This window comes from Chaetodon auriga, chromosome 13 (assembly GCF_051107435.1).
Source record: "Chaetodon auriga isolate fChaAug3 chromosome 13, fChaAug3.hap1, whole genome shotgun sequence".
Taxonomy (NCBI): Eukaryota; Metazoa; Chordata; class Actinopteri; order Chaetodontiformes; family Chaetodontidae; genus Chaetodon; species Chaetodon auriga.
Window position 1 is genome coordinate 22,275,878 of NC_135086.1, and position 144,179 is coordinate 22,420,056.

Consider the following 144,179-nt stretch of genomic DNA (forward strand, 5'->3'; position numbering starts at 1 on the left):
TATGTACATGTATGTCATATAGTTAGCAGTATAATGCACTTATTATTTTCCTCACTCTCCAAAATCACAATCCAACCGTCATCCCTGCTTCCTGCAGCAAGAGGCCAGATGCACAGAGGTTTGAAAACAGGCGAATCTCCAAGCGCTCTGCAAAACATCCATCCTCGACTGTTTATGCCATGCAGGATTGCAGGAGGCTTGAGCTTATCCCAGCTGACGCCCGTCTTGGGCGAGAGGCTGGGTACACCCTGGACAAATCACAGGGCTGAAACATATACGTATTTGACCTTTTCCACTACAGGAACCCAACAACCTTTAGCTTGAGGAGGTGGTAAATCCAAATGTATCCAGGTTCTGTCAGGGGCAACACCTAGATTGAAACACTGCAGAGACCAAAGTTAATAATGTTTGCTTTGATAGGCACTGCAAGGAAGTGTGTTTCACTATAATAGTCGCTACACATGCACTTCAGAACACCTGACATGAGTTTTACTGCAATGCTGGATGGATTTGTTCATGTAAGTTGGAAATTGTTTGCACAATTTGTGGAGTGTGGAGGAATGTGTTAAAAAAAAGAAACCAAACCCCCCCCCAAAAAAACCTTTCATGTGGCCTTGGTGTTTTAAAAATCATTTTTAAATCTGGTAATGAGCTATTTCTTCCACTTAGCAGCAGGGCAGCACATTGCTACATTTTCACTTGATTTTCTTGCCTTTGTGCCACTGTGACGTGCACATTAGCATATTATGTGAATTATTAAATAGGTCTGTAAAGTTCCTTGTAAAGGAAAATGAAGTGGATCAAGAAATTGAGACAGCTTATGTCTCAATATACTGTAACCTTGTTCATCAGCATAGAAGAACCTCTGCATGCTCCATTCTAAGCATGCGTTGCAGGATTTGTTTCAAAGAAGAGAGTATCCTGCGGCTAATATAACAGTGAATGGTTTAACAATTGTACAGTTAGATGAATCCCTCATGGTTAAACACTGTTTTACTGTAATGTCTCTGTTCGCGTAATGAGCAAACAAAGTGAGTCATATTGAGCCACCTTACTTTGACAAAAGAGCACTGAAAAGAGGAACAGGAGTGCAGAGCAGGCAGTCAGGCTATGAGCAGCTGTCTGTTGTCTATACACTGGTTTCCTACTGCACGGATGCACAAGTGATGTAGGTGTTGCCATGATGTACAGTTTCCTTCTTAGGAGCTAATTCAGGCTATTATTGAATCTCTCCATTCCTGTGTGCGCGTGTGTGTGTGCGTGTGTGTGTTTGCATGTCCTTTTGTTTCACTTGTTCTTCATATTCTGAGTTATCCTCACAATACCTTGCAGGCATTTGGCAGTAATGCAGACAGCCAATGTAAAGCAAGGTGCTCCTTAGAGGAGTGAAAACTATGAATTTGAAAATTTGTGTCTTTATCTTGGGAGACCAGACAAACAATATTTCACAGTGGTCCTACCCAGCACACTCAGCTCTGTTCATATCGAGACTCTCTCCCTGTAAACAGAGCTAGTTCACAGTAATGGCGTCCTGAGGGACGGATAGGAAACAGACCCTACAGAGGTAGATAGTCCTCCTCTCACAAGTCCCATCTTCTTGTAAATTTGCAGCAATCTCAGTGGGGTGATAAAATAGATGCACAATTTATAAGCTGTGAGATAGGAACAACACACATTTGATTTATTACCAAGAGCACAAAATTGAAGCAGGAGTCATGTTTTATGCAAACAACTAAAATATCCCTGTCTACCTCCAGTATCATTAATGTTTCCCAATTCAAAGATCCTTTGTTTGTGAACAACACAGAACATTACCATCTAAAGAACAAAATAATATTGATTTCAGAGCTTTACTGGTTGTAAACAGGGTTGAAAATGTAAACTGTGTCCTAAGGGTGGCACTAGAGGAAAGGCAATGGGGTCATTAAGATGACAAAAAAGGTTTGACCCCCTCAGAGCAAAGTTCACGAGGATACCACTGTCGCTACCATATTTCATCCAACAAGTTGCAGTGAGAGATAACAGCCGAAAGACAAGATTTCAAATCTTCCTTCATTCAATCTCTCCTTTTTTAATGAAAGAAAGGTCTTACTGCAGATCATCAATAGAGAAACACCATTAGAAAACAATGTTTACTCTCTGACTTTCATTGAAGTTTTCAATAAAACATATTTTTATAATTTATAACTCAACAAATAAAAAAAAATACATTTATATGACATACATCAAGGGACTTCACCGTGTACATTATCTGGTTCAATCTGTGTGAAGTGCTTGTTTTCTCTAACTCAGTCGCTGCTGAACGTGCATGGCGGCCAGCAACACACTCAGCTCAGTTTGTCAGCGAGCTTGCCCCCAAAGTTCAAGTCACCTACGCTGGATTCTGGCCACAACTTCGCAGAGCGGTGCACTGAGCTGTGTGAGCCACTTTGCTTACTGCAGCGAAAAGCCTCCGTGGAGCAGCACAATTGTACTGTATGCCCAGGCTCTGTTCTCCCAACTTAAGTTCACTGTGGATGAGTGTATGTGTACATGCAGTTGCTGTGTGCATCCACATACCATGTGACATCTTCCTGTTAGACAGCTGAATTGGTTTTACCTTTCTTGTTGACCACAGACTCTCTGTCTGTAGCTTGAGTTGATAACATGCCACAACCTGACAGAGTGAGTTTGGGCTTTTAGGGAGGGCGAAAGCACACGACTGCAAGGAAAAGAGTTGTGATGGATCCATAATATAAGACAAGATGAGAGCATCACTGCAAAACAGAAAGCGACACAATAGTCATTTTACCTCAATTATCCTGTTTAACCAAACTGAATAATCAAATAAAATTCGATTCACTTCCCAGCCCTACCCACTACAAGTGCATATTGTATTGCAAGATTGGACATTTTGGTGGAAAACAAATAAAATGTTTTCAGTGTTTTCAACTTTTTGGACCTTGACAGATTCGTTAACTAACAATATTTGCTCATTACGTTAATGTAATCTGGTTGGGATTCCATTTCCTTTAGAACATTGTTGTTTTTAAACATAATTTCTACGTGACACAGTTGTTCAGTGTGTTTATAAATGTGGGATTTATATATAGATGACTTTCTCCACATACACAGATTTTAAAGTATCCTGAATTTTCATCAAAAATATATTTGCATGTTGTTGCATTTCTGTGCAAACTGTTGAACCTGCATTTACAATCTGCTTGTTATTTGTGAACTTCACTGCACCTTTGTGGGTTTTTTGAGACTCCCCTGATGTGGCCATCAGCACAAGTGTATTTTTTTCAACAGGGAATTACCTGTAAACAATTAGACAGCTCCTTCTGTTTCAGCCAATCACGTAGGCATAGATTTCAGGCTGTCACTAAATGTGATCATCACTTAGCTGTGGTTAGTTATTTTTTGCCACAGCTGAACAGCCCTAATAGGCACAAACACAGCAGAGCTGAGGCAGATGGCAGCGTTTGGCAGGTGTTTGCTCATATAGACAAACTGAAATATTGACCTACATCATATGGCAATCATGAATCTGTACCACACTTCATGGCAATCTATCCAACAACTGCCGTTATTCAGTTTGGACCAAAGTGGTGGACCGACCACCCAACATTGCCATCCCTGTAGATACACCGCGAATGTGTCTAAATCTGTATGCTGTTTTAAGTGCTTAGTGACAAATGTGTGACTTGACGCCCGTAAGTTGCTGTCTCTGTTATGAACATATGTTGTACTGTCTTGTATCATACCAAGTGTTAATATTCTGAACATGGAATTCCATCAGCTCTTCTCATTAGAGACTCTTTTGTTGAGTCAGGAGGAATTGATTATCATTAACTCAATGGAGAAAACCAGACTGGCATCACCACTTGCATGCACTTACTGACTGATTGCATTGACACTGTGATGCTGAGATGAGGTGACTGATTTAAAGTCAGAGTTGCTCTGTCAATTGTCAGTGTTGCTACGTGATTGAGAGTGTTTGAGATTAAATGCTCCACAGGCATTATCCTAGTGCTGATGTTTGGTGGCTTTTAAGCCTATACTGCTGGGGCTCTACGTGGTGAAGGAACACTTAAATAAATCAGTCAATCAGTCAAAAAATCTTGTTCTTTGCAAGGAGCTGATAGGAAGGACAGAAAACTGGGCATGTAAAGGTAGGAAAGATGGAAAGAAACAGGCTCTCTTTACCAGTGCTGCACAGCATTTACACATTGCCTCCAGTATATCTTCAATATAACTTAACAAAACTTCATCAGTGTCACATATGATTAATGCAAACCTAGGGGCACAGATACACTGCTGTAGACTGACCGTACTACTTCTAAATAGGGCCTTCGAAGTCCATCAAATCCTCTATCGTTTAGGCTTTTATACTGATTATAGATGTGACGTTATTTAAAGTCTGTGATGGTTCAGTGCTTAGGGCTTAAAGCAGACACTGGAATTTAGCTGTAGACTTGTGAGAGCAGCAGCTCTCTTCAATCAGAAACCTACTTTTGAACCCATGTGAATTTTGTTCATAAGCTCTGGCTCTGACTTATAAATCCACAGTAAATAAACTATTAAAAAGAAAAAGTCATGTTTAACCCTTTGGTTTGATCACTGGAAAATCAAAATGAAAAATCCAAAGTGAGTCTGAGGCTCTCCAATTATTTCTGTATCCATCACTACTCAGGTGTTTTCACATCTGGAATGCCCCTCTGCCCCTAAAGGCACGATGTGTTCCACATGGACAAGTCTTAAATAACAACTGGCTTGTGTTTTGACAGTTTTGAGAATGTATATTACTGTACCTGTTTCTCATGTAATTATGGCTGGGTCTTTTTGGTCTGCCTCTGCAAAGCTGCTTGAAATGAGGTACTGTTCTGCATGGTAAAGGGGGATTTGCTGTAATTGGCTCCCTGAGAGTTTTGTAAAGATGGCAGCTGAACATGTGCTTTGTCCTCTTGGCTCCATTAGCGTAATGGTCCATTTGTACCTGTGATGTGCTGAGGTGAGCACAAGCAAGGTTTATGGAACATAACTTTTTTTGTCTTGTAGGCAACAACCCTCCATCCCACTGCTGTCATCAAGGGCTCATATTATATTTGTTTTGCAAATAGTGAAAGGAAGGGAGGAGAGGCAGAGTGATGATAAGGACATTGTGCCAGTAGAAAGGCGAGTGGAGCTTCAACAGTCTAGTGCACTAGGATAACAACAAAATGAAAGTCCCAGATATGAGTCAGCAGTCATGTTTTCTCCAAGAGGCCAAAGAAGCCAAATCTCTCCTGTTATTCAGGCTGCTTTTCTCTGTCCCATTCTATTTACTGCATCTGTATCACATTGCCTTGGCCATCTCTTCCACAGAGATGGCTGCTGTAGAGGGCGTAATGTTGAGTCTACTGAAGAGAAGTAAGGCGGTTTTTAAATGTATTGATAAGTAACTCCCAACTTTGAAGGGAATCCAAAGCACATGTTCAGCTGCCATCTTGACAGGCACGATATATATAGGAGGATATCAGGTGATGTTATGAGAGAGCAACTTGATCGCTTTAGGAGGTTGGGATGGATGGACGGGTCAACACAATGTTGGACTACAACAATGTGAGACCACTGTCCGCTGCGTTGTTTTTTAAACCATGACCATGATGGTGCTCTAACCTTAACCACATGGTGGTTATTATGGTTATTATGACGTTAAAGGTCCCCTACCCTGAACAAAGTAGGGTTGAAACTCAAGCAATAATCTTTCTATAGACTTAACCAAGTGCTGGTGTGCCGTACCTAAACAAACCGAACCAAACAGTGATTTGTAACAGTTTTGGGAGGTGTACACAAATTATGTCACGCATCAGATCAGAAAACACGTCCATGTGTTGTTCTAGAGGGCATGGACAAAATGTGGTTTGTTCTTTAATTTGAAGGACTTGTGGAAAGTTGACAATGCAAATCAAATTAAAAGGCCAGGAGAGTTTGCACATTTTCCATTTTTGCTAATGTTATCAGAAACAGTGTTGGAAGCTGGAAAATTACTTTGGTATACCTGCCCCTTGGGTAGAAAAAGAGGGCATGTTTGCATACATGCACAGCAGAGAGTTGGACACTGTGGTGGAAGAACTCAAGTCCATTTGGAAATTTTATGATGGGGTTGTTGAACACTACAAATACCAGTTGGAGAGGTAAACAATCTAATCCTCTCTGCTTGCTCTGTGGCTGATGGCAAATTGGACATTGTGGCTGTCTGTATAAATATAGTATGAACATAACATTAATGTGCAATGCTTGACGAGACTGTGCTTGTAATGGGGGGGAAATGTAATACCTTGTTTGCCTGAATGTAGCTGTTTGTGCTGTGTTATAGTCAGGGGCTACTGGAGTATGTCATTTTATGGTCTCCACATACAGACGTTCCAGCCAGCTGGCGCTTGGGAAAAATTTCACATTCATTTGTTTTCAAGTCACCAATTTTGTGGAGTGTGATTTGTGGTTGTTTGCAGATGTACAGAAGTCTGTATTTTTGTCATCTTTGCCTTGCTGTGCCACTCCTGATTAGTGGTCTGAATAACAAAAAGCATCCACTGACAGTCCGTTCATGAGTTTCATGTTGCAGTTTCCATGTATGCCTAAACCTTATACTGCATGTGTCTTGTGTTTGGAGTTACTGCACATTCTTCATCTTCGTGATTCAATTTTCCTAAACCTGTGTGGCTTAAGAGCTCGTATTGAACTTGTGTTTTTGAGGTAACTGTTATGTATCATTGCAGCCCTGCCATGCCTGTCATGTTGGGCTAAACTCCAGGGCCGCTCTTACAGTATGTTCCAGTCTGTTCCTGGCAGGGAGTGGAAAACTAGGTCTGAATCTAGAACATTGGTGCACCGAGGCACTGTTGAAAAACATGTTGACGCAATAATTGTGATGCTACAGTCAGCTTTGGCTGTGGGTGGTAAATTGGTCCACTGTTCCAGCCACTTGGGTGAAACATCTTTCATTTAGGAGACACATGCCTTGTAGAACTCTATTTTGCTGGTGAAGTATAGTTCAACGGAAAAGTGCTGAATTACGGCATTTAGGAGCCTCTGTGACTTACACTGTACATTGTGATCTAGTTCTGACTGTGTGAAGGTGTGAATAACCAGAGGGAGTATATGCCTCACCTGTCAAGAGTGATTGTCATCAACGTCTGATAATGCAGTGGATAATGTATGGATAATGTGATGAATTTTATTATCACTCTCTTTTTCACTGAGAGCACACTTGCCCTGGATGAGATACAGTAGGCTGTCTTAAGCCCCGTTCGGACAGGATTAACATTACCAGGGTAAGTGGGGAGTGAACTTTTCAGTGTGCTCCTCTGTAATTCAAGTCACTGTTTCAGACAGCACACGAAACTACAGGATATGGTTTGTAATAGTCATCCGAGAGTGAAAGGGGAGGTGCTGAGGGAGACACATGAGGCAAAGATACTGTGTGAGGTGAATCTGAGTATAAACCTTCTTCTCTGAATTATAACTCAGTCAATTCTGAACACACAGACCTGACGCACATATTGATATGAGATTCACGCATCGCATTGCAAATAAACTTCAACAGTTCCGCATAGGAATTCTATGACAAAGACTTGAGAATCACCTCATTTTCCTGTTCTTCAGTATCAAAGTAATCCAGTCACTGTTGTCATCCATCCATGGGTACACTGCCAAGAGGAACTGCTAATAGCTAATTCAGAATACTTTTAATGGTGCCAAAGTGTAAAGAGAGTAAAAACAGGGCTCAAAAGAGAACACCAGCAAGTACCTGTAGCTGACTTCAGAGCACCCCATCTGATAAGCTTTTATGGGATCTTGCTCTCCTGATGGCTTTAAATATTATTTTTTTTTGTACTGGTTCCCAAATAAATCTCTATTCTTCATTATTAAATGCGTAAAACCCCATTTTCACACAAAAGCCAGATTTCACACCGAGCTGACTAAAAAGTAGAAGGACAAACAGCTCATCCTGCCCAAAAACCTCAGAGGGCTACTTTAAAATATTAGGACGTTGCTCTGGATAGGATTTAAATTACAGGAGGACCAGGCAGTTCAGGTAGGTAATTGCGGCTGTAATTATTCCTGTGGTGGAGGTTAAAAATAACCCACATATAAACTCTGGATAAGATTAAAATCACTGACTGAGTGATTTGTTCTCCAATTTATTCAAAGATAAACATGTTAAATAGCTCATTGTTATGTCTAGTAATCTAGATAATTTTGTAGGACCCAAAAATGGCAGAACAAAGCACTTGAACAAAGGGAGCTGTGAACAACGAACGGTTTATTATAATAACAAATAAAGGTAACAAACACAACCAAACAATCCCGAAACGAACACAAAATCAGCCCTAAACTAAACTATCAACTACTCCGTGGCGAGCGGGTAGGAAAACCGATAACACTAGGATAAACTAACTAAGGTAGGAACCGCAAAGGGAACAATACACTAACAAACCAAATCTATAAACACAGAGAAAACCACCAACAAAGGAAACCTGCACAAGGCGACTAGAGCACGAACAAGAGATCAAAGACTGGAGAAATGGCTGGAAAGTCAGGCAAGGACCATTGACAGTCTGGCAGCGAGGCGAAGCTGCCACCCTGCTTAAGAGCATGTGAAATTAAGGAGACGGGCCTCAGGTGCGCTGTCTGCCTGCAGCACCGCCAGGCCACACCTCCACTGCCGACACAGGAGGAGAAAAACAAGGAAAAGTGAGCACAAGCATAAAAAATAAAACACATAGAAAACCAAATCATAACACTTATGACTTCAGAGGTGTTAGTTAACTAAATGCTCATTGTACTGGATTATATTAATGTCTTTCAATATCCTTATTTCTAGTTGCACTTGAATAACATGTCATTCTGATTGATGAAACACCATATGTCGAATACACTTGTGTGCCTTCGTAACCGGGTTATCACGCATGCTGCAACCTGACCTTTGCAACATCGCTGACAGTAAGTAAATCCCTCATCTTAACAACTTTTACTGTAGCTCTGTCTCTTGAACTCAACATTTCTACTGAGACAACAACCCCTTTAGCTCGTCTTATTAGCATCACAGTACTGTGAACTCTGTAGGTAACCATACTCACTGACAACAGGTCCGCTAACCTAGCATACTAGTGTGTGGCTAAACATCTCTTTTTCACAACATTACTGCAAAATTAGCTGACTACTTTACACATTATTACTAGGGTTTCACATCATGCTTGATTCTTACACACTGAAGTACACTTATGAATTTATTCTGCAGTACTTGCCTCTGGGGGGTTTTAGGTTCCTCCCAAAAACAATACACGCCATGATCTGTTTGAGTATTGCTCTGCTCCAGTAACAACAAATAGAGGACAAGCACAATAAAACAAGCATTAATAAATATGTATTTATTTAGCCAATGAACTATATCATTTTGACATAATGAAAATTGCTCAAAGCTGTAATTTAAAAACCCTGTGATTTCCACTCAGTCTTTTGGCCTTCAATTACACCCTTCTTCACCTTGTGAGGTTTCATTCAGTTTAACTTATTATATTCTGTGAGTTCAGATCATTGAAATGGTGTCAGATCCTGCTGTTTCCCCTTGAGGTTTCAGGGGTCAGAGAGGCAGTGGAGCGTCCCCTCTGATCCAGGAAGGCGGCTCACCGTGGGGATCTGACAGACTGACCTGCCTGGCAGCTATGATAGATACACTGGGACTGGTCTGACCTCTCTGGCTGACATCCACAAGCTCACTGTTGGCCCCAGTCATCTCTGGGTTGAAGTGCAGGTTTGGGAATGGTGGTGCTGCTGCGGTATATTCTGTCCCGTTTCTGCTGGACTCCTGAATCACCTCTTTGTGTGCCAGAAAATGATATTTGCTATGAGTATTTCAACGTGACGGAGTATCCATGTGCTCAAAGGCCATGGAGAAGCAATATGTCCTTTCCAATTCTGAGTGTCCCAGGGTAAAATGACCAATAACCAAGAAAAAATATACTATGGTGAGACTAGGCCAGACCTCAAGCCCGCGAGGAACATGCCCATAAATGTCTTTACTTATGTAGTTTAAGAGTCTTCTTTCTTGTTTAAAGTCAGCCATGTAGCTGGAATTATTTAACAAAAGAATACTGTATAATGTATTTCTCATTTATCTTGTTGCATTTCTAATTTATAGCCAGGCTAGCGGCATGGTTCTAGGGATGGCAAAGTCAGTATGTTGGTTGGTCAGTCCTCCAGACTGAAGTATCTCAACAACTCAATGGATTGAAATGAAATTTTAAACAGACATGATTCCTAGACAATGAATCCTACCTACTTTGGTGAGTTTTCTCTCTTTTCTCTCTCTTGCACCACAATGAAGTTGAAGTCTTTGATGCTTATAGATATATCTACTGGATAGATTGCCAATAAGTTTGGTACAGATATTCATGTTTGTCTCAGGGTTCATTTTAATCTCTTTGGTGATCACCTGACTTTTTCATCAGGTCAAATATTAATTTGACCAGTGGTTTGGTTTATGACCAAATACCTAAAAAAAACCTGAGATTTCCATCATCCTAAGCTACTTTATGTTTATTTAGTGTTGTCAGAAACTGGCTAAATGCATGTGACAAGGAGTGGAGACAATTCAGGTCAAAGGGCTGCTTTATTAGAAATAAACATACCTAAAGCCACGAGGCGTGGAGGTGAATTGCATCAGCAGTGAGTGGAATGCATGGATGACAGAGGGATGTGTATTAGCGTTGAAGGGAACAAAAATGTCCAACCATACTAAAAACCTTAACAACCCCCCTGACTGCAAGCTCCTGCATGAAGAGGCCAGTTGAACCACTGCAGGCAGAAAGGGAGAAATCATAACAAGTGCTAATTAGCAAAGGTTAGCATGGTAACGTGGAAAACTACGAAGGCAAACACATCATCATATTAGCATTGCAACACAGTACTGTGAGCGTGTTGACAAACTGATACTAGCATTCAGCACTAATGTGCCTATACTGCCTCAGCATGGCTGGAGACTCTGTCTTGTCAACCTCAAGTCAACAATGGGCAGTTCCAACATCTAAAAGAGTTTAGGGCTCATTAGATTCTGACCCACATCAGCTGTATTACAAAAACAGTGCATTTGCATTAAAGTAACACTGTCAAAAGCTGACCCTTCCTGACCTATAATGATACAAGAAAAAAATAAAATAATAATAACTCATGCCTTCATTTCAAGCAGACTGGACTATTATAATGCATAATTCATTCACAAGACTGATGAAAAAATCTTGACAGACTTCAGTTGGATTAAAACTCTGACTAGATTGCTTACTACAACAAAAAACAGTAATATTTCAAGGCTCCGCAAGCTTACAGTAGATTTAAGAACTTATACAGTATATGTCCCTATTCTTATTCTTAAAAAAAAAAAAAAATCCTACTTAAAGACTGCACTCTTAATGTTATGGTCTATGTGTTGTAGTCATGTATTTATTATTCATTATTTGTATGTGTGTGCATAGAACACTTACAGCTGAATTTGTTACACAAATTATGCTCCATAAAAAAATGTATTATTACTGTAATTATTATGATTAAGTTATAGCTCAGCTTTCATCTTTGCAGATACAGTTTGTTCCTGCCTCTTCTGTCTCTTTCCTCCCTCCTCTTTGTCTTCATCCCCTTGGCAACCACTTTATCATCTGTAGGACAAAGTGAAAATGACTGAAAAGTCAACAGTGGCATTCTCCAGTGTGTATTCAGGCATGCTGAACACCCACTAGCCAGTCAAAAGATTTGTTCCACATTAGACTCCCACCTGCTGTCAGTGCAAGGAACACTTGAAAAATATTAGAGGAAATGATACCAATACATACATGTAGGTACTGGGGAACAAGAAGTGAAGTTATGGTACAAGGGGATAACAATTCTGGATCAAAAAAAAAAAACAAACTACACTATACTATAATTATTTAACATTCCTTTCATGTGTTCACCTGCTCAGTCAGTACTTTTCCACTCACACTCTCCTACCACGATTGGACTGACCTCTCGTTACTGAACCTGCCCGTCTTTGACTACATCTGTTCTCCTGTTCCTCAGCCTTTTGTCTCTGGCTAAGAGTTTTGGTCTGCACTTCCTGGACCTTTCCCTGCTTGTGATTGTTTGGTGTTTGGTTCACCAAACCATTCAAGAGACTCTGAATTCCACTGAAGAGACTGAACTGAGTGAGTTACCTCTGCTCATTTGGTGTTTTGTAGTTTCAAATACATTGAGAGACTTTATTTCCAAACTGAACTTTGAACTGTGTTGGTGTTTACCTGTCTCTGCTGAGTCTGAGATTAAGATCAGTAAAAGCAATCTCTGTGTACTGGCGGTACTGCATTTGGGTCCTCAACACACCCATTAGATGCAGCTATTCCCGACAATGCTTGTGATTCCACCAGAAGTGCAGCAGTGTGTTTCAGAAGCCCACAAACAGCTCTTTGTTCTGCTCTATGGAGAATATGTCTTGCCTATGGATGGAAGCCGCATGAAGCTGCACAGATGGAGCCAGGAAGCTGGAAAAAGGGATGGCACAGAGAATTTGGTCAATTGTCAAAGTAAAACATTCTGTGCAGCTATGTTAAAAATAATCATAATAGAAACCATTTAAGTACATAGCCTGCTTACCCATGGTAGAATCACAGCCATCAGGGAAAAATGACCAAATCAGCAAGATCTACGCAAGTCAACAAAATCAGGCAGGCAAAATCCTCAGCTTCTGAAACACTCTCTGAGGGGTATAAAGCTATGCAGAGGATTGAACAAAACCGTGCTGCAAAAGGAACGTGGCTTAGCCATGTCCCCTTGAAATGTCTCATGTTTTAATTCATTCAAGCACTGGAAAAGATCATTAATTTTACCTCCTAAGTAAATTATTACTCATCCGTTACCATAATTTATATAATGAAGAGAACAGGGAAATATAAGACCATGAGAGGCTAATGATAATGTATTTGTATTTTCCTACAAGTTAAAGTCAGCAATTATTGTTAATCTGTGTACAGCAAGCAAGTAATGTTGAGCAGATTGGGTGCAAAGAAGGTTAGGACATCCTCATTGGGAAGATAAACAATCTGATGTTTACTTGTGCGCTCCTGGGTCAAATTTGACTGAACACAGTTCGAGAGTTAAAATAACTACGGGGTACCTCTGTGCATTTGCTTCGGAACAAATGTCTAGGGGAGAGTGTATTATGGATACAGCCAGCCTCTGAAGACTGCCTCGGCTGTCGTTCACTTCACCAGCAAACTTCATTACTTGATGCTTGTTTATGGCCTTGTGGCTCTGCCTGCCATCATGGGACAGAATTTACCCCCCCTAGATGTCACTCACTTGTGTTTCAGTGTAACCACATGCTGACAATTTTGAAGTCATTAAATACTGCAAGTCTTCTCTCTGGAAGTTGTGTTCGTTTGTTACAGCTCCTCAAAGTGCAAGCTTCCCTTTCTTTTTTTTTCTTTTTTTTTTTAGCTCTGTGCACAGCCTCAAATCCTAAGAAATAAATACAAATATCATTAGGTAAAACACAGGGAATTAATCACAATACATAGGCAAAATACACAATTAATTTAGTTTGTTCTTCCATGCTCTCTCTCTCTTCCATGTGCTTCCATCCTCCAAAATCCTCAAGAAATTCCTCAGAATATATCTCAAAGCATTGGCCAAACAACACAAACCCTTTATAGGCTACTTTATGGGAACATGTAGTGACCTAACAGTTGCAGCTGAGCAAACATATGGCTTTGCCATGTAAAAACTGAAGGGTGAAATTTCCCTACACATAACGCCAGTGTTACCTTTCCTTTGCCCTCATCAGCTCTAGCATCATCATCCACCGTCACGGACTTTAACGTGTTTTGGGCCTGCTCATTATTTGGCCAGCCTGTCTGGAACCAACAACCATGTCATGTTCAAAGTCACTTAAGTCCCCTTTCCTCTACACTCTGATACTTTGTGTGAACTTCAACAGATCATCTTGACCATGTTTACAATAAATACAATGAGTTGATGCCATGTGATTGGCTTATTGGGTATTTCTGTTAATAAGCAGTTGAACAAGTGTGCTTTTTAAAGTGGCATGTACATTAAGACTGTAACTTAGTGTCTGCTGTCCCCCAGCAAAGAATGCCATGCTATCAACTAGCATGACATACATAGATCATGTATGTTTGCCTGGTGAAGTGGGTCACATGTGAACAAGTCCTGTCTTTGGTTCATTACTTTCTAAAAGTGGTTCCAGGACTAGATCAACAGCTCATCCAGTTTTTCATTTAGTACTCAAACAAATTTGATTCAAACATCACCCACAAGCTCAGATTTGTGAGTTTGAAAAGTCAGAACTCATGTTAAATGTTTGAGAGTCAGACAGACAAATTTCTACATGTCAATTCTGCTTTTTTTAAAATCTAAAAATGGATGGTCAAATGGGTAGGAAGTCAATTCCTTACCTTCTTTTATGGCCAGGAAATGAGATACTGTAAGACACGAGTTAAGGTTGTAAAAGTTGACAGCCTCTTTTTTTCAAATGGTAAAATGAGTGATAATGCAAGATGTACGGAGAGACATGAGTCACTTTAAATCCTTTCAATCCTGTGAAATTATAGAATGGTCAAACATAGTCACGTATAGACGTAAAATTGTTTGTACCAAAATAAATGGGTGGTAACAGCACAGCATACTCTAGGTATGCCCACTGGGCATTTGGAGGAAAGCAGCTAATATATAATGTTCAGTGGGAGACAAAATATGAATGGCTTCTCTGCTCTGCAGCCTCTTGTGCCTATTGCCTCACCAAGTTTTAACTCTAGCTTCATTATAAAGGGCTTCAGTGTCTGGAAGAATGCTGTTGGTGAAAAGAGAAGTATTATCCTAAGGCATAGTTTAACAGTGGGGCATCAAATACCTCATTTACACCTGGCATTAAAACAGTATCTGTATCCAGATATGTTATCTGGATAATAAACAATCCAATCTTGCCTTTGTGTTTACACCTGGTGTTTTTAATGCGCTCTCGTTTTCCTCATTGAGATAGGATCTTTGTTCTCCAGACCAAAACCTGCATGTGAGTAATTTGAGGTGGCGGCAAATCATCCCCAGACTCAGACTCATTGAGGTTTGTGAGTTTATAAAGTGTAAAGTTTAAAACTTTATAAACCTTGTGGCGGCTATCTACGAAAACAATCTGAATCATCTGTCTCGTCTTATAAATTAGGCAAATTTAATGGATTAATTTATTCCTTCTTTTGTATAAAAAATATTGTGTCAGCTTGTCCTGGTGTGTTGCAGTGCCGGCATGTAGGCTGCTCTGTGACTAGATAAATGTGCAACAGCAGATCAGTTGCACAGATGAGTGCAACGTGTCGCACACAGAGCTATTTCTTATTGTCTATCATTCATTTACCACCTGTATCGTGCATGCAACTTATGGTGCTTTCATGGCACAGAATAGCTCTATAATCACGAATAAGAGGTGTACCTATTTCAGCCCTGTCACTTGCTCAGTCTCTAAATTTGAACAGCAACTTACATGTTGTGTCACCTACAGATGCCAGCATGTTGTGTGTGAGCCAACCTACCTCCAGATGCAGTCAGCCAGATCCAATCACATTCTCATCATGATACACCTTGCATTAACATGGTGTAAATGTGGTCAAAGAGCCACTGAACTACATGTCTGTAGTCCAAGGAAATGTGAAAAACATTGTCTCAGTTATTATCCAAAAAATGAGGGAAAGGTTATGGCTAGTCATCAGAGTGTCGTGTCCATCACTCGCATACTTGTTTGTCTTGCCCAAATGCTGCATTCTGACTGAGCTGGGTGGGGGGAAGTGAGAATGGGAACTTTAGGCACATTGCTAATTGGAAAGCAGAATCTGTTTCCACCCTAAAGCAACATCTGCAGACAGCACACCGAAATGGAAAGCAACGCAGAGAATATAATGCTGTGCAGAGGAAGTCAGAGCCCATATGTGTCTCTATGTGTCGACTATGTCAGTGAGGAGGAAGAAAAAACTGACGTAAGAGAGGATTTTCTTGGTTTGTGTTCCTTACTAAAGTACAATGTAGCACTAGGAACTGAAGCCATTTTCAGACAGCTCACAAAGCAGGGACAAAGCGACCTTCTGAAGGGATCAGGGCTATCATCAGCAAAGAGTGGAAAAGTGTGTGGGGTGCAAAAGGAACTGTACCCCAGGACAGTACACACCTACTGTTGGGATCAGCAGTTTCCTCCCATTTCTGGAAAGATCATTCAACTTCTAAACGTTTCCTCCACTCCTGCCTGTGTGTCTGAATTTGAGTCCATATTCTTTTCAAAATTTAACAACTGTAGAGCCATGCTCTCAATTTAGTAGTGGTGCATGGCTGTTCTGATATTCCTTGGGTGAAGAATACCATGTCCTTCACTGAAAGAATTACTGTGTTCTTCTCAGCCACAAGTGCCAAGAAAAATGCATTGCAGGAAGAGTGCAGAAGAGAAGATGCCCAATCAAGGACAGCAGGGATCACACTGATGTCGTTCACCAGATGGGACTCCACAGCAACCATATTATGCGCTTTTGTGGATATATTTCACTGTTGCACATTCTGCTTTGGAGACAGAACCAATGTCCATCTCAGGAAAAGGTAGTGATCTCTGGCATAGTATGGAATCATTCGAGAGTCATTACTGCTGTGATGACCAACCATGTCCGCGGTTACATGTATCCCCTCACCAAACAATTGCAGGCTATTAATTTGGACATCATCACGGCATATGAGGAGACAAGAAATGTACATGAAGTCATAGCCAAACAGAGATGTGAGTAGGGACTCAGAACATGTTTTCGAAAAGCCACAGCCCTAGCCAACTGTGTCGATGTGGTCCCAGCCAAGCGGAGAATATCTGTGCAACAGAACTACATGCCTAACATACCCACAGAGTCAGTGAAGACCACTAAAGGGTAAATTTCTTCTACCCTTTTACAGACCACATAACTAGTGAGCTGGATGACAGGTTCTCTCAAAGGAATAAGCCTGCGATGCTAGCAGCTTACCTGGTAGCAAAAGCTCAAAAAAAGCTGATGGATGACAGGAAGGAGAAACTGGTAGACTGGTATCGGGAAGACTTACCTGACCCAGACACAATGGAGCAGGAAATAGAATGTTGGAGGCACAAGGCAAGGCACTGGGAAGATGAGTTCCTGCCTACGTAAGCTTTGGAAACTCTGCAAGCAACACAAATGACCTTCTTTCCCAACATAAAATGTATGTTGAAAATGTTTCTAACACTTCCACTGACAACATGCGCCTGCGAAAGGTCATTCTCTGCCATGCAAAGGCTCAAAACATGGATCAAAGAGAGCGTGTCCAATGAACTGGCACTTATGCATGTTCACTGGAGAGTGAAAATTGACAAGCAGAGAGTTCTCAGGCAGTGGGATGCCTCTGGCCACAGGAGGATCCATCTAGTCTTCAAAAGGTAAAGTAAGGTAACGTGTCTGTATCTGTCTGATGTGTGTCTGTATCTGTCCGTCTTATTTCATGTTATTTCAGTGAGCCAAGAAGTGGAGGGAGGGAAAGACTGTGATGTATGCAGAAAAGTTGAGTTGTGACAAATTGTGCAGCTTTAATAAAAGATTTTTTGACAACAAGTCTCTCTGTATGTGTTTAATTACAGATAATGAATTTGTGTGTAGTGTAAAGCTTTGGGTGTGTTTGTTGGTGTAATTGTTTTTTGTTTCTTTTTTTGTATGCATTTCACACATGCAGAAAGGAAGTAAATAAGGTCCAGTCAAAGAAAAAATTTGGATCTCACTCATTTTTAAACCCTGGCAAAGACCCTATTGTGTTGGTATTGCTATTTTGCTTAGCTATCATTTGATCACAAGTTTTTTCTTCTGTTAGCAGCTGCTTCTTAATGTTATCATTTAGTATGACAATTAATTACCAGTTTTATGAGGTGCTACTCAATTTGAAGTGCCTCTCTACTGTATTCAAACAGTGTACAGGCCACTGCCTTTTTACTGGCATATGGCACATTGAACAATATGTCCCTGGAGTTCAACTGGTGCATAACACTTCCCACCTGCATACCAAATGTCACTGCCATGACAGTCATGTACCACTGACATGTACCACTTTTCAATTGAAGTTGCCATGTAAAACTTGCAGCTTGTGCCACAGCTTTACACTGGAAAATAACTACACCTAGTTGACACCATCAGTGATGGGAGCCCAACATCTAGTGGGCGGCCGTCCTTACATGGCAATATACCAGACAGGAGAAGTGGTACATCTCACTCTCCAAAGAGAAAGCATAATTGAACCTTCTAATGAGATGTAAAAACTTTGATTCTGAAATCCAATTAATGGTGTGAAAAAAACGAAAAATGTTGACTGGGTTAACTATGTGAGGATGTGTGTTGCTTCCCCCTCCCTCAACTTCCATCAAATACCAGTGAGCAATAGGTAGTAACATTGGTAATGCACCCTTTGGCTCTGTCTTCTGTAGAGAACAGTGTCATCTGCTTCCAGATACTGCCACTAAACACAATATGGTCATGTGACTATAGCATCATGTAGCTTCTTTAATTAAGGCTGACTTTTGTATCTGAGGGCATATGCTACAAGATCATCAAACTTGATGATATGCCCAAGTTTTTCAGTGAGAGCTGCATAAACTGTTTATTTGGTAGCTGTTGGTTCAAAAACCGAAGATCTAGAGTGGATGGAACATCGAATCATTGTGAGGACCCAAGCCCATTATCTCAGTTGTAAATGAGGGATTTGGCAGTTTGATGTCTGTTGCGTTGGTAATGTATGTGTGTGTGTGTGTGTGTGTGTGTGTGTGTGTGTGTGTGTGTGTGTGTGTGTGTGTGTGCGCGCATAACTGTATGTTTATATTTGTATCTAGGATAACCCTGTAATACAAAAATACATAGTATATTTTGATTATGAATTAATTAATTGCTGAAAATGAAAGAACCCTATCTTGGTGCACTGCAAGCAATCATTTAATGTGCTCTATAGGTACTTGATGGTATTAGGTTGTGAGTATCTGGCATATTTTTTAAACAGCATTTTGTCCTTTCAGTTTAGCTCAAGGTCTCACACGAAGGCATGATTGAGAATAATGTCTGTGGAAGTTGTGCATCCATTACAAAAGTGTATTTTGCCACTCCTGCATCAGTGCCATCACATATCTATAGAGAAGAAGATGAAAATAAGCTGTGGACGTACGAAAGCAAATTCTGTCACAAAATAAAGGGTACAGCAGTATGAATGAGAGCGTGGGCATTAACACTCCTTGCAAGACAAGAATATCTTTTATAGCCTTTTTCAGTCATGTTCTTCAGTTTCATGAATAATAACATAACTGTGTTATTGAAGTTTTAGCCTACTTGTGGGAATACGGCCATGGACGATTTGGGAGTACGCAGAGAAGAACTCATTCAGGGTCTTCTCCATGAATCACATGAAAGTATGCTGTACATGGTAGTCAAATTCTTAGTAATTGCTGGATGGAATACAACACCCTGCAGCAGCAGGGTTACATTCATTTTCAGGTGAACTACAGGCAATTTTTTGGCCACCGTCTCTGTGATGGTAGGAATTCACAAGTGCTTCAAAAAAGAAAACATAAACGCAGCCCTGATTTGAGATTCCAAAATAGTTTGGAGGTTTACATAGACATACTATAATAGTCACTATATTTACTATATTGGCTCAATCCTAGAACTGGAATTATTTAAATTGAACTGCAATTTTCAGTGTTTTTGTGTCTTGTCTGAAATGATGTCACACCAGTCAGCCCTGGTAGCCTATTGGTTGACATACATCTGCAGCAGCTGGGGTTTGATTCTAGCACTGGACTTCATATTGTGTAGTCAACATTATGCATGCAAATAATGAATGATGATAAATATCTTACATTTTTTCACAGCTGGTCCATTGTCAACAACTGCAGCATTAGGCCTTGCTCCAACAGCCTCCACAAGCCTTGAAATATGAAAGGACGACTGAAAGGCTTTGCTGGTGCAGAGGGATGCGCTAAGAATACAGCTGGATTATCTGTTGGACTCAGCTACTGTATCTATCCCTGCTCCATCAGCAATAAGTGCTGCTCCTCCTCATTGATGCAGCAAGTATGCCATCATCCTCATCTTCCTCATCATCATTTTTGAGAAAAAAGAGGAAGTATTTGAGAGAAAATCTAAGATACGGTGGCTCAGCCTCAGAGAGTACAAGTGAATCACTGACTCATAGACATTACTGGCTGCTCTTTTTTAACAGGAAGTTCTGTTGAGCCAGCTGCACGTACAGTTCCTACCAAACACGAAAGGCCAGGCAGAAAAAAGCAAGTCACTAGCCGGTTGTATCATTTAAGTAGTGTAGCATTTAGCAGCTTATTTTTCTCAGTAGTTGGCAGAGACCATTACAGAGCTAGCAGGAGATATGATACATGGTTTTCATTTATGAGGTGTCAAAAAACATGACTCATGAATAAATTAACCAGAACAAGAAAGAAAGACAAGGACTACGGACAAAATAATTATCAGGAAAAAGCTTTTGATTGGCAGAATGGTTCCGTTTTGGTATGTTAGCGTTTGAATAGTTATCTTGCAAATGTGCCCTCGAATGAAGAACACAAAAGCTGCAGGTTTAAAACTTGAAATCGAGTCATTAAAAGAAATCATTAACAGCAGTTTATACTAAAAAGAGATTCTCCACAATGATAATTTGTCTGTTCTGTCATAGAGTTTGATAATGCTTTTAATGTACATTCTCAGAAGCTTTTGAAATCTGAAAAAGCTAAATGTTTTACAATTGACCAGACCTGAAGATCATATTAAGTGTTTTTGTCTTGCCTGCCTTTTGCACTCCTAACTGTTTCCCCGCTGCGCTCAGGTGCTTAGCCCACACCTGTTCTGTACATGCCCTGTTGGTCTGCTCTCATGGAACTTCTCGGATCAGTCTGTCTACTCTCATGAGGAAATTGGATCTGCCAACACTCCAGCTCAGTACAATAGACTCTACCTCCCCTGAACTCATTCATTGTTCATTGTTCATTAAAACTGTTTTAACTGCTTTCCGCCTACTGCCTCATCTGTCTGAGTCTGGCACTTTGGGTCCTGTAAACTCTGCTAAAACCTAACAAATATAGGACTTTCCTGTAGGAAGTTCCTGTTTTGTCCATAGTGGATTGTGCTTTCCAGTTTCAATAGTTACATTATGCTGCTTCTACGTTGTTACAGACTGGGCTAGCACTCCCAGGAAACTTACTCAACAACCTCCCACAATCTCAGTTTTATTCAGGTAATTTATTCTGAAAAACTGCGAGACAATAATTACTTCTAAGTGTAAAAGATTTTACACCTTTGTCCTGTGCTCTACGTACAATAAAGACTTAAAACCTTAAAGTAAAAAAATGTCTCATATTCTAAAATGTTCCAGACAAAGCTCCACACATTAATCACAGTATGGGGCTACAATGTGCTGACATTCTGAACTGTGTGGACTCAAAAACAGGTGGCCCTGGTAATCAATGTCATTTTTGTTAGATTTTTTAATGCAACAATGGATTCATACTTAATAGTTCAATATTATGCAGGTTTGGGACCCTAAAGTGCAGCCCATTGTGCTGAAGTCACACAGTCTCACCCCACTATTAAATCTTACAATTCATACACAGTTTTCAGTGCAAAGCAAAGTCACTGAAATACCAACATTGTGACAGTTGCATCCATACAACAGACAGGACTACACATCAAACAGTGAGAGACTACACGCATACAGATCAGGGGACATTTTAATCTACTCTCACATATCTATTACTTGAGTAATTGGCAAACATACAGTGAAAAGTACCCAATATTTGTTACCACCTAAAAGCTCAAAGACAATTCAAGAAAGCAACTTACACAAAAATGATATGACTAATGTAATTGTAACATACTCAGGCTGGGTCCACTGAAGCTGCAGCCAGTGTTTCCCAGCTGTACGATATGCTGTATATATGATAATATCAATAATAATGCTAATTTCTGGTGGGCAGGCCAAATTCCTGGATGGGAGGGCCTTGCGCCCTCTGGATCTGAATGACCAAGCAGGTCATCTATCAATACACATGGATTATGGAGTGTCGTGGAATCCCTCGTAAGACTGGCTGACAAACAACCTTTTTCCTTTCAAACATAATTGTAGAATTATGTAAAAGTTATTGGAGGTAAGTTGTAATAATTGTACAGTTTCTATCACACAGCTTGATGACATGTATAATTGAGTGCACAATCCCCATTTGCAACAATCAGACAAACTTCTAAATGTATTCTGCAGTCTTCTACCCCTAATAAGTAACAATGAAGGAGCTCTTGTATCACAATACAACATAATCATTTTGACATTGGGTACACCAGGTATCTCTTAAAACTTGAAATCACAGATGACAACATGCAGGGATCTCCTTCTTTATAGAAGGCAGAGGAAATGAAGGGGGCGATCAGGCTGTTGCCTGTCAAAAATATGTTCAGATGTTAATTTATTGTGAAATACTTTTATGTAGTTGAATGTAACATTTTGTTGTTAACATTGAAAGGTTTTTACTATTTCATTGAACCAATTTATGTAATATTTAAGTTAACTTTTGATTTTTTTTTTTTAATTATCATTATTTGTAGCTCATACTCTTTATTAATAATAACTTGAAGAGGGCCAAGGCTTTTGTGTTCCAACCTATGGAAGCTGGTAAGACAGACATACCTTATCCAAAGTTACCTTACTGTAACTTTAGTGTGGTGCAAATTTCTACGTATTTTTTGTCAAGAACTGGGAATGAAATTAACCATTTATATTAGCAGATATTGTAATAATGCAGGACTTAAAGGGAAAAAGAGAGCAGTAACAGTGGTCTAGATTACTGTTCGAATATCCTGCAGTTAATCTGTAACCAAATGTAACGAGGGGAGAAGTGACAGTACATCGTACATTGTAAGTTAGATGTTGTCTAAGTATAAATACATATTATGGTTATGGATGAATAATAAGTCCTAAAAATTACAAAAATAAAACAAAATGTGGCACCCCAATACCTCACCTTATAGAGCCCCATATACCAAGGCTGTGTCCTTACCTCTGGTTTCATTTCTTTGTTGTGTCAACCCTGCTGCGAAAAATCAAACCAAAAAACAAACAAACAAAAAATAAATGTTAAAAATCAATGAATACAAATCATTAGAAATATAATACCTCATCCCACATGTGCACAATCCAAGAGTTTAGTCAGTCAAAAAACATTCAGTTCTCATGCTTTTATTCTCTTACGCCTTGTTCAGACTGCCAGCCCAAAAACAGTTCTTGGCATGTTCAGATTGTAGATTGATTTTAAAAATCTGGACAAAAAACACATGAAATGTGATTTTTGCTAATCGAATCCAAACCACAGTTGGAGGTAGTTTGACATGCGATTCCAATCAGATTTCTACAGTTGCTTCTCAAATCAGAAAAGTGTCTTTTGCATCACTTGCAGAGTGAAACTGCAACAAATGGTACATTCATATCCACTAAGTTAAAGTTAACAATTTGTAGTGAATGACATGAATAATTGTCTATTTTGAGAAAGTGATTAAGCAGCTTCTAGCTCCTAGATGAGCCCACAGATTCTGAGACAGACACAGTTCAGCTGACAGGTGTGTCTGTCAGCAGTTGTGACGAGTGCTCAACCAAGCAGGACATCAGAGAGAAATGATATATTTTTACTTTGACATTCACTACATTTATCTGACAGCTTAAACTACTAGCTACTTCACAAATTATTTTTTTTTTACACAAAACATATGAAGAGTTTATAAAATATGTTTTGCTATTAATTAAACAACCCAGCAGTTTATACAAGTACAGCTGAATCAATGAATCTATTGGTCGACTGACCTCAAAATAATTGGCAGCTAATTTGATAATAGTTTAAGTAATTTTTCATGTCGAAAAATTTCATGGCTCCAGCTTCTCAAATGTGAAGATTTTGCTAATTTTCTTTTTAATTATTTAATGTCACTTCGGGCTCTGGATAATTGTGATGGCATGTCTAATTATTTTCCGAATTTTAACAAACCGAACAATTGATTAATGGAAAAAATAACCATCAGATTAATCCATTATGAAAATAATCATTAGTTGCAGTACTATGTGCAAAACATTTCAAAATGAATTCAACCAGCTACAACAGCAAGATCCTGCTTTTGCATTAGTACATGAGTAATAATAATCTAATGATGTCTGTTAGAGTCACAGGGGACATTTTAATACTTCAAGCATATTTTCCTGATCATACTTACATACTTCACTGAAGTAACGTTTTCAGTGCAGGACTTTCACTTGTAACAGAGTATTTTTACAATGTGGTATTAGTACTTTATACTTAAATCTGAATACCGCTATTTTGCAACAAGTAGTTTCAGCTACTGCTTAACTATCAAGTGCTTATAACAAGCCCGATGCAGTGTTTTGATAAAAAGTGTGGGTGTAGTCCTGTAGTTTTACAAACTAAGTGTTGTAAAACAAATGTGTGCTTTGAGGTCGACCAAGTCTTTGTTTTTTAAGAAATGAATATTATTGATTGTCATGTCACAGGGACCACAAATAACAGATAAGGGAAGAACAAGATGGAAACCACGTTCGATATTTTTACCATTACGATTGTTGATGCACTAGAAAAGGATAATGAAGTCCTACTGCAGATCCTACTGCCCAGCTTATCGAGGATGGACAGTCTCAGGCCCTGGCAACAACCGCTCTTTCGGCCCATGGGTCCCTCAGTTTACCAACTGTGTTCACAGCTACAGCACACACAGCCAACCTCCTGATCGTCCTATGTCCCTCCACATGGAGCAAGGCTAAAAAAAAAAAAAAAAAAAGCATAGCTTTGATAGCAGCAGTTGAGAGTCCGCTATTGAGTCATATAAATGAAGATCCAAACGTCCAATGAGTAAAACTTGTTACCAGGTTAAAACAGATGGGTAAAACGCAAAGGTTCTAACAAGTGCAGAAAAAGGTTATGGTTTAAAAACTGGATAAATTGTCAATTTAGCTTCTGTTGGACGAAGACCACCAGTAAGTGACTTGAGAAGATAGTCTTTAATCAAATGCTAAATTATTTAAGTAAAAATGGACTACTTACATTAAAACAGCATGCTTAAAAACCAGGGCACTCCATTAGTACTGCATGAGTACACATGACTAATCAATGTTTAACACATATGGATTGCAGAAAATTAGTTGAGGCTGTGCCGTTGGGTTTCACTGCAGCTTATGATGTCTATAATTACAATTGCCAAGCTCAAATGCTATGGTTTTTTTATCTTTAGCTCTTGCTTGGAAGAAGAGTTGCCTGTCTGGCAGAGCACAGTGAATGTTTTTCATTGCCAGCGTCTCTGACAATAAAAAATGTCTTGGTGTTCCACAGGGGTGTTGCTTAGGTCCTTTTTTATTTTGATTTCTTCTTAAATGATTTACCATATCTTGTTCCAAAAGTCAATGTAGCTGTGCATGTTGATGACTCAAGTTAATCCTGAGCAAACTTGCGCTGAACATTACCAAAATTAAATGCGTAGTATTTGGAAGTAGCAATGTTCAGTAAGTAACACCAATGCCCTCAACTTGTCTTTAGATGTGTGGGGGTCCGCAGCTTCCACTCCTTTTTCCCATGTGTTTTTGTGTTTCCCTCTCTCTCTATCTCCTGTCCCCCCTCCTCTCCCCTGTCTGTCATGTTTGAGTTTGTTTCACTGACATACGTGTTGCCACAGTATGTAAGCACTGGTGTTCCACCCAGTATGCATTGAATCAGTCAGATCATCTGTGTGGTAACATCTGAGACCTGAAGATATCTTTAGGAATTTTTGATCTTTGTTTTTCTTGTCTGCTTCCTGCTTCCGTGACTCTTGTTTTTTTTTGTGCTCAGGTGCCCTACCCTCACCTGTCTCCGTCCATGCTCTGTCTGTCTGCATCTACTGAAAGGATTGGATTCTATACTCATCTGGCTTGTTTTTCCTCAGTCATCTCCGAGCTCTGTGATTCTTCTGGATTTGTCTGTTTGCACATTCTCCAAATATTCATTAGGACTACTGACTTTCACTGGTCTCCTGTCTTCTCTGTCAGAGTGTGCCAATGTGGGTCCTTTAAATACCAAAACATAGCAAGAGGGATATTTTTTTCCACCTGTAATTTTTTTTGATCTCTTGGTAAGTAGTCATTCATCCTCTAGAGCTGCACTGAAATGCAAGACGTCTCAGAATTCAGTGACAATCAGCCTACTCCACATTACTGCAACAGAGCATTTGTTCCACATATCTGTCCAATTTATTTTAGATTGAAGAGAAAAACCTCTCCACATACCCAGTCGAAGATGGGGTGCTGAGGACAAAGGACACCACAGCGAGGATGTTTTGAAAATCATCTGCTCAGAGAATTGCCATCCAGCTCTCAGCTGTTCCCTTAGATACCCTCTCTAGTGCTCAAGAATCTCTTGGCAGTAACACTCATCATAGAGTAGACAACCAGATGAAGCTGCTCAGTTATCTTCTCCATGCCATCATACGAGACCCTCCCAGAATTCAGAGAGAGGGGCTGCAGGTAAAGAGCCAGCTGTTGTCTGAAGCTGAACCACTTCTGGACATAAGTGATTATAGTGTTTAAGAAGGCTGTAAACTCTTGTCTGGCAGCATCAGCATCAGATGGAGAGACAAGCTGAAGCTTTTGTTTTGTCAGGAAGCCATCAAACCCATCATCTCCTCTTTTGTAGAGAGAACAACAGGGTTTGCTGATATTTTGATATCTTTTATTGTTAAAACAATCAGCTCCCTCTGAAGTTGTTGTCCACATGGCCTCTGAGTCAGAGAACAAGCCTTCAAGATTCATAGAGGATGAACACAGGAATGCTGAGCACCAGTGGTGGGAGAACCTAAGCCAGTTTATTAATTCATGGCCTGCTTTCACAGATCGGTCCTGGCACTGACCTGCAGCTGACCTTTTTAAGAGCCAATATTCCACGATCTGGATTTCATCAGTGACTCACACTGAAAAGAAGGGACAAAGAAACTGACTTGCAGAGATAAATGTGCATCATTGATGTAAGTTAACTATTAACTATATATAAAAGGAAAGTATAAAGTTTTGTTTCAACATGTCAACTTTGGACGCAGGGACAGCAAACTCCCAATCCAACAGGTACTGTTTCCTTATGTGAAGAAATTACATGCATGATATTTATATAACACATGGATCACCATTTTGTTGTAGCTGACACAAACCTGTTTTTCAGTGACATTACTGATAAGTGAACTATTAAGTATTTAAGAATACTGAAGTCGATTAAATTGATGTCTATTTTTTTCTTAACCTCAAACTTATGTCTGAAGGTTACTTGATATTATTATGATGTGTATAATGGAGTCATTATGTCCTCACTCCAAATATCGCAGCTTAGATGATGTGTCTAGACTCTTTGAGTAGATATTGAAATTGTTAACATGTTCATGTTTAACCTGAAAATTGATCCCGGCTTGTAATCAATGAAAGGTAAGCTCGAGATGCCAAAGCACACAGTACTGTCATTAAGTACTCCATATGTTTCAGTGCTCATCAGGATGAATGTACATTGACATGTATTGACGTTATTTTACTCGTTTAATTTGGTATGCATATACTGTGTTCCTATACACAATGTACTCTGTCTGTATATGTAACAGAGGTTGTAACATGACTGCCACTATAACAGGCAAAACTTGGTTAATACTGTGTATTACTCATTTATTATTAAGGATGATCTTTTGTTATTCATAAAGGTGTTTAAGTATCCTTCAGCAACTGAAAAGGCTAATCTTTGAAACGTGGAAGCATTACACTTGTAATCATCTGTATACATTTGTTTTGGAAGAGAAGAGTGTTTCCACTAATTGATGTATCTGATTAAAATATCATGCTTGATCTGGTCTAATGGTCCTCATTCACAAATGTCGCGTGTTTCTTCATTTGTGAATTGTCATGTGAGTTTGTGTGTATGAAGCATTACAGTCATTGTACACGGATCAAGAGCTCCGTAGCACCTTCAGATTGAGTAACTAAATTAATTGGCTTTTAATTTTTCCACTTTTGAACAGTGGTGCCTCGATGTGAATTTAATTCAAATTAAATTCCTGTTAATCTAAATACTAACTCTTTCTGATAGCTGGAAGTGAAAGTGTAAATCCACTTATTCCTCTTAACAAGAAGTTAATTGCTGTAATAATCTGATATCTTTCAGTCTATATATATATGGTACAGAATTTGTCTTCTCAGAAAAGAAATGCATTATGGCATAGAGGTCAGCCCTCTTCAATTTGTTGACCACCATTTCAAAGAGGGACAGAACATAGCTACAGAAGAGGAGGTACATCTCCACAAGGTCAGCCTCCCCCTCAAGTCCAGCAGGATCCCCTTTCAACCTCAGTAATGCCTGTAGGTGCCGTGGACAGTCATCAGCAATGCTAATAAAATACAACTTCAGAGGAGCCCAGTTCTGCAGCAGGCGGGTGATTGCGGGGTTGAGTGACAGCCATCTGGTCACCATGTGGTGCAGGATTTCATGGAACTCAACATCACAAAAGGCGCAAAGCTCCTTCAGGGACTCTCTCCTTTTGGCAGAGATGGAAAAGAAACTGTACACCTTAATGACAATATTTTCCACATCAACTGAGAGCTGAGATCACCGATGGAGATCGGAAACTGCTTGGAACATGCTGCCTTTTAAGAGGTATTAAAATACAGTTTTCTGGTTATTTGTTTAAAAGCCTGTGTACGAGTGGGTAAAATAGGCAGCTATGATCTGACTTGACTTTTCATTCACTTTTAAAAACAACTGTATGTAGTATTGTACATGATGTAAAAGCTGGTAAGATCTAAGACTCCACTGAGGTTCCTCACTGAATTTAATTCTAGTGAGGAAAGTTGTTGAATGGTTGTATGTAATGAATGTCTTAATAAAAATGAAAGTTGCCCTAGTTTAAAATGAAAGATATGGTATGCCTATGTGTAACTTAACTGTACTTAAAAAACTCTGTGTGCTAAATGGCAGACACAACCGTGATGTAATGTAGGGAGGCAGAAAGAGTGTGACCTCTCTGCGCAAGAGAAAAGATCAATACAAATGTGGGCAGAAAGCAGACGGAGGAAGCGTCTCTGTCTGAACAGAAGTGTGAAGGTCTTATCCTCAGCCACTGTGTATTTATTCCCAGCCTGAGGTAACATCAACATTGCTGCCATTCTGTCTGCCTTCTCTAATTTCCACTGCTGCTTGAATCCAGCAAAACAGATGTGAAAGCAGTTTCTAGGAAATCGACTGCAGAAATGAACTTGACACGTGCAAACCATCATCAATTAATCTCAATTTATTAGCCACAATTACTACAGCATCTCTGCAAACTTCATCCTTGTGGAAAAAATACATAAAAATAAAAGTATTCTTATCTTAACAGGGTCAGTACATTTTGATTCAAATATGGTTCTGACGGAAACATCTATTTAATTTCTCTTGTCCATAATATTGGCTGAGTTGAACCCTTAATACCTAATAAAACTGACGCTGGTCTTGCAAGTCTTTAGGGAGGGCAGCTGTTAGCATGGGTGGGCAATTTCTTAATGGACTGTAGAAAGACCAGATTAGTTCATTGACATGCCTTACTCGGTCTCTTAAATTCAATTATCCTCTCTCTTGAATTAAATTATCACCTGCAAGTCAGGACAGATGTGTTGCTGTTGCAGACAGAGTAGGTAAAGTGTAGTTAGACATAATGTTTATGTGTGTATGTGTGTGTAAGAGAGAGAGAGAGTTATAAACAGCTGGAACAAATTATGAGCAAAATTTAGAGACTGATATCTATAACATGAGAGATGACGTCATTCAGCTCTACAGTGAAATCTTTCAATAAGTCAGGCAATATTTGCTTAAGACATGGGCCATCAAGATTTCCTGCATAATTAATCCTATGTAATGTAGGCTATTTTTTTATGGGGGTTACATTTGCATTTTTTCATTTTCTACCATGGAGCGCCATAAAGATTGACATTTCAGCAGCTGTGATGCTTGGGGCGGTGATGGAGTGGAGCCATTAGTCACTGACTGCAGGGACAGTTTACAACCTCAGCCTCTGCTTAATCTTGCATATCCTCTCGAAACGTGTAGGAATTGTATATGTATCGTACATAGGTTCTATACCTTTTTGCATGTATTTTTCATCAAAATCAAATATCTGCTGACTAAACTTCAAGTGAGAAAGGCTGGTAAGTGGGTTTTAATGACCAAGAGGTTTCCTTAAGTCTTTGAGGAGAGTCTATTACACAATATAAGCATGAAGTGTGTGATTGTGCTATTGTTCTAAAGGAAATACAATCGTCAGACTTCTGGACTCCACTGTAAATTCATTTTACTACTGCCTCTGTGTAACTCACTCGCAGAGATATGTAAAAGGCAAAAGTTTAATGGAGTATTATAGCAGAATGTGCAACAGATGAGTCTAGATGATCCACACAAAGAGGCTGGAGAGTCAACTGAGAGTTGACAGGCAAGGTGAAAGTCAAATTCCAGATTATGCACGACAATGCACTGACAGGACATGGGCTGAGCATGAGGATAGACACCTACACACAAACAATAGGAGTCAGGCAGGCAGGAAGCAGACAAGGCAAAAATATCAAGTTGATCTCAGAGTGTTACACAAAGGTGAACGGACAATTCGACGAAAATTGGGTGAAGGGCCTTTTTATACTGTGTCAGCAGATGGGTCCTGATTGAATAATTGGTCACAGGTGTACTTGGGGGGGGGGGGGGGGTGCACCAGACACAATAGGACACAATAGGACGAAGAGGAGGGGAGCTGCAGATCCTGTTTTACCATGGAAAAAAAAAAAAGAAATAATCGTAATTGCATTACAGTTTTCAAATCAATGTGCACTCAACTTGCCAATTGCATGACTGACAAAAGTAAAAGCTCCCTTAAACATTCCCTGAACAGATCATTTTCAATCGAATAACTAAATAATTGATCATTTAGAGAGGACTGTAAATAACTGAATTGATATTTGTTTCCATTCTTATTGGCCTCATGGTGACATGGTGGAGATTACCCATTTTTAACCTGTTAATTTAGAGAGTAGTGATGCATTTGTTATCTAAACTCACTAACAGGTTGAAGGCAGAAAGGTTGATATAAGCACATAAAATGGAGAGGGAAAAAAAAAGGTTGTTGGCAGGAAATGACTTGCCACAACTGTCTGCCCTCCACCGGTGATTTATGTCCCAGGATATCACTGAGCCACACGATGAATCTTCATTTGATGGAGAGCCTCATGACTCCAGTGTTTTACATGGATACCCAAACATACGGTAGGATGGGAGAGTGCTGGTCTATGGAGCAGGTATCATAGGGGGCAAGGGTATCCTTAAATCACTTACCCCAAGCCATCAAGTGATTTTATTTTTTGATTCACTGTGCTACTGTGTTAATTTAACAGTAAGGGATGTAAAGACTGCACAATGTTGTTTTACACGCAAAATCCTAAGTATATCCATACATCTGTGTCCAATCCAGAAAAAAAAAAAAAAAAAAAAAAATGCATTAAATCCAAGCTGCTCATTTAGATTAGATTGCCCATATCCTCACAGCTTTCCCTGTTTATTTTTCTCTGCATCAGGATACACAGTGGTCTATGTGCACGTCACTGATAGCAGCCAAAGTTGGCAAGCACTGGTGAAAAACATCCAATGTTGCATCATAACTGCATAAAAAATCTGCTATTTCTCTACAAAAGGAGTGTAGAGGGAACAGGGTAAGTTGGCACCTTCAATTAAAAAAAATACATAAATAAAAAAATCACTGTATAATTAACTTGCAGAGAGCTGAAAGTTGAGTTTGAACTGAGTGATATATATATATAGTTATATATTTATATTTAGTCTCTTCCTGGTAGCAATTTACTAATGTATGCACATTCATGACGGTTATTTTGCATGTGTTTATATAATTGTGGCATTTAACAGAGTTGTTTATTGATGTATTTATTAAAAGAACCGTCTCTTCGTCATTACTCCTCCCCCCCAGCACTCTCTCGTAGACTCGTCCTCCAGCAGCAGTCAGGCAGTGTGCGCTCATGTGTTTTGAGTAGCTTTAGAAGGAGGCACGAAGGGAGGGGATGGGATTTATTTAGTTTACTCGTGTTAGTTTCTCTGACGTTACCAGCCCCAGCTTTAGGGCGTGCTTCTCAACAAACATCTTATCTGCTTTTGTTGTTGTCAGAGTTACTTTGTCATTTTATCAGAATCTCATTGAGAGTGCAGATTGATATGAAGAGCCAATTTAATATCGTCGCTACATGTTAATGATCATGTTATAAATGAAATAAATTAATGGCTTCCTGTAAGGTACAAAAAAACAAAGCTTTAAAGTTTACCTTGGAAAATGGTCACAGATAGCAGGAATGTGAAACACTGTTCTGGCCTTTAAGTGAGATGTATGACAGAATAATAAAGTGTAAAATGAGCAAAACTCTAAAATCCACACTTTGATACAAACACTAGCATGCAATTTATTATATAAATTGCATCCATTTTCCCCTTTTGAATTTTACTTTTTAAGTTCTTTCCTCATCACCTTTTTTAATAAAAAAAAATGTGCTGTGCTTGTTCAAATTACAGAGAAAGATTCAAAAAAGAGGGCTGGATCGACTGATGAAAAATTCACAAACACTCAGCCTGTGGCTTCAATGCATTTTTTTGTGTAAAGGCTTCTGCTGGTGGAGAGATTGGCAACTCTGCCTCTTTGACTGTGGATTTTTCCCTGTGTGATTGAGTGCTGATGTAAGATGGCAAGTCAAGAATGAAGACTATGCTCTTTGAAAGATTTGCTTTTGAATCAGGTTGTTGAAAAGCTTTCAGTAACATTACTTTCATAAATAACAAAAATGCACTCCCAAGCAACAAAATATGGACAGACAAGTGCATCACCAGGAGCTGTTATTGTGTAAGTCGTAAAAGCAGCAGCATCAAAGCAGAATACATAAGTAAAAGAGAGGAGAAATCTTTATTGCAATTGTAAAAGACCAGTGTCATTTTAAAGGTTTTGAACTGCATATGAGCAAAAATACTTTGAAATATTGCGTGTTCTATTTGGAGAGAGTAAGGCCGCTGAGTGCAGTCTCTGAGAATATCACCATTTGTTATGTGGATAGGGTTATGGATCTGAATCCCTTTCTTTGTCTTTATTGCTAAAAGGTCAAACCATTTATGCTATTCGTCACAGCATTTCAACAACAGCTTTAAAATGGAATTGAACAATATTGGATCTCGTTCAGAATCGCAGAAACAGTGGTACTGGACTCAGTGTAAAAGGGGTAGATTTGTCATATTGAAGAATAGCTTTGGCAGACAAAGATGTTTTGAAATATCTCCTCTGCAGTGGTGCAGTGACACTGCACAATTTTTAGTTGTGTAAGTAGGAGGAATAAAGCATAAATGCAGCTCAGTATGTTTAAGATAATATAAGATATGTACACTCGATACTTTATTAATCTTATAGGAGGGAAATTTGCAGTGTTAAAGCAGCAAAGGGGATATTGTTATAGCAAGCGATGTAGTGAACAATATGATAAGTAAAGCTGGTGTAATGGCTGAATTTAACATCATTGCACATTGGAAGTATTGATATTACACAATGCAGAATACACTGATATTGCACGAGTGGATTAAGCAGATAGGGGGTGTGTGGTCTACTGGGAGCAGTGATAATTGTAAAGTCTGACAGCAGCAGGAAGGAAGGACCTGCGGTATCTTTCAGTATCTGCGGTAAGGACGCGGTATACTTTATTCTGTGTCTCTGCAGCACCACAGGAGACGCAAGGCAAATCTGTGAAGCTACCAAAAGACTTTCAGCTGAAATGTGATGGCTTTGCATATTTGAAGGAAAACTTGTTAAAATGCATCAGTCCGACCTCCTTTAAAATAAGCTCTTATTGGATTTTCTGCCAATGATTTACATCCCATGCCAGCATTCAGTGCCAGAAGAGGAAGTAGTGTGGCCTTTATTAAGGCTAAAAGTAAGGGGTGGTGGATAATAGATGTGTGTAGTGTAATGACTTTTACAGCAGAGAACAGAGTTAGTCTCCCATCGCAGACCAACGATTAATGTTGGGTTTTACAAGCATAACCACGATCTTTCCCACCCTTTTCCTTATTGTAGCTGTAAATATAAATATTCTGTGTCATGGTAGGGTTCGTCACACTGTGGCGTTTCTTTAACTGGGTGGGAAACATGCCAAAATATTGCAGCAAATGACAGGGATGAAGAGGACTGCTAGCTAGCAAACATGGATGTGAACAATGAAAGTTTCAAAATATTGCTTGGCAAATGTTTTATGAGGAAGGGAATGCATTAAGCCTGTTTGTTAGGCCTCAAGGATACACATAATGAGTTTTAGTGAGCAACACTGACTGCAAACCAGAGGAAGCTGGTCCATAGAGCAAAAGGAAGTTGCTCCTTTATTTTTGAGAGGCAAGAGGGAGATCAATATATAAAAAAGGGTAATTGGTCGAAATTAGCCATTACCTAATCTCAGCAACATATCTAAAACATTTTCCTCTCATTTTGGAAGAAATACAGTATTGTATAAACATGTAAAATGATGATCCAATGGAGGATGCCCTCCCTAACCAATGAACAGCCAGATTACAATACTGACATTCCATTGGTCCAGTGACAATTTCCAAATTTCATCTTAAATTCTCCACCACTGTATTGCACATTAGTGTGATGGTAAAATGATACATCCATTCAAATAAAATGTGCATACTGTAAACTACTTCACACGTTACCAACACATCATCAACACATCACTAAAAAAAAAGAAATAAATGAAATATTTCTTTTGGCTTTGAGTTCCAATATCTTTTTTTCAGATTTACATTTAATAATTTGGGTTTTTATTTGGCAGCAGCTAGCTACTGGCATTAGCAAACATGATAGATAGCTTGTTGTAGCTGCCCTGAAGAACAGTTATGTTAGTAGTGAAAATGGGTTTGGACGCAGGCGCACAGCAGGCTTCATTGAATTAATGTTGTAGTTGACTGCATTAGCAGTTAAATTGGCAACTAAAATGTACCTCATTATATTATTGTGTTGCTCTAGTTTGTTGAAATGTACATGACAGGTCTGTGTATGCACACTCAGTGTACGCTATTTTCTTTATTTGGTCTGCATGGTTATTCTTGAAGCAACAGGATTGAATAAGATTATGTTGTTTTAAGGTGAGCCGGAGATTGAGGGAACTGAGCCATTTCAATGCTGGCAGTCTGGGTTCCTTTCTGGGGTATCTCGTCTTCCAGAGGGACGCGGTCACCCCATTTTCTTTCATTTGCCCTTCACCCAGCGAGCCATGAAGGCATCCTTTCACCGCTGGACCTCCTCTGCAGGCAGGCAGGCATGCACGACGGTAGTGAAGGTCTGCTGGAAGGACGTAGCCAGAGGACTACATCAGAGCGGCTGAACTTCTCATCTTCACTCTTGTTCTTCACATGTTGACAATGAAGAAAATTTGGGAACCGAGTTCAGAACCTGACAGTGTTATATATTGTTCATGAGGACCTGAGAGAGGCAACTGTACAGTGCGCAGAGGTGGGAAAGAAAATCATATACGCCTCTTAGGTGGTGAAGCCTATAGGAAATGTCATAATAATACTGTAGCCTTTGTTCATTTACTACCAATGCTTTTATTTATGATGCTATTTTATTCCCTTCACGCTACTAATGTTATGGTTACGATATTATTATTTCCTTTTATTCACTCCCTGCCTTCTTCCCCCCTTCCTTTCATTCTTCTGATTTTATTCATCCTCTCTTTTATTTGCTTTTGGAATTTCTTCCTCTTTCAAATTTCTCCTCTGCTCTACCAACAGATCATGCTGCTGCTGCTTCTAATTTCACAGCTGATTAAATAATAAGTTGGTTCTCTCATCAGTTATACGTGTTTTCTCCAAAAATGGCCCTTTCAAGTTATTATTATTAATCTGGCTGGATCCATTCTTAAACTCTTTGCTCAACAAGCAAACTCAATTTTAGCTTGTGTTTATAAGCCCTGGTTTAGCCCTGGAAATGTGTTAGTGTGAATCCACGCTGGACCAAATCAAATACACTACTGGTATAATCACAGTCTCACAGACGCTGCATTCAAACCCTGAAGTTATCAGGGGCTCTTGGTGCGCTAAGCTATCAAACCTCACTGTTTACAGTACCTGCGTCAGTAAAGTACGGTATGTATAGAGGCCATCTGGGGAACAATCTCCACTGGTGCTGTTTTGTTTTTCCCCACAATCTCCTGGAAGAAAATCTTCTGCAGAACAAAATTATTCTTTTTCTTTTTTTCTTTCTCTGGATTTTAATTATTTAGCTACATTTCTTTTCACATGCTGAGCCTCTGCTTGTTACAGTAAATCCATGAATGATTAATAGCAATAAATTAATTATAGAGTTCTATTTTTAGTCTTTCAGTTAGTCACCCTACACAGATCACTGAACTGTTATCTCAATTTCTTTACATCTTTAGTGGGTATACATTTTATGTAATCATACACAGCCATGCAAAGACACAACAGTCATGATGGGTTCTGCCATCCTAATGGAAAAAAAAACACATTGAAAAACCCACTTGAAATTGTAAAGAGCCATAGAGCAATCTTTCCACCACCACTATAGGAAATGACTGAGGTAGCTTAGAGGTCTTCCTTCTTTCTTGGACACTTTGTGCGAGGAAACACAAGAGTGAGAGTGTCAGGAAGGCTGTTAATTTAGTGTCTGCATGCCAGTATTAGAGAGCTGCATTAACATCCCCTGTGGATCAAAGTAATTGCATTTCATGGGCTGAAAACACAGAAGAGCTTCCATCCAAACACAAACACACTGCCATAAATCCTCAGCTACAGCTACAAGGTCCACACTCAAGGGGAAATCAATTACCATGCTTCCAATCCACACAGAAAATGTTGAAGCTGTCCTTGTGGTGAGAGGAGAGCACTATGTACATGCAGGGCACTGGCTAAACTCTGAAATAATGTCATTTAAAATGAAATGTTTTGTTTCTCTTTCTGCACTGTGAAGAACAGTATGAATGGTTCATCATTACCACCACTGACTGAAAAAAGCAAACATTTTTTTCTGCATAAACAACATTGAACCCTGCAAAAAGCACAGCAGAGCGATCTGAGTGGACATCGCTGCTGCTAACTCACAGGAGAGCATTTATCAAAAGGCAGGGTTCATGAAGTTTAGAGTGAAGCTTTGCATCAGCGTGGCATATAGTTCACAGAACTGTTCAATTTGCAGGTGACACTGAGATCTCTGTTCTAAAATACTGACTCTCATATCTCCTGATGGAAACCCCACATGGCTCGTCTTGCTGAAAACAGCGCAGTGCTAGAGCTTGTTCAGTGTTGTCTGCTTTGCAATAAGAACACATATGAAATATCATATGTGTAACAGTTGCTGGTTTCAGATTGCAAATATATTTTTGTTGTAAAAGTCTTTTAATGTTGTGACCACCCACTCCGCCCTGTTCACCTGCCACTTGTTTTGTGCAGCTGCTATCTTTGCAGGAAACACACTATGCAACATTGCACTAACATATGTTTCACTAATGCACCCTCCTACACTGCTGGTCTTACTGATTACACATGACGTGGTTAGTTTAAGTTTGAGGTTCCCTCTCTTTTGTTGTGTTTTGTTTCTGATATAATTGAGGGTTCTGTGCAGGATCTTGGCTGTTCCCAGGAGTGCACTCCTAAATTAACCTGACAACTTCATCCATTAAAGTCATCTCAATGCTGAACTTAATTAAAGAGATAAAACAAAAACTACTCACCGAGAGATCTAGATGACGATGGTACCGCAGGGTCAATGAGATTCTCTGGGATCACATTGTTAGGATCGGTTCTGTAGATATGTAACATGAAACCACTAGTGAAGGAGGTGCTAGTACCCCACCAAATCCTGAATTCAATTCTCCAAGTGGAATGGAGCAGAGGGCTTCCTGAGCTAGAAAAGAGCTTTCCTGGGACATTTGGCCAGTTTGTAGGAGAGGAGCAGGAGAAGTTGACGCAGTTGGCAGGACTGAGAGATGTGACTAGCTAGTGAAGTGACTGATTTGATTGCTACATGTGCTAGCCGTCCCGATAAAACTGACGCATATCTGAAAAGTCTAAAAACAGAGCTCCGATAACAGGAAGATGAGCATGCCAAGCTACTCTCATGGGCTGCTGAGAGTGCCCTTTTACACAAGCAAACCTTGACCAGACCCTACACAAGGCAACAGCAGGCAGAGGTTTCAACCCCTGATCCAGCAGAGTCTCTCAGGTGACACCTGGGAGATCAGCAGCGTGAATCTGAGACAGCTGAAGACTTTGAAAAAACACATCCCAGTGTTTGTTCCAGAGGAGAGAACGAGTCCTGGGCTGATCCAGAGAGGCACGTAGTGACCTGTGGTTCCAAAGGAAGAGGGTGATAGTATATAATAATATGCTCTTAGTTTCTTATACTCGACACCAGTGATAATAGCTTTTGTTTAAAGTGATAAAGTTCAAACTGTAACTTAAATTACAGTGTGCATGTTCAATGTAACCCTATTTTTACAAATGCATTTTATTTTCTTGATAAACTCAAAGTTCGGCCTTATCTAATTTTTATTGTCAGATGCGTATTTAGAAAAAAGCTCCAGTCCACCACCTGAAGAAAATGCTGACTCACTTCACCTTCCTGCCTGCTCCTCCTCCTCACCTGATTGGATCATCTTCCTGTGAACATGATCCAAAATTTTGTGGCAGTAGTTTTTCTATTCCAACACTTTGTTCTGCCTTTGGAGTTCAGTCATTTAGATCAAATTGTAACATTTTTGGATGAGAATGAGGGCTTCACTAAACAAATTGGAATGATTAGACTGGAATTTCAGGTGAGTTAAGGTTAAGTCAGATCACCATTTGCTGGCATAGAGTTACATATCACAGCCAAAGCAAGATAACCACATCATTGGCAGCTGAGGTGCATCAGCTATCATAAAGGGCAAACCAGGATTACATATTTATTAGTGCTGTCAAAATTGATGTTAATTGCTAAATTAATTTCATTTGTTCAACAGGTTAAAAAATGAACACAATACTGTCTTTTAGAGGCTGTAGCGGGCTCAATTTTAAAGCTGGAGTGAATATAGTGGTATCATATGAAAGTAGATGACCAACTGTGTTCATTGGCATTCACTGGTGTAATGCTAGCTTCTCGGTGAAGGGGTAAATAATGCTCCAAATCTAGGCTACATTTTGGTGAGGGAAAATCCGAATCTTTGTTTTGACTAGAATTTCTGTTCATATAAGAAATATGCCTTTCAAGTTGACTTGATGGTATTATTGGAAACTGCAGTTCAAAGTGTGTGTTCAAAGTTAAAAAGATGCTATTACACAATAGTATTTAAATATAATTCCTTCATGTTGTTTCTGCATTAATTCTGTGACTTTACATGTTGATATCCACTATCACAGCCTTCAGCAGAACATTTCGCCTACATTTGAAGCAGCATTTTTCCTCCTTCCTAACACCTTATTTTTGTGAGTAATGTGTCTTGCATTTAATTGACAGTGACAGTTTGCATTGTGTATGAAACATAGAGCACATACTGTTTGTTGAGCTCAAAAGCAGGCTCAGATGATTGCTATCTGTGAGAGCCAGTTGCCCACTCTGAACTCACCAGCCTCAAATCACCTGTTTGTGTGAAATTCTCCTGCTAGCTTTGAGGTGATTCCTGATGAAGAGTGACTGCTGCTGCTGTCCTGTGGCTACTGGACAGGACCTGACAGCTACAGCTGCTGCTGCTGCGGCTGCTGCTGCACAGCCTCCTCTATCTTACTGAATGTACTCAATGATATGAGATTTTCATGGTGCTACAACATTCTCCAAAAACAATTACACAATTATTAACACTATTCTTTTTGTTATCAGTTACAACAATGAGATCAAAGGAACAAAAACAGGGTGTTTATTTTTTGGTTGAACTTATTATACTGATTTATTATGTTCAAAAAATATTCTATTCATTATTTTTATAATAACACTAATGTGCTAGAATTATATATACAACTGGATAGAGGTAACTGCTACCAGACCCTGAATAAATGCTCCTGAATTGTTAGACTGGAGATATACTTGTTTTTTAAGTACACATTTGTGCAGAGAACAGCTCTGCACATCAGCGACGTACGGTGAGGTTCATGACTGGTGAGGCACTGACTCCCAAAATAGAAGCTTATATTTCAATTTTGACCTTAATTGAAACATTTAGTTGTTTTAAAAGCTTTTAATTATGCTTTAATCAATTCCACACTGTTCAACAATACAATAGCAAGAAAAACAGAAGAATATTTAATATAAGGTCAAATTCGATTTTTTAAAATGGAGCTCAGCACTGCCACCTATCAGTGCGGCACGGTACTTTCTGCCTCACCTGGAGCATTTTCACTGCGCATTCATGGCTGATATAAAGAGAGACAGCAATGGGCATGCGCCAACTGCCTGTGTCATTTAGTGTAAGCAGATAAGGGTCATTAATATTTTGAGTTTGTGAAATGGTGTTGACAAATCATTTCTCAGCCTGCAGTTGTATATCACCTTTAGTGTGCACATGAAAAAATTCTATGCAGGGATCTGAATGTGTGAATTTGAGTTTGTGAATGTGTAACAAAGTTTTGCAGCTGTAGAAATATTTTGTGCACATGTGAAAATTTTGTGGATGCAAAAACATTTTACCCCCTGATTGGACGGTTCGTCTAATGGAAATTACTGTTCTTACTTTGTTACATTTATTTACAGGGTAACTACACAGGCTATTCAGGTTGTTGTGGTACGGTGGTACTGTGTAATAAAATGCAATGAATGAACAGAAGAGAAATCTAAATCAAATCAATATTTGGTGTGACCCTCCTTCAAAACAGCATCAATTCTTCTCGAAGTAGGTTGTTCCAAACATCTTGGAGAACTAGCCACAGATCTTCTGTGGATTTAGGCCTCCTCAAATCCTTCTTGTCTCTTCATGTAATCCCAGACAGACTCAATGATGTTGAGATCAAGGCTATGTGGGGGCCATACCATCACTTCCAGGACTTCTTCTTCTTCTTTATGTTGATGATAGTTCTTAATGACATTGGCTGCATGTTTGGGGTCGTTGTCCTGCTGCAGAATAAATTTGGGGCCAATCATACGTCTCCCTGATGGTATTGCATGATTGATAAGTATCTGCCTATACTTCTCAGCATTGAGGACACCATTAATCCTGACCAAATCTCCAAATCCATTTGCGGAAATGCAGCCCCCCAGACTTGCAAGGAACCTCCACCATGCTTCACTGTTGCCTGCAGACACTCATTATTGTACTGCTGTCCAGCCCTTCAGTGAACAAATTGTCTTCTGCTACATCCAAATATTCCAAATTTTGACTCATCAGTCCGGAGCACCTGCTGCCGTTTTGCTGCACCCCAGGTCCTATGTTTTCGTGCATACTTGAGTCGCTTGGTCTTGTTTCCAGGTAAACTTCTCCAGACTGTAGATGGGTGTACCTGGGTCCCACTGGTTTCTGCCAGTTCTGAGCTGATGGCACTGCTGGACATCTTCTGATTTCAAAGGACTCTTCTCTGACTATAAAGGAAACATCAGAAGTCATTTTGCTAATAAACTTTGCTGTTTAAAATGTGAGTGTACTCTCATTAGCCATTGGCCATTTCTAGCCATTTCTGAAGAGCTATTGTGAAGCTCAGTGACAGTGGCTCCAGCCTTTGCCATCTTGGCAGTGCCTGACTCCACCAAACCGCTGGCTAATCAAAAAATGGCTTGTATAACAACTCACCCACTGTACCGTTGTCATGAAGTGGAAATTAACTATAAAGACCAAAACCATTTTTTTATACCAGGCTGTAAATTTTTTTATTTCTGCTGTGTAGTTGGGTGTTTTCATATGGGGTCTATGAGGACTGACTTGCTTTTGGGGCCAGCATCAAGTGGCCATTCGTGGAACTCCAGATTTTTGCACATCCGTGTTTGCTTCATTTTTCAGCCCCAGAGGTTGACACTTGAAAATAAATAGCTACATGGATATTTGACGCAGTGTCTCAAGGTGGTTGAGCCCTCCAGCAGCATAAGGATAGAGCAGACCTCTGCTTCCAGGTAACTGCATTTACAGAGAAAGACAGAGATGATAATTTCAGGCAGAAACCCGCAGTGAAGCCTTGGAAAATGGTAATGGAGCTATTTAAGTCAAATAAGCTCAGCTGAGTATGTTCCTAAGCAATACAGGGAAGCCATTTGCCATGAAACTTTGATTATATGTGAGTGAGAAATTGAACAGTTCAAACTGAGCACAGTAAGACATAGTCAGCTTCAATTAGCTGTTGAATGTTACCGCAAACAAGCTCCTGTTACCACAAGGCTAACCTCCCTCTTCTTTTGCAGGTAGATAGGCCTACACAGAGAAGAGAAATAACACTTCAAGCTGGTTGCAAGAATTGTTAATTGTTCGAGCAATACTTTTCTGGTGCAATAGTCAGTAGAGAAAACTAAACCCAACCTTAGCTTGTATCTTCATGATCATTTTGGTTGAGCAGAGTTTTCAGATCATATTTCACATTATAATGTCCAATCTATGGCAATCAGAGATTACAGGGTGCTATTGGTGCCTTGGTGTGTATGTGCTTATGTGCTAAGAGCATGCTGATGCACTTTTAGTATTTTTGTTGCCAAATGAGTCGAGTTTTGACCAGCTTTACTAAATTTCTATTCTAATCTAGCATATGCAAAAACGTAATTCAAATTTCCGGACGCAATGAAAATCCAGTGGTGAAAAAGAGAAAATTTATAATGATTTGTTTGACGTACTGGAAATGTAGCAACTTAAATGTGCACTGGAAAAAAGTCTACAATTGATTTTTGAAACAAAATACATTATTTAAGGACATGTAGCTCATTATGTTTGTTTATGTTATTGTTGAGTGAGTTTTCCCGCATTATGGCTGATTTATCTCTGCCAGTTATTCAGCAGAGTATTATACACTGCAAGAGTGAAATGCACTTCACTTCAAACATTCTGTAGTTTGTAACAAACTAAAACTCTGTCACCTCACATGGGCAAAGACCCTGTCACTCTTCTATTTCAGTGACAAACGGGGACATGCACCAACACACCATCTGTGCTGCATTAAGGCGCTGTAGAGGCTGTCATGATTGACGAAACTGGTAACAGCAACACCTATTCCAAACTCCTGTCTGGCTCTGGGTCGCTGGAGATGAAGAGTGATGGCCTGTCACTCGGGCTCTCAGCATATGACTGGGGGACGGCTTCAGACAGGAGGAAACAAGCTCATCTCTGGTGTGGATGAGGATGACAACATGCCACATGCTTGATAATAGCCCCCTCAGTTTAGGGAATAAACAGAGGGATATTTATAATGAGATTGTGCTGCAGGGCCTCTGATGGTCCTACGCTCCAGGAGTCTGAACACACCATTTAGCTTGTGTGCTTGCACTATAATATACAGGCCTGGATCCTTTTGAAGCTATTTATTTATCTGCACGGAGAGGAATTAAAGGGAAAATGGGATAAAGTATCAGGGGATAACATCAATCGAGGTCTGCAGGTAAATAAAGATGCATGGTTATAAGTACTGAATGTCCAATGCGCAATTCCAGCTTTGGCATTTCATGCTGAGAAAATGTTTTAAAAACATCTACAACGTCTAATGAGCGGGAAGAGAGGAGAGTAAAAGAACTTACAGAGTAATTGTAACAGGAGTAATGGGAATTGCCAAATATTTTAAACATTTAAAACATAATGGGGGTGGCATAAAATATGCATCGCAAGTTTTATTTTAGATCATGGTTAAATGGTTCTCTACTCTACCGACCACTCAAAGCGCTTTTCAACAGATACCACATTCATCCATTTACACACACACTCACAGCACATCAATTTGGGGTTCGGTATCTTGCCCAAGGACACATGCAGACTGGAGAAGCCAAAGATCAAACCACAGACCTACTTTGTGGACAACCCACTCAACATTCTGAGCCACAGTCGCCCGAGTTTTTCCCACAATTTTTCCTTCAGCCTGAAATGTCAAAGTCAATAACTGATTCACATTTCTCTCTGTTTTCTTTTTTTTTGTTAAACCTTGGTCTTTTTTTTGGTGGTTTCATCATCATCATTGGTAATGATTAGATTTTGTTTGATTCATTCCACTTATTAACTTGTTTGGTGAGATCCACAGATACATTTCAAACGAATTCCAATTCAAATAAAAAATCTGCAACACTTCATTTTAACTAAAATGAAACTAAACATATGTTATCATCAAATGATGATTTGGGGGAGTTGTTGAAATCAAATGGAATTATTCACCAAAACTACGAAAATAAATACATATTTAATGCCTTCGTGCTTAAGTATAAGATTAACAATACATACTCTAATGACTGTACCTTCTCCTCCTTATGTCACACTTCTACCCTTCCAGACCAGCCATATTTGTTTTTTGACTTAGTAGTGATCTTTGTGCTGAGATGCATTCAGATAAGCATGGCCACCATGAGTGAGAAAACAGGAAGTGTACAAAATGTTGAGGTTCTGTACTGAAAAACCTGCACTCAAGAGGAAAGTGTTTAAAGGAACGCCACAAGCTGGAGGAGCATTAACAGACACATGAGGGTTCTATTTATATGGAGTCAGGGGAGTCTCAAAAACCCCCACACACAGGTGCAGTGAAGATCACACATGACAAGCAGGTTCAACAGTCTGCACAGAAATATAACAACATCTGAATGTGTTTTTGATGAAAATTGTGGACATACTTTTCTACTATTGTATATGCATCAGAAAAACATTTGGGAACCTTTATTTCTTTATGTGGATTTTTTTAAATTCATATACAATGATACATATTTTTGTGTGCACTGGCAAATATTTTTGAGACATTTATGATGTTTATGTGTAAATCCTGTGTCCATTCATAAATAGTTAGACTCATCTGATTCCATATATTAACAGCATCCAGAGTGAGGAACCACGGAGGCCATGGTAGATGTTTCAAACCTTGTTGTGAGAAATGCCATATGCACATCTGTCTGCATATGAATAATGGGAAAACATGTAATTACATCACCAAGGCGCATTGGGATACACCATGCACTTGTGTTTAAATTAATTCCACAGATGCCCTCTGCTTGACATTTCTGTGAGGAGGCTGGAACCCCCACCCCCCTGGGGTGGAACAAGCCCAAAGCAGAATTTCTTTCCACTGGCTCATACCTGCTTTTTCCTGTACCATACCCATATCAGCTCATCCCCCCAAGGTGTCCTTCTCCCTGTTTACTGACAGGCCGAGGGCCTCAGATGATTAATCATTGCTGAGACACACTAGTTCACTAGTTAAAACAACAGCAGCTCCCAGCTCCTTCACCTCTACCAAGGTTAATTAGCATTAGTGTCTCACTCTTAATTACATTACCAGTTTCCAAGAAGTAGATAAGAATAATCATAAAGATCTCTGACCAAGCCAATTGCTTTTTACAATTTCATTTACAAATGAGCATTGACTTACAAAAATAATTATTAAGCAGAAAATTGATGGTTGAAATACTTTGTAGGTGTAATTCAACGAGGCAGCATATGCACAAAAGTAATCCAATTTGCAACGCACCGATATTGGCTTTTAGTCACGCTACCAACGTGGCTCTAGATGTGGCAATGGTGGTTGATGGGTCCACCACTTTGGTTTAAATTGACTTTTGACTATTGAAATATTGAATTACCTTGCAAGGAAACTGGAATCACAAGATCGCACAAGATCATGCAATGCAGCAATCCATCATATCAGGTTTCAAGTGATGCACTTGTGGCTGAACTGCAGACTTTCAGACCATCAGCATCTATGCTACTGGCAGCTATGGGCCACATGTTTGGGTGTGACAATAACATGACTATTTGTTCGAAAACAACAAAGGCGGTTCCTAAAGAAGATAGATGCTGCATGGACGTTGCTATAGCATCAGTTTTTATGAGAACTGGAGAGTATTTCTTATTTACCTCTAGTATTACAAGCAGTTTGAAGTATGTGGTTCAGCGTGTAAAGTCCCAACACATGTTGGATAGAATTACTGTACAATTTGGTGCAGATACACATGGGCTTCGAGAACTTCGGTGGTTCCCTGACTTTTCGTCGAGCACCCTCAACAGGCCAAAATTCCCAATACTTTGCACATATACGTTTCTAATGTGGTTCTCTTTACAATTTTTTTTTCTATTATTGTTACAATATGCCTTGATGGGAAAGACCCAATGAATCAAGGAATTCCTAACATGCACACTTCACCTACTCGAAGGAGAAGTGGAGGAAAAAGGAAAACCATATTCAAGCAAAGGAAACTCATTTTCATTTCCTTTGATAACTCAGTAAGTCTACATTTGACATTCATCGTACTGAGCTTAATTGTCTGGAAACTGTAATTATGACTGGATATAGTTAATTGCCCATTAATTAGAGTATCATTGCTACCACCAACCCTCTCTCCCTGCATTCATATGACCCCTGAGGGTGGTTAGACTGGAATATATTAGAAAATACTTCACTCTGATCAGAAACAGCCAGCAAAGCCGACTTTTGCCTCATAGTTCTGGAATCTTGGTTAAATGTGACTCCTGGCAGCTACCTGATCTAAAAATAAGCCTTGCTTGTTCCCGCACTGTGAATATGAGATTGTCACATCACTACCTCTTCCCATAACAATTAATCAAGTGTAGCTGTGCTATCCTCAAATGATGTTAGCCTTTCCCCAGGAATCAGAATGGCTGACGCTATTGTGAGGAAATTGTCTTTTGAGAAATGGCTGTATCCCCCGCTGCAATATCCGAGTTAGTCCTGAGAGAAATGTTTTCTTTCTGCAACAGGATTGTGCCAACAGATTCTTGTAACATTTTTAATGGAGGGGGCCTGTTCATCCTGAATGGTGTTATTTGAGGGTGAGGGATACATGTGTGCTGGCAGCTTATTCCCAACAAACACCAATGAATCAGTGCTATACATGTAATCACTGCCACTCAATGCTTTTCTGAACCCTATGTCTGTTGATGACAGTTTTTAACACCTAAATAGCAGCTAATCTGACAAACATCACACAGCTCAGTGTTACCATAAGTTCTTATAACGTCAGTGTTTAGTCTGTGCTCGCGATCTGCTATTTGCAACAAACCTGACAAAGTATCTGTGACTGCAGCTCTCAGTTTGGTGGTCAGTTAATTTGGCTGTATTATGTTAATGGATCCATCTATTTCTTTGAAGTAGCTTCTGCTCTGAGACTATTACTGGAGCAAATGAGGAAGTGAGCTGATGCAGAGGAGGTTGGGGTGGATGGATGGGTCAACGAAAACATCACGCTAATGCGGGAGACAACTGTTCATTTGCTGTTGCGTGACCACGATCATTCCCTAACCTTAACCACATCTTTCTACATGTAGCTCCCCTAACTGTATTGAAGTGGTCTCATTTCAGCCTACACCACAATGCTTCCCTAATCTTAATAAAGTACTTATTTTAACCCAAACTATGATCTTTCCTAAACCTAATCAAAGCGTAGTGTTGTCACATCATAAAACAGATATATTTTTCAGCAGTGATTTGTAGCAGTTTTGAAAGGCACAGACAAACAATGTCTCTCTTCTAACAGGGGCCTCAGGTCAGAAGACCTTTCTATGTATCACTGTAGAGGACAAACAACATATTTTGCTGTTTAATTTGGAGGATTTAGTAGCAGTTCCACTTGTTTCTATAATGAAATGTAATCTGTCAGTGAGAGTTTTTTCAGCAGTCTTTCATCAAAAAAACGTGCTCCTGGAGTTAACAATTCACATTCTAAGATAAATGAGTATCTACTATTACAATTGTCATTACAATGTGAATGTGAAGCCAACTAAAAGGATACGGCTGGTTGTATTCCATTATTTTTATCATTTATCAACACACTGCATGAAAGTATCAAAACCAACATTGTGTCTGTCTCACCAGTTTGGAAATTTTTACAAATGCATCACAAATGTCTGGTTTCATGTATTTAAAGGCTAAATGACAAAGCTGTAGTTCATACGAAGTGTTACTCAAACAGGAGTAAATAATGGATTTGACAGAGACTAATGTCAGCTGCAGATTTATTGGGCCGTTGCGAGTATTTATGGCAGCAGGAACGTGTCACCCCATGCAGTGGTGTGGTGGTCTATAGTCTGTGGTGGTCTATAGCAGAGAGAAATAAGATTATTATCGATTATTGTTTGGGCCACATAGACAGTGTTTTTTAGTAAGATCAATGAATCGTTTAATTTTTTCATGGGATTCGTCGACCATATGAAAAATAGATATCAGCAGCCTAGTCCTTTCAATAAAGATCAATTTCCCAGCAAATGAAGGAATTGATGAACATTTCTGGAAATATGCACTTGCGAGATTTTCCAGTCATTATGCTAAGCTAAGCTAACTGACTGCTGGCTGTAGTTTCATAGTTACCATAAAAACATGAGAGTAGTGCCAATCCTCTCTTCTAAATCTCTGCAAGAAAGCAAAAACAAGTGAATTTCCCAAAATATCAGAATATTCCTTTTACAAAACTACGGCTCCTATGAAGCGTTGCCCACACAATAGTTTCAGTGTATTTTGCCAAAAAGTCTTAACTCAGGTCAGTTTGCTTACTTTTCCCAGAGAATTCAATTGCATTTTTGTTAAGGGGCTATGAAACGCATGGACCCAAATACAGACAAACCAAGGAGGCAAGGAAGCAGTTTAAGGTATTCATTGCAAGTATGCTTCTGAGCAAAGCGAGACAAGAGAGCATTCAGTCCTTAGAGGCTTCCAGGGGAACCGGATGGGTGTGGATACAAGACAGGGTGGCAAGGATTGTGGCAGAGCAGCGAGTGGCAGGCAAGGGAGTGGAGGCCTGGCTGGAGTCAGGAACAGCAGGACTATGAAGACACAAAGAACACTGTTAGTCTCGGGACAGAAGCGAATCACAAAGAGACTACAAGGCTGGAGCACAGCAGCACCAACTGGAAGACGAGACTAAAATCTGGCAGTGTGGCCATGGCAGAGATGAGAGAGAGAGGGAGAAGCTCCGAGGGAGACAGGAGGTTACTGCAGTTGACATGATGTTCCAGGGGCAGATCATTTCACTGTCTTCATCAGTGGAGTGAGTTTGCTGGTGGTCATGAAGGGTCTTAGATGGCTCAGCTGCCATCACATTGTGTGATACCAACCCTGATTCCAAAAAAGCTGTGGAAAACATAAATAAAACAGAATGTGATAACTTGCTAATCTTTTCTGACATATATTCAATAGAAAACAGCACAAAGACAATATATCTCATGTTTGATCTCATCAACTTTGTTGATTGTTGTAAATATTTGCTTATTCTGAATTTGATGCAGCAACATGCTTCAAACAGGCTGGGACAGGAGCAACTAAAGACTGGGAAAGATGTGGAATGATCCAAAAACACCTGTTTGGAACATTCCACAGCTAAACAGGTTCATTGGCAACAGGTGATAGTATCATGATTGGGTATGAAAGGGGCATCTTCAAATCTCGTTCACAAGTGAGGATGGAGCGAGGTTCACCATTTTGTGGTGACTGCAGATTAGATTAGATTAGATTGAACTTTATTGTCATTGTCAGAGTGCAACACAGAGGCAACAAAATGCAGTTTAGCATCTAACCAGAAGTGCAAATACTCATAATATCAAAAAAAAATATATATATATATATATATATGAATACATGTGGTGGCACGGTGGTGCAGCAGGTAGTGCGCATGCCTCACAGCAAGGAGGTCGCTGGTTCGATCCCGGGGTCGGGCAGGGCCTTTCTGTGTGAAGTTTGCATGTTCTTCCCATGCATGCGTGGGTTCTCTCCAGGCACTCCGGCTTCCTCCCACAGACCAAAAACATGCTCATTAGGTTAATTGGTGACTCTAAATTGTCCATAGGTGTGAGTGTGAGTGTGAATGGTTGTATGTCTGTCTATGTTGCCCTGCAATCGGCTGGCGACTGGTTCAGGGTGTACCCCGCCTCTTGCCCATTGCCAGCTGGGATAGGCTCCAGCCCCCCGCAACCCCGAAAGGGATGCGCGGGTATAGAAGATGAATGAATGAATGAATACATGTAAGTTGTGCAAGTGGCATGAGCTAGTCAGTGAGTTTTTTGGTGAAACCATTTTTAAATGACATATGTGGACTGGATGTCAGCGTGACATGACCTTTATAAGTAAACTGGAAGCCTGAATTTCATTACAAAGATCTTCTCCATTGTCACACTTTCTGCTGACTAAAAACAGCCTTACCTAAAAAGGAAATAATTTCACAGCAATGTGCAGGGTAGTGCACATTATTTCCACATTTAGAATAGAACTGGGAGCAAAAAGGAAAGGATGGAGAGAAGAAACCAAATCAAAGAAAACATAAGAGGCTGTCAGCAACCCAGATCTTTGAACAGTGACAGTGGTGGTAATTGAGATGCATCAAGATGGCTCTGGGAATGATCTGTCAGAGATTAGATACTGAGGTACAATATATGTATCACAAAGGGACAAAGTGAAATCCACATTTCCTCCTGGTTTGCTTTGTGAATGCATGGAGCTGTCTTGGCAGTCAGCAATATTCCATCTAAATGAGTTTGCTCCCCTCTCTGGGAAGCCAAATCTATAAAGCAGCTACTTTGGCATTTAGAAAATCCATTTACCATGATTGAAACTATCCAGCTGAAACCACTACAGTGAGTCTTTTCATTCTCAAGAGCCAGTACATCTCACATATGATTTTTTTCAAATACATTGAAAAGAGAAGCAATCTCCATATCAATATAAAAATGACATCCTTTCTATTACACCAACAGAGTGTTGAATCTTTGATATAAACATGGGACTGCAAGAGTGACAGCAAGGTTTTAAGCACATGAAATAGTGGATGTATTGCCACAGCAAGGCTTATTCAGCAGGGGACTGACTCTGTAATCACATTTTTTTCTGTTTTTGGCAAGCATCACCTCCTGCACAAAGACATCACTTTATTATGCGTAGCAGTTTAGAAGCAGATTCTCTCCAGACTGCCTGCTTCCAATCCCAGATTATCAGAAGTTTCAAACTATTGATATGGCTCACTGCTCTTTTTCAACCAATTTTTTGTGGAAGAACAGTAATGTTTTTAAAGATAGATCAGTTTAAACTGAGCTTTGCATGGATTTTTTTTAAGTTGCATTGAGAAAGAAAACATGTAGACCTTTTTTCGAAGGGTGTGTTTAATGGTATACTAGTATCACTGAGTTTACAGAGAGTGGGTTCCAGGACTAAGCCAGTGAACCCAGGTGCAGACACAGACAGAGTCAGGTATGTGGTTGAAGGTATTTTGTTGTTGGGCAAAAGACATGAGATATGAGCTGGAGCCAAGGCAAGCAGGATCTAGGGAGATGCTGAGCAGAGGTCCGAGACAGGGGGGCAGGGCTGACGAGACGAGGGGGTTTGAAACAGGGGCCGGAGCAAAGCAAGTGGGCCTGCAGGGAGAGGAGAACAGGATTTGTTAAGGTCAAGAGGCAACGAGTAAATACAAAGTAAAGAGGCTGGATACGCAGACTGAACAGGTAGAACGATGTGGCAGAGCAGAGTCTTTGTAGTCTTGATTACAGGATAGGATGCAGCTGGAAAGGCTCTGCTAAGGCCCTGGCACACCTGTCTCCACTCAGACAGTCATACAACACACACTCTCACACACACACACACACACACACACACACACACACACACACACACACACACGCACACACACACACACACACACACACACACAAGGAGAGACAGAGAGAGGCTCCGAGGGAGACAGGAGGTTACTGTAGATCAGGGGCTGTATTCATAAAGATCCTTAGTGCAAAGAGTGCTGAAATTCAATTCTAAAAAAAAATCTTTGAATTTTTGTAAGAATTTCCACTTACAGTTAAGACTAGATCCTGGTAAAGATAAAAGTTATTCACAAAGCATCTTAACCCTTAAGAGAGCTCCTCGGGTGAAAAGCTGTTAGCAGTAGGCAGGAGGACTTTTAAGAGGCTTAATGGTTTCTTAAGCAGAGGAGAAAAAAGGTGGAAAGACAAAGAGGCAGGAAGAATATTCTTCAAACGCTGAAGGACAGTGAGTTTATGAAACGCTACAGAGTCGATGGTGCAGTGATAACGTTTGTGGTCGATCTCATTCGAAATGTGCTCACATCTCCCACCATTACACTAAGATATTTGACAGCTGGAAAATGCAGCAGTGATGACTTGGGTCTGTCACAACTTTCCATCAGTCATCATCACACAAACAATTACAGCATTTTCACACCCTCATATTGTGTCGCAGTTCATCTAATTTCTACTGGACGTGTGCACCTTGCAGGCTTACAAAAGGGATGGACATGGTGGGCTTCCCCAGTGCTGTTGGTGTAATGGATGGTAGAGTTATGGCTATTAGCGCAGCTACTTATATAAGATGGCCAACAATCACAGAAATTGATGAAAGCTGAGCCATTTTTCCACCATTAATAGGCCTATCAAATAGATCATGCACTAAAGCCAGCATGGTAACAAATGTAATAATAATATAATATAATAATAAATAAGCAGGCCTTTGTTTTCAGATATTTTGCTGGCTTTAGATATTAAGTATAGCTGACAATTTATCAAACAGAGATGTTCATTACACAAAAATAGTATTCATAATTACACCATGTCTTAACAGAGACCAAATTCTATGTATTACAGTCTTGTCTGTTTAGTATTGTTATTTCCTGTTTTATTTTGTAGCCTCCCTCGTGTCAGATTTTACTTTACTTCCTGCGTTTTTCCTGTTTATATGATTGTGTTCACCTGTGTCTAATTAGTTCTCCTCTCCTGTTTCTTTAAGTCTGTGTGTTTCCCCTTGACCTTGTCGGTTCATCCCTTGTATGTGGTCTGCCTGCTCCGTGTCAGTTCGTTGAGTATTTTTCTGTTTCTGGATCTGCACCTTGTTGTACCCCTGGACCTTGCTTTTTTGTTTCTTTGTACTGTTGGACACTGATCCCTTTTTTCTTTGGAGGTTTTACTGGTTGTTTGGACATTTTGATTTTTGTTTCTTACCAGCTTCACCCACCTCTAAGTCCCTTGTTGCTTTATTTTGTAAAATAAATTATTTGAACGGCTTCCGCCCTGCCTTTTTTTTTGTCTGCATATTGCGTTCGCTTCCTGTTTTTTCCTGGACCACAAATTCTGACACTATGATGAGGCCTACTGATGTCACTGCCAATTATCACTCAGAATGCCGTGTCTTTTTATCACCCAATCGCACCTTTTAAAAGTATGTGTCATACCTAGCAACGGGGTCAACCTCGCCTCCTCACTAATCTCTTCTTCGCTCTGAGTTGCTCTGGGAATTTCCCTAAATCACTCCTAAGCTATGACTCCTTGCTAGAAATCTTTAGTCTAAGTTAGGGGCTCTCTGAGAGGACTGAGTGTTTGTGAATACGGCCCCAGATGTTCTCGGGGCAGATGTAACAGAATGTTTGAGTAGATCAGAGTATAACTGTGCAGTCAGACCACATGTACCCACCTCTTTCATCTGATTTAACTTTGGACTTTGGAGAACCTTGCAATTTCTCATGTCAGCCAGTTTGAGAGAGAAAGGAAAAAATGATTCTTTACATCTTTATTTGCAGAATTGGACACCAAAATAATACACGCAGAAGAGAATAATGGTGCTGAAAGGTTGTAGAGTGCAATGACACAAAAAGTGTTTGAATAGAAGAACTGTTGTCAGCCTGTTGCCCATGACAGCTCCCACAGTTTATATTAACCACCCTGCACACTAGTTCTTCCCTGCACTGATTCATATTATACAAAAGCTATTTTATTATATAACGTAAATGATAAAGAAAAAAAGAGATATCTACTTGTTTGCTTGGCTGCTGTGGCACTAAAACATAATATAATTAAAAACTCCATCTAAACGTGTAAAGAAATCCTTCCCCATAGTGTTTTAAATCATTGTGCAGTGATGTGAGCCTTAAAACTCATGAATCTGTTACTCAAATTGGCCTTCCCAGAGCTTATTTCATGCATTTACGGGTACCTGTGGAATCACCGACCGATAACTCATTTATATGGCCAAAGGGTTGTGATCAATGGCATGCAAACTAAGTTCTGGCAGTTTTGGGTGTTTACAATGTCAAAGAAAGACAGAATCAAATATACGAAAAACTGAATTTGCTCCCCAGCAGCACAGTTTAAGAGTAGTCATATATGCTTTTGTCAAGTCTGAACAAGATATAGTGATGACTAATATACTTGCTTTCAAGGTCTTTTTGAAGATGTCATCTTTGCGTCCTTTTGCATTTGAAATCTAAAGTTGTGTACTTCACCATCTGAGTCCCTCACATGTCCATCAAGTGTTTACTTCTCTCAAAGGAAACTGTAGTAAACAAGGACTTCTGGCTGCGAGGATGGCTTAAAATCAAATCAATCATCTCTTTCTTTTGTATGTGAAGCCCTTGGTCCACGCCATTTTTTGTTGTAAAGCACGTCTTGTATGAAACATTCAATAAAAACACTCAAAGTCTTCCTTTTCTTCTAACAATAATAATAATAATAATAACAACTTATATTGAGAAATAGACACATGGAGAGACTTAAGCAGATCATGATGTTGATGTTGGGTGCTGGCCACTCCGTAACTGCTGATGATGCTCATGATGTGGCTCCATGTCACTAAAGACAATAATGACAAAACTAGAGAGTGTTCTACTTGTAGACATGTTTTCTGTTATAATCCTATTCTCACTGAGATTTTGGCATTCTTGAATATCATAATGTTGTTAAGAGTGTGACAAGGAAAGAGATGTGTGTGTGTGTGTGTGTGTGTGTGTGTGTGTGTGTGTGTGTGTGTGTGTGTTTGTGTGTGTCAGGACAGAAAGAGGCAGCCTGTGTGAGGGAGAGAGACGGCACATGCATAATGTTATCTCTGCTGCAAAGAGAGTTTTAATATTCTCGTGTAGCAGAACGCAGCCCACTCGTCTATTTTTGTAGTTTATTTTTGAGTGTGTTCAAGACTTTAAATCAATCAGAGAAATTTCTTTCTTGTTTTATTTCAGAACTGAATTTGACAACTCCTGGATAGGGTTTCACCAGCTAGATCTATTACTAAGATCGTGTGTAATGTCCTTCCCACTGTAAGTTCTTTGTGGCTACTAGCTAGTTTCAAACTTGTGATTTCCGCTATCCACTATGAGAATTTAACAAATGTGTGAACTGGTTGCAGGAAAAAAGTAATCAAAAGTAAATAGGGAGTTGCTGTAGAATCAGAAGCTGTAACGGAAATTAAAAAAAAAAAAAAAAGATGATGTTTTGTAATTGGAGGCATACTGTGTTATTTCTGTGAAGTGTGATGTAAATCTTCCCGATTCACATCAATTTTAAACAGCATTTTAATCAAGTGTCATGTCAGAGAAGTTCTAACTGGGCCAGAGTTGGAGCTGTGCAGGTGTGGCTGGCACCTGGCCCAGCAGCAGTGCCTAGCAACACAAGTGGCAGGAGTTCTGAGGTACAGGAGCTATACTTCATGATGTTTAGTTTTTTCACTACTCTCATCAGACTTGCTCTGTTATATCCAAATCTGATTTCAGAGATTTGCAAAACAAACATCTGTATGGCTGCATGTCGAGCCGTGCACAGTCAGGACCGGACTGGGCTAATTAATCAGGCTGGGAATTTAATGTCAGCACAGGTCAGCCTCCACTCGCTCACCACACACTTCATATACTGTGACCGCTTTGGGGAAATATTTTTTCTGTTTACAGGTTATGCAAGTCTTATGCAGGTCTTTTAGTTTTATTACTACAGAGTGAAACAGCCAATCAAATCTTCAGTTTCAAGAGTGAGTCAATTCCACATCCACACTTAATTAATAAATATCCATGTATACTTTTTGTGCAGCTGTGGAGCGTTTATTTTTGAACCTGGCATTTCCACAAAACTAACTTGACTTGTTTTGATGGTCATGAAGCTCTGGCAACTGGAGGTAACTAGAGGTTCTCTCTTTATTCACACTATTATTTGCATGCACATCTCTTCCTTTCCTACACAGCATGATTAAGTGACATTTGCTATTTATTAGCTTTGTAAAACATAGGATCAACTTACAGGAATTCTCCTGGTGCTGTTGATGGCCAGACCAGGCGACATAATGAGGCGACAACAGTATTTCTCCCACCAATGAGGTGTATAGAAATGTAATGTTAAGCCTATAAAGTGTTCATTGTGTATTACAAGGTCACTTGAAATAAGTCCGTCTCAAGAAATTGGATCTATTGCCTTGTATGAAAACAATGTGAGGAGACATCTTTGGCTGGCTTTGTCAGTTTGTCAAATAACTGATTGATTTCTGCCAAAAAAGTTTTTGTTACATTTTGTGTCCAAATAGCATCTATCAAATTACAAAATCCCCCTTTACAAAATGTATTAATTAAAATAAAAATCTATATACTATTGTACTACATACTAATACATGTACTATATACTAGAGTACATGTATCTCAAGATGTTTCATTAATAGCATATAGGGTGCCGTCCAGTTTCTTTGGTGTCTAGAATGTGCGGCACTATAATCACCTGCAACATTCTATAAGCCAACCAGGTCTCCTGCTGAAAATACAACAGCATTACAGCAGAGTGAGCAGGCTTTGTAGGAGACGTTGCCATGGTTACCCATTCACAGAATAGAAACATGGTGCTCTGATAACTCAACAATTAATCAATCATTAGAAAAAACAGCAGTCAAAAGGAGTGCAGGCAGATGGAAGTACACATTTAAAAGTAACGAGAAATGAGCATTTAAAGGCTGCAGACAGAGGGACATCTGAAGAGATGTGTACCTTCAGATATCTTTGGTGTGATGGGGGATTCCACATTTTTTAATTATTCATTTAACATTATCTATATGTGAAGTAGCCTAGTTATTTTCGCCCCAGTAAAAAAGTTCTGGCTATGCCTATCTGGCCTCTGAATTAATTTCTGTTTTTTAAGATGGCCCCTTCACTGACTGAGTGTGACACCCTTGAACTACAGCAATATCTCCTCTTGTCCATCTCATTCCATGAACAAGCAGTAGCTGGATTTTGTCAGATAATTGAGGATATTTCTGATGATGATCTGTCCTTGCAAATAGATATGGTAACAAGCATCTGCAATGCATGAATCTCCCACTTGACACCAGGCAGCCCAACTTTAAATGAGACACTGTTTTTAGGTGCAAACTGAACTGCATGTTTAAGCCCAGAAGGCTTAAATGCAGTACAGTATATTTAAATCCCTTTCAACAACCTCAGCCTCTGTCAGGTGGAATTCAAGTGCATTGAGGTTTGCTTTTGTTTTCGAAAGCTAACTTATCTGGCTTAGCTTCCAACATAGATGGCATTTTCTTTCTCTGTCAGATGTATTGCTGCTACTAATTACCTTAATTTTCATTTAATTAATGAAGAAATCGTTATTTTTTAAAAGTCAATACGCTAATAAGAAATGAACAAATGCAGCTAAATCAGCTAATGGACAACAGGGATCAGGCATTTTGAGAGGCAGTGCTTCCTGACAGTTTCTGTGATAAAATAAAAAGTCTTCACATGGATTACTCAAAATAAGGAGGCCATTGTTACTGGAAAGACAAGTTGCTGTCAGGATTTTCAAATGTCACTCTCTTTGAGCAGCACAAACAGATTTCCTTACACCTCCATTGTGTTGGGGTGGTGGCATAAACCTCAGACACAAAACAACCAAAAATCCCCAGCAGATAAAAGTGTCTGCATGGTTATTTACCATCGGTCTAACTGAGAAAATATGTTGTTTGTTATGTGAGTTGAGTAACCCTTTCATAGGCAAGGAGAGCAAGAAACCAAACAGCTGCAGCATCCAGATTAATGCACATAGAGTACATGACTCCTCTGCTGCTAAATTGGATTAGTAATTGCAACTTTCATTCTGACAGGAAAAGTACATGACAGCACTGAGCTGCTAATAACCTCTAAAAGTGCCCTCAATGGATTAAGTGGTAAATATGGCAGATGAAATGGAGGCTGACACCCCCCTTTCTTTAATTGGTCGAGTAGAAATCATCACTCATTCATCCTCATGTTAGACATAAAGGAATTTCCTTTAGTATAGGCCAATTTAGCATTAGAAATTTATTATACTGAAGAAAAAAATTCTGTGCCTTCACTTGCCTGTGTGGCACAGACTCCAGACTATGACATATGACCTTTACAAAACTCTAAGCTGACTCTTTTATTAGACACTTATTAGACCAGGGACATTACTGAATACTCATACGATTACAACTGTTATAAGAACGTCAGTGGAGCTGCAATGACGTGTTACAGTCATTTAAAGGAACTCAAAATAGTGCCTTCAAACTAAAAGTGTTCTGCTGGTCTTGCTCTCAGCTCATCAACATGACCAATCACAGTTATGTTAATTGCTCTCATGCTGTTTTCCTTACATTTCATTATTATATTTATCTTCTGGCTCAGACACTATGTTTGGTGTTCAAATGTGAATTACATTGATGTGTGAGTGACAAATGGTGAAGTTAGATAGCTAGTGACAGCTGAGAGCAAACACTACAGCTTGTGTGTAGCGTTGGACAGTTAAGACCTACGCGTTCTGCTGGATTCAATTTCAAGAAATTCATCCAAACGTAGGAAGCAAAAAGATATTTGTGTGCACTGTGAATTTCAGCAGAACTGGAAACAAAACAAACTGGGCTGATTAACAGGATTTGGAGCAGGAGGCCAATTGGTGGTTCTGTTGTTGGCATTTTATGATGCTCAGCAACAGCCGTGTTTTCCCAAATTAATTGTGAATCACCACAATTGCAATTGGATTTTGTCACTTACACATAAGGGGAGACTGATCTGAAATGTATAACAATATTCATTGCGGTTAGCAGCAGATAAAGAGTTTGGCAATTAGGTTCCACCAATGTAAAGCTTCTTCATTAAGCGTACACCTGCAGTATATGGAGATAAGGTCAGACAGAATCGCCTGGAGTCTAGCCGCTGGTGGTGGTGGAGTAAAGCTGGCAGGTTGTAGATGGAAACAACCTTTCTCGAAATCCTGGAAGTAAAGGTGATGATAGGCGGGTGGCAGGGTGCACTACACATGAAAGACAGAATGGAAGAATTGCAGTGATATTTAAAAAACAGCATCCAGTGACTGACTGGCTTGAGGGATAGAACCAGGAAAAGCATCAGTCATCTATGCAACATCAGAATAGTGAATGTAGGGACTGCAGAAAATTAGAACAGGAGGAAACAGCAGACATGGAGCCACAATGGAATAAAGGCAGAAGAAAAAGAACTTCCTTATAAGACTTTCACCAAAGCTTAATTTTGCAGGTACAGCTGTAGGTGTGAACGTTAAACAGCTTGTTGGTATCTGTAAATGAACACTCTCCCTCTCTTTGCCTCAAATAGACACAGACAAATGCATACCTTTTTTGATGTTCGTGGGGCTGTTGAATTTATTTTGTGCATGGAATGCATAGGCCAGTCCAACTCCTCAAGTGTATTGATATTCCATCAGTGTTCAGCTGAACAAACATTGGATTTCCATTTGTTTTCTTGTCGGGTTAAACAGGGTGAGGCTGCTCTGGTATTTTTAGTTCAGGTTGTTAAAAGCTCAAGCAAAGATTATGGCTGTGAGAGTCCTTGGCTACCTGCAAACTGTGAGCCATGCTTCACATATTGGTTTATAGAAACCTCAGCCACATGATTCTTTATGTCATTTATTCGTCACTGTCAGGCAGAAATGTATGTCTGGAGCCATTACAGGAAAGGACATTGTGTCTTCATATGTGTTCAGATTCTTGTGTCATTATGTTATTAATATTTCTTAATGCTATGAGGGTTTTGATCCAGCAAATGTCAAGATATGGAATGGTAAATGCTAAATGGACTGTATTTTACACCGCGCTTTTCCAGTACGATGACCACCCAAAGCACTTTTGCAACCCAAGTCTGCATTCACCCACTCACACAATGGAAGCTAGGACACTTGCTCATTATGAGCATTAACCATTGACGCACTGATAGCACGGCATCGGGAGCAATTTGATGTTCAGTTTCTTGCCCAAGGAAACTTCAACACGTAGATCGCCGAGGCCAGGGATCGAACCGCCAACCTTTTGATAAGTGCTACCTCCTGAGCCACAGCCAATGTACATCATTGGTTTGTGGAGGTTAGTCCTTCGCATTCCTTTTTTTTTTTTTTGGATTGATTGATTGAAAGTTTATTTCAAATGCAAGAAAAGAAAAAAGAAAAAAACATGTGTCAACAATTGACAAAGAAAAAAACAAAGATCTTTCTTAACACATTTGAAAAGGAATGGGAAGAAGTAAACACTTATTTAATCCCACCTCCTTTCGTTAAATCTTACTCTTTGAAACTAAACTACCTGACAAACCCTTCATTCATTAATACATATTGTAAGGAGTTACAATCACTTGTGCCATAATCCAAGGTACAAAACGCAAAATAAGCTAGCAAGCAAGCTGGCTAGCTTGCTAACAAGCTACCAATCAAAGATCAAAACACATCATCCTTGTACAGCTAGAATACCATCTGTTTATACTGTTTTTTTGTAGTGGTTTATGTTTGGACATTGCTTTAACTCCACATTCAAGCCGTTCCACAAATTGATATAGTAAAACCTCTCATAGTTGTTCTGTTCCTGCACCTTTTGAAATTAAATGTTCCCCTTATCATCTTATCATAATGCCCCTCTTGTATATTGAACAAATTTTGAATATTCCTTGGGAGTTTGTTACTGTTGGCCTTGTGTATTATTTGTGCAGTTTGGTAAAGTACAATATCAGTAAATTTCAAAATTTTTGAGTGTAGAAATAGTGAATTTGTATGGTACAAATATTTTAACCAACTTAAAGGTGACAAGGTTTATTGTAGCTATGTGTGCACTTACTTTTTCGTGTCGAACAAAGCAATGTTTCATTAAGCCTTGCACTATAGCTCTTCCATTTCAAACAACCACTAATGTCTCAATCAAATGCCTACTACTACTGTGTTTTCTTCTACAGTTGAGTGACGCAACAACCAACAATTCTGGCTAAATACTGCTGCCAACTGGGAGGTTTACAAATTTGAATTGCCTGCCACTCTTTAACCTCAGCTCTGCTGTGTGTAGCACTTAATTCAGGATGGAGGTGGGGTGGAGCTGAGAGGTTTTGCCCACAGTTTGAGGATCCAATGGAGTGATGAGATTTATTCACAAGCTCTTTTTTATACTTTGGTTAAATATTTGTAAAAGGGTGACCAATAGCAGACATCCATATCTGTTCAAACTCATATAATATATGTATATATATATGTAGTGACTTTGGAGGAATTTAATAAAATGTAATAAGTGTATTTTTGGTCAAAGGGGAGTTGGATGGATCACTATGTTGACGTGAATGATCCCAGTGAATGATTTCCAGTAAGAAACATGCTGTCTTTACTTAGAAATTATTTTTCCAGAGGAGCACAGAGGGCTGATGGCGAGCTTCATCACATGGTGCAACAACAATCACCTGAGGCTCGATATCAGCAAAACCAAGGAGCTTATGGTGGACTACAATGCTTCAAATATGGATGCTGCTGCAAAGAAGCTACAAACTATAAAACATGGAGGCTTCACACACATCTTCAACCTGGCAGCACAGAAAATCTAAATACAGTACAATGTATGCAATATACATTTCCATTTTTTTCCAAACTTCATTTATTGTGTTTCCTGACAGATAACAGTAATATAACAGTAATATACTGTTACACCTATGATACACCTATAAGAACTAAGAAATGATGCAGTCAGCATAGCAAAATTATATTATTACTATATTATAAAATAAAAGCAAAGTGTGTGTACATACACTTACATCTTTGTGGAGTATGTTACAATAAAACTGTCAGTCTGGCATGGTAGTAAGGATTACCTTGTCAACACATGTAAAAAATCATCCCCATGTCTTCTTAAAACTAGCAGGTGATCTTCTTAGAGAAGATCTATTTTTTCCACATTAACTAAGTTGAAGATATCTCTAATCCAAGAATGACGGGTAGGTGAAGCAGGGGATTTCTACTTAAGAAGAGTCAAGCAAGAGTTACAAAAGCTATAAAGTTCTTCATATGATTTGATATTGCAGACATGAGGTGACTCATGACTCAAAATAAGGCAATGATTGCAAGTGGTTTGACAGAGACAGTTAGTGAGATTGCATTGAATATTCCAACCAAAAGTTACGCAGACAGGGGCATGTCAAGAAACACTGATATCGGTAGCTGGAGAGTACGGCGTGTTGCAGACAGAATCAGCATCCTCGTGCTTTTTTGACAGTTTAACCTTAGTTAAGTGATATCAGTGAAGGACCCGGTTCTTATAGAAGCTGTGGGGGAAGGAATTTCCCCTCGCGGGACTAATAAAGGAATATTGAATTGAATTGGAAGTACATAGCAGTCTCACCCAACAAAGTATAGTATAGGTATAACCCTACTCCCTATAGATAGGATAACCCTACTCACTGGTCAAAGGCCTTTTCTACGTCAAATGAAATTAAGATCTCTGGTGTGAAGTAACGGAGTTATCCAGGATATTAAAAAGCCTCCTCAGATTAGAAAAAAAAATCTACCACAAATAAACTGTTTGGTCTGGAGAGATGATGGAAGGAAAGACCGATTCCATGTGCACGATAAGGTGTGTAGACTGAACACAACAAATTCTTCTTTAAAATCAGTGCTTGAATGAGAGCTGGTGCATGGACATAAATTATTTTCTTAACATATCAATGAGGATTGGGGCTAATAAGTTAAAGAATTTCCTCTAAAATTCAATTGGGAATCTGTCTCGCCCCCAACATTTCTCCATTTGCACAGAAAAACCTGCTTGTCTCAGTCAAGCAGTGGTGACTGGCCTTTTCCAACGTCAGGGTGTACTTGTGTGAATTCAGTGTCAATCACTTGTAGTCATGTCACTTACATGTAGAACTGCCTGAATCAGACAGCAAGTGTGTATTAAGACAGAAGGGTGAATGTAACAAATCATAGTCATTACATTGTACTTGCAGTATGTCAGAAACTTGGTCTAAAATCACAAAAGCACCATATGGGCAAGAATAGACTAATGGTAAGAGGCAATTATCCACCAGGAAGTAGTCAGTGTGTGTTAGCATATGGTGAACATTAGAGAAAAATGTATGCCCCAAGGGACCGACAAAAGGCTTTTGCCATTTTAGGACATCTCATTTCTCAAGGAGGAATTGTGTAATGCTGGGTTAATCCAACATTTAAAGTCAACCCCAAATATAGAGATATATATGATGTTCCAACAGGAGTTTCATAGAAACAACCGATTACAATCTCCCATTAACAGCAGACACAATGTCAGAACAGGAAAAAATCATTGCTTTCAAATTCAAATTGCATCATCCCTTGACTTCCTTTGGAAGGACAGATAATACACCTTCTATGCAGCCTGGCATGATGTAACACTTTTAAGTGGGTCCCCTGTAGATAAGCTATGTGCTCCAAAATGTTGAAGCTGGTGGAGGACTTTGCAACACTTGATTGGTTGATTTAGACCTCTGCAGTTTCAAAGTACAAATTTCAACCCTTTCCCGTATTGACACAATGGGCGAGGTTGAGCCATAGCATATTCTCCTCTTTAAGTGAATATACTGGTGTACTCAATGATAAATGATGAGCCATTACAAAGGTTTAAAAAGGTGAATTACATTATGAAAAAGCACATGTAAGTAACAAGTGAACAAATCGGCCACCCCTTTTTGCATCTGCACCTAGTCAAACGTGACACATGCTAAACCCACTGACTATCTACACTCTGTGTTGATATACAACTGAGCTCCATCAAAGAGGTGAAGTAACATAACACTGAGTTATTTATGATTATTAGAGAGCATTAATCCTCCTAAAAGTATGACAAGAAAATACATCTCACTTTTTAAGGTAATATTACCTATAGCCCATTTGACCATGGCATTAGGGGTGATTGAATTTTCAGCACTTGCATTAACAAAGTCGATGGCTCAATCTGGATCATCAGACGTGTGCGTCAGTCTGCCTGGCAGGGTTATCTTCAGTGCAGCCGGGAACAGAAGACCAGACTTCAGGAGCGGCAGGTTTCTTGGAGACAGGGATCGTCAGAAAAGATGAATAGTTTCTTCCTCCTGTACAGGAGTTGGGAGGGCCAGGGCAAGATGTCACAAATTTCCACTGAGGACATGGAGTAGTGGATCCCGATGATGAAAGGACGGGGTGCTTCTCGGTCCTTAGGCTTTGTGCAGAGGGAGCAGTGGGTTCAGTCAAAGTAACAGCATCACCTCTGGAACCCCAATCAGATGAGTATTAATTCTTCTCAACCTTCCTTCTCACATATACCTGCAATTGTAAACCATTTTTTAAAAAGCTGAGCATTAACATTTGAATATTTGACAAAATAAAAAAGGTATGTTGACAATTAAAGAGGTTGGGTTAGAAAAACAGCGATTTGTGCAACAAGAATAAAATACAGGGCTCTTTGACTGCAAAGCAAACAACAGGGACATACACACATCTAAAAATATATATGAAAAAATAAGACTTTATCGAGCTAACGGCAGACAGATGGAGAAATTGCAGATCGTTTCCCAGTAATTCCACTTCCAATAATGGTAGAGAGCCAGACACACAGACTGGGATTTAATGCTCAGGATGAAATTCTGGACTCCTGTTGTGAAGTTCTGCCTCATCTATTCTGTGATGAATCCATCACCCATTTCCTCGCTGTGTGCTGTCATCTGAATTCATAAAAAGACAACATTAGCATAAATGTGCAAAGAGGAACTTTAAAGAGCTCTGACAGAACGGTACACCTTCCTCCACTAAAAAAAAAATCCCACAACATTTCTCCACAGTGATCCTCAAAAATCTTAAGTATGAAGCAAATCTCCATCAAAAATCACACAGAGCATGGACAGAGTGATATTGTTGTACCGTTCAGTAAATGAGCTGTCAATAATTCCTCTTCATGCTTTTTATGAATTCAACTTGATAGCAAGACATCCATATGCTCTATCAGTGGGTACAATGTAGAAGCATTAGCAACACTGGAGCTGAATTTCTCTTGGTTCAGTTTTTTTTTTCTTTTTCTTTTTTTTTGCATTTGTGATGAGACCTCCAACTGCTTCCCTTTAAAGCTGCATTTCCCAGCCATGAAGTCGCTCTCAGTTGGAAAAATCTTTTCCAAACCCAAAGTGAGCTCAGTAAAGATTTGAAGGACAGCTATTTCATGTCCTTTATCGACAGTTTTCAGGCTGCTGATGCCCAAACAGGACAGATAGTTTATTATTTGAGGCAGTGAAACATGTTATCTGGCAGGCTTATAGAGCATTCATAGAATTTATGCAATTACTCAGTGTCCCAGTGCACTCATCGTTGCCTGTTTTCTGCACAATACAAGACGCTTTAAAAGTGCTCTAAGAACCCTGTGCTGCCCCTTGAGCCGCAGCAGGACTGATCAGGTTGCTATAATGGGGCAGAGAGGCTGGAGACAGCATCCCTTTGTTATCTCTGAGCATGAGGACATTGTCCTCTGAGAGGATGTGGCTGCCGTTATCTTTGTCACCTGACACACACAAACCAGCTGCGATACATCACCCTGCTTTTATCATTGTGCTTTTCAAACATAGTGGCCAAATCTGGCCCATCGCAGCTGTGAACAACACATTATTGTTTTCACAACCACACAGAATCAGATAGCAGAGGCCACCAGTTAGTGATTCATTACAAAAACATGGAAGCTTATCACCAAAAACAAAAACATAGAAGCTTATCATTGACAACAAAGAAAATAGGAAAAAAGACAGTATATCAGTGTTTACATGTGTTCTTTGGCCTGATCTTGATCTGAGCGTTTATCAGATTGCACAATGCATAGGCATTTTAACATGTGGCACATTAATGAAAGGGCAATGTGTGGAAGCATCTTTTTAATACATGCAGCAGTCATGTGTTAAAAAACAAGAGGATCTCATCTGTGTCAAGGAGTGGTCTCTGTGGAGGTTACAGTGTGTCCGTGAGATGATGGGTCATTAACGGCTGCTTTTTTTGATGCAGGCTGATGGCAGCTTCCACCTTCACGACCAGGAAAACAATGGCGTCCTTCACCGTGGCCTTGGCCACCCTCTAAAGCTCTGAGACAATGTTTCTGACTTTGACGGTGTGAAAAGGAGACACAGTGTTTCATTTTCTTCACAATGGCAGAAAGGTAAAAACCAAAACCTCAGTGTTACTCCAGCTGAAAATTGTGCAAAAATTGATAATGGCCATGTTTGCATGCACACTAATTTTCCACTATTATTCCAAATGTAAATGGCATTTTCTGGTTGGATTTTCCAAATTAAGCCTTATGGAGCATTTTCGATTAAGACAATGTCGATATTACTTTGGCTTTAGGAGCATTCTTTGGACATGTATGCATTCAAAATATACATCTCAGTTGGTGTTTTTACCACAGTTTGCTAAAACAGCCTCTTTCCTGTTTACGGTCAGCTGTACGTGCTGCCTAGCCAACAATTTCCAAGGCTGGGATAGAGATGCATGCCTGAAAGAAAGGCCTACATTTCTGTTGGAAGGAGAAACACGCCTGCCTTTGAACATTATGAAAGACTTGAATATCAACAGGTTTTTGATGTGCACTGCAACACCGACCTTTTCAAGAAGCCGCCTGAACGAATGAAAGAGGGAGGCTGTGTTCGTTAATTGAGTGTGCACGGCTGCATGTAAACAGGAATCTTAGTGGAATATTCATTTTCATTAGTCATGTAAACAGCTCAGTAGGAGTATTGTCAGAGGGCAAAAACTGTAATATTCTATGCATATAATCATTGTGAATGTAATCAATCATGTCCTACCCGTGATAAAGCCTGAAATGTAGGTCCACAATTAAAAAATAAAAAATGGAAGTCCACAACTTTCAGTCATCATGCAATAATCCTGTAAGTTCAGCTAGTGCGTGTTTGTGAATTTTTATTGTTATTACTATACATGATTTAACAGCTATACCATTTTGGTGGCAGAGCAGTTTTCACACCTCAAGTGTGAAAGAACAAGAGGAAGGAGGAAAATACCTGCAGCATCATGCTTGCAAACTGTACCATCTGGCTGATGACAAAGACATCTTTCACAACTTAACTGTGAAGAGAAATCACATAAGAATGAAACAACCTTTAAATTAACCTTTGGAAGAAAGTGATGAATGAATGAAACAGTGACGGAGCTGCAAATTGGTACAGCTGTTTACTTAACTGTAATGATGGCTCTTTTCACTTTTGTGTAGCCTTTATACATCCAAGTGGCATCTGAGACATGGGGTTGTTCTTCACTTAAAATGTTTGAGTTTTATTTTTGAACGTTTCCTTATTGCATGGTGATGGAGGCTTATCAGCCTGCAGTTACGCATTGACAAGGCCTGTTATGGGAAAATTAAACACTTAACTGTTACTGCCGTTTTGAGCCATTAATGCAGCTGGGGTTGTTCTCTGTGGATAAAGTAGCTGGTTCATGGTGCTGTGCCTCCACTATGTCTTGCATTAGTTGTTCCAGCCTGATCAGACACAGCTGTGCAGGCACAGATGTTCATACTGGGAATATAGTCCTCATGTGACAAGTTAAGTTTCTCATATACACAGTGATTAACATAAACAGCTACGCCTCATATATAATGCACAGGCATTGCAATTAACCAAAATATTATTGTAGCAAGATTTGCTATTTGTCACCTGATACTGCCGTACAGCAAAACATTCATTAATAGAACAACTGTGGACATTGGTTGCAGTTGATCCGTGACAGGTACATAGATAAACACTAATGAAGACAACACAAACATACTGGCGATCTGTCAGTTTTTGTCTACCTAAATAGCAGCAAAGTATGGATAAAAAAAGATCATACACAAAACATTCAAAGTGTGTTGTCGTCTTAGAATCATGTCTTTTTTTGCATTTTGTGTTGTGTGCTCTCCTTTAACAGTCCCTTCAGTTTTTCCTGCACCACTATTTTTTCCCATTTGAAGACAAAAAGAGACAAAGCCACACAGTTCCACTTACATTTTCATAATGGAACATAACATTTCCTTTGAGTGTAATTTACCCCTATGAACGGCTCTGTTTGTGTAAGACATTAACTTTTTACTGGAGAAACAAAAACGTATTGACACACAATGACAGAAACTGTCCACATATTTGTTGTACTTCTTTTCTCCGACTGCGTCGTGGTCATAGCTCCTCAGTTCCAATGAAGGGGACTCTTAATGCTACAGCACATAATGATAGATTAGAAAAAAGTATGCTTTTATGGCAACAGTTTGGAGAAGGCCTGATAATGCCCCTATGCACAAAGCCAGGTCCATAAAGGGATAGGTTTCTCAGTTTGGTGTGGAAGACCTCAACTGACCTGCACAGTGCCCTGTATGTACTGCATGTCAGTGTCTTCTGACCCTAACCCTTTGAGGTCACGCTGCAGCATGGCTAAGGTACCTAATTTTATCCTGAGAATGATAATCAAGACGCTGAAGAGGGTCAGCTGCTGTCAGATCCATAGCCGTCCAAGCCATAACTAGCTTTTTCACATAAATAATAATATAACAGTAGAAGTCACAACTTTGCACACAGGATTTATGATTCATTTGCATTATTTCAGCTATGAAAACACAGTGTATGTTAGATTGTGCATGACTTGATATCTTTATATAGCTGATGGCACAGAGGATATAATTATGATTTTGAGACACTTTTCAACTGAAAATGGAAAACATATCAATGAACACAAAAATAAATGATGAAAGGAGTTTTGCACTAGAAGTATGTGGTATTGTCTGCATGTGCAGATCCTCTGCCCTCTGCATGTATTTTCTTATTTTGGTGTGGTTGGGACATTTTTGGGTGTTAACCTTTGGTCAGTGGGGGAGTTGCCCCCAGCCAGTAACAGTGCACAGGGTGTGAGTGAATAAACATGTAGCAACCAGGAGAATCCAACAGAACGCCTCTGGTGTTGCTGATCTAGGGAGGAGGGGCCAACTTTGAATGTTGTGATTATAAGCCGCAACCAACAAATCCCACTCATTCTGCCTTTAAGTCTAGTATAATGACAATTTAAGCCCTGCCACTGAGTTGAATTGAAGCTTGGCCTTTGACTTGGCCTTTCCAAGGCATGGACATTGTTATTTTGGAACCATTTCTGTGTGGCTTTCTTTTTGGGCACTTGCTATAAAAATAAATCTCCTCCCAAGTGGCAGATCTCTGTCAGACTGCAGCAGGTTTTTCTTCAGGTTTTTTGTCACTATTTTGCTGCATTCACTCACCCACCTTCACAATCCCTCCAGGGCTTGCATCAGGGAAGCATCACCACAGCATGATAGTGCTTTTATCCAGCTTCATTGTTGGGATTTTATCTTTGTGTTAAGACCTCAGTATACATTAAACAGACTCACTTGTCAGCATGTTAGCATCAAACCAAGTCTAGGTGCAAAAGTGTCTCAAGCTTTTTTAAATGGTCACACTTGCAGGAGGTGACAAAACCGTGGCAGTACAGAAAATGGTGAGAGACAATGAATCATTCACATGCACCAAGTCTGTCCTCAAAGACTTTCATAGGGTTCCACTCACTTGTACTGACAAAAAGTAATGGAAGTGGTTCTGTAAAGAATGAAAAAGGGAAGCATGAGTGATAATTGACAAAGCTGGAGCTCCTTTTCAGAGAGAATGAGGGCTAATTTCAGTGTAATTTCAGTCTAACTTTGGCTGCTGTCATCACAGGGGACAGCGTGGCTATTCTCACAGTTCACTTGCTGACACAGTCACTCTTTGTGAGGCAGAAAGATTATGAGTGCTTGCTGCACAGACTGTGTTTACGCCTGTATTGCACCATGTGTGGGGTCTTTGTGATCAACCTCACTATCTTCTCAGACACTCGGCTGATTTTTTTTTTTCTTTTTTTTTTTTTAAGCTAACTATCAAATATCAGGTGCCCCTGCTTTTTCAACTGTCATTCATGTCAACACCTTTACAGGATGCAAATCTATTAAAATGCCATTCATATACTCCATGCAAGCAATTAAAACTGAAATTAAAGCCAAGCAGTAAATGTCTTGTCATTTTTAACTATGCTTTGTGACTCAACAATTAAATTAAAGAATGCTGTTCTCAGCAGTGCTCCCTCTTGTGTTCCAGATGCCAAATATAGTCGAAGGGCAAATGGTTTTAATTGATAGGGCATTGCAGCTCTATAAATAATAGTCCTAGCATGTTTGAATAGAGCATTATTAAACCTGTTACACAACTGAGACTGTGGCTCCTGGCTCCTGAACATTTAGTATGTTCTTCCAATGTTCAAGGCTTTTTCATTTGTCATTGTACCAAAGGAGTGAAATGCAGGTGTAGCCCCCCTCCATGCACACATATACAGGGGTGGGTACTGTCTTTTACTTTCCTTTGGGCTCTGCACAGGCACCTCACCTCATCAATATCAATGATGCTCAGTAAATGAGTACCAATGATGTGTTGGGTGGTTTTAATCACTCACTGCAGAGCTTTCTTCCATACAACAAATCAAAATGCCATATTAGTATCTGCATGTTGTCCCTCAAAATAAACTCTGAGACAAGTGTTTGTCACTGCCCAGATAGTAAATGCATATGAGCCATTTCCAGTGGAAACAAGGCCTTTTTCTATGTGTTATTGACCTCTGTATTTATTGGTATTTGCCTTGTAAAATTTGACAACCCAGAATATGATTAGCCTAAATGTTTTAGCAGAAAAAATGGAAATGACAAAAATTGCTGCTCACATCTAAATGATTTCTACAGCACATGACAGTCATTGATTAATTTGCAGCAGTTTCAAAAGTGGCCACAAACCCTAAGGGGAACTGGACATAAAAACAAGTTAAAACGAGAACAAAGAAACAAAGCTGTCAAGTCAAGATTTATTTATAGAGTCGACGCCTTCATCACAAGGCATATCTCAAAGGACTTTAGAGAGAACAAGCCCTCCTAGATCTGAGTAAAGTTGTGAAACTGTGAATGAACAAGAAAAGAAAAAAAGGACACCAGAAAGTTCCCCTCTGAATGATGTCTGGTTCTGTTTAGTAAAGCAGATTTAAATCTAAGTTTCTATTCACTATCAACAGAAGAAGCGGAGGTGTTTTCTAGCTCCTGGGTTTGTCAGGAAAAGAACCAGATTGCTGCCATATTATGCTTTAACACCTATGAACACTGTTCACCATTCCCTCACCAGGACAGATGGTGCTTTGCACAGCTCACCTCCCGGTTTCTGGGGTGTGTATTGGTACCATTCCCTCCAACCATTTCTGAAATCATCTTTCATACCACCTATTTTGACATTTCAAAATCGTTTTACAGATATGATTTGTACAGTCTGCATCACTCTCTTTTGTCCATCTCATCAAAACATGATAGCAAATTTTCCCTCAGACCTGTCAGATACTCAGAGTTATATAATAAGGAGGATCCCCTGCACAATACCAAGCCCTGTTGTGTAAAGTCTGGCCCCTCTGTGGCCTCTGATTTAAAAAAAATCCTAGATCCACCCTCTGCTGGTAAAATTGCCTCTGTATGAAAAGCACTCAGGCAGTTCCATTGTACAAAGATTCATACACTTTAAACACAAAGACATAGGTTTAGTTTCAGAGTTGTTATAATTAAACACTACAATTGACTGTGTTTTCCATAATGGTAGTATAACAAAAAGTAGGTCTGCTAATTAAACCTCAGTATTGCAACCCTGCTTAAAATGATTCTTAGTTTCTTTTATAGACCTGACCATTTCTAAAAGATAATTGCTGTATTTGCATTGTTACTGCTGGGAGTACTGTGCTTTACTATCTTATTTCTGACCGATGTTCGATCCTAGCATCTTTTTAGGACAGTGTTAACAGTAAATTGAAATCAATAAACTTCATTTTCAGCCCTGAGTAGTGGCTGCAGGTTGGCCACACACTGCACCAACAACCCTGATCAGTGGAATCGTGTAAAGCCACTGGCAGATGTGTGTATCGCATCACCTGCATGCAAACAAGGACAAAAGAGATAAACAAATAAGTGACCTGCTTGTAGAAACAGTCACTAGAAGTCAGAAACTCCACAGAGCTGGCATCAATCGCAGTGTCTTTACCCGGAAGATGTCAGAAATGCCAGCAGAGTTATCGATCAGTACAGTGGACATGACAGTTTTCATGAAGACTACTACACAGGAAGAAACGGGTGTTGTTTTGATTTATTGATTTCACCCCCTGAAGCTTTATGTCAATAAACTGGAAAGCTCTAAGTGAAACTGTGGAAACCTTGATTGATCACTGTAGATATAGTCAATTGGGAAAATAGAGAATGGAAGCGTATCTGTTGTGAGAGATGGAAGAGTGACAGAAATAATAAAAGACTCCAGAGAAAACCTGTCTCCTACAAATTGACGTTTATATACTTCTATATCTTTTTGTCAAATACATTTTGGAGGAAATATAACTGTATCCTGAATTATGTTCACTGGCAACAATTTTCTGCAAGTTGCTCATGGTGGATGGTTGGGGAGCAAAGAGCAGGACCGGAGTGTGTGTTCTTTGTGTCATTCAAGTGGTGAAGTTCAGACTATTAAAACACTTTAAGGTTGGAGAAAGATTGTGGTTTTGGATGAATATTAAAAAGTAATCACATACAGACAAGCTTTAAGTTTAAATGTAAACATAAGCATACTTCAACATAACCATAAACATATTTTATTATTCTATATCTTCCAATAGTAATTTTTTTTCTGACTGAATATCGTTTCATTAACATCCATGTCCATTCAGGTTTTCAATGTCAATCAACAAGGTAACTCACCCTGAGCTTTATCATGTTGATAATTCATTTAATCTGGCCAACCTTATATATCTTTGTGTATAACTGCAATTCTTTGGGTACCTGGTTGCAGTAAAATGCTGGTGGTTCTGACTGATCAGCGATGAGGCTATGCTATATCAGATCATGAAGTCGTCTGAAAATAACATACTCTTTCACCCAGTCATTAGTCCAGTGTTCTCTGTTGCCATGATATAAATTCATATAATGTAAGAATTCATACTGTATTTATGACGCAGGTTCACGACGTGGCTCATTGCTCGTCTCCGTGCTGCCTGTTCTATAGTATCACAGCTCTGCAGAACAAAGTGCTGTCTGTGGCTGCTGTTGATTGGCAGACTCTCTCCTCTCTGCAGTTATCTGATCTCACAGGCCAGGCTCTAACCGACAGCCAGTCAGCAGCAGCAGAGGAAGAATCGGCAAAAACCCAACCACTTTGTCATCCAAGATGCCTCTCTCAAGTTCTTCATCTTAATCACATCTTGTAGCTGGCATTGGTGTTTCTGATAGCGCATTAAGGATTCAACACACATTCTCAGCCATTTAGGACACAACAACACACAAAGACCAGACCATTGGTCAAGTCAAGTCAGCTTTGCAGAAAAAGCCTCCAATACTACTACCACACCTTGATGAGAAAATGTGATCATTAAGTGTGTTTATGCAAATGAAGCTGCTTTGTTAGAGTAATGGCAGGCAGGGATCTGCAGCAGCATAATCAGGCATGTAAGGTCATGAGAAATGATGGAGCAGCAATTCTCTCTCTCTCCTTCCTCAACCGGAGGATGGAGTGTGCCACCTGGCTCATCTATCACAGCTGGAACTGCTGAGATGGTGAGGGTTGCCAATAAACAATCCTCACAAAAATGGAGCACACAGAAAATCCACTTACAAGCAGAGAGAGGGCCTCTGTGGATCCCATAACATCCCATGTGCAACTATGAATACGCTGCAGTCATTCACAGGTCCATTAATGAACTGCAGTGGTTGTGTTTTTAGCTATATCAAATACTGGATGTATATAGAGTACAGTAAATTTAAAAAAATTACACTGGCCAAAACTGGGTGTGGACATGAATTCAGTCTTTTACTTTTGAGCATACAGTATTAGGTGTGAGGCTGTGTTTTGTGAAAATGTTTAATTCTACAACATACAATGTTATTTTAGACAACCGTGTGCTGCCTGACTATGTGGTGGAAGTTTGAGGGAGATTCATCCATTTTTCCACATGACAGTAGACAAAAAGCGGCGTTATGAATGTTTTTCTGAGTTGAGTGCAGAGGAACTTAAATGGCCTCAAAGAGCCCTGATCTAAAGCCCATTGACGCCTGGGCCTTATCACCCAACACCAGCGCCCAACCTCACTAATGCTCTTGTGGCTGAATGAGAGCAAATCCCTGCAGCCAGATTCCAGAATCTTATGAAAAGCCTGAAACCAGAAGAGTGGAGGCTGCTGTAGCTGCAGATGAATTCCCCTGGTTTTAGAATGAGATATTAAACAATCACTTACAGTATGGGTGTAATGTTTGAGTACCCACATACTTATGGCCATGTTGTGTACAGTGTATTCCATTATCTACTGAAGCTGCCAATTATTGCCAATAATTATTAGACGGATATTCTGTAGTTATATGAAGTAATTATTCCGACTAAATCACAGCTTAACATTGCATTTGAAATCCTGACAATTACCACTCGAATTTAAGAATTCTGTCAACAACAGAAATATCGTCCAGGATGTAGCCCACTCAAAGCTTATTCTTATTAAACTTGGAATTACTTTAGGGTTAAAAATGAGATGGGATAATCCAAGGCACATATTCATACTAATTATATTACAATTATAATGATTATGAGTTTTTTCAGTCTTCAAGTGGAATGCTGCTTCTCCGGGCTACACGTTGGCAAACATGCACAGAGGTTGCTCAGATACATTTACGAGGCTGTGTCTTTATAGTACTTTCACATTTGTTTTTGTTTTCATTTCAAACCCATCTCCCGACAGGCGTAAAATCAATAAATAACATGCTCAGCCTCTTTCTGCACCTCTTCCACTATATGGTTACCCATAAAGCCCTTCACAGTGTAGATTCCCAGGCGCATAAACATCTATATTTTGAGAAGCATAATTCCAGCTGTAGGCTCACACTGACATAAAATGTAATAATATTTGAACTAATGGCTGTAAAAATATAGCAAAACTGTACAGTGTGTTGTACTTGCAATAATGCTTATGATGCAGACATTTGAAGATGGGTGGAAATGTCTATCACTGTTGTCATCTGATCACATTATTATTCGTGAAGTGCGACATGCAGCAACGCTTGGTGTTGATGTGGCACCACTTCAACAAACATCTCTGTCTCACCTTGAAATATCCAAATGTTCTCCCCACTGTCATTCCACTCTACTATAAAATAGCCTGTTGCCATATTCTCAGGAGAAGGTTTCAGTAACCATGGAAGTAATGGATATGCTGCAACCCGTTGCAACACAACAGGACCTCCATCCCATCAGAACACGATGAAATAGGAGGACATTCTGCACCACATGCACCCCAGAAAAGTTCACTTTGTCCACTACGCCTTTGTATTGTAGTGATATGTGGAACTCTACCGTTTTCCGTTGAGCTATAGACATTTTCAATAAGCTTTTCCCAGATTACTTGTGTTGTGCATAACAATTGCAAGCTTCTTTCTGTAAGCGAAAAAGTAAGGTTGGTAATCAGACATAATGCCTCTCAACAAAGCAAGAGTTAGTGAAGCTTTTAACGCTTTCCCCCAATCCTCATCAGTTGTCTGTCAACAGCATATATCTCGACGCAACACGAGTCTTTAAACAAGTCACAAAGCTGCTGCTGCTGCTGCTATAGGTCAATGCTTTTAAACTATAGATGAGCTCGTTAATTGATTTGCAGGAGAGTGTCAGCAGTGTGTCTGGTTACGTCTGACATTCAGGTACTTCTGAGGGGTCTAATTTTATAGCTTTTTTAAAGGCGTGTTATATTTTTATTGCTGTACTTACCTAATATGTGCTCTACATATTTATTACTGCATTATGCACAATGGATATGGCATTTAGATTTTTTACAGTGAAAACTATGTATAAAGAAACAAAAAGAACTTTTCCATTATTTCATTTAGCAAATAACTGCACTGATATGTGAAGAGACTGCTCACATACCCATTTACATGCAGATGTGTTTTTTTCAACAAATGTGATAAATAATAAAAATTATTTTCTGTTAAATACAAGTCAAAAGTTCAGAGGTGAACCATAAATACATTTAAGCTTTAAGCTGTAGAAGGAGGACCTCAAATGAAGCTTTGGCAAATGTTCTGTAAGAAAGACTAGTCCATTTCCTTCATTCAGTTTTCATTCCCAGCTCCTTTGTCACTGTCCTACAACCCCCATGTTGTTTGAGCTCCTCTTGACAAAAGCCTAGCACATCACATCTGGCCAATAACCTTTTTCTCACATTCCATGAACCAATCAGTTGTTGGGGGCTGCTCTATAAATATCTTTGTTATCCTTTCTCACAGACCCACTAAAGCAAAACCTCTACCTCCCCCCATCAGCACCATGATCTTCAGTTTGAAATTCAGAGAGAGGTTCAATTTTCCACTTACTGGCCTTACTTCACCACCACCACCACCATCGGTGTATAGACTCTGGAGAATCCTGCTCTTTTTTTATCAGTTTACAAATATGAATTGTATTAGTAGAGGCTAATTGCCTGAACTTTTAGTTTCAATATTAATACTTTGATCAATCTCCAGTTCATCTCTTTATTGGCAATGATTGAGAAAAAATGTAACTTGTAGAATTGAGATTTACTTAAAACATTCTTCTTGGGGACAGCAGACTCACAGATGTTAACGTATGAACACGTGTTGTTACTTTGCTGAGCTTAAAGCTGCAGGAGGTAAGATGGAGAAGAGAGCAGACTTAGCCTGAAAATTTGAACCAACAAAAGTTCCACGTCACTCCCCCTCCCTCTCCGCTGCACTCATGCCCTGCCTCCAAGCCCCTCCTCCCTGCGGCGTCTACGCGGCTGTCATGACAACCAGTAACGTTAGCCGTAGTATCGGAAACAAGCTAACTCTGCCCAGCCGCTACATCACAGTCGCTAACATTCCGTACATACATACAGATTACATGTTTCATGTACTGCTGTCTGGACATAGGGCCAGTTTTAGCAAATCTGACAAAAAATTACTTTTATACAAGTTACCTACTGCAGCTTAACCTGCGAATGTTAGCTGCTTACATCACGTATAACAATTTTATCATAGTATCAGAGTTACTGTGACCATGCTAATGAAATGTTGTTCATTTAGCACATTGAAACACACAGGATATCATTTCTGTTACTTCTCTCAATTAAAACAATAAAAACAAATGAGTCATTTGATGACTAGTAGTGTGGGATCATGGGAGTTGTCATCTTTGTTTCACTACTACCGATGAAAATCAGACGTCAGGCAGAAATCATGTTCATGGATGAGGTAACCTACTAACGTTTCTTTTCAAGTTAGTGCCATTTGCCCTCTTCCTTCCTAACTCTCTTACCTGTCATCTGGTGTTTCCTTGGAAGTTATAGCAACTAGAGGAGGTAAAGGGGAAATGACACCATTGACAGGTGACCAAGTGAAACACACTGTTCCCTTAAAATTAGTTACAATAAAATTAGGTATTACTTTGGGTTTGAACATTGATGGAAAATATAAGTACACAACTTATACCTAACATAGGTCTAGTTGTTTTTAGACATTTTACTGTTTACTGGGAATGATATATAGTACACATTTAATGTAGTAAGAATGATTCAGCATTCCCTGTCACTCACATCCTCGGAGTCTCTCCCAGTGGTTAGGTCAGCTCACCTCCTCCTTTGATGATCACTCATCTCTGGACAGTCAGTTTCAATGCCAGGCAACTGAGGTTTCCACACCTGTTGGTTTCAATGAGTTCCCCCACAATCATGACTTGACCTTTTCAGTCCAAGGCTGCGTTTGAGGTTGTACAGCTCACTGTCATTTTCATCTTAACCTGACATAACACGTCTCCTCTGTCTTCAGCCTCTCAAAAGTATAACTGCCTCACCCTGCAGTGGCTCAAAGACTTGAGAGCTCTACAAAAACAAGATCCAGAGTTGTTTTGATCCCCACTCTGTCTCTTTTTTTTTTTCTGTTACAAAAAAGGGTGTTAAAGATAAACTTTGTCTCTGAAGAATTTTGCAGTCTGTTATTGTTCTGCAAGCAGCAGTGCCATACACTGGACAACTCCTTGCCATTATCATGAATATAAGTACGGATATTCATAGTTCCCCAAGGATTATTCTAAATGATTTGGATGACCCTTTGACCTTTTGTCGGGCACCACCATTAAATCTAAACTTTCCATTGACCAAAATGTGCCTCTGAATATTAATGTTTGGCAGAATTTGTGCTAATACAGGACTAATACTAATGAAGCTTTTTGTTCAGGACGGAAGACAATTATCCTTTTAATTCATCATCACACTGAAGTTGCATCTCTCAGTCATTATTCAAGGATGCCATTGGGAGTTGCTGCAGGATTGTTTACGGTTTGGCAGGATCATCCATCATTTACTGTGATTGCAGTGTATGCCACGTCGCCCTTCCATCACCCCACTACCACCAGTGCTTAGGTCCCATCTATAGCTTTCTTGGGGGATCTCTGTCTCCCTGCTGTTTATGTAGCCATATCCCTAAACTGTATCTAATCAATGGGGTCAGTGCCTTGTGTTCTTTCCAAATTGAAATGAGGTGAGTGACTCCTTTTTCTTTTGCTCCCCACTATTAGGACAGATTCCAACCATATCAGAATCAAAAGAGTGCATTGGCTTCATGTAGCACATTCACATTCATTCCCAGACAATTTTGGACACCCCATGACCTTTCATTCATCAGCATAGCAGCTTCTTGGGGCTCTTGGGATAATGGACAAATTGTGAAATCCCAGGTTGCATCCATTGCCAAAGTTTACAATATGTGCACATCATTACTATGACATGGTTAAGGCTAGGGGGAAATTGAAACAAACAATGGTTAAGGTATGGTTAAGGTTAGATGACTATAGATCTTGGTTATGATTTTTAAAAAGGCAAATATTAATTGCAGATTGCAGGTCTGCGACAGGACAGAGCCCACCCACCAACACTAGGTGCATGCTTGCTTTTTGTCTTACCATGTAATGGGTACACTATTTCCTACATTGGCACTGAAATGTGGCACTGAATGTACACTGTGAGGTGTGGAATTGACCAACATAAATGCACTAAGATTATTGTGTTGTTCTGACACCTTCCACCAAGCTAATGCGAGGCGTCATTTCAGTATTTACACAATGTCTGCTGAAGCTAAAAACTGCCAGTTTCTGTTCTACCATCTGTCTTTGCCAGTGGGACACAAGCTAAAAACAAACTAGAAAATAAAACTGAGAAGAAGAGAGGGACCAAGTATTATCCAGTGACCGGCTCCAGCTGCGTTTGCTATGATACCACAGGGAACGATTATCTGCCCTCAAAGGGCCAACCCCACTCAAAACCATGCCCAGTTACATGGCAAAGACAAACTACAGTGATACAGCCCCACGGAAGGTTGAAGAGCTAAGGAGCACTGGTCCACAACTCCAGAGGGCTTTTTTCACAACTCTTTTTGAAGCTGTAGTAAATTAATTACAGAAGCAGTTTCTCTCAGGGGACACCACTGAGCTAACATCACATAATGGTCAGCTCAGAGGTTGCACCCAAAAAGCCACGGGTCTTTATTATGAGTCCAATTAATTTAAAATATGCTGGGATGCACTGCTTGTAAACTTTTTTGGGTAATTGGATGACACTATCATCACAAGTTAATTTCACAGACAGAAATGCAGCAAAACAAACCAAGTCATTTGGAAACCTTTTATCAGAGCTTGAAGTTCTGAGGCTCAATAAGTTCTGCCCTAGTTTCCACAATTGGCAATGTTTTTCTGCTGCTTCATTTAGCCAATCCTTTGAAAAGAAATTCTCTTTGCTGCTTTATTTGACATATCTTAATGTTTAGCAGCCAGCCGTTTCCATCTTTAAGCCGTTTCCTTCAAAATGTCAGTACTTCCAATTAAACATGGAACTACTGTACAGCAGAAAGAAGAAATGGGATTTTCGTAAGTGACAATTTGGCAAGTGAATACAGACTGACTGCCAAAACTGGAATTTTACTTTTAAATATTGCAGGATTTCAGTCAGTGTTGTTCAAACAGTTCGTAATGAGAAGACACTGTCATCACCATTTTTTTTTTAATTGACAGCGATCTGTGGTAGTTTTAGTTGTATAAATGTATCGAGACCTTAACCATAGAAGTGGCAGAACAGAAAACACACAGTCATCTTTGATTCCTCACAGAAGTCACCAAAAGCAGGCTTCTCATTTCGAGTTGATATTCATTCATTTTACTGGATAAAATGATGACTCTTGTTAGCAGGTGTTATAGGTGTAGCTAGCTAATGTAAGGTAATGCTAATGCTCAGACTTCTTGAGTCATCTGACAAGTCCGTCTACAGCTGACATTTGCACAACTCTGTAAAAGGTTCTAAAATATGTGCTTGATGGCTGTGTACATGACAAAATGCTAAAGCTGAGGCCAAAGCTACATGTCCAAGGCATTACATCAGCATTTATGCAAGGGAGCATCATTGTTTATTTCATTGTAGCGCTAGTTTGCCTCATAGCATGGTACTGAAAATAAAAAAAAAAAAAAATGAAATAAATATCATTACTCTATATTATGATATAGTTGCATCTTGGCTCACATACATATCCACAAACAGTGGACAGAACAGGTATTTTTCTCATGTAACCTGTGACCCCACAAAATAGCCTAGATAGCTAATAATGTGCGCACTGCCTTTGGAACGCTTGGTTACTACTGTTTGTAGATATGCTAACATTTGCCAGATATGCTAACGTTTGCAGCCTATATTAGAGTGGATCAAGGTACGTTTGCTCTTGTCTTTTAGGTTTTTGAATTACTACAAAAAAAACCCACCTTCCAAACTTTTGAGACAATGTTTGTTGCTCTTCTTAGAGCCTGATGTAGACTGCATCAACATGTAGACACATGCAAAGCTTGACAGGCCTGCTAGTGCCTAGGTACAGTAACTAAGCTATGATTTAACATTTGCTGTTTGGAGGGAGGATTTGGGGTCAATTAGCAAGGTTAATTGGACTATTATGAAAGCATCTAAAAACAACCAATTTGGTTGTTTAGCTGTAAGAATTCTCATTTAATCCAGCCAATACACTAAAAAAAGATTCCAATAATTATGTATTTCACATTTTATTGTAAAGATGGCATCAACAAACATTAAAAACTAATGCTGAAAAGCCATCTGCAGTCACATTAAGTCTAGGGTCACTATGTGCTGTATGTGAGGGCAGAGCATGTAGAGCTCATTAAATCATGTTACGTGCTTGAATTCCCTCCAGGTATTACAATTGCCTTGATAGACAATGCACTAAGTATCTCTGGTAGCACCATCTAGTTGGTGTTACTAGTGAAACTGTTAGCTCTCATAATGAACATATATAAATCAATTAAACATTTTTCAATAATGGTGATATGGTATCTATCATGCATGTATTTATTACCTGAATCAAATACATATATTTATGTGAATGTTAGAGGCTTGATGCATAGTATTGTTTTGAAATGTATACCACTATTATCATAGGCATGCATGTCCAAAAAAACCTGCAATAAATCCACTTAACTCCTCCTCAACTGCTAAGACACTGAACATATTGTCAGTGGTAAAGTTGTCAGTTGAAGAACTATTTATTTATTATTCTAAAAGAAATTCCTTTTTATATTCTTTATAAGATATAATGCAATTTAATTGTCATTAACATGAAGATTGATCCCATTATTTTATCCTATGTATAAAATTGTGATTTAGGCCTGAGAATGACACAAAAGCTCAAAATGAAAGGGACCCATCCTCTGAGGAGCATTAATGTGCTCTGTTTCACCAGATTTTGCCCAATTCAGATATTTCTTGTCTATAAGTGAAAACTCTGAGATGAAAGAAGGTCACAGGCTCATTAAAAAGATCAGGAGTTATCTGTCTGGGGACCATGGATATCAACTGTAATCTTCATCATAATATGCCCAGCTGATTTCTAGCAATCTTGTTCTTCCAAAGTGTGGAGCAGATGTGATAGATGGACTGACTTTGGTATTGAGGAACCAAAAAGTGGTGCTAGTGTCAGCCATCACACATGAGTTTTTCCTTGGTAGATGCAAGCAAGCCTCCACTTCTCTATTTCTGGAAACAAGTTACAGAAACTGAAAAATAATTAGGCTGAGGTGGTAAAATATGGCACCCTGAGCCACAAAAATGACAAACCCAAATTACACATTTGTTACAGTTAAGTTCAGATTTCTTTTTTCTTTTTTTTAAAGGTACAGTTAAACAGAGCAAGAATCTTCTGAGCAACACATACTGTGCTTGCAGCCAGAGCACCCAACCCCCAGCCTTACACTTCAGTGGAGAGGATAGCTCTGCTTTTTCCACAGCACTTGGCACATTTATTTTCATCTGCAGGACTGTTGGTTTGTTGCAGCGAGAGAGCAAATCCAAAGACGCACAGTAATTTCTAAAACACACATCTTCAACCAAGCCTTTTTAGAAAGCATCTCACATCTATTTTGAGTATACAAACTGATCTGATGCTATCTTCAGACTTTTTATCTACAGCAAGATTTGAAGCACGATATTGCTCAAATAATACATGCATACTTAGAGTGTAAAAATGGTGACCGGGGGCATTGCGACATGACTGTGGAGAAGGATAGTGCACAGTGTGGCATATAGATGCTGATGTCAGTGCCTGGCTTCTTGGAGAGTACAGAGGTGCATCCTGGGGCCTATTCATGCCTGACTGACACCACTATCCATCAACTGGTTTATCAGAGTTCAAGTCCAAGTGGCAGTGCTGTGAGTGTCCTACAGCTGTCTATTATGTAAAGAAATGGCCCTCAGTTCCGATCGTAGAATCAGACCAGAAGAAGCACAGAGCTGTTGACCTTTAAAACTGGCAAACTTTAGAGAACAGATGAACTCTCACTGGAGTTCATCTAAATTCAGTAAAGGTATTCCACATCAATCTCCCAGGCTATTTTGTGATGCCCTTTACTCAATGAAAACATAAAAAAAAAATACCTTGCAGAAAATGAATGCTCACTGTACCCACTTTGTTGGATATGTTTACACTGTGTTTAACTTTTTTTTTTTTTTTTTTAAATAATGCAGATTTAACATTTGATTGTACATGATTATACAAAGATATTGTGGGTCTTGCATGTGTTGCTAAAGCAGAAAACAAGTATAACAAGGAGACAGGTACCTGAGAGTCGTCTGCTCACAATACAGTATTCTCAGTCATTGTGTAAATATATGTAGAACTACAAAACTTTTAATTCCACTATCAATATGAATTACATGGGCTTTTCTGCACATAAGAAATCACTTGGCCAGTTTGAATCAATAGAGCACCAACACAAACTGTGTTATTTCCCCAAACTGAGGCTTTTTTTTGACCCAGTGTTAGACATAAAGGCTCACATTATAACTTGAAACGGTTAAATTTACTGTAACTTGTACAGAAATATGTGCACATGGAGTTCAAAACTGCAAAGGATATACAGTATATACAGTATGAGCAATCAGTTACATAGTGACATACAAGAGAAAATTGTTACAGCTCCCACACACAATATTTTAGTTGGAGTATACGTATAACCCAACAGTAGTATGAAAAATAACACTGGCACTGAAAATTAGCTCAGTTTGGGAAAATACCGTGTCAATAAAGATTACTAAAGGTAACACTCCAACTATTCATCTAATAATATAATTTTGCAGTCAGCATAATAAAACAGTGCTCTTGTTGATCAGGTCAGAGTATTTAATGTACCAATTAACTTTGGAGAAATAATTAATTTTATCTCAGGTGAAAAGAAGCAAAGGGAAATTCTCACATAAAATGAATACACAGAAAACTAGGACAATGACTTTTTATGGGTATTTTTATTACTACTTATTACTAATGACAGAATGACCACGCAATGACATGATAACACACAAACTGAACATGCAATGACAAGACAGTGAATAATATTCATTCATTCATCTTCTATACCGACAATCCCTTTCGGGGTTGCGGGGGGGCTGGAGCCTATCCCAGCTGTCAACGGGCGAGAGGCGGGGTACACACTGAACCGGTCGCCAGTCGATTACAGGGCAGTGAATAATATTTATTTTACATATTATGCTCAATGTTCCAAACAAATGGGAGAATTTATGGTCATTTATTATCTGTTTACTGACCCTATTTTTCCATGTTTTTGTTTCCTCATGACTGATGGAGCCAACAATTTTTGAAACTGGTCCAGTGAGATGGGCTGCAATGTAATCCCCCTCAAGTGTTTGCTTACTGTCAATGTACATCCTCTAAAAGTGTTTTGCCACTGACAGGCTCAGATTGTTATTTTAAGTGTCTGACATCTTCATGGATTCACATCTAACTCAGGGATTATTTTCCATATGACCACTATGACCAGATAGATTTAAATGTGTTAGACTTCAACTGATTTTCCTCCGTAAAAATGGTAATTACTCAATAACATAAACTCTGGTTATGTGACTCCTGTTTGTGACGCATTGTAGTCAATGCAGCAGCCCAGGCCCATGCAAGGACCGCTATGGTAGTGCTGCTTTTTTTTTTCCATGATCAAATATTACATTTTGCAGTCGAACATCTTTTTGTTTTGTTTTGTTTTGTTTTTTACAGTTGAATTATATATACAATATTCATTAACAGCCCTGGATAGGAGGCTTGCTGGGAGCTGGCTTCATTAAGGCTAGCAGGATGGAGACTAGAGGCTGGATGCTACCAGGTTGAAATGCAGACCGCAGGCTAGTGAACTGGATGGTAGCTGTCTGAAAGCTAGCAGACTGGAGGGTAGCTGACTCAGAAATTGTGGCAGACAGGTAGCTAGCAGGCTCCATGCTAAGCACAGCACAGGAGCCACTGGAAGAATCCAGAAAGACAAATATGGTCTTTCTAAGATTATCAGTCCTTGATAACAGTTCACCCATGCCTGGCGCTTCCAAAAAACAGGGCTTAGCATTGATTGCAAATTAAAAGGTGGTTATGGTCCTCATCTTATCCTTAATGTCCCTGGAAGTGTTCAAACAAAAAGAAAAATAACCCATGGCTCATCCCACCTCCTTCAGATTCTCCAGTGGGAAACTAATGTCTGTTGGGCCCATTTCTTCTGGATCATTCTGTTACAGTGTTGCAAAGTGTACCCAAATGCTCAACACAGACACAGGAGACAAGATGAGGTTTAAAGACGGTTTGCTGAAGACAGAGGTGAAAAAGAAGTGAAGCGGAGATGGCTACAGAGCCAGAGAGGTGCAGGGATTGAAGGCAGACAGGCATGCACATGTGAGGTGATCCTGAGGCGTGCAGAAAAAAATGGTTAGTCAAATGAAAACACAAAGATAAATAACTACTAGAAATACAAACAGAGTTAGCCTGGAGTATAACTACCACTGCGGTCGAAGCCATGATCCAGCAAAGAGTGGGAGAGGAATCGCTGTTGAAATACAGCCAGGCCGGCTGATGGACAGCAGGAGGGCAGGTTCAGCAGGTGTGCCTCATCAGCAGGGATCCAGGAGCCTGAAGAGTGAGAGAGGGATTGCAATGCCCACACCACAGACACACAGACACAGAGAAAGACAGACAGGAGCACTGGAGCCGCATTTCTAAAAATGGTCTTAGATTTAAACCTGAACTTAGATGTAAGATCATGCAAGACAGTGCTTCAGTTTCATTCATGAAAGGTCCTGAGCATAAAAAAAAACATTGCTTAAGCAGGTTCTAAGATTCCCATTTCAAATTTATTCATTTATAGATTTCAAATCATCTTAAACATACAGCTCCGCAATTGTGATTTCCCCTTATACGGTGCCAACACAAATAAGAGTTTAATCAGGAAATTGTCATGGACCAAAAGAGAACTTTTTGGAAGACAAGATCACAGCGATAGATGGATGAAGTCAGGCATAGACAGTATTATTTGCTGGACTGAATAGTGGGTTGACAAATGAAGTGAGCAAGGTGGGACAGAGAGACAAAACTATGACTGATATTAAAGAGAAGTGTTCTGACCTTAAACTAGAAGGGAAAAAAAGAGTAGCCTTACATAACCGCAGCATTAAAAATTAAACACTAAAAATAACAAAGTCGGGTCTGCTAATTCATCACACCTTTAACTGATACTTTCTATCACAGTGTCTGTGAAGATTCTCATTAATCCAGGTCATGACACTTTTAAGTGCTTCATAAAGGCAACTGGACTTGCTTGAGGTTCTAGAAGATGTTTTTTCCAAGAGACTTCTTCAGTTCTAACTGTCTGGCAGGTATTTATCTTCTCTTGCAGGATTGTTCATACCTTGAGAGTCACATTCAGACATCATGTGAGTCATCAGGGTCACATGAGTCATGTTGTAAATGGGTGTTAAGCCGCCTGGGAAGGGATCTCAGGACTGCAGTGTATGTGGCTGATAAGTGGTGTCATAGACCACCTCCTCCTTTCAGTGATGGTCTTTCCAATTTGACATAGAAGGCTTCTTGTCCTACTTGTCTGGCTGTCCCTTGTCCTTAAGATGTAGGTGGACTGCTGAGTCTTGACCTGGGGCGTTGGCTCTCCTGTGCTTGCAAGGCAGTTGTTTTGTTTAGTGTACAAGTCTGTGCATTCCTCGCTGCATTGGACTGCTTGTGTCTGGGTGTTTTGTCCTTGGGATGGACAAGGTTCTGCCTCAGAGTGTTACTGGACTTGAAGTGCATAGGGATCCGGTGTTTGTTGAAAATGCTCCTGATATTCCTGCAATGTAAGAGATAACAATATTGTTCCTAACACATTGTTCATAAAGTTTATGCAAAGTTCACCACAGGCTTGGACATATATGTCTCCTAAACTGCAATACCCCTACATAACCAGCAGGAAAATAATTTATGTCATGTCTAAACTTATACTTAAACTGATTGTAAGTCTGTTTTAATGAGCCCCAGGACTTTAGTTTTGGCTGTCACTGGAGCTGTTGCAGCAGCAAGAGTATGCAGGTGAAGATTCAGAGTGCCTTCCCAGGAAGGTGAAAAATACATAGATTTGGTTTTACTTTTAAGACAATTTTCTTCAATAGCTGTACCTCATTACCTCAAACAACCTCAATGAATAAAGATTTGGGGTTTTGATACTCAGAGGACTACAGTGACACTAAACATGATATATCTATGTGCAACAGTTATCCATGTATGATTTATCACACATTTAGTTTGCAGTACTTGGATAAAAGGGATTCAAACATGGTCAATAATACAAAAGTACACATTCAAACACTCAAAAGTAATAAAGCAACAGCTTCGCAACTATTTTAATGGTCTAAATGTTTTAACGGGAGTTCCTTTGTCAGGGAGGAAAAGAGAGAGGACACTCATTAAGAAATAAAGGGGAGCTCTGGGTGACACAGGGGAAATTCCAATAGTGGTTGGAGACTAATGTGTTCAGACACACAATTTTAATATTTAGTTCCATTTCTGGTTCTGTTGGTCCAGGAGTAAAATTGACTATTTTCCTTTTAATAATATTTTTAGAAACTGTTCCATTCTTCTGTATGAAAAAGGTTTGATGAAAAAGTGACAAGCGGTCACAGTAGAGTGCCCAGTTCCTGTTGGGTAACAGTCTGGCTAATGATGCCGCCTTGGGCCATCATTAGCAGCAAGTTGGTAATCTATCTTGTCTTCTGTCTCCAGGAAAGCTTTTGGTCATACGAAAGGTGAATACCAGCCTTTGTTTTTGGTATATGGCTAAAAGTGCTTAAATGGCCTCACAACTAATTTATAGCCTTGGGAGAGGGACTCCCTACACTGGAATATACTATAGCCTGATGTCTTGAGTGGTTTCTGTCTCAAGTTAACCCAGTACAGCAATGTTGCATTATTGACCCAAATTAGGTTCATTTTGACCCAGTGAGTTTTTAGTGTTGTTTAGTTTGCACTTTAGCAGACAAAACACTTTACAATTGTCCTCTCATTCAGCTACTCACACACACAGCAACACACCAATGAAGGGCTGGCCTGGCCATTGCGAGCAGTTCGAGGGTTGATGTGCTCAAGGATACTTCGCCATCAGGGATCAAACCACAAACCATGGCCTACACAAAGAAACATGATTCTGCAGTCCACTGGACATGGGCATCACACATTGGTTTATGCAAGAATGCGTTCTTGTTAAGGAAACTCCATGTCATAGTGACATCCTGCAATTGAATGAATTGCCATATTTACACAAATCTAGACATGCCCCAGGAGGAGGTGGGGGAGGACTCCCAGTGGCTGTAACATGAACAGATCCCAGCCGGCTGGCAGCCCAAGAACCATCGGCTGTGTGCAGCAATTCTGAGTGGATGGTACAATAGTTAAATTTTGTCTTATTGCTTGTTTTGATTGTGTTTGTTGTTATAAAATCAAGAGTCTGCACAGGATGATTTATTTTGAAAACTGACTGGATTCTCCATGCTGTTCCTGTGTCTGACTTGATCTGCTCTGTGCAGCTTGACGCAGCCTCCATCAAAAATGGACTAGGCACGTCCAGCTCTCCAGAGTGGAGAGCTGCTTCTGGGACACTTCTGAAACATGCTGCAGCACTTCTGATGGAATCACATAATAAAAATCATCAGCTCCACCGGCATATGACACGATGAACCCGTTCAAGTAGTTTTGCAGTAGGTGTGGATGAAAATACTGATGACACGAAATGAAATGACAAGATATGGAATATCTGCTGTACTGAGTATGTTGCATATCTTGAAAATAATGTGGAATAACGTAACCTAGATATTTTGTCTATTTACTTTTTTGTCTAATACCACCAAGTGACTCCAAACCGAACTTTTGATTTGATATATTTTTAATTTTTTCATGAGTCTTTGATGAGGAGATTTTCAGCAACGTATTGTCTTTGTGGCCATCATGATAGATAATTTTGTTGATTAAATTGGGAGTTTTAACTACAAAACACTTTTCAGGCATGCCCTTTGAGAGGAGAGCACAGCTTTGGTCTTTGTGTCACCTTGTCTCAAAAGGCTTTGTGTCTTTCACAATGCATCCCAATGATCGAGAAAAAAAGTAATTTCATTTATTCATTCCCTAAATCACTCTAAATTGCTGGTGTGCAGGTGTGACCTTGATGATTTGATGTAATGTGTTGAAAAAAAAAGTTTCATTTTGCAGCATCTAATAGTCACTTTTTGAGATCTGTAACTCATTTTGTGCACTGGATGAAACATTGTTTAGAGCACATCACCATTTTGAGCATCCTTTTGGTGTTCCACAAACTAGAATGCAGTTTTGGTATTTATGTCATTGTTTCTCCATAACCTGCTGCTTATTTTCTGCTTTTTTCACAGGAGGCAGTATGACTGATTGATGATCACTGCTGATTGCATCCATCATGTCTGGGCAGGGAATAGTGTCAATTCTTTCCCCTGAGCCAGTGATTGAACATGGTGGGGGAGCTAATGTAAAACCAGACCAGGCTCAGTAAAGCTTAGCATGATATTGCCACTCAAGCAGGTCTTGTGATTAACATGTGGCTCATTGTTCTCATTGGCCTGTTGTACTTAATGGTGAGTCTCCTCCTGAATTTCGGCTCTTCCACATTTCTTTAAACTGCCCGCTTGTGTTTATGTATCAGGAGTTGTCATGAGATATGTATGATCATGCCATGTTTTGTCATTGACATTCTTGTGATGTGACTGCAAGCAAACTCCTGATAGATACAGCTACAGTCATTTTTATGATTTCATGAGTGACTTATGAGGCAGTAAAACTCACAAATCCCCACCTGCATACAGTATGTGGAGCTGCAGTCCTCCAGTCTACCCTGAAATCTTTATAAGGCACTAAAAGATTATGTCTTAAAGGTTGGGTTCTTCCATTTATAAAGCAGCCTTAGCAAGCTTTAAGCAGAGTCACTGCGGCAAGATAAAAGTGGCTGTAATTACACAATTAATCAATTGTATTGTTTTGTAGACACAACACATAATGGAGAAAAGCCAATTTAGCATGTGTCAAGATGAATTATTTTCTACAATAAGGGAATTCCAAAATCAGTTTTGATACTTCAAGTGCTTTCCTGAGCATCATCAGTTGAGTAGCAATTACAAAGGATCAATCAATATGTTATTTAGCTATGGTGAATATGAAAAAGGGATATTGGTTTTAATCATTTGCTTCAAGAGGCATTTGTTATGGGCAGTCAGTCTGTGAGAATGAACTACAATGCATCGCTCCCTTTGTTTTGTTAGATTCAGAAAAAGCAAGAAGAAGCATCAGTTGATGAGTCAGTACTGCTCAGTGGTTAACATGATTCACACAGATGTAACAGTTGGATGCGCCGTAATTTAGAAAGTCGAATTGACAGTTACACTTTGTTGTCTTGCCTTCTTGAAATCATCCAAGCGCTCTGAGGCCCACCAGCTAGTGACAAAGCCCGTTATTTTTACATGAAAATGTGCACAAGAATTTACAATTAAACAACGTCTAATTGAAAAATATAATTTCAATGATCAGTGACAGTACGCCAAACATAACCCATCATCAGGTAGAGACAAGTGTGTTTTGCCACTGTTAGCTAGCTAATGTTCCCTCAGGTGCGGTGGGAGACAACCCTGCGCCAGTAAAAACTCCCGAGTGTGTGGTGAGGAAATACCACTCTGAATACATTAAATTTGGATTAATAATGACAGGCAGTGATGCTGAGCCAAAACAACAGTGTGTTGAATGAGGTGAAATCCTGTCACAGCCCGATTTATTTTTTCTTCTTTTTTTTCATGTTATCTTTTTTTCTTTTCTTTTTTTCTCATTTACCAGGGAAGGTGGTCCTCGCAAATTTTTTAACAGACATAGGCCTTTACAAAGGTTGAAACCCCTGATCTAGTGTCTACCCCCTATGCTTTTAAGACTTTCACATCATATTGTAACCAGTACAGCTCTGTTTGAAAGTATAAACCCTTTCAGACAAGATTAGAGCAGAGTCTGGTCTGACTTACTCCTCAACTGTGCGGGGTGCACTGCTCACCTCCATCTTTAACCACCCTTGTATAAGACGAACATCCTACACTGTAATCACCGTGTCTGCTCCCAAGGATAAGGCTTCTTTCTTCAGGTGCTGCATCCAATTTTCACTTCATATTCAACCCTTCCTTTCCTGATAGCACCTTCATGGGAAAAGTACTGCTGTCGCAATTTACTCTGTCAACAGTCAACGGCTGTTTAACCCTCTCCATCTTCCTCCAAATTGGAAATTTTTTAAGCACTTGGCAAATGCAATATTAAATGTGAAGAAAAAATTCTGCCCATCCCAGCAGCCCTGACAGATGTGTGCTGTTTTCAGGTATTATACACTCTATACAGATGAAGATAATAATTTATTCACTAAAGGCAATCCAGATTTCAGAGGCAGAATCTGTTTTTAAGTTGTTCCAGCCCATAGCAGACTTATTTTAACACCATGTCTTATAGCTTTGTTTCAGGGGCCACTTCAAATTGATGGCAACGTCAAAATAATGGAAAAGGATTAATTGGGAGCAAAGTCATTGACCAACTTCAAACATAACAAAAGTCTTGTGTTGGAACTATTCTTCCTAGAATTGGTTCAAGTCCCTGTTCCCTAACCAGACTACAATCAATAATGATGCCATTTAAGGGAGTGACCTCTCACATCCTGGTGTGCCAAAAACAGCTGTAAACCTCCAAACTCCTGAGATATGTTTGATGAAAAAAAAAAAAAAAAAAAACTGTTTTAGCAAGAACACCTGCTGCCTTGTGACTATGTCCTAAATTGGAAATGGAAGTGCAGCTCTTCTCATGCAAGTATGTCACAAAAATCTGTCATTATTGTCTTTTCCTCCAGCCAGTTACTTTGTAGGCCATTAATCCTCAGCTGATACAATTAAAGAAGTGCATAACAAGGGTGCACACAGCCTCTTGTGTAGAACTTTCACTACACTTTCATACCACGCACACACCAACACACTGTCTTCAAGACTATCCACTGGAAGTGTTTCATGATCACTGTAACCCTAAAATTCTATGCACTGAGGTTTTTGTGTACCAGGCAGCAACTGAATTCAGTCTGGGCTATAGAATGATGATCACATCAATGATGTGAATGGAATCACTTTGGGTGGCACTAAGTGCTAACACTTATGGATGCCAACCAGCATAAAATGCAACAGAAGAAGAAGATGGCAGGAACTTGGTCATTGGTCATTTCTCATCTACATGCATTTCTCGCATGCATTTGACCCAATGAAGCAACCTACTGTGTGAGATGGCCAGACTTTTCTCTGAAAAGTGGCTCCAAGATGTGCCATGGCTTGAAGCTAACAACGAGTGCACCGAAATGTGGTGCAAAATAAGTGTGGTGCAAGTTGTCCATCCACATCTAGCACACACAACAGGTATGTTTAATCCAGAATTTCAATCATTTATTATTTGATAAACACAAAAATAGTAATAGAGTAAGGAGCACACGAATGTGGCACAAACTGTTGATGGCAACTGGCAAAACAAGTCGAATGACCAACAAGGGGGTGTTTCTCTTCAGTATTTTATGAGGCGTAACACATGTCCTGTGTCTTCTTATGCGGAGGAATGTCAGCATAAGAAGCTTTGAATGTATAGGTTTGATTGTTGGAGGTGCATACTGACGTGAAGGCTGAACACTTGTAATGCAGAGCTATTATCAGTGGAGAGTTAAGAGTCAAGTTGTAGTACGCTGAATTTTGGGGGCTGCTCTTTGATGGATTAACAGGCGTGACAAAAACCACCTCTAACTTAGGAGAGACTGCATTTAAAGCAAGCAAGAAAACTCTTGACAGCATCCTCTGAGTACGACGTGGTCCAAATGTTAAATACAAGCAATCCAGAATGTTTCTCCAACAGCAACAAGGTGGTTAAATTGTCTCTTATGCTGCCTTTGAGCAGTGCAACATGTGAGAGGGGATCCTCACATTTCAACATAATAAAAACCAATTCCAGATCTCATCTCTCAGCCCTGATTCACATTCACCTGTCAATGACAACCACACAGACGTTTAACCCAAAGCCAGCTGTTCACCTGTGGATTGAGACTAATCTGAAACTTAACCAGGGCCTGGGAGGAGCATCTTCATCACCTGTCAGGCAGGAAGCTGAAGTGGAGGACAGTGAGGGATACACCAAGAAGGACAGCGAGGAAGATTGTGTTTGTTAAGACCACGCTAAGTCTGGGATGAGGATCAAACATCCCTGTCTACGCATACACTTGATAATGGCTAGTCATCGTGAAAAGCACCTCCTCATCTACAGATGCAGCTATATTATATGTCAATCAATCAAAATCAACTAATTTCAATGGAATTGCCATGATCAACAAATCTTCTGCCAGAGTTAACAACAATCCATGTGGAGACACATGAATTTGTGCCATTATCCACTTTCCAAAAGACTGAAAACTCTGCACACTCAAGCGCAAAAAAAACCTTCCTGCACAACCTTGCATACTGCAAGTATATTTCTTAATAATTAACATATTTATTAATTCACGACCAGACCAAAACGTTATCAATTATAAATGTCAGCTGTAAGCGAGACACTATGCGGCTGACCAATTTAAAATCACCTTGAGAGTGCTGACCTTTGAGGGACTAGACAATTGGAGAGTCCAAAGTGGAGGAAGGTATCATATAGCACTGTGACACCATCCAATTTTATATGACCCTGCTTTGCTAGAGTATAACCTGCTCCATAAAAGAGATGCAGCATGGTCTGCAGTGGGAGATTGTGTTTCAAACTGTGTTTGAGATGTCCTGACAGTTTAAAAAGCCAATCAGATTCCAGTATTTCCTGTGGACATACTGTAAGGTGTGTTTACATGGTGGCTTGTTTGCTTTAGCGTGCTTGTAGGATGCTGGCATACAGTAATTTGCTATTAGCATACATGCTGTGACAGAAAAGAGTTAGAAATTCACTTGGGCTCAAATTGTTATCTTACCCCTCTGCCTAACGCTAGAAACCACTGTTGAGTTCAGTGACCTAATTCAGTGAGACATTTGTGACAAGAGGCGCCCATTTGAGAGCCCCAAGTGACATATCAGTAGCAGGGCTGCATTCATACAGTATTCAATCCTTCACTGTTTATATTAGGTAGCTGTTGACTGATGCTGCCTGTCTAATGGTCCAATAGATTTATGACATCATGCCCTGATGTTCTTTACAGTCATTTGTGGTTTTGTCATCTGTCTGACATCTGAATTTTGGCTCCGTATAAATGGATTAAGGACAGTTAAATTCCTACAGGGGACGGGGGGACTTTACAGTTTCAGATATGGTTACTTGTTAAAATGTTTTAGTGTAATGTAGTCAAAGTGCCCAGCCAGTCATGGGATTCAACTACACATTCAGGTTTGTAGATTATCCACTAGTTAACTGTCACACTAAAAGCTTTATGACGGATTATTTTTAGTGCTTCTTAAACTGCACTTCTTTTGCTGGGATTAGCGTGACATAACACTGATCATGACCTTAAACTCCACTTTAACAACCTATATTTTAAATCCATTTGATTGGCAGAGGCAGTTGGGAAGTGTAGACATAACAGCGGGAAGGCAGTTCTCATAAATACAGTAATTATTAAAATGATTATTATGTTTCAACTTTTTCCCTACAGCCTTTGTTTTATTCATTGAAGCTAAGTATGTATGTTTGCATTGGATTGAAGCAGCAGCCTCTTCCTCTAATGCATTCATGCTTTGTCAACTCCAGTGATCATTTTAGCTGATAATAAATCACACTAGGATCTCTGCACCACTGATTATCACAGGGAATTATTCAAGGACTAGATTACAATACTTATGGTTAGGTGGTAATGCATTTTTCAATGTGCTATTATTCAAATAAGAAGGTGACACCATAAATCACTGCTTGGATCACATATAGAATCAAGCAGATCATCCAGATCATCAGACCTACTTTAGGAATATATTAAAATGTACAATAGTCCAGAATAATACAAAAGACCACATACAGTATTTTAAGAGAACATGCATCACTGTATAAGGCTACATCTTACAAACATCTGACAAAGGTTTCATCAGTCCTTTGTCTGCAGAATACACAAGTTCAAATTAATTACACATTCTCATATGAATAATAAATCAAAGCTTATGCTGTATGGCGCTAGAACAGTGACTGTAAATGTTGGCATTGAAAATAAAATTTGGCATTGAAAACAAAACCAGAACTGAGAAGTTATGTTGGCGCTGAAACAAGTACTGGCACTGAAAAAAGTTGAACTGAAAAATAAAACGCCGGCATTGATAAATACAACTCTTTTCAATACAAGTGTTTCAGTGCCGATGTCTCATTTTTCTTTTCAGGTTTCGTTTTAAATGCCAAATCTTCATTTCGATGACAACATTTGAAGTCACGGTTCCCGCTACATAATGCTGCTGTGTTTACCTATCAAAGCTCTGGTGACAGTGTGCTGTAGGCAGAAAGGAAGTATGTGAATACTCATTTCAAGGCTTTCAAATGGCAGCTTAGCTGTTACATGACTAACCTGACAGAAGAAAAACATGGACATGCTAATGGCATGCACATATCATTCCAATTCAATCTTTAAATTCTAGTAATGATACATTCTTGAGAAAAATCAAAAAAATAATATACTGTTTATGTAAAGAGGCAATTACAGAATGTAATACATTACATTTACCATACGTTTAATGGAAATTGCAGAAAACATTCTGACCATAAATAACATCATAAACAGGGTTTCATTTCATGAAAGTCTTGAGGATTATTACTTGAAGGTCAATAATAACTGCTGCTGAAATTCTCATATCTCATCCTGCAATGATGATGGTGACAGCCTGCTGCTGTCTGAATTACAGTAAATATATGCAGCCCACAGGATTTGTGTTGCATCCCATGAGAGCCTCGGGATCCCACTCTCACTGAAGCCCTCTGCGCAACACGTTCACACATTTATACGCAGTGAAAATGTGAAAAGGGAAGAGGGAGTTGGTTTAAATATATTATAGTATATTTTGTTCCATTTCATATTTCAAAGTAATATTATGCTATATGCTGTACATATACAGAACTGGTTATACCCTATAGAGGACTTTAAATATTCAGTTTCCACAGAAAAAATACATAAATAAGAATTGAATACTTTTATACAGACATTATGTTCATCCTGTCCCAAACCTGTAAGCTCTCTTTCTTGATGCTGGTCTGTGGTCCTACCGACACTTTCCCCAGGCTCCTCTGTACGCTCTATATGCAACACATGCTTCAGAATGTCGACTTATCACATTCACAATGAGTCAAAGGCAGAACTGAGTTCTCATTAAAGCTGAAAGGCTGGCAGAAACTATAAGGGGTCCTTTTCATAGTGACCAAGGACTAAGGTCTTTACAGCGAGACTGTCTCACTACCTTCTACTACAAACAGAGTGAATGTAATTTGCAATGTGCAATGTAAGGACCCACAGCATGGGTGTGTTTAAATCACATGGCTCCAGGTCCTGTGCGCACAGAACAAATCAAGCTGCACTTCTGCTATTTCAGCATTTGTGAGAGCCAATTCAGACCAAATTCAAATTCACCTTGAGACTAACCATGTTTCAGTGAGGCAGGATTATGACCCTGAGTCTGTAATTGAAAAGAAAATGGGAAAATAATCTTATTTCAAAAGCAGATTCTTTCCGTTTGTTTCTTTCAAGAAAATGGTTGAATATTAGGACTCAATATGACTTATTCAGATTGAGATTTGTGTTCATTTTCAATGCTGATCCTCTTTTATGCTTTAGGAACACAATTAGCATTTTGGCATCTGAACACAATTTGCAGTTATAAAAACGAAGTTTTCATCTGATTGCTCTCAGAAGATGCATTTTCAGGTAAATATCACTGTTTTTGGTCTGGAGGCTGATGGATCTCAGGGGTTTTGTGACGGCTGATAGCTGCATTCACCACAGGTCGATTAACAGTGCTCATATACATTAAGAGTGTTGAAATGTATTGAATAATCAGAACTGTTAGGGTGCTGGTGCAATAATACTGATGTTCAACCGAGTGTGTCAGTCACAACACATGGAATGCTCAGATAGAGTTCAGTCTTCTTTACTGACTCTTAACACAGCAGCACTCATTTAGGCTTCACAGGTGGAGGGTTGAAAGATGTGTGGTCTATATCAGAGGTTTTCAAACTGTGAAGAGCGAGAGAAGTGAGGCAAAGATACTGAGTGAGGTGAAAGAGACAGGTGCAGGTGCTCTGAAAACAGCAGGTTAGTTATTGTAATTTGGCCCACTTATCAACACAGTCAGCAGTTGCAGCAGCAGCAGTGGTGGTGACACACAACTTACGGTGGCAATTAAGGTGTGTTAAAATCCTTAGCACCTTATTGGGTTTTGGGATTTGCACTTTGAATCAAAGCGCTCACCTTCTTCTGTGCGTTCACACAACTGTGAACACACAGACATGATACATATAGGCCTCTTTTTACACATAACTTAAATTTTTTGAGAATGTCATAATATTATAAAGGAAAAGAATGTCCCATCAACATAGTTAACCAAACAAATATATTGAGTGTATTATCAGAATTACAAATAGATTCTCCAATAATGTGGTTTCTATTTCATATAAGCTTTACGAGGCTAATCCACAAACAAACAGCAAAGTTATATTAAACCACTTCCAAATACAAATAATTAAGGAATATACTGGCTGCCCCATTAAGTTGCAATGCAACAGACCTCTCCTGCATTTACATAATTACCAGAATAGCAACTATGTCGAACAGCCTTAGCAGACAGGAGCAGCTATGCTAGCATTAGCATTAATGAGCCACATGGAGAGTAGATTAGTTTAGCAGATGTGAAGGGAGCCAACAGCATCAGTAAGTTATACCAACATGTGTGAAAGGCTCCCAAAGTGTCCCGTACATCATGAATATGTTTTTCTAATGGCAGTTCATGACACACACACACACACACACACACACACACATATATATATATTTGTCACCAGCAGAATCTGCATTTCACAAACATACTGTAGCCAAGTATACAGTACAAGCAGTGAGTGTTTGAGTCTGCTTGACTGTGCCATATCGCCTCTAAATTACAGACTCTATGGCTGCGTTTTCATACAGTTTAAATTCAGAGATATGATTGAGGCTATGAGTAAAGACAAATTCTATAATACTCTATAAAAAGTAAATCTTACAGCAGCAGGAGGTTCCTCTGGTACATTGGCCAGTGAAGTGTGAACCTGAAATGGGACTTGGCTGCCCCTGACCCTGTGAAATAACATGAGGCAAGCAAATCCCACCATTTGATATTTAAATTTATACAGTGCTAACTACGCTGATGCATTTCCATACACACAGGATTGAGGCTAGACAAATTATTTTCCTATTTTGGTTTTTCTCTCTCTAGAGACTCTGAATCAAAATATGCTGAAATGTAGTCAGCATACAGATGAACTTTCCAAAAGCAGTAGATAGCAGAAGGCCCATTAAGGTAGTAAAGAATTAGGCAGTGGCAAGATCTCGCAGGTCCCTTTACCCTTTCTCCATGTTCTTAAGTGATAACAGCAACAGACAATGTTCACGCCTCATTTCATTTCATTATCGTGTCCCGTTCGCCTCATCGCCTCAGTCCCCGCACTAGTCTTTCATCTCAGCATGCGGGCAATCACTCATAGACAGCAAGCATAATGGAAGTGGGGGGGTTGTCTAATCAAAGGTTTTTGAAACCAATTTACCATGCTCTAGAAAGAGTACTCTAGAGAGAATGCACCCACAAACTACTGTAGATGGGAAACGGTGTGACACTGTGAGAGAAGCTGCAATTACAGTTATGGTATAGACTCTCAGCAACCATATGAGATTGCTTATTAGCGAACTAAGCAATGCCTTCAGTTCTTGTTGCACACAGCTTGGTATTTGTTGATGCGCATGAGAATGAGTGAATGCTCTCTGCTCTTTGCACACAGGAAACAGTGATTCATAGTATAGAATGTAACTACACATCCAGCTTTTAAAGGCTATCCCAGAGCTCTGCGGTTATTCCCGAGGGAGACGAGAAAAAGAGAGAAAGCTCCAGTCGGCAGTGTGGCCTGTGAAGGTCAGTTTTTACTCTGCCCCTCATATCTCTTCATTTGGAGGATTCATAGTATCACCTGGTCAGATAGATCAGGGAAAGATGGATGTTCCAGCCCTGAGATTTATAACATTTATCCAAACACATCAGCCAGTATACTTATAGGCCTTGGCTTCAACCCATCTGGAAATTGCACTTGTCATTTTTTTTCATTATGTGAATGTCATTTTGTTAGTCAGCACATATTTACAGAGCTCACTGGACATTTTTTACCATCACTCAGTTTGGTAATTGCAGTGTTGAAACCTAATTCATACCTGTCCTGAATCTGTAGATTTGCTGTGTTTTCATTGTTAGAAAATAAGCAGAGAAATCCCTCTTAAGAAAGCTGTGAAATTGATCTGGCACCCATTGAAAGGCATGTGAAGAGTCCACAGATTAAAGGAGACATCCCATCCCCTCCACTGACCAATGCCAACCCCCAAACACTGGAGTAATAGCCATCACTGCCGCCTCTCACACAAAGAATGGCTTTGTTCATAGTGGTTATTTACCTTTATTAGTTACACTCATGCACAACAACTTTAACTTGTATACAACTCAGAGCAACTTGTTCCATGATTATGATTCAGTGGCTGTGTCCTCCGAATCGATCAAGAGTGCAAGATTATCGGCCGGCTGGATTGATGGAAGTTATGAATTATTAGGTGGAAAGGAAAGTAATATTGGAAGGGCAAGGATTGAAGATCTGCAGCAGAAATGACCAATGACTGCGGTGCTGTGGTATAAAACAGACATTCATATGATTTATAAAGTGAAGGGAGGCCCCTGGAGAAAGGCCAAGGTTTATGCAATTAGACCAGACTAGTCAAGCCCATCTTTTTCACAACACTTGGCCACTTTTAGGTCTTTCAGTCACAGAGAATTTTGCCCCACTTTACTTTGGTGGATAATTTTTCAGGTGCTGTCTCAACTGTGCCAGAGCATGCAGCCTCCACCTGACTGTGCCGCCACAACAGTCAGTCTCATAATATAACCCTGTCTCCCAGAGATTACATTTGCAGTAATTTGTTGGCAGAATGCATTTGAAGAAAACACAATTGCTGCCTGAATTATGTTGAAAGTTTTTTTTTTTTTTTTGTTTTTTTTTTGTTACAGGATGGGCATACAAATCACAAGACTTTGACACTGATGACTGGGTTCACATGCTGCAAAGAACAAGCAAGAGGCAAGCAACACGCAAAAAACAACAAAGAAATGTGTTGTTTTTGCAGATACATTAAATAAAACATCAATATGTTTGATGGCTTATTAACTTAGTACTATGTATTATGTTTGGAATTCATTTTTACTAAAATAGTGACATTTGGGTATATTTAAGGACATTAGAGACCCATTTACATAGTTCATTTTTCATTACAGGTCCTTTCACATTTTTAATTGAAGGGCTGAAAGAAACATAATTTTCTCATTTGATAATAACTCACAACATGGTCTCTTTTACTCAGTTGTCCATTATTAGTGTCAAAGAGCTGTCAGTTAATTTGGGAGTGACAATCACTTAGATTTGTTTGGAATCGAGCTAAAATTTTATTTACTGTATATTTGGCTCAAAATTGTAATCCTGTTCACAACTGTGCCCTTTGAAAATTGGCGCCATATTTCCAAAGCTCATCTTAGAGCCTCCCAGTTCTTTAATTGGGTGTAAATCTTGTAAAAATCAAGACTACAGCAAGTGGCTCAGTGAGACTACACCTGCGCTAACACGCTCAAAATAATAATGCGAACATGTTGATGTTTAGCAGGTACAGTATAAAGTTTACAGTGTTCGCTGTCTTAGTTTAGTGTGTTAGCATACTAACATTTGCAAATGAGTGTGGAAACCAAAGTACAGCTGATACTGATGGGAATTTCATTAGTTTCGCTGGTATTATTGAACAACCTTGTCCCAGAGCCATAGGTCATGAGTGTGGATAAAAAATGTGCTGTATGTTGCATTAGACACAGGATTTCTGTCCAAAATGATTAAGCATGCCACATCCATGCATTGGATGCGACATCCAAAGTATTTTTATCTCTTAATGCATTTTTAAACATACATGTACACCATACATGGGACTTGCCATAATGCTTACATTACATAAAACCCACAGCCCTGTGACAGAAATATGAAACTGCTGGATTAAATTCAAGGGACACACAGACATCTTCTCACAAAGTGAATAAGAAAAGAAATTAAGAAAAAAAAAACCTAAAGTCCTCTTTTAGACTGTCAGAGGACAGTGGAAATATTACAGAGTTCAAGATAAACCTCTTTTCAGGCTCTTGACAATCTTCTCTGTCTGGCAATCTGACAGAAAATGGCATTTCTCTGTCCTCAGCTGGTGTTAACAACCGTGCACTGAGCTAGCATTGGTTTCAGTTCATTTAGGTTAACAGAAGCACACAGACAGAAACTAAAGCAAAATACTTCAGGGTGATCACTCCTGGTCATGGTTTCAACAAAAGTTGCTGTTTGCATTCATCTGCAGTACACCACTGTCACACATCTCATGTACTCTAGCGCTGCTCTTCTGCTCCAGTTTTTCGGGCATCTGCCATGTCAGGTAAGATCTGCCTTCTTGAGATTGTCAACCAATCAAAAATGAAAAATGACAACCATCAACCTGACATCAATGTCAAACTTCTTCATCATCAAATGGCTTTGCTTTACAGTGCTTTGCAAAAGGTATTTAAGTGATTTGAAACTTGAAAGCATGTAAAAGATTGATGCATGGGTGGAAACCAAACCAAATCCCTCCACGAAGCAGGTTCATCTTCAAACAAAGCAGATCTAGATTTTATGGCCTGCTACTGTTTCAGATTACAACACATTTGCAGACAGTTCTGACAACATTGTCACTGCGCTGACAATATCTGTTCACTGTCATGTCAGTCACATTTCCACTTTGCTGTTTGACAAACAGAACAAGAAGGTCAGAGTCAGAGTAATGAAGGATTGCCTTTTAAGACTAAATAAGATACAAAGTGGATTTCTACAACACAGTGTGAGCTACCCAAGAGAAAGAAAAGCATATAAATAATGAATATAGCTGTGGTTGTGATTGTGTTTGAAGCACAGGCTGTAAGTGGAGCTCTGCACTGTGCACTGTGCTGACATGGCAGATTTGTATGGTTCCTCTTTGGTTTCCAGCCTTTGAAGAACTTAACCGTAGTTTCTGTAAATCTACGGTAACCACCTCCAAGCTGCAGGTTTCTCTTGAAAACAAAAACATGTTGCAAGCACAGATATGGTCCCAAGCACATGGAAAGTAGTGTTTACTCTAATCTTTTGTAAATTTCTTATTTCCATTGAAATTCTTACCCATACTTTTCTTAAACTCGGCTAATGCCCAACTTGCTCACCGCTGACTCCAGAGTTGGTTCACTCACTGAAATTGAATCGGTTTCTTATTTACACCCTGTCAGGTCGAAACTCAGAATAGCTCAGTCAACTTCTAAATACAGCGTTATCACAGCGAAATTTCATATCAACAGTAACTCCGTGTGACACTGAGAGTGTAAATATTGCATGGGAGTATCATTTCAACTCCCAGGAGAGTTCAGTCTCGACTCTTTGGAGTTAAAAGATCAATGCTATGACAAGGATCACTTTAACTCTACATTTGAGTCTGTTCGATAGTCAAGTATGAACACTCAACCTTAACTGACGGTACTGTTGTGCATTCCAAAGGCCTGAATTTGATGTTCTTGTAATGTCAGCTCTCTGTTCAGAAAAATAACCACATTCGTGAACAAGGTCTCTCGAACAGAAGTTCTTTTTAAACTCGTACTCTGCACTCAGGAAAATCATTTGACAAAAAATGTCATGTTGCCCTTCTGTAAAGCCACTATTCAAACTGATGCTTTTAATATTTCTCTTTGAAGTCATCACTGAAGTTTTTCTCTTGTCTCTCTTTTTTTTTGTCCCACTGGGAGTGAAGCATGCTGGTATTAGTCCAGTTGCTCTACTTTCAGCTACTGTATTGTGCCAAAAGGTTCAATAGATTTAGGATTTGAAGACAAACAAAAGAAGAACAACTTTTGTACCACTACAATACTACTACCGAGGTTCTTTGGGAGCACATAATATGTGAGTCCATGAAAAACGTTCCTACTTATCATGATTTTACACCTAAAGTTAACACAAAGTTGCACCCATAACAACTCCAATCATAATAATGTAACTCAATACAATACAAGGTATATGATTTCAGCAAAAACATCTTAAATTGAATGGTAATTACAACCCACAGTATAGCTCAAGGTACATATATTTAACCTAAACATATTAAATATATCCCTTAGATACATCCTTACATCACTCACATCACATAGCACCTAGTCAGCTTGCAAGCCGAATGGTTATTAACCCTCTGACATGCAGCTAATTACCTGTGAAGTAACGTGCACACGAAGCACAATGAACACGCGCTTATGAAGAATTTTTAGCCTCTTAAACGTTATCCTGATTGCTTTTGAAATATACAGCATATATCTTTCATTTTTGATCTGTGTGCACGCTCTGCAAATGCAGACAATTAACAGCAATTAACTCACAAAGACATCCAATGTTCAAGGTTCTAAGCATCCATAGGCAGCATTGCAGTTCCTCAAAAACCTCTTCTTCAACATTTGCCTTTCACTCCAGAAATTGTACATATCAACTACTTAGGAACTCTAACTTGCTTAAATTCCAGATCTTTGCCACTCCTAACATTTTCTGCTCACTAGGCACAATGTAGCAGACATGTCAACCTCATTTAAATGGACAAGAACAATATTAATAATTTTTAAACCACTCTGGTTACACAATCATTGGCATGTGTCTAACATGTGTACAGCAACAATGCTACCATGTTAATTAGTAGGTTTTGTACATAGTATTTAACAAGTTCGGTACTTGGTTTAGCTTGTTAGCATGCTAGCATTTGCTAATTAGCACTAAACACAAAGTGCAGCTGAGGCTGATGAGAAGGTCGTTGGTCATCGTTGGTCGCAGCTTCATTTTCATCATCATCATCATCATCATCATCATCATCATCATCATCATCAAGTGTTGGGCAAATTATAATTTTGGCCTGGTGATGTCGCTGGATGAAAAGTGGAAGAATAATTGTTATCAGTCATTAGAATTTATTAATTTTAGGCTGAATACAGACTAGAAAGTTAGGGTGTTCTGTATGTATCCTAAAATGTGAAATCCAGGGCAAACAAAAAAAAAAAGCCAGCAAGACACTTGCTGCTGCTCCTTAAGCTTATTGGTCTGAGTGCATTGCAATAATTGAAGGGGAGTCCAGTAACAATATCAACTTTTTTTTTTTTTTACCAGCTCCTCACCTCTCTACTTTGGATTATAGTAGCTGGACAGTAAAAGGACAATGTACAGAGATCCTAGTAAAAAAGAAAAAAAAAAATCAACCTCAAACAATAAAAATGAGAGGGACAGAAATATGATTTTGCGAATTGAGGGGGACATGTCCCCCCTTTCCCAGTGGAAATTATTCCCTTGTGACTGTCCATCTAATAGATGCTGAAATATTTCTGTCTACACCAAAGTGGTGGACCAACCAACAGATGGACCTTGCTACTCCTACAGTCATCAGACAAGATGGCTAAAGATCAATGTAATAACCCAAACCTTATCCTTAAGCCATGTCCTAACAGTGCAGAATTAATGTCAATAGGTGTATCAGATGATGGCACAGTAATTGACAGATACTTTCACAAGTATTGACAAATACTGTGGCCTATGTAGAGATGTGACTTAAGGTCATTCACACAGTAAGTCCAGGTCATTCTTCTACTCAAGTCCTGGGCTCTTTAGTGCTCTGGCCTGTTTAAGTAGTGGACCAATACAGAATTGCTCCTTTAGAAGCTCACTGGCATAAGCAGTAGGGTACAGTCCCTCTATGCATTTAGGTAGTTCAGTATGGATAAATTGCATCTCTGAGTGTTCTCCATAGAGTTGACGGATGCAGTGAATTGTTTGACATTTCTCTGAGGAGGGTTTGATGTCTGGTCTGATGTCTCAATAGCCACACATTTTGAGTTTTAATATCTTACTACAGCTGTTTGCCATGATCCCCTGAATAGGGACTATGACAGACTAGGTTTCCATTTGGACAGCAAAGATCTTAGCTTGTTGCTGATAGTGGTTCTGTGGGAGAGTTGATTGATACTGTTTGTTGTTCACTTTCTTCTCTTTAAGATGATAGCCTAAGCAAAAAATAAAATAAAATAAAATAAAAATACTATATTGGACCTTCCAAACTATGGCCTTAACTCTTTGCTACTAGCTGGCACTGTATCGCCAACATCTTGGAGCTGTTTCATCATTGTTCTTACAGGTCAGTGATCTTTGTTTGAAGTTTGTTTTTTGCCTCTTTAATATGTGTGAAGCAGTTGCCCAAATGGTCAGATAATCAATCCTCTGTCAGGGTTTGCTGTGAATTGTTTCAAAGATCTGTTCAAGCAAGTCAAATCATTTATTAATGGATTCCAAAATCTTGTTAGAATCCATTAATAAAGCTTTATTCCTATATATTCTTCCACATAAGGCCAGTTATTTTATTTGCTAAGTTTTTGTTTTACTTTGTTTTTTATGTCAAATATTTGTGTACCTTTTCCATTTCAGGATACAATTCCCTGTAGTAGTAGAAGTAGTAAATGTTTACCAATACACTTAAATACAGTTCTTAAAGACCCACTTGGAAGTAGATAAAGTTGTAGTCTATAACTGTTGAAGTATATTTACTTTGGCTTTGAGACGCTTGTCTGATAGTTTTCCTGAAATGCTGCAATAAAGATTACTTTTTCATGCATGTGACCTAAATCACTCACACTCACAGTCTCATCAGTCATTGTAAAGTGATGTTGATATCTTGATTAATATACAGTACATTAAGTCATTTTTAATGCATCCACAGAACTGATTTGTAACTTTCAATCATGAAACATATGGGCATAGTATCGTGGCTTCTTTAGTAAGTTCAGTTACTTGTTGACCTGTTGATTTACTTTATGAGCCACGGGCACAATTAATCTCTACTCAGTTGGCCTATGACTTTACCATAATTACAAATTAGCACTTTACAACTAGGTGAGAAGCTATTTGGTGACAAATGACAATAAGTGGTTGGTGACATCATACGTACTTACAGTTCCATTAACTGTATCCACATCTTCCTTTATTTCTATTCTTTCCACTTGAGACATGAGAGAGAGGTGAAGAGCGAAGAGTCAAGAAACAAGGAATCAAGGAATTCAGTTTTCGTGAACTTTGACATCCTTTCCTTGGCAGCATCATCTGGAGTCGAATCAGTTTCTGATGGCAACTGTATAGCTGTACTGCATCACCTGTTAGTTTAGCTTCTCAGTTGCATACATTGAGTTTATATTTGCAAATGACAATGTACTGTCCTAATAATAAAATTGTATTTCATATGGTTTTGCTATTGTTTTGAAATTGTTTTCCCACACATCAAAATATATAATGAAATATCAACCTCTGCCCGTTGCCCCTTTAAAATGAACTGTTGTTGTTGTCTTGGAAAATAATTATTTAATAACCCAAGTAACAATTAGAATGCCCCATAAGGTATAGAAATAATTTAGATGCGTAAATGTCTTAAGGAAAAAGTGATAATTATGCACCTCCCATCAATATTTTCTGCTTAGTTTGACTCATCATATACTTAATGGAAAGTCACAGATTGTTAAAATGTGTGTACTAATAAAAATTAATGAGAAATGTTTCAATTGAATACCAGGTTGAAGACTTTGCTCGTCCTGTGAACCATGATGCAAGTTTAATGGGGAAAATGACAGATTATGAAGTCTTTTGTTTTTCAGATCCAAGTCATATGGTGGTGGTTTCTTTGTCAGTTAGGATTACAGATAACCCATAGGACAACGACAAATAATTTCATCAGAGAAGCACTATCTAAGCACTTTCCAGAGTCACATGTTTGAAAATGCATATCACGTCAGTATTCACGTCCACTGGGCATGCACATGTTGTTGTTTGGTGTTCGCCTCCCGCACATACTAGCAGTAATAGCATGATAAAATGTAGAACTGAACTGCACAACAGCTGCTAGTATAGACAACGAGGTCAGCAATGCCTGTTGCCGTGTTGAATTGACTGCTATCTATGAGTCAAGGCTCATAGATATGTACAAGCAGATGTTGTTTGATTTCTTCTGGAAAAGGGTCACTTGGTAGGAGTGTGACAAATCAAGAAAGGCTATGTTATGACTGATAAGACCCAACCAGGAGGCAAAGATCGGTGTTTGCATCATCATTTCTAAATGTCTTAATTTCCACCTGTCGAGACGACAGTGCAATCCGGGAATGCGTTTCCATTTTAAGGATGCTAAAACTCCAGAGTAGTGTATACGCTAGGCATAAATGTAGCAAAAATGATGTGTTTTAAAACAAAAACATTTTACTGTGTATGTAGCCATAGTATAAAGAGGCACAGGTCAGCATGACAGGATGTGTCAAACACAGGACTTTGACCCAGGAGATGCTCTTCATAACCAAATGTCAACGTTGACTAATTTTAAATGACATAAGTTAACTCATACACTGCACTTGGAACATAACTGAACTTGTATGCGTAACTTAAGGAACAAAAGTATTATTTTAACCAAAACCATGATGTAATGAATAAAATTTCTGACTGTGATGGCACCATAGAGGCATCAGCACATCTTGCAATATTCTAGGTACAAGATTTTAGTGTGAAAAAGACCAGGGAAGACTGAGTGTGTTGCTATGTTGATGCTATATTGGCCGTGTATTAAACACTGCTAAGTGTTTTGCGTTTTCTGAGTGTCCTCCTCCTTTGTTAGATGTCAAGCAGACATTAAGTGGTGTCAGAAGTGGTGCAGGTAATCGGGGTGGACCGATATATTGAAGTTTAATCCTGTGGAGGAGTTAAGGTTTGCCAGCCTCAGAGAATGGATGAAGTGGAAGCAAAGGTTTTCACACTTTATGATAGCCTCCAAGTTAAACAGAGAGGATGGTGAAGTCCAGGTCTGCTCATTCATTTTAGCCATGGGCTGATTTTAATGTCGGGAGACAGCGAAGTGAGTAACACAGGAAAGGAAACACAGAATGAAAAGAATCAAGCGCCCCTAAAAACATTCAGAACTGCTGTAGGTGACACCCAGCACAATGATAAAAAATAAATGCCCTGCTTTTAAGAGTACATGTGAAAAGTGCAACAAGCGAGGACAATGGGCACGAGGTATTTCACACTAAAATACTGGATTAAGTCACAGACAGCATGAGACAGTTTCTGTGAGAAGTCAGTGAGGCAGCAAACCTGGATAAATGGATTGTTACTCTCGACACTGGAAGTGCACCCTAACCTTTAAGATAGATGCAGGGGCAGGTGTGACTGTCATGAGTGAACAGACATTCCTGACACTCACTAAAGCCTGTACACTGGGTCCTGCAGACACACCTTTTGTTGGTTCAGGGGGCAAGATCATGTATAGGCTGGGTCAGAACTAATACTGTCCACAGAGGTAAAGAACACCCTTTCCCCATATACGTGATTAAAGGAAACAGCAGCAGTTTGCTCAGTCACCCAGAAGCAGTTAAAATGGGTCTAGTGAAGAGAGTGGAGCATGTCAGCACTATGCTTGGAGCCAGGCTTCAGACTGAACCTGTTTAAGTCATTCTCAAGGTACAGATGCTCAACCACACGCAGTACACATAGCTAGATGTGTACCACTGCCACTTACGACTCTCGTAAAGAAGGGGCTGCACCATTTGGAAAGGCAGTACATTATTAAGAAGGTGACACAACCCACACAGTGGTGTACCACTATGGTCCCAGTCCTGAAGGCTCATGGAAAAGCGATGTGGTGCTATGCAGACCAAAGGAAACTATATCATGCAGGGAAACAGGAAAAGTATGTGCTACCCACAGTAGAGGAATTCATGACACGGCCCTCTGGGTCTAAAGTATTCACGTCTAATGCGGTCAGATACCCTGGCATAAGAATAGCCACATATTAACCACTTTCATTATTCCCTTTGGGAAGTCATGCCCTCTACCGACCCCCATTTGGGATAACAATCGTGCCACAAATCTTCCAGTGCAAAATGGTAGAAATCTTACAGGGGCTGGAAGGAACATAAGTCTATATGGATGACATCCTATTTCATGGAGAAAACATGGAGACCCATATAAACATCTGGAGCAGGTACTGAAAGTGATCAAGGCAGCTTGCCTCAGATTTAGCAGATTTAGTGGGGCACATGATAGTGGTGTGAGAGCCGACCCAGAGAGAGTGACTGGGATAGAAAATTTCCCACAATTTCAAATTGTGTTCGAAATCAAGTGGTTGCATGGAAATGTCAACTACATGGCCAAATTCACCCCAGAGCTCTCTACAGCAAGACAGCCACTCTACAGACTGCTGAAAGGGACAGTGGAATGGCTGTGGGGACCTGCACAGCAGACCTTCCAGAGACTTCAGTCTGCCTTAGCATCTGCACCTGTACTCTCCTCCTTTGATAGATGGATTCTATCCAGTGCAAAGTTTTGGGGATGACATGTCCTGCACTGATGCGGCTGCACATAGAAGCCCACAGAGGACAGAGCCATTAATGCTGACTTTATTACCTTCCAGACCATGGCAAAAAGTAGTTGTAGACTTGTGTGAGTACAAGAGGCTGTCTTATCAGGTGGTGTGAGTCTACTACTTCAGGTACTTAAGAGATCCTACACCTCCCCATGCCCACCAGTAACCAGATCATAAAAAAAGCCAACAGCTATATTTACACAGTATGGTTGTCCAGAACTGCTAGTAATGCAGTAATGGATATCAGCTAGTTTCTGAGACTTTGATCGATACAGTGAGAAATATAATTCTATTCATGTAACATCTAATCCTCATTATGCCCAGAGTAATGAACAGGCCATGAGGGCTGTGCAGGTAGCAAAATGAATTCTAAGGCAGGAAGATCCCCTCCTGGTATTGATGATATGCAGGCAACACCTCCTTCCTCTACTGAAGTCAGTCCTGCAGAGCTGCTGATGTGTTGGAAAATTCAGATTACATCATCCACCCTGTTTGAGAACTTAGAGCCAAATTGGCTAGACAAGGAAGAAATCAGGCAAGCAGATGCAGCCGTCAAGCAGAGACAAACATACTACGACAACCGCAGAAACGGGTTGAGAAGTCTACCTTTGCTGAACCGAGGAGACAGTGTCATGATGAACCTGGACAATGAGAAACAATGGACAACACCAGGTATTGCCCAAGGAGCTAATTCCACTCCAAGGTGTTATGTGGTGGACACAGCTCAAGAGAGGCAGTACACACAAAACTGACAGCATCTCTTGAGTACACTCACAGTACAGACACACACACATCTAAGGAAGAGGTTACTGGACACATGTCCGAGGATTCTGGGACTTAAACAAACAACCATCACACAGACACCTGGGCTGGAGCAAGCTATTACAAGTACACAAGGGTTAACTGTTGATAGTGTCCAGTGGCCATGTGTCTTTGTGTGTTACTGTCAAATGACCAATTTTGTCATTTAGTTATGAGGATTAGTTGAGAATTGACATTTACCCCATGGTTCACGTAGATGCGTCTATCTAAAACCCTCCAGGTCTGTTGCCTGTCTTAATTTCAGATTATTCAGATTATTTTACAGTTAGCAGGTTTTGAGTTTATAGTGTGTTCAGTGACAACTCCCTGTGGTTACAACATAAAAGGTTTTATGTGACAGCTGCAGTAGCATTGCCTTAATTACATAGTGATTTTATTCATTATAATACAATAATACATTTTTTTGATGGAATGTAATTTGTCTGGTCACTTTTGCTCTCTTCCACTCTCTTCATGGGATTTTTCTGTGCAGAAAGTGAAGACCTGAACCTTTCTCTGCACTTCAGGGGAACCAGCATTCATAAATCATACTCTGATTTTAAAATGGCTCCATTTATGAGTTGTTTGGTGCAGCTGCTTTGATGTGAGAGGCTTGAGCTGTTCTGAGCAGAAGCCAGACAATAACAGCTTCAGTGTCAAAGTGCAAGTGAGATAAATGACTCACGAGCATCTGCTGTTGAGTTGTCCTCCTGGCTGTCTCTGGGTCAGGGACATTTCCTGTTCTCTGGTCATATCAAGTGATGAGGAAAATAGGTTTCACCACTGTCTTTGATACTCTACTAACAGCATACAACAGTTCTGTCAAATAGACAGCATCATGATCACATAGAGATCCACACTGGAAGAGATTATGTAAATTACACAGGGCAGTTGGGTTTATGGGAATTATTGGAAGGAAGGAAATGTTTTGGGAATCAGCAGATATTGTAAATTAGTAAAAATGTCACAACTTAAGAAACTGATAACACACACAAAAAAGCAAGATGTAAAAACTATCTTCCCCCTCAAAAATTGTGATGATATGGATATAAAATAACATTGAAGCTGGGGTTACAGGTCTAACAGTGCCTGTTTGATTATTTTGTATGCTACACACCATGAGGAAACATACTGAAAAGTAAAGAATAATATCTGTCATAAACAGTAAATCTCCTGACAAATCATTAAAATGCCGGAGAGTATTCCACTTTTTTGCTGTGCACACTCTGGTGATGTGTGTGCAGCGTTCACTTTCAGCGCATATACAGTAAGAAATCCACAAATCTGGAAAGAAAAGCTCAAAAACAGACATATTTGATTACCCACTTCAATATGAAAACAGGAAAAATCACAAAACATAAACCTTAAAGGTGTCCTGCAGAGTAATCAAAGTTGCATTGTTTGCATTGTTTGCTAGCAGCCTTCTTCTCTTTCTTTGTTGGCGTATTGCTGCAAATGTATTTTGGCTCCATAGGTACCTATCCTTGTTGTTTTGTCTCCGGTTTTGATCTGCACCACAGCTTTTTTCCCATAATGAAACTCTTATGAATCTTTAAAATTATTTTTTTTTTTAAGCTAATAGCACCCAAGCTCCAATGGCGAAACACAAAACACAGCAGCACAGTTAATGAAATCATCTGAAATTGACTAGAATCTACAAAAGAATTTTTAGCTTGGTGATTATTCATTTCTTACTGAAATTGACATTGCTCCTTAAAGAGTTTCTTAATAGCCCTTGAAAATCTTGTTTTTGCTGACCTTCAGTGGTTTAAAATCTTACCTTGTTGCAGTGATGCACAGGGGGTGCATCAAATGTGCAAAAAAGCTCAGTTTTGACCTCAATCAACCACACTCCCACACTCCACTTGTGAAACAGGATTGAAACTTTCAACCAGAGAAGACATTGAAAACTGTGCTTTCTAGCCTGGAGTTGAGTTGCTTAAAGGACTAATGTGTAAGTTTTAGTGGAATCTTGGGTTGAGGTTGCAGGTCCAGACCCTGAACTCCCCTCACCTCACCTGTCCCTTACCAAGCATGTAGGAGAACCTTCAGTAGCTGCGAAACTTGCAAGAAACTCCAAAGAGCCAGTGTTTGGGGTGCCAATAACATATCATTTATCTTACACACTGGTCCTTCAAGTTTTTATCCTTACATGTGCTTCTAACTGTTCCAAATAGTTCACTAACATGGTGCAACCATGAGAGTTTCATGTGAGCTGTGGGACATTTTGCTTATGAAACCCTGCAAATGACTCTATTGGGTATTACTATATAACAAATTCACGAGTATGAACTTTGGAAAAGTTCCCAAACCAGTAGCTTGGTAGGGTTTCCCCTTGTTAAAGGTCAGTTTCAAGAATGAAGCAGCTGCTGTAAATGTCACACATTCCAAATACCACTCAAGAGGTAATATTATTTTGGGCACATGTTGATTTTACTTCATGAAATGACATTTGTTTCCCAAAGTTGAGAAAATGGTGTTGCAAGTCCACAGGACTTGATGTTTTGGTGATCCAATATTACAAAAAGAGTAGGTGAAAGCACTGCGTGGTGATTAACTTTGGAGTAGTGCTTATTGCAGGAGTTTTATCATGACTCATTTATTGTAACTGCAGGTTCTATGACAGTACATGATGTACTGACGACGAGGGCACATGGCTAATTAACACCAACAAGACAATTAGAAACAGGAGGGTTGTCTGTGTGGCAATAAATCTGCAACCTGAAGTCACATCTAGAACTTTTGCAGTGCAAATCCTAAGAATCAAGACATTCCCTAGGAAATGGGAAGACGAGTGATAGCCAGAACCCAGCGCCTTCAGATTAATGATGCTATTGGCTGGCCAGCACTATCAACCCCTGAGGTTAGAAGGACACAACCGTGTACAGCTGCAAAAGGAAGGGTTAGCAACAAACCTTCCCAGCAACAAATCCTAGACACTGGATCTGTCAGATGATCTGGTCATCCTCAGACGGCAGGGTACAGACTAAAGCTTCAAACCCTGATTGTATTAATGGCATGAGCATTATGAATGCTGCTTTTCCAAGTATATGGTCTGTGACATGAGAGAAAGAATCCCAGATAATCTGGCTGCTCACCCAACTGTGAAAAACATCATAGTGCACATGGGGACCAATGACATTGAGCAATCTGAGGTAGTGAAACAAGACTTTTCCTGTTCTACTCAACACACAACAAAGACTTTATCAGTGGTCCCTTATCACCAATCAGAGGAGGAGTTGAGAGATTCATAGGTTATTTGCTCTCAACATATCCACCACACTGTGCACCTTATTAACAATCTAGGGTATGCAGATGTCTTTTAAGGGTGGCTGGAATTTGCCTCAAGAAGTCAGGAGTACAACTGTTCTCTAACCTACAGTATTTCCTGCGTCCCCTATCTGCTCCCTCTGCCAAGGACAAGAGACAAGCAGTCCAAAGACAAGACATAACACAATGTGCCATAAACCTTGAAGGGGAGCCACCTCAGTCACATCAGCTCCCACCAGAATAGAGTAAAACATGAGGGACACCAGAACCAAGACAGCGAATCTCCACCCCACATGCCAAGAATCACATGTGAGGATTCACTTTCTTCACCCACCCAGCTCTGCCTCTTCTCTCGTCACCATGTCTCCCTTCTGGAGTTCAGTGACCAGATGGAAGATCCCTGTCCACCTTTGAAACACGTCTCAGTTACAAAAGAAAAAAAACTGCCAAAGGAATTCTGTGATCTGTTTGAAACTTTTCATCTGCTGTAGCATGTGAAAGGGCCTGCACACAATTATGGACACTCATTGGATTTGGTTATTAGCAATGTGTTCATAATCAAGCACTATTGTCAGGGACATAGGCCTTTCAGACCATTTTTGTGTTTTCTTTGATTTGTCAGTTTCTCCTGATACCCTAACCAGACCAGTTTCTGTCAAAAATGAATGAATGTCATTGAGATGTTAATTTAAAAGAATGAATTTATGAATAAGCACACTAGTTCTCTTTTGATGAAAGCTATGTCCATGACAATAAGCTTCAGATCAGATTCTTGATAGCTGATTTGCTTTTTGATAATTTCCACTGTAAAGGTTATGGACACCATTGCAACCGAAAAGATAAAAAAAAAAAAAAAAAAAAAAAAAAAACATTTCTGACAAGAGAAAGCACTGTGGAGAAACACTCCAGCCCTTACACACAGAAAACAACAGAAAATTGGAATCGGGAAAGCTGAGTGCAAATGGAGAAAGAGTAATCTTTAGACTCACAACAACATCTCTGAAGAGAGACTTCTATTTAGTAATCTAAAATTAACAAGGTAAGTCCAGCATTTTTCTTAGACATCAACAAGAATATCAACAATTCTTGTGCCTTGTTTATCACTGTTGAGAAGCTAACACCCCAACATAGTTGGTCCCTGAGTGAGTAAAGTGGAAGTGAGTTTGCTTTTTTTTTTCTTTTTTTTTTTTTTTGGTTTGTTTTGTTTAAAAAAAAAAAAATCCAAATGATCAAAGTGGCCCCATCCATGTCAATTAACTGAACCAGACCACTGCAGCAACCACACAGACAATTTGGCTAGATTGTTAACATTCAGTGCTATCAATACAAAAACTCTGGAGGATGTTGTGAAGCATTTTAATTCATTCACCTGCTGTTTTGACACTCTACCAACCAGCTTTTTTTTTTTTCTTTTTTTCTTTTTTTTTTTTTTTGTAATGTTTTCAGTTGCTTGGAAATGGATGTGCTGAAAATTGTCAATGGTTCATTCCAAGTGTTTTTCCAAAATACCAAAAAATGTAGTTGTTTCTAAATAAAGGTAAGCTGGATCTTTCAGTACTGAATAAATACAGATCCATCTCTAATCTTCCCTTTATTGGAAAAAGAATTTGATGAGGTTGTTTTGATTCAATTCAGTAACTTTCTAATTGTAAATGGCCTTTTGGACTTAGTTCAGTCTGGCTTTAGACCACATGGCACCACTGAGTCTGCACTGATAAAGCTGTTAAATGAATTTCATCCAAATCCCTATTGAAATGAAACATCAGTTTTGGTGCTGCTTTATCTTTGGGCAGTCTTTGACCATAATATACATCTGACAGGCTGGACTGGATCGTCCTCAGTTGGTTCAGATAATATCTTGAAGGCAGACACTACTTTATTGTCATTGGTGATCATAAATCTGACCAGCTCACCATGACATGTGGAGTCTACCGGGATTCAGTTCTTAGGCCACAATTATTCAACCTGTATATAGGTCAAATCCATATATGGCAAAGCATTGCTTACTGCTATATTGTTTTAGCTTACTCACTCTATCAATACTTAGCAAGTATATAGCTGTATGCTACTGTATGCAACTAAATTCCCTTCAATTAAATACAGATATGACAGAAATCACTGTATTTGGCAACAAGGAAGAAAGAATTAAAGTTACTTATCTGCTTGACTCAGGAGCTTTAAAGACAAAAATCCAAGCTATTTGGTTTAAGAATAAGAAATCTTGGTGATTCACAACTGAGCTTCAGCAGCCACTTCAAGGCAATAAAAACACCATCATTTTATTATCTCAAGTAAATAGCACAAATTAGAGGGCCCATGTCCAGACAAGATTTAGAAAAACTCATTCTTGCCTTCATTTGCGGCAGGGTGGACTACTGTGGGGCTCTTACCTCCGGTCGTCCCAAAAAAGACCGTTGGACATCTTCAGCTCCTTCAGAATACTGCTGCCAGTGCTTAAAAAGAACTGTGTTGGCAGTTTCTGTTGAATATAGCATAATGTCAAACCTTGTTTTTCTGTAAGTTTAATTCAGCATCTGGTCTCCTGGTCTATTTGTATTTCTTTTGATGTTATGTATTTTATTTTCATTTCATTTGTCAAAATCTTTAAATCTTATTTTAATCTAGTTATATCTCAAATGATTTTATTCTGTTTCATTGCTTATTGTTTTCTAATGTCACTGTAATGTTTTTTTTATTCATAAATAAAAGCCTGTAAAACAGTTTGAATTGCCTGTTTGAAACATTCTGTATAAATGAAGCTGCCTTTCCTTGCCTTGCCTATTGTCAAAGGGCTGAGAAAAATAGTGTAAGGTCAGCTTCCCTGTGACAGACAACAAGCTGTGAGTGCTGACTCCTGAGAGCTCACAGAGTACAGAAAGTCAAGAAATTAGCTCTAACAGAGGAAACAGTGAGAGAAGGTCAGCCAGTTTTTAAAAGGTTGCTTCAGATCAGGGCCATGTATTAAAAAATGTTCTAATCTCTCTCTCTCTCTCTCTCTCTCTCTCTCTATATATATATATATATATATATATATATATATATACACACACACACACACACACACACACACACACACACACGTAGTTTACTGTCAACAGCTCTCATGAAAAGATTAAATCAACAATGTGTTAGTCTGCCTCTCAGTTTCAACACTTTGACTTCCCTCTCCTACCTGTGGCAGATATATCATAGGCAGCAACAGCTGGTACTACTCTAACTGGGGGAAAGGTGCATTTATTGGGAGGTTATTGAAAGCTGTGGAGGAATATGCACAGGTATCTAGTAATCTGTATCCTTTTAAATTTCAATAGTGACCTTCGCAACACTGAGCATGAGAAAGATAAATGCATTGTTTTTCTGCCTTTTTAATGGGAGTCGTTGACAATAATAACAATATGGAATATTACCAGCCTTATCCTTTAATGAGGAGATCTGACAGGAATTAATGAGGGAGCACATTTCTTTGTCTGTTCAAATAAATGTAGTGTTGAGCTGTATTTACAGGGCTCCCTAGTATTAAACTTTTCTCTTACTGATGGAATGTAAAGAAAATGCTTACAGCATGTTGTTTTCTTGTCTTTTCTTTCTTGTTGGTGTCTTTTTAAACAAAAACTATTTGCAAAAGAATCTCAGCCCTTCAATGCCTATTCTGCCATAGCTCACAGACTATATTGATGCCTTAGCTTTATTAGAATACATAATAAGATCTAACACATCATTCTATCAAACGATTTTGCTATGGTTGCAGTTTATTTATTTAACAGACTGTATATAATGCAGATAACAATCCAGATCAGACTGTATAGATAAAAACAAGTGCGAAAGCACTGCACATGATTGACTAAAGTGGATTTTATGATTCTTCAAGAGAATCAGCGTGAATTTAGGATTATATTGATTTGCCTGGTGTCATGCTCTGCCAAGTTTTACCACAACATGGATTTTGCAATACTGTCATTGCTGTGATAAATGTTTTAGCACATGAAAAATAATGTGCTTTACACTGGCTGTGATAACACATACTCATAGAACTGAAGTTGCATCCAACAACTACTATTTTCTATCTGATAACACAAAGATGTCAGAAGTAACATTAAGAGCAATGCACACCAATTAAATACCCGGTGGATTAACTTGATAGAAATAAACATGCAGTCACACTGATAATGATAGTGGATATCAGTCCTGTACTGACTCAAATACCTGGATAGGGTATCACTGACTAGCAACCAATCTGGTATCGGATAGCATTATTCCAATAAATAACAATTCAGTATATTTATGTCTATGCAATTATTTGTCACATTTTGTTTTACAAAGTTAGGAAAGCATTATTGAAGTCAAGCCATATGTTACATAAAAGAATGATGCCAGTCTCTTCCATACAGAGAGGCATACAGCTTGTTAATTAAACACTGGTGTCAGATCTGTACTCAGTATGTACAGATACCCAAAGCTCAGGTATTGGTATTGGAACCTAAAAAGCCAGATCACTGCATCCCTCAATGGAAAAGCCCCCATAACAACAACAACTGGAAAACTTCAATCTATGTGTGTACTGACGTTAATCATTTAACTTTGGCCAACATAACCATAAATTGTGTTACTGTCCAAATACATAATAATAATTTATGTAGAAATTCCAATCCAACCTAACAACTACAGACTCACCCAACACTTAAACTTCTCTTTCCTCCAATTACAAGGATTTGGATACTGAGAACACTGGGCTGTGTTCATCACCATCAGGACATTTCATCAGTTCCTTCCACACATGGCCAACACCATGAGGACAGGTCTGGTGACAGGCAAATCTATGGAAATTTGTTGTAATTTAGGAGGCAGGTTAGCCCAGTACTTTGAGTGACTACTCTCTCAAATACACCTCAGAAGACCATACAGGGGAATCCTTGATTGAGTCTGCAGAGATACACATTCACTGGCCACTTTATTATGCACACATGTAAAATTCATGTTACTCATTATGTTTAGGGGTTTTTTTTACGCTGTCATGGAGGTGTTAATTTAATTATATGTTTTAGCATTGAGGTCATAGTCGGTGGTGGTGTTGTACTGAGCTGCATTATATTTGCAGGGGTTTCTAATATTCTGCCACCCTCTTGTATGTAAATAGGAAAGACAAAAAATTCAAAGTGTCTCCTCAGCAGTGTACATGTGCTGCTTTTCAGACAAAGTTGGAATCACCAGCATGAGATCTTTCTTTCATTTCTGTGACATTGACATGTGTATAAGCCATGTTTTCTGGGAAATAGGTAAAATTAAAATTGTCACTGTTATTGGGAGCCATAAACATGTAGAGGTTGCTGGACAGTGAGACTGTTTTGAGTGTAAGAGACAGTGAATACAATTCCACATTCCTCAGACCTGGTCCCAACACAAGGCTGACAGGGACTTCTGTCTCTTCCACTGCATTTGGACTGTCCCTTGATACACACACACACACACACACACACACACACACACACACACACACAAAGGGAGGACCAGTAGCTGAAAGGACAGATGTGTGTGAATGTCTCTGTTGCTTAAATTATTATGTAGCACCAAATCACAACAGAAGGTGTCTCAGGACACTTTGCATATAGAGTTGGTACAGACCATACTCTTTATCTACAGAGACTCAACAATTCCCTCATTAGCAAGCGCTTAGCAACAGTGGCAAGGAAAAACCTCCTTTTAACACACAGAAACCTCAAGCTGAACCAGGCTCCGGGTGGCCATCTGCCTCGACCAGTTGGATTAGAGAGAGAGTATGTCATATATATAGCATAGTATATACGTATGTGATATATTTACGTATTAGTAACAGATAGTATATGTATGCAATACAGCACTATGGATGTAATAATAATGGAAGTATGACTGGTCATAGCAGCAGTTGCATTGGATGTAAGGCAGTGCCATGGCATGGGAACCTGCGAGACGAGAAAGCACAAATACTCTGGGGAAGGAACTCTGTAACATGCCTTGGTAGGACATGAAAGTGTGGAGGTGTAGAGGGAGGAAAGAACAGAGGAGCTTGGCGTATCATTGGAAGTCCCTCAACAGTCTAATCCCATAGCAGCATAACTAGGGGTTGGCCCAAAGCAAGCCTGAATGTATGCTATTTACATATTTGCTAAAATGTGGATTATTGTTGGTGGGATATGGTGTTTGGACTCCATTACTCTTTAAAATACACAATGTTGGCATGTTTCTGTGAAGCGTAAACACATATATACATAAGCTAATGCAGTCTAAAAGTCCTGCAATAAATCCTCACTTCATGAAGGTTATGATGTTCAGTTTCTGTTGTTTAGAGCCATTGATTCAACTTTGTGATTATTTTGGAGGATACAGAGGGCTTTTTTCTGACAATTACATACCTTGTTGCTCTTTGGATCCTTTGTAGATAACTGGCTCATCAACATCAGCCTCCCATGGTTTCACATGTCAGCTCTTTAACAGAAAAATAAGTGGAGTAATTAGCTATCTGCAGTTATATTTTCTACTATCTGTGACCATCAACAGTTATGATGCTGGTCTTATCACCCCTCACTGATGCAATGTCTGACAAACCATGTGTGTAATGGCTGAATTAACCAAGGAACAACATTGCTAGATACAGGTTAGCTATGTTAACTAGTTGGCAAAAACATTGGCAAATTACTTGAACATTACTGGGAGAAACACTTTCTTCAGTGTTAACAAATGGTTGGTTTTATTTGTCAAGCTTTGGAGATACCTGTCCTTAAGATTTCTACCTCTACAGAGGAAGTGAATGAAGCTCACAGCTTTGAAACATGACATTTGAAACAATCAAACTCAACAGTTTTTAAATTTCCTTATTTCTTCAGTAGAAAGTAATAAAAACAGTCTCCAGTGCGATTTTGCAGAGTAACAGGGACACTCATTCTGGAAAGACATATTGATGCTGAATTCTTTAAATCTAATATTCAATGTTGTCGAGTTTTATTCAGAAACAGATGAACATTGAAAAAAGTACACAATTTCAGTGGTGTAGCTTTTGACTACAAACATGTACTGGATTCTTATAATTCACTCACTGCAACTGTTTTCTGTTGATTTGGATTTACTTGTTAATGTACAGTGTCTTCAGTAAAGGTCAAAGGAAGATTTCAAACACCTTGTTTCATCTTTTTTTTTTTTTTTTTTTTTTTCTTTTTTTTCAGTTTATTGTCACATCAGGAAAAAAACAGCAGCAACTCCCCACAATTAAAAAGCTGGAAACAGAGAATGTTTGTTGATGATTAAAAAATATTTGCCTGAAATGTAATGAAGAAGTATAAAGTAGCAAAATATGAAAATAATCTAGAAAAGTATGAGTACCTCAGAATAGTACTTAGGAGAACTAGAGTAAATTCACTCCCACCAAATTTATTCCCACCACCAATACTGAAAGACTCTGATCAGCTCACCTATGTGAAGGTCCAAATGGGCCAGGAAATTCTCTTCAAGGGCAGCAACCATGAGCCTCAGGAACTCTGCACACATCTGAAATGAATACTAAAGTAAGCATGCGGTATTCTGAACAACTGGAAGTACTACTGATCTGGCCAGAGCACAATGTAAATTAACACAAAAGTGTATTACCTGTGGATAAAACAATAAATAAAACAAACATGGAAATAAATATGTAATATAACATCTTATTGTAGCACATATGACCAATGCATCAGTGCCCCCTGTAACTTAACTGTTCAACCAGTTTAAAACTGGTGACAGTTAAACTTTTGCCAAAACAGGTGTTTTCCATGGCTACATGGATAATTTCAATCTACTAAAAGAGTCTGGACCTGCCTTAATATGGGCCTGCACCAGCTTGGTGCGTAAGTTAGGACCTCTTGTATTGACAGAGAGGGGAAGATCAGTGACCAGCAATACCGGTGGTGATGCATGAGACAGTAATTTTTCTATTTTTTGACATCTATTTGTAAAAGATCTGAGCAGCATTTAGAAAATGAAACGTGATATGCCTCATCAAAACACTGTAAAGAGTAGCCTTTCTCACACTGCAGCAGCTTTATCAATAACTTCCTCATTAGAGTGGTATGGGCATCTGAGCCTATAGAACTGACTCTTGGGTCAACCATATTTCAGAGCTCTGGGATGAGCACCACTGGCTAAGAGGAATATATTCCTATCCATCTCTTTTTGATATAGGGTAGTGATGAGGCAGCTGTTGCATAATTCAATCCACATTTTCAACTGAGAACTTGGGTCAGGAATCATACTATTGAGGAGATTAACAAAATCATTAACTCATAGCTTGTCCCTTTGGAAAATGCAGAAGATATTTTCTAGGTAGAACATTTGAGGGTTTCTGTGTTAAAGATCGCTGTATTCAAAATGACCCACATATAAATGAGCATATTCTGGAACACAAATAGAGGCCATCAGTGTTTTTTTGCATTGTAGGAAGAAAGCTCCAACGAAGGACAAGTAGTTCAGTTTAAGGACCAAAGCAGCCAGCTCACAAATAAGCACACAGGGTGGAAGTGCTTCCTCAGTGAGGTCTTCTCGATAATACTCAAGAGCCTCAGGGCCTCATGTGAGATATTAGTGTCGAGGTTTTCTATGTCTAAGATGGCCACAGTGATATCATTAGGCAACTGCTTTAATGCTGATATGTTGTTGAATAAAACAGTAGAGTCCTTAATATTTGATGGAAGCATCTGAACATATGGTTTAAGAATATGATCAACATAATTAGATAATACTCAAGAAGAAAATCTTTGCAGTCACCCTTTTGGTTTCACCAAAGCATATAGAAGACTTACAGGATGTTTACAATTCAGATGACAATATTCATTCTTAGATATCCAGTTCACTTCAACAGCTTGACCTGTGACATCTTCTTGAGGAAATCAAAGCATCATTGTCATCTGACATGTTCTGAATGCCTATAGAACCACCCTTGGTAGCAAGCTTGACAATAATCTTTTCTTCTTTTGAGAGATTTGTTGTAGCCAAATTTTGATCTTGACTGAAATCAGAGTGAGATTGACAGAGGTTTTCTTTCAGTAAGTAAAGGGTTTCTGGCTCAACTATTCTGCAGAAAGTGTGGATAGGGGGATTTGAGGTATAAGGCATAGATGTGCTTTTAGGCTTAAATACAGGTTTATCAGAACTTTGTATATCAGAGTTGTCAAACATATGTTTCAGTTTAATCTTTCCAAAGAAGCATAATAAATCTGCCTCACCTCAGAAGAGTTTGTCTTGCATGTAGGGACAAAGCTTAAGCCTTTGGTTAGAGCAGAAAGTTGATGGGCAGTGAGTACCTTATCGGAGAGGTTAATCACAGGATTCAGCCCAGCCAGCATGAAGGCTTGTTCTTGTGGTCTGGGTTTCATCTTCCCCCTCCTCGTTTTCTTCCACTGGCAATTTTTTGAATAGTGATTTCTGCCTGCTGGGTGCAGGTAGTATCTAGAATCAGAGTGGATAGGGAACTCTGATATACAAAGTTCTGATAAACCTGTATGATGATGATGATGGTGGTGGTTGTTGTATCTGACTGGTTATTGTGGTGGCTTGTGGTGGATGGGTGGTAAGGGTATCTTCCTGGACTCACTTGTAGACTTTCCCATGAATGTCCAGGGTGTCTTGCTTGTATTTCTTCATTTTTGTTGCCATCAGATCATCTTCATATGACTTAAGTGTTTGTTTATTAGAATCAATGACATCAGCATAACCATTAGAGAGCTTCTCTTTCAAAAGTGCTTCATGAGTTGCAATGTCTTTCAGTGCATCCTCCTTTTTCCGTGAGACTCCTTCAATAATAAACAGCATGAGATCCATGGATCATTTATTCAGTATTTTGCACCATTTCTTGTCTAAGTCCTTTTTGTTTCCCAATGGTCGGGGCATTTGGGATGCAGAGTCCCTGTGGGATGCGTTTGTTGTGCCAATACTCACTCAAGGCGCAGCCGTGCAGTTTGAGACGTGTCTCTTTCTTTTTGAGCCAGATTAACTTTGTTTTCATCTCCTCGGATGAGGAAGGGTAGTTCCCAAACATATTAGCAGCTGGGAGTAAAATGCGCTCAGCATCAGCATCAGAAAAGGTAAAGGTTTCAGCTCTCAGACATAATGAATGAATGCACAGACACAGGAAGCAGTCGGGAACAATGCAGATAATGCAGGATGACCAATGGTCCACTTAATATTACACACTTAGTATTTCACTGTAATTTGAGCTTTCAGTCTATCAGACCTTCATATACATGAGTCAACAATGGACAGGCAGTCACAAATAACCAATGGTATTATAATAAATGGCAGTATGTAAATCTGTGCACACCCTGGTGGTAGAAGTTACACCTCCTGGTGACTGCAGTTTTTAAATGCTGAATAGAGTACTGTGAGGCATACAAACAGAAGCCATACTTGTAATACAACACAAAAGGGGGCTGACACAAAACAAGAGGCACTCGTCTACCATTTCATCATACCATACCATTTCACCACATAGTAAATCGGTCTTTTAAATAGAGGTTTTTCAATTGATGGAATCCATAAAAATACAAAATAGTCACTAAAACAAAGATCTAAATAAGACTATTTTAAGAAATGAAGTTAATCTAATAACAATTCAAATATGTCTTCATCAGTAGTAGCAGTAGTAGTAGTAGTAGTAGTAGAAGCAACATCGTGTTATTTGGACTGATTTGCCATTTATTGTCAATGCATTACGAGCTGATTCACTGAAGTACTAATTATATGAATAACTGCAAAAATCAGATCCAGGCAATGAGTCAGAAGTCTGGAACCCAACTATCCAGGTTATTCCCGTAACAAAATCATGCTGTGTTCATATTTCCGACCGCTCTCATCACCAGTCCACAGCAGCATGGACTGCTTCTTTCTCTCAGCCATAGGCAAGCCAGGAATCACTATGTGGTAACATTCCCAGCATGATCACGGTGTGACAGTGTAATTTCCATGGTGAAAATAACATGGATTTCATCACAATGCAGACAGATAGTGTGTAATTACCAGGACTAAACGCAGTAGAGAATAGTCAGTCTGTCCATAATGGTCATTATGTTAGTTGGGTAGTAGATTATAGGGTAGATGACAAGTACCAGATCATTCAAAGGCTTCATTTGAAACGTGTCATATTGAAAAGGCAGATCACAGACAATCTGACAACTCTGTGTTTGGTCATGAGTTATTTTCAATTTAGTATTCTGGTTTAATTGTATTTGCGTATGTGGCAGTGATCTAAAGCACAACTGCTATTTGCATTCATAGCACAGGGGTCAAAATGCAAAACACAGGCTGTCAGGATTAGCATATTTACTAGGCTGCATATTTTCAAAAACGTTTCATGAAACTGCGACAAGAGCATTCAGCAGAGTTCAGGACAATAGCAGAGTAATAGAATAAATAATAGATTACTCAAAGTTGACTTTTAAACTGGGCTAACCATTCAAAACATACAGAGCAGACACGAGGCTGACAGGTTTGCATTATTCATGGTCCACACACACACATGCTGCTGCAAAGCCTCAGAAACACAGATGAAGAGAAGCTGGGTTGGATGTTTTTGTAAGAAGTGGAAATGTTTGAAGAATGATTTATGTGAATGAGAAGCAGCTAGCATGTCACTAATTTTTAATGGAGGGTGTCACGTCAGTGTCATGTCTTCGTGTCTTTTGGGGCACTTGTGACTGATGGTCTGAATTCAGATGACTGCTTCTTTGAACTAAACAACAATATGAATTACTATAATAATTGATACTGACAGCATCTGTTTAGGTGAGGAATATCACAAGTTAAATTCTCTGCTTGATGTTGATCTATTGAAGATAAGATAAAGGGAAGTCAACCTTGTTGTTACAAAACAAGAAAATCTACATACATCTACATCAAAATCTACAATGGGCAGTAAACACTAAGTGAACTGGCGACAGACAAATGCAATGAACTAACTAAATAGCACTCTTAATGTAGCAGAACAGACTAAAGTAGAGGCAGTTTGGTGTGGCTCTCTCAGCAATCAGGACCTGGAACAACAAGATATATATAGGGAGCTTATCTGGTGATGCAAATGATAACCCTGATCAGTCAAAGCAACTGGTTCTTAGTCTTTGCAAGTGAGATTCCTGCATGCTGGTGTGAGTGTCAGGGAACTCCCGGGACAGCCTCAGATTCAGCACCCTGGACAGCGGTCATGAAGATCTCAGGAAGCGTTCTGGGTGCTGATTGCTTTTTTGTGTTTTACTCTGAATGATTTATCAAGACTCACTGTACACAAAATCATGCAATAACATACTAGTAGTGTGATTACTATAAAATCTCTAGAATTATAGTTCTCTACTATAAAATGTGCTGTTTATAAAGGGAAAATGTGTAGCTGATGATGTGGATTTTCACTGATACAGTGCACATCGCTCTGTGATATCTCCAAATGTATTGCTTTTTTTTTCTCTGAATTAAATGAGGTTCCCAGAATAAACAACAAAATATAGGTGCAAAAATAACTTGGTTAATGTACATAATGTAAACCTATGTTGGGCATTTTCTGCGGAGATCTGCAGCCTCCCCTCCCTTTCCCCCTCTGTACTCTGTTGTTTCGTCTTCCTGGTGTCTCCTGTCTGTCTAGTCTGTGTCTGTGCTGCTGCAGGGCGTGGTAGGCAGGTTGGGACTGGCCTCCTGAACACATCTGCACGCAACCATCAATTAAGACCCACCTGCACCCGGATTACAACCAGTTCTCGTCGTATTGTCTGCCTTGCTGTGTGGTAACGACCAGACCAGAAACTCATGCTAGTACTCTGTCAGTTTCTGTCTTGTCTCTTTAGTATTCCTTATCGGTTGTGTTTTCTCTGTTGCGCCAAGGTGCCTAGCCCACACCTGCTTTGTCTGTGCCCTGCTGGCCTGCTCTCACAAAAGCGCTTGGACCTGTCTACCTACTCTCACTGAGGGACTGGATCTGTCTACCCTTCAGCTCAGAATAAGGACTTGGCTCATTACCTTTTTTTTCTCATTAAACCACTTAAACTATTTTCCCGCCTCCTGCCTCATTTGTCCAAGCCTGGCACTTTGGTTCCTGTAAATTCACCCGAAACATAACATTTCCTGAAGGACAGGAGACTGTCTTGTTTATTGACAACCTTGGGAACAAGCTGGGAACATTTAATCGAATCTGAAAAGTCAACACTTTTCCAAAGCTTTGAGCTGCCTCTCATGGTCTTTACCACTAAATGGAGAAGGAGCCATCGCTCAGCCGTTCACACTTAAATCATGTCATAACACTTGGACCAGATCCACATTAGATGTGGGTGGAAGTGGACTTTTAAGATGAAATACTGTAAATGTACTGTCATTTTTTTAACCATGTCTTTAAAGCTAAATCAAAGCGTATCCCTTTGTTCTTTTTGACCAGACAAATTACAAGCATATTCACAGTCACATAAATAATTTCACTTATATGTGAGTTGTCAGGTTTTTTTTTTTTTTTTTTTAGTTGTGGCTAAAAATATAGAATGTTACTTTCCTGTGTAAACATTACTGGTGTACACAGACATTTATCACCATTAGAAGAGGCCATTTCAATTTAGTTGGAAGATTGGGCTTTAAGTTCAGATAATGAGCTTCTGTATTTCATGGTTTATTCAAGTTAGTTATGGAGTCATTCCTCTGTGCCTTGAGAGAAAGAGTTATCCCAGGAGAGAAACAAATCAAAAATGCAAGAGCCTAAAGAAGCAAGGTCTACACCTCACAGCCTCAGATTTTGAGATAATTAATTGCACCACCCAATTAATTGCCACAGCACAGAAAATGTTCTGAGACCTTGTGAAAAAAAAACTATAATTTTGTGATCATATGACACAATGTGTTATTTTGAGATATAGCAATAATTAAGTTGTCATCTTGAGACAAGTATAAATAATAAATGTGTAAAATAACAGGAATGAAAAAATAACTCAACCACACCTTTTAATTGGGGAGGCATTTGCTTTCAACATAAACAATGCCAACAGATTTTCTTTACAGGCAAAGACAGTTTGGGGAATAGGCTTATTCGCTTTCCTGCCTAGAGCTAGAAAAGAAGATTGACAGCACTTTTGTGCCTAAATAAAAAATATGAAGGCAAAACCAGCCGCTGGCTAACTTAGCTTAGCACAAAGACTGGAAACAGGAAACAGGTTCAGTAGCTGGCTCTGTTCAAAGGTAACACAATCCGCCCACCAGCACCTCTAAAGCGCTTTAGAGGTGGTCAAGACCAGTTGCCCGGCAACCAGCGGAGACAGCAGGAAGATGCTTGTCCTGACCAATAAATCCCTTTATGACCGGTTTGTCATCTTTTGTCATTGGTAAAGTTTTGAGTCGCAACACGAAAACCTCAACCCACACTGTCTGCTAAATCATCCCATCCTGTTTCTGAAAGTCTGTCACTGTTGCAAATGTGGCTTCGCACAATCTTGTCTGATGTCTCCTACCAGGATGGATTGAACAGGTGCCTGAAAAACTTTCCCCAGCCAATTTATTCTCCCAGACATCTGCTCATCGGTGTAGCAGTGCCAGCTTCTTCCAAGACGCTTCGCACACGAAGAGAGCAGCTTGAATTTAGCCTGACAGCGTTCACAAATCCAGGTCATAGAGGACACAGGAAAGGAGAGCTGTGCTGGAGTAACGGACGAGATAAACTGGGTGAGATTAATCCCTGAAAATCCTGATTAGCTCTATATTCAAATTCGACTCTTTTCTTTAAAATCAAATTAGACACTTCATGACAGACATCACTCTGTTTCTACCTGTTACGGGGCGTCATTGAAGCTGAATGGTACTTACACAGACAAATGCCAAAGCTGACTCATTACCTTATATGGACATTTCCCAGTCAGATTTCATTGTCATTATTTGTGATGAAGATATTTTAGATTTCATATATTTTGAACAGATTTATTCTGGTCTGGTTGGCCAGTTAGCTAATGTATTCAGCTAAAATCTGGTGGGTTTTTGGTTCTGTCTGGCCATGTAAGCATGCACACATTGTCCTCACTTGGAATAGTGGAGAGTCTCTCCATATGACCAGCATGCACTGTCAGCTCAGGAGACTCCTCTAACAAAGTTACAATGTGTAGACGTACAGTATGAGCTAAGTGTAGTAGGAGGGTGCAGCAGGCCCCTCGGTGTGCAAACACTGATAAATATTGATGATGGAAGGCAGGCCTGTTGACATAGCAAGTGGCTGTGACACAGTTACAGCTGGCAGTGAGCTGGGGAGAGCTGCACTCTTGGCACTCATCATTCTCACTGAATGCTGGGAGTGCTGAGCTGTGCAACAAACCCCTCTATTAGATCACAGTAACACATAATGAAATCAATCTCTATTTGTGCCAGCAATGTAGCATTTTCTATACATGTAATGCATTTGGAAATGTATGTCTGCATAAAATGTGATCCCTTTAACTTTGCCTTATATTAAAATGCTGGCGAAACATATTTACTGCTTTAATCAACAGAAGGAAAAAAGAGGAGAAAGGCTTGGAATTTAATAATTGTTTTGTATGTTTTGAACCAGTCACTTAATCCAGCTATTTGAAACCCATAAATTTCAAACAAAATGATTTTAAAAGAATGAATGGGAGTATAAACAGTTTATACTGAACCTGATAATCCGTCGCATTTGGCATTTCAGTCCACCTCAATGATGCACTGAACAAATCAGACGTGGGCGTCAATTTGGAGGCTTGGAATCAGGTTAGTTCAAACCTGGACTGGATGGGCGGATGTGTTCCAACTCACCTTTTTTTTTTTTTTTCTTTTTTTTTCTTGGTGCTGACATCAGAGGTGTTAGCAGTCTTCTGCCCTGATCCCTGAACACACAACATAGAAATAAATAACACAAAGACAAAAAGGATGAAAAGGTAAAAATAGCAGTTAACCCCAAAAGAACAACTGCACAATCACTCTGATATAACCACTGCATGGCAGAAGACGTCTGCAATCACCATGTTTAATTAAACACTGAAAAGAGAAAAACAAAGCATCAGCCCCTGAAACTGTTGCACAGTTGCACAACGACACTTAACAAAATGTTTAATTTCAAATGGTTCAGTTCAGCTGCAGGAGGATGAAACACACAATCACTCCATTAACAGCTTGTAACAGTCTTCAAAAGCACAATCACAGACAGTTACCAACCACAGATGTTCAAAATCTTATCTCATGATAATCAATTAACTCTCATTAGTGACAGACTGTCATTTCCCACGAAAACACTGACTTAAAGGGTTATTACCGCTGCAGCACCTGCACACACCTCACCGTGCATCAGAGGAGTGTTCCACCCAGCAGAAACCCAGTCAAGCAAGGCTTACCATGTCAGTATGTCAGCTTTATTTCCATAATGTTGAGTTCCACAAAGCAACTTGAGCTAAGTTACCATGGAAACCAATCCTTCCAGACCTTTCTGGTTCAGTTCTCAGAGTAAGCTGCAAGTCAAGCTTATCTGTTACTTCACTTCCTCCACATTACTTTATTTGCAACTATTTTACTTTGGAAAAATATATCTCGGATGAACCATCATACTGTTGAGATTACATTTAACTCCAGTACATGATGCCCAGGCTTCAATCAATAGAAGGTTTGTGCACTTTTTAGTTACAGTAAATTTATTTAAAAATGCTCCAAAAATATATTACAAGTAATCCCTGTCTACAAAAATACAACTATCAAATGCAGAAACCTGGGTTTCAGTCAAATACATTCTATATATCCAGAAAATAATAGCATTTTATAGGAAGCACAAGGCCATAGCTGAGAAAATGATAAGGTAATCATGTTATCCACAGGATAATTGTGTCACTCGAGCAGCGTATCTGCAAAGAGGCACAACTGACACTTTCCAGAATTTGGTACAGAGCTGCTCAAGTCAAGCATGCAATAATTAAATGACAAGATTATTGTTATTGAAAGATGTTTACTGATAAGGAAAACACGTGTGTTCATACAGGACAGCGGAGTCCTGTTGTTCCATGTGTGATCCAGCTCGGCATCAGCGACCCTGCAGATGCAGCCTCATCCACTCGAGGGAACAGCTTGTTTACAAAGCACTGCCTCTCTGTGCCTTTGGTGTTGTTACGCTGAGATTCGATTTTTTATTGTTCAAAGAGGTCTGTTATTGCCATCAGGGTTTATATCTCATCACAGAAAGACATCAAAGGGAGATGAAGCATTCTTGTGATTCTTTAGAGGGTGCCTTGGAGGAAACCAGCTCCATCTCTTGGGTAAGAGGGACTCCTGAAGTTCCCCTTCCTGTATAGGCCAGTTTTGTTTTTTTTTTGGCATTGGTTTCGTTTGTTTTCTTTGGTGCTGTATCACTGTGTGTAACACAGAATATATGCTGTACAAAAATGAAACTGAAAAGTAGCCACAGGACGATGTGGCAGCTGCAGATTATGTGGTGTAAAATCGCTCAATTTGTGGATAGAAACTGTTGTCTCACAGTGATGTGTACAGTGGAAATGAGGGATAAAAAACAGTGAAGATGAAGATGTTAGGCCACAAAAAGAGAAGCTGACAGCTAAAACAAGAAATTGGCTGGACTTTTGTCCAGACTGAAATATCTCCTCAACCACTGAAAGATTTGTCATTAAATTTCAGATGATCTATCCCACTGACTTTAGCGATCCCTGACTTTTCCTCCAGCACCACCAGCAGGTGGTGACTTGACACGGAGTAACCGAGTCGTCTTTTTGTCTGCACTCTTTTGTAGGATTTCCCAGACTCTGCTGTTTTTTCATTCTCTTGTCTTGCTGCCTTCATTCTTTTCTGAAACCAAGTTTGTCTCCTTGCTGTGACAGTCACACATACAGAGAACCAAGAACATCACCCTCACAGCATCCTCTATTGTTCCCGTGTTTTTATCACACTGAAGAAAATGTCCTGGCAGTTTCATGGAGCGTTGCTCTGACAATCAGCTAAGCATCGCGCCTACATGGAGCAGGTACTATCTGCAGTGAAATACAAAATTAAGAAAAGTACCAAAACCAGTCAAGCCTAGCCTTAACATGCTGTGGAAACTGTGTTTTACAGAGCTGCTAGCATGACAATAGACTCTTCTTGCGATCTACATGTAAGCAGTTCTTGCAAATTGCTTATGTGAACATTTGGATTGCAGTCCCCAGAACCAAAAAGGTTGAAGTCCCTTGATCTAATTGGCAGACTGCAATGAAACATACTGAGCACATTCATTGTCAGTGTCTAATTAACATTGCTGCCTCTGGGGACTGTTAGGGGGACTTTAGGCTTTAGTCTGCTTATCACTGGAAATTAGTATTTGGGTTTCTTAAGCCTGAGACTGATTCCTAGGAGTGTAGTGGAAGCAGGGTGCTAGTTTTTTTGACCTCTTTGCAGCTCATATGGATGATCAAACTTTCTTCAGTCATACCCACATTAGCTCCACCAGTCCTCTAATCATTTCACATTTTCTTTGTGTACATTAAAACCAGTGTGGACATTTTTCCTTGTTATGGGCTAAACACCTTAGAAAAGTATTATGCAAACATACCGCACACCGGAAGATCAACAGACGTGTGAAAGAGAACAGAGGGCTTAGGAAACAAAGGAGCAATCAAACCCTGATTTGGATAGTGAAGTGAAGTCAGTGTGACAGCCGTCTGAATTACATGAATTTCAACACCAACAGTAAATCCACTTTTTGACCGTCTTTGTTATTTTCATTAACCTGTGTTCCGTTCTGCTGCTCTTTATCAAATGTATGGCCATAAATTCAACCCATTCTCACTCTAAACTCATCACATATGGATGCTCGGTCAGGACCCCTTGTCGTCACTGGGGACCGCTTCAGCGTCATTTTCAAAGGGAAATGTTTTATCTTTTGAAAAGGCTCATTTGAGCATGACCTCATTCTTGACTTGTTAATGTTGTCTTTGTCTTGCTACTGTCTGTGGTAATCAAACCCTGAAAATAGAAATGCATTTGTGTAATGAGGACAGCATCCATTTGGGTATGTTCTATAAAGGTTACTCAGATCAGATGCTCCTTGTGATTCTGAGTGGCTATCTCTTTCAGAAAGCAACACACGGACAGAGACAGGAAGTCAATGATGATGTTGGTAGTGTATAATCACAGTTAGGCTTAAACTATTTGTCTACATCGAGCTGCTGGCAGTATCACAGTTCTAGACATTTACAGTCTACATGACTCCACGTGGAGATGAGCTTTTGCTTTCTCCAGCATTAACAAATGGCAGGAGGTGAGGTATCAGATTAGAGATGCCCTTAGGCAGCCAAAACACACATTAATCCTGTAATGAACCGCTATGCTGAAGTGAACACCATTATTTTTCAGATGACATCGAGCAAAAGTTGCCAAAGTATCTGCCTACTCAATCAACCGGTCAAAACCAAAAACATTGCCTCTCAACATCACAACTTTGGAAACAGGGACCTGAGGATTTTACTTCAAATTCACATCAAATAAAACATTTCACACCAATTAAACAACCTTTTCACTCTGCTGCATTTAAAAATTTAAAGTCTTCCAAATGTCAACTCCTTATTCCATATGGCCCCAGTCTTGTTTTGTGTTGGCTGGTTGGACTCCCTCTCCTGTTTGGAATGATCTGCTTCTGTGTCATTTTCATTCTCCTCCATGTTTGTTTCTTTCCTACTTGCATCCCTACCATGTGGAAGAATGCATGCTTTGCACTGTTATCATGAAACATTTTCGCTTCATGCATGACCAGTGCAGGACTGAGTAGTTTAAGTTTGTTGTTTTATGTTCCAAAATGCATGTTATTTTTATGTTTGTTTTAGTGGTTATAATGTGGGAGTAATTTCCCCATAATGAATGTTATTATATTTCTATGTAATACACTACACAAATGCCATGAGTAACAAATACCTAACAGTAAATCTGACCTTGACCAGTATGCACTTAAAGAGCAAAAAATGTCTGGTCTAAAATGTCCATCTTAATGTCTCCTGTCGTGCTCAAACCTTTTTTGTTCTTTTTTGTCCCTCGCTTGAATTCCACTTGTCGAACACTATTGACATGGTAAATGATGAAGGACAGTGAAGGACACTCTGAGGTGAAAGTCTGGAGGTTAAAAGAGTAAGAAACTGATGCCAAAGAAGGTGCATATTCAGCTGGCAGCTCAAAATGATCAAATTACAGAGAGCTATTTGCGCAAAGAATATTTGGCCAAGGCTTTGCTGACACTTCAAGTAACATCACTTTTCAAGACAATCTTGGGGAGATTTTCACCCGTAGTGTTCACCTTGTGTTAGATGAAAAAAGAAAAAAAAGACATTTAGGTTACAGAAGGCACAAAATCAAACATTGTACTGGGAAACCAGACAACATAGCCAAGTTTAAAAAATGAGGAATACAGCAGAGAAGTTAATCATGTCAGTACTGCCTGCAAGCCAAAACTCCCAAGAAGAGAGTGTGAGTTAATGTGACCACTTTATGGCCAAGGCTGCACTGGCGAGCCATATCAGCTGACGATGCTCCCACCTCTGCCTGTTCATATCCTGAACTAGGAGTCTGATAACTAAACTACAGCAGCCAGGGCAGTCCTCAGTGTGGGGTGGGTTTGCATTTTGTCTATTTCTAAATTTAAAAGCATAAATCATTGTTCAACTTTGTAAGTCATTCAGACACATTGGTATGATGTTTTCCCAACATCATGTAATGATTAGGACATTAAGCTATTTAAAGACGCATTTTAAACCCAGAATCTGGGGGTGATATCTATAAGGTATGCAATGCTATATAGCCATGTGTATGCTGTGTTGTACTGTAAATGTATGTTAAAGACTCTAAGTTGTCTTTTAAATATCTAACCAGCTGGATGTCGGTGTATATTTTCATCTAAGTCATTATAGCTTTAACTCTGTGGGCCAATTACATCACCTGAAATATGGTGGGGCTAAACCTCCAACGTCCTTTGGCAATTGGCAAGTGGCAATTTTATTAATGTATCAGAGTGACAGAGTGACTGACTTGGGGGTTAAAAAAAAAAAAAGTACCAGCTTCAAAGTAAGACAATGGTGGTGTGCTTTGCAGCAGCACAGCAGTTTCTCAGTTTCTGAGATGTTCATTGGGGAATAATTACTGTGGTGATGAGAGAGAAGAATGTAATTGTAACTATAAACTCTTTTTTTGTCTCAGCAAAAAGAGAGCTTCAGTTATGATGAGGCGGTATGATTTGCCAATGTCAGCTGGCCATGGTGTAGAATCCCCAGTTGGGAGCTTAGCTGCTCTCAATTAAATCCACAACCGAGCACTTTGATGGTAGAGGGCTACGCTATGAATTAGCCTCTGTGTGAAGCTTTTGTGTCTCTGCCACTGGCTGAGTGCACTCATGCTGACCTCTTTCCTATCCTCAAGCAGAGACAGTGAAAATTGTAATGAAAAGGCAGCAGTGTCACTGAAAAAGTATTTCATTATGCACCTCTATAAGAGAAGGCTGTAAAACTGAAGTAAATAATAGGACATCGCGTTCCTTTATCAAGTCATAATTCCATCTGAAAAGTTGTCATCAGCAAGTGGGTTTTACAGCACACTGATGAATTTTCTTAATTACCATTATGAGGTCCCAGTGCACTCAACCAGCCACAGTCACAGCCAGAGTCAACCACGGGAGAGACACGTTTTCTGTGTGTGTACAGTGTTTTTGGAATCCAGATCCAGATATTACACACTGTACTTTGTAGGTTTGAGTTTGGGGCAGATGTTGTTGAGTTCTAACAATTTCTTGATTTGCCATCAATATGACCTAACAACAGAGGATAATCACACTGAAATAGCTCCATCCATCCAATATCAAACCAGGAGTTTGATATTAGAAATTTTTGTGGCTTGCTGCAACCTGCAACCCAGAGCTGCATGAGTGCCAGAAAGTAGATGCATGGATAGATGGATACATTGATGGATGGATGGATGGATGGATGGATGGATGGATGGATGGATATTCAAATTTATTTGTTTTTTAACACACTGATCATGGTTTGCAGAATAATAGTAACAATAATAATAATAATGATAATTGGAAATGCCAAAAATGAAAATATAAGACCTATGACAATATATGTAATGTTTGACCTCATCAGCGTCATTGATTTTTGTAACTATCTGTTTAATCTGAATTTGATGAAGCAACATGTTTCAAACACATTGGGACAGGAGTAACTAAAGACTGGGAAAGATGTGGAATGCTCCAAAAACACCTGTTTGGAACATTCCACAGGTAAACAGGTTCATTGGTAACAGGTGATAGTATCATGATTGGGTATGGAAGGAGCATCCTGGAAAATCTCAGTCGTTCACAAGCAAGGATGGAGAGAGGTTCACTACTTTGAGAACACATGATTGGATAAAGCAGGAGTGAGGAACCTTTTTTCCTATCAAGGGCCATTTCAATTTTTAGAACACCCTTTGAGGGTCATACTAAAGTATTGAACACATATATCACACTAACCTCTAATGCGATAGCTGGAACTGCTTCTCTTTGGTGAGACGTCAGATGGAGTGATGATGATGATGATGCTACTCACAGCTGTTTTTTCAGTTTTGGGTTGGCCAGTCAGTCAAACTCCTCAGGACGCACGTACAGTTTCTTGAACTGGAGCAGAGGGAGGTTGTTGAGCTCGTCATTGGTTTACAGCTCAATGATTTCATGTTGTAGCTTGTCAGACACATCAGCTGGTTCCACATTAAACAGCAAATCTGTTAAATTCCTTTTCTTGAATTTTCACGTCCTGAAACCTCTCACCAGATGCCTGAAGGAGTTTTCACACTCAGCAGCAGATTCACATGTCATAGCAGCTTTTGTTCTCTCAGAGCAGGAAAATGCAAAGTGTTTCTTCTTTCCAGCTGCTGCAGCTTTAATTTCACTTGAGATAATTTTACATTTGAAAGCAGAGAGCTGAGAAGTTGCTTGAGCTTGAGGTTCAGCTCTGAGAGGTTCTTGGTAATGTCCACCATGAAGGCCGACTCACACGGACACTTGGTATATAATGAAAGCTGCTTGTTAGGTACCCAAACTTGGTTGAGGGTGTTAACTTTATCCAAGTACATTTTTCCTTGCACAACTTGTCCAGTTTAGCATGATCTGAGCTGTATTGACACTCAATATTGGCTCTTTTCATCACAGAGAGCATGTCCACAAAAATGAGGAACACTGGATTGTAATTGACTTCACTGGGAACAAAAAATTGAGGATTTTCCTCAGAAAGCAGGACACTCTGCATCTATGGTTTAGCTACGTTACATTGTCGGTAAACACAGTTTGTTTGCAGTTTATTGCATTCTGATTCTATTTATGTTTTACACAGCGTCCTGACTTTTTGGAATCTGGGTTGTATAAAGTCTATGTATCATTGCCACTCAGGCTTGCATCCCACCAGTTTGTTCACTGTGGACAACACCTTTCAATTTAGCACAACCTGTAGCATCTAAAATATTATTAGACATTATTATAAGTAAATGTTATTATGTTATTTATGAAAACTGTGGTAAATATCACATTCTATTGTCAGTCTGTCAGAAAGAGAATAATAATAACACATTGTTCTTATATGGCACTTTTCAGGGTACTGTACTCAAAGACGCTGGGCTCACAATGTTGCAATTATCAAAGATAACAGAGACAAACTCATTATAGAAACTAAAAAGAATGTCTTGATAGACCTGGATACAATGCAGGGTGCCTGCTTGTATGTGAGAATAGGAGCTGTGTGATTGCTCTACAGAGACAGTACATCAGTTCATTGCCAAGCGGTTTGCATCTTTTAAGTAGGATAATCTAGGGCTCCATTAAAACTAACAGCTCAGGGGCTGTGGCCAAGTTAGGGGGAACCTCTAAAAATATTGCATGTTGGTCCTACCTTTAAGACTCATTGCACTAATCGCATTTCACAAAGTGCTTCAACACTAAAATCTGCCCCTATTTGAGAAGCTGAAGGGGGTTCAGCCACTTAAAACGGCACTCAATCACAAAGATTCAATCACAAAGGCTATTTTGATGGTGGAGAATTTGATATGGATGCATTAACCTTACCAACAAACTGAAACGATCTGGTAACTATGGGGATCAAGTTTTGGTAACTTTTAACTGCTTGGCGACTGAAAAAAATCGTTTAGTGGTGTAAATGAACTTTTATTCCTGATGTTTGTCAGCAGAATTATTCATCATATCAAAAATGCTCTTACCCACCCTAAAATTGTTAAACTTTTTATTTTATTTATTTATTTATTTATTTATTCGTTTACTTTTCATTATATATATATATATATATATATATATATATATATATATATATATATATATATATATATATATATATATAAATATAAACTAAAACCAATAAATAAAGCTCATTGCATGGCCATGGATGGCACAAGATTCAGTGCGTGTTGGTCAACAAACCAATCACATCAGATCCATTTATCTATATATCCTCTGTCTATTAAGACATTGCTAGCAAAATTAAATCATGTAGCTAGCTAGCTACATGATTTGTAACTGCTATGTCTGGAGCTTATATTAATGAACGTTGTATTTCTCCTGTCTCCTGTTCTCTACTGTGACTATATCTCTCAGCAGTTCTCTTCATCCTACAATTAAATTTACTTTCAGTGGTTTAAGTTTGAAGAGGAAGCTCTTAGCTAAGAACAGTTAGCACCCTTCACTCTTAATGTAAAAAAGATGCCCTGAGAATATTCCTACAGGCCCTGAATCACTGTTTGTTTTCTTCTTTTTATCTCCTCCCGACAATGTAGGACCACACATATGCATTCACACACATACATACACTTAGTTACACAGGGTAAAACTGCAGCTCTGTCTTGTTCAGCTTTGTGATTTTCAGCCAAGGTCTTTCCATTCCCTCCCTCAGCTGTAATATAAGATGGTGGGAGCCCAAGTATAACAAAGAGTATATGTCTCTGTGTTTGACAGGGTGACCCAGTGGGCGAGGAAAAGCTTCTACAACTGGGGGAACGCATCTGGCCGACTTGGTATTATGACAAATCTCCCTTAAAATGAGAGTATGCTTGCAATATATTACAGTGCTGGATAGGAGCCTTGTGGCCCGGAATGATTCCAGCAGCTGCATCCACCCACCTCTTCCATTATCTGCTTGAGAAAATGACAGTTTGTCCTGAAGTGAATGGGTCATACAGTATGAATATGACTTTCAAGCAGTCAAGGGATTGGATTCTAAAAATGCACATTTAGCTTTTAATTGAGGGACTGATCTGCAGCATAATCAGAGGCCTTTTTTCCTCAATTTTTCTTTTTATTCTGTGTTCGTGGAATGAAACATGACCCTGAACTATTTATGTAGACCTAGCTGTTCTGGCAATCAGCTGTGCTGAACACTGTCCTCTGGAACATGACAATTAGTTGTTACCTAGGAACATCAAATCCAATCGGTGAAATTGAGTTTAAACCAATTTTGAAAAAAAAAAAAAAAAAAAAAAAAAAACTGACACTGATGAACTTTCTGTACGAGGGAAACTTCACCAACAAGGGTAACATTTTGTCACCTTTTAAACTGATCATGAATAGGAACCTTCCAAAGGAGGGTCTTTATTCAACAATATACTAGACACATTCAACGTTCAAGTCCAAAGATGTCTTTTAAATAAAATCTTAAAAATAATCTTTAATCTAAATTCTAACATGTCCGTTTTTATAGTAAGCCTCTTGTCTCTCATGATTACTACAAACACTTGATCATTTGGTCTGCAGCAGTTTTCAATGACAGGCCATTGAGCCTCAGGTCATATTTCTCTCCTAAAGCAAAGGTACTCTGAGAAGCTCCGGTGGGAAAAAACAATGCAGACATTTGGATTTATCAAACGTCTGTATTTGCATATGTGATTTAAAAACAAGAAACACCTTGTTACAAACTATAGTCTCCCCCTGAGAGATTATCAGGATGAACTCATCGTGTTCACACAGCAATGTGACATAAATTACTTAAAGACTTATTCTGGCAAGACTAGAGAGATGATTTTTGTGGGAGTGGAATCTGCTCATGTGTTGATAATGGGTTCTGTTGTTGAACTTGTGCATCACTATAAATACCAGAGAAGTCTTCAGTGAGAGGCCTCATGGAGTGACATGGGATGATGACATAGATCAAAATATGCCATGTGTCTAGAAGGTTACAGCTTTTCCTGGTCTGAAGCTCCTATCAGCAGGATAACAGCAGGCATTTGTCTGTGAGTTCAAAAACCGTTACAAATCTGTTTAATGATCTGAAAATGCTCTGGTTAAGGTTTGGCAAAGTGCTTTGTTGAGGTTGGAGAAACAGCTTCATTTTGGTTTTGGTTGCTTCCTTAAGGTTATGGGACCATCGTCATCCTGTTTACAACAGTAACCACTAGGTTAGGACTTGGGAATGATCCTGGTCATTTTTAAAAGAAACCAACATGAATGTCAGTAGAAAATGGGCAAAGTGCCACATTTTGCTTTATGGGTCTTTAACAATGTCACACTACTTGCTCCAGGCGAACAACAGTCAGAATTCCGTTGGGCCACTTGAGGGCTTTGTCACTTGAATGTAAACATAACTTGTTTTCAGCATTTGCTGATGCTGTTTTTTTTTTTTTTTCTTGGGAGGAGAGTCTCATCTTGAGTCCATCTATGTTTAGCCTACATGACAAAATTCATGCTCAAGCAGAAATGCTGAGCGTGATTTTTGTGTCCATTATATTCTGTGTTCTGTGATAAAGGCTAAATTGTTCTGTCAGATTATGGATGATGAGGAACATCCACTGCATGTGGACTGTGCGGACTGTCATACTAAAGAAAGCAGCATGCAAAGACCAACTCTCATACACACTAAGAGGTGCTCTGTCTATCTTATCACTCCGGGCTGCGTTACACCAGCTATTCATAATTCTAATACTTAGTGTGTGTGTAGCTAGCTAGTTTTAATTTAGCGATTAAAATAGAGATTACAGGATGTCTACACAAGTAAAGATCTTAGTCATGTGTCAGTGTGGTATTAGGAAACATCTGTTCAGCACACATTCAAGAGCAATCAACTGAAACAACACAAGCTGTAACACAACTTCCAAGAATAACAGTTTTAGGGACCAAGCATATGAAACCTGACCAATGATCCTCTCGTGTATTTGTTTTTTTATCCATACATTGAGAAATGCATGTGTGAGAAGTAGTAGATCTATTCATGCTGTTTAAAATGAGTGTGAAACATCTGATTATGCAACTTAAAAACTTATTTGTCTAATGTTTTGGAAGGTGTGTTTCACATATATTGTTATGTTTTTATGAAATGCAACTTAAAATCTTCCCAGTGTTCATCAATAGATTGTTTTGTCAGTTGGTCCAGCCAGCTCAAACCAGTTAACCTGGCACTTTCTGTGGGTCAACACTGGTTTGTATGTTGCAGCCTGTTTTAATTTGGTAATGTGTGAACCTCCATTTAGTAATCGCTTACATTCTAATAATGCCAAGTTTGAAGTAACGGCCAGCTGGCACAGGCGATTCAACAGTTCAGCAAGAAGTTTGTAAGGATGAAAACTGTTCTACTGTGTTGTTTTTCCTCTGGTTTCATTTAATGGGTATTTTTGTCTTATGTTTTGTAATCAGTGTTGGTAGATTAGGATGGGAGCGCTGTAATTTCCATCATTTTATGGAAGAGTAAATTAAACCTTGTCTGAAGTTTTTTTTTTCCATTTACTCAGCATCAAGGTTTTTCTTTCCCCAGCTAAAATTAGGAACTTAGAGGAGGTATTTATTCTAGTGTGATAGGATTTATTCAGCTTTTTAGTCTGCAAAATAACTGATCTTATCACACAGCCTATTAGAGCCGTTCACTGCTGCTTATGAGATACGGAAGTGATGCATGTATCTGAAACTGCTACAATTCCAGGCCAGAGAACCAGAAAATATTTTTTAAATGACAGCTATTTTTTCCATATTAGCAAGATTTACCACTTGTGACTCCTTTGTCACAAGTCCTGCACTTTTCTGTAAATGTCAAATAGCATAAAAACAACTAACATGCTACTTGTCAATCAAAGCAGTCACAAAGCAGGAACTTGCACCGTGATAAGTGATTGAAAACCCTGTGAGGAAATTTTCTTGAAGACAAAGAGTCAGTGATGAGTGACAATGAGCTTTTAATGAGATGTACTTTGGAGGCACTTACAAGTGATGAAAAACATCATCATCACAACAGTGAAAAATATCTGTTGTATCAAAATGAGAACCAGGTGTACTGTGGGTCCATTTAACCCTTACAAAATATGTCAGTCAAATTTGACCTTTGACAGCAGTGAAAACACCCTAAATGTCATTGTTTTAGCCTGAAATTGGATGACTTCGCCTAATGTGACCCAAAATTACACATAAATCAAACATTTAAAAATATTATACTCTTGTACAGGTGCCGCAATTTATTTTACTTTGAAGCTGTTCAGGGTCAGATTTGACCTGAATCTACTGAACTGGATTTCAGATCTACCAGCAAGGAAAATGGTGGTTTTAGGGAATCTTGAAACTGTGAAACTGTACATACCATGTCTGTGTATATCTTTTATGAGGGTCCTTGACACTGTCACAAGACCCGCCTGGCCAACCACCACATTTGCACATTTTCCGATCTCTGCTTTAAATGCCAAGACCAGTTTGCAGCTTCCAGATTTCACTTTTCATAAAATATATTCAAATCATTATGGCTGCTACGTTTTTCATGTCTTGGGTAAAATATTTATATATATATATTGTGTGTGATAGTAGGTTTCTTTCTCCAAAAACGAGTGGTGTAAAACCTAAAAAATACACTCTCCCTGCTCTCTGAAACACTAATTAAGATTTCACTTGTTAATGTCAGCTATTTATACATTCTGAATAGATCTGTGGTTTAAAATTCGACACTTGAATTTTAAACATAAGACACTTGTTATGACGGGATTCTTGGGCTGGATCAAAATTGACCCATAGGTCAAGGTAGAGAATAGGAAGAGTATGTAAGCTTAATTAGCTTTAGCATGGTATAATAACATTATGCATTTTAGGCTGGAGTGTGTGGCAGACATGTCTTGTGTGCATTCAAGACAATAATTCCAACTTCCTGCTTAGTAATAAGAGAAAGTCAAGAAGGGAAGAAATGAGAAATTAACATAGAGAGGCACAGAAGGACAGAGAAATGAAATCCTTTGATTTTTACAAACTGTAAGCCCTCAGTGCAATGTTATAAAAAAAGCTCAACCCCAGTTACTTCTTCAACAAAAACCCTGACAAATCAGATTCTTCTGCCATGCAGCAGCATATTGTTTTGTACAATGTGGCGTGAAGGAATATAGTGGAGCAACAATGCAGCTGCTAAAGGTTAGAATCCTGCGCGCTTGAGTATAAAATACGCTTGTTATAACTACAGTCTTTATTTCAGGCATTTTATCAAAATGTACCATGATACTTTAGTAATGGAGGGAACGCAGGCACGTGTCACTGCGACTGTATGCAGCACTGAATGAAGATGCTGCTTTAGCTGTTACTGTCATCTTGATTTGGTAGAGCTGTTTGTATTTATTACCCAGAATGATTTTATGATACTAGAGAACATATGTTGCTGTATTGTTGACCTTGCATTGAATGCAGCTGTTGATCAGGACCTCCTTCAAGAGGCTGAGGAGACATGACATGAAGTATAGGGAAGAGCAAATGTGTCATACTACTACAGAAAATGGTTGTTTTCTTTTCTCTGATCTGCGCTTTTTCTTTTGAAATAATTGGATAAAACTTCTAGCATTGCAGGCCTCTAACGATATTCAAACCTGGTACCCCGTAGATGTACTGTGTATCCTATTGGCACTGAATTACCCTGCTGTATGAAATGTTCTGTAAAGCAGACAGAATTGCCCTGCTGTATGAAATGTGCTCTACAAATAAAACTGCTTTGCCTTCAAATCAAACCATTTGAGAAGTAAAAAAGTCACTCTTTGATTTAACACGTGCAGCCTGTGACAAGGCGTTGACCTTGCTTTGATATACTG